This window comes from Notechis scutatus, chromosome 4 (assembly GCF_049901735.1).
Source record: "Notechis scutatus isolate UNSWTSFEM ecotype Mainland chromosome 4, rNotScu1.2, whole genome shotgun sequence".
Taxonomy (NCBI): domain Eukaryota; kingdom Metazoa; phylum Chordata; class Lepidosauria; order Squamata; family Elapidae; genus Notechis; species Notechis scutatus.
In genome coordinates this window covers 110,318,071-110,424,777 of record NC_142012.1, presented here as the reverse complement: position 1 = coordinate 110,424,777, position 106,707 = coordinate 110,318,071, and the positions used below count along the sequence as shown (strand labels likewise).

Genomic DNA, 106,707 nt, shown 5'->3' with positions numbered 1-106,707 from the left:
CACCTTATCTTTTCCATGTCAACATAAGTATGTCTTCCATCTTTGCCTTACTTAGTACTTGGCTTCAAATAATTGTATTATTGCTACCTCTTCCTTATTATAGTTTTCTCTGCCTTATAGCCATTTAATGAATGGATGAATACTTGGAAAATATGCACAAACATCCATAAGCATGGCTGGGATTATAGGATCAGCAAATCTTTGAGAATAAACTTTAGTTCAATGAAGCTGGGATTGAATTACCCCCACATAATCAGACTTCAGACGCAGCAGAGACAACTCTGAAGCTGCATATCACACCATATAGCTGTGTTTAAATCACTGTTTGAATTGCTATAAGGACTCAAAAGCTTTAATTCTTCTTTGGACGTTTTTGTAGGTGATATAAACATTGCTACTTCATTTCCATGGATGGAAAATGTTCTTGGATATGAGCAGCTACTAGTTGGTTAATTAATTTATTTCTTCCAAATTATTTAAGACATTAAAATTGTTTTAAGATTATTTGTACTTTGTGTAACATTCATTCCTGAACTGGAACATTTCAGGGAAAATCAGAACATCTTATGTTTATTCTGGAATATGCTGATCTCATTATTCTGAAATTACTCTGGAAGATATTTAGAAGTTAAATTTCTAGAATAGGAGTGATTTGCAGTGTTCTGGATATGCTCGGTCCATGAAACAGGACATTTCAAAATGTTGCATGTAGAACACCACAATCTCCATCCTTATCTGGAAGAACTACTTCTGGAAAACACGTAACAATTCCTGGAATAGTTGGACCAATGATTTCTTTTTTTTTTTAAACAAATTTTATTAATTTTACAATTTAAAAAAAAACAAATCTACAACATATACACAAATAACAAAACCAGAAAAAAGCAAGAAAGAGAGAAAGAAAGAAATGTGAAAAGAAAGGAAAAAGAAAGAAAAAGAAAGAAGGGAGGGTGAACATTTAAAAACATTTTCCTTTTCGACAGTTTGTAAGATCTTTTCTTCTTAAATGATTTCTAAGGGAGAAGGAGGATATTGAACAATTTAGTGTTCTTAGAAAGTTCTGCTTTCAAAATGATGAGTTCTCTACATAGTTTGGGGTTGGATGGCCATATAAATTAAGAATCATTTTTTCAGCTCTTAATTTATTTAATGTGGCCTGCTATGTATATTTGCTAATGCAATATTACCATTCCTGTCAAAACAACTGAGAATTCATCTTAACTCTGACTGTTCGGAGTAGATTTAATTCTCATAAGAATAAGTGCTTTATTAACTCTTATGGACAATGACCCAAAGTGCTTTTAAGAATTGAGGAGGAATTCATCCGAATGCCACTGTCTCTATGTCAACTTCTTTCTTTCTCTGTGGCTTCCTAACTTTGTAGTGTTGTGTCTCAAGATAAGATGGATCTATGAACTTTCACAAAAGAGTTTCCAGGAAATCACAACTATTCCTGCAAGCAAAGAATGGATTTATACCAGAAAGGCCAAAACTTGCCAAATAGCTTTGCCTACCTTTTGTGAGCACTCAGAAAACATAAGTATACAGTGCAACAAAACTATATCAAAGACAAGACAGCTGCCACTTTTTAATGTTGTGCCAAGTGCAGCATGCTAGAAAAGAAAGTAAGAGGTGACGTAAGACTTTACTTATAATACATTTTCTAAAACTAGAAATAAAAACTTATCCACAGTAGTCCAGCACAATTTGCTAGGCTACTTGGATATTGCTTCACAGTCCTTTCTTCACCCCTGCTAGTTCAGCCTTAAATGAGATACAAGGGAAATGTAGAATTGAGTAGAGCAGAGCAGAGCAGAGCAGAGCAGAGCAGAACAGAACAGAACAGAACAGAACAGAACAGTATAGAATATTCTTTATTGGTCAAGTGTGATTGGACACACAAGAAATTTGTCTCTGGTGCATAAATTCTCAGTATACATACAAGCAACAAAGTGATAAATCATAAATCATAATTTATAATTATAAATCTATCTATCATCTATCTATCTATTTCTATCACCTATTACTTATCATCTATATCTATCACCTATCCCTATCACCTCTGTGCAAAGGTCTCAAAGACCGACCTCTGTCAACGCTGGTAAGCTGAGCTGCTTTTTAGCTCAGCTGAGGTGTGGCAATCCGCTCTGCTGCGCGAATCAGTTGAGCTAAAAAACAAGGGAATATAGGAGAGGTGAAGGCAGGGGTGAGGGGGGTCAACCAGAGGTAGTATTTGGTGGTTCTCCAAACTAGTCAAAATTTCTACTACCGGTATGCCAGAACCAGTCAGAATCGGCTGAATACCATCTCTGGAAATAGTCTAATATACTCTGATGCTTGGCAGGGTTACTGTTCTGTAAAGGGTGTACTTTCCTAGATATCTTCTTTAGTTTTTTTCTACCAAAAAACTAAAATGAAATATTTAAAAATAAAGTGGCTTCAAATGTTGTTATACTATAGCCTATGGCTGATTTCCTCCCTCCCCCTTAATTTAATTTCAAAGTGATTTCAGGACTGATAATCACAGTTAACCAGAATTAATGTGGAACAACATATTATGTTCTGAGAAAGTTCTGTGGTTTGCAACGATACAACCTTATTTGTTTTGAATTGTTAGGTAACAACTTACTTGGTTTCCAAACATTAGAGCCTGTTTGATCCAGTGGTTAAGACAGAACTGTGAGTTCTAGTTCTACCTTAGACATGAAAGTCAGATGGTGTGATGACCCAGGGCATGGCACAAAGACAACACAGTCAAATAAGCAAGAAGTGTCCCTTTAGTACCTCCAACTTTTCCTCCCAATGTCCAGGTTACCTTCATCTGGAGAAAAAACTCTCCCAAGAACATTCTTTAAGTGGAGGAAATTCAGTCTGAAAACAAAGTACATATAAACTGTAAATAAAAATCCACATAAACCATGCTGCAGTGATTAACTTGACAGGGCAGGAGAAGGAATTGCAGACTTAAAAGCCCAGCAAAACACACACAGTTGGGAAAGTGCCAGGAACCCAGATAAGTCTCAACGATACCAGATAATTCACGATTTGCTCCCAACAACTTGCTTCCCTTTTTAAACACTGTGTTCCCAGCTGCAGCTAAAGAAGGGAATCAGGGCCCTTTCCTCCCCCATAAGCCATGCAACTCATGTTGCTCCCTTCTCCATTACTCCTTGCGTGCCCTAGAATGAAGAGGGGGTGGGCCTGAGTCTTCCTCCAAATTCCCTCTCCCTTACTCTACCTCTCCCCTGCTCTGCCCAGCCAGCCTTTGCCTTCCTCAGTTTCTTCCACAGCCAACGGAGCCACACTCCCACTCCTTGTCAGCTGCTTGGCCTCTTCCTCCGAATCAGATTCTGACAGGGGCATGACAGATTTTGGTGATTTTGGGCCAATCAATTGTTCTCATCCCACAGGACTCTTGTGAGAAAAATAGGAGGGGGAAAGTATACTAGCTATGTTCATCATTTGAGTTTTTTATAAAATTTATAAATTTATTTTAAAAATGTATTGATAAAAGGAACAAAGACTGAAATAAATATTTGATTTATGTTATTGGTACTGATTACTAATTTTTCATAGTCTGCTCTCTTAGACAAGATCAAATATGGGGAAAGATCAAATGATACACTTTTAAAAAACAAGTAATAAAAGTTCCATCTATGGGATTGTATACATATCCTTGTCAGCCTGAATAGGATATTTAAAACTGGGCAACAGTCACCCAGCTTAGTATGGGTTCCACTCAATTCCATATTTGCTGTGGTGATTTCCCATCTCGGAGGCACTTAGAACTTCTGGTGACTCTCATAGATCCCCAGAAGAGTCTACATTGAAAGATGCCTGAAGTATCATGTATAAAGCCTGTTTTGGGAACTCTGCAAGTGAAGGTTCAGGGTTAGATTGCAATGAGGTACAAGGTCTCTGTGAAAAATTGTTAAACTCAGGCAGCATAGGCATTTGAGTGTTTAAACCAGAAACATAGTAATATAAGTATATGTTCATGAATAAACTTCCATATTTGTTGTCACTAGGGTTAGATCATATCCTAGGACCTCTGGTTTTATGAATGCTCAATTGCCAACAGCGAATGTTGGATCAGTCTATACAACAGTATTTGATCATGTTTGGTAAACTTTATTAGTTTACTGTATTTATTTATTCACTCACTTACTCACTTACTCACTCACTCACTGAAGCCTTGTCTCTAAACTCTCAGACTAACTGAATAAGAATACTTATAGCCAGGAAGGCACACACCCAAAAATCCCACTTAAACCCAAAGAAGAATTTGCTGTTTTTCACCATGCATTGCTTCTAGAACCACAGCAGAGCTACTTCCTTTGTGTTGGCAGCATTGAATGTCTCATCAAAGCTATGCCCAGTGAGACGCTGCTTTCATAATCAGATACTCTGTGGACTTTCTCAATACAATGTTTATGGGGTAGCAAATCTTGTTGCAGATACATTGAAAGAACAGTTTTAAGAAACTGATTGGGATGGTATTGGCTGATGGAGGGTCTTTCCTAGCTTGACATCTTTTTTGGTTTGTGACTCAGACTGACCACTTTATTTTGCTTAATAGCCAGGTGCTTTGATTCTCACAAAACATGTGTGCAAACTACCTTGGGTTCAATCTCTCTTCAAATTCCTGAGAGTGTTTAACTGGATTATAACCCTCATTTTGCTAGCAGCCAAAATACCTAATTTTATTGCTACTTCTGAGATAGGACAGGGATGGGGGCAGAATGTGCATTCCTCTGCCCCTTGGAGTGTATAATTCAATAAATCCTGTCAGGTTCTAATGCCTAAGCAGGGGTTACACGGAATGCAGCCTTGATGAGGTAAAAATGAAAATGATCTACTTAAGGTGAGTCTAGGAGAATCTTTGTAAATTCTCATGCATTTTCACAAAATAAATATGAAAGTCCTTAAAATATAAAAAAAATGGCTTGTAATACAGACTGGATTATTTTGGACTTTAAAGAGTGAAAACCATTTTCCCTGTTGAGCGCACTGAAGTAATGTCAGGAGTTTCTATTCTATGACGCAGCTGAAGGAAAAATGTCCTCTTAAGATGTGGTCACTTCCAAACATGCCACAATTTTATAATCCTCTTTGATATGGAGAATGTTCCCATCTATGCATAGTAGTTAGGAGGATTTATGGTGTACAGGTGCATTTCATTTGATACCACCTCAAATCCATAGATTTTTGCCTGCTTTCTTCCTGGAAAATATCTCTTACCAAAAAAAAAAGAGGAAATAGGATGACCAATCTGGGCTTCATTTTCAAGACTGTTTGCACAATAAACAGTATGGAGTATTAAGCAAGTATAGAAATTAATAGATAAGGAAAATGCCACTTGTATGCATCTATAATGTTGGCACAGTTTAACAAATATTGTTTGGCATCTTGAAGTATTTTCAAGATCACTTCCTTTTCATCTGAGCTGTTGAAAAAAAATGCAGATCAAGTTTCAGATTCTGCACTGTATATATTCACAGGTGATCCCTGCCACAGGATTACTGGCTTAAATTCTTCTGGAATCTTCCCACGAGATGGATCACACACTGATCTTTCTTTGGGTGCTGCTACTTCCAGCCACAGGTAATATGCTGGGTTTGATGTGGGCAAAGAGATACTTGGTACCAACAAAGGATAATATTTTTAGCTCAGGGTTGAAATGAAGGGTTGCTGGTGCTTACTGAGCTTGGTTGCTTTCTTGCAGATGCTTCATTACCCAAACCAGGCAACATCATCAGTGCTCAGAGAGTACCAAGCACCCCTGATTTTCTCCATATACAAGGCTGGAAATGAGCTAAATAATAATCAAGAACTGAAAAACAAACTATTTGAACTGCTCAATATTTTAATACAATGACTAGAATGTAGTTCTGCTGCAGTTTTCTTGGGAACATTGTGGGTATTTCCTTCAGAGATTTTTTTCCCCCTTCCTAATCTAGCTAAAAACCATAGGATTAACAGGTAATCCCTATATAAATTCTGGACTGGTTCTTATTAAGTAGTCTCCAAAATCAGCAAAGGTCTCCTAAGTGGTGCTACTTTCTGGGACAGTTATGATTTATTGAAATCTATTTCACCAGTCAGACTATAAAATTTGTCGACTACAGGTTATGGGTAGACTAGATATTTAGCTAAGGTTAGTAATAATTAAAGCAGAACTTTGCTTACTTAGAAGTAACTAGACAGCAGAAATTGAATCGAGACACTTGAATGGAATTAAGTTGTGAATTTCACTGAAAGCAGGACAAGACAGACCTGACTAACTTGTTTGTTTTGATTATTGTCTCAATTTTGTGATTCTATCAGCATGAGCCACAGACTGCTCAATCCATCATATTTTCCCTAAAAGAACATTTCTGTGCAATATATCTTCAGTATAAGATACAATCAGGGCAGCTTTTCCAGTTTTATGTAATGAAAAGGTCATTATAAGGCTAGGGGCTTTCCTAAGTTAGTAGCAGATTTAAGCACAGATTGTTGCAAGTATATTTATAGATTTCTGCACAGCTACATTCTGATTTCTTCTTACAACAGGTGATGGAATAAAAAATTTCTAACTAAAGATCAAGGAAACCAATGATTGATTCAGCCAATGTAGTACTAATTTCTCAGGCCAATGTTGATTAGACCTTCCTTCCTTCCTTCCTTCCTTCCTTCCTTCCTTCCTTCCTTCCTTCCTTCCTTCCTTCCTTCCTTCCTTCCTTCCTTCCTTCTTTCCTTCCTTCCTTCCTTCCTTCCATAAATGATAATTATAATGAAATATAATTTGATCTAAATTATTATCCTAAAAGGCCCACAAAGTCACAAACTTGAACATGATAGCAAAACTAGGAGCTAAGGTATAGCTGGAATGGGATACAATGTTAAAAAAAACATTGGTCAGCACTTGAAAGGTCTTCTTAACTTATGCCAGAAGATGCTGATAAGATGTCCCTCTGCCATACAAATAGCAAACATGTGAAATAAAAATGCACTTATGTTTAAATGCCACATTTTATCATGCCAGCCTGTCCTCATTGTAGCAATGTAAATACAATTTTTTCTATTTTTTTCTACAATTGCCCAATGTGAAGAATGCACCTCTATGCAGCTACTTGGGGCTGGATGAATGCCATGCTTTTGGTGCCCATTCAATAGACCAGGTGAAATATGGTTAAGAATTGCTGTGTAAAGAAAATGAAACCAAGAATAAAAATCTCTTAGAATGATTTGGCCCCATTTTAGAATTGGTAATTAAAGTTAATTATGAAACATTCCATATTCTTTTTATTTTACTCAAGATATATTGTAAGAATGGTTAAATATATAAAAGACAAATAAAATTAAACAAATTGAGTTAATAGAACACAAATGGTATACATTTTAGAAATATGTGTACTGCTTTTCCATGGTTATTTACCAATTCTGATTTTATTGTAAATTGAAATGCCATAAGCTTCTTTAACTCAGGATCCATCTAAATGTCTTTGAATAAACATTCCAATCATTTCTAGCCAATCAGAATTATACTAGATAGGAGAAGATTGTTTTACCTAAATTCTGTGTCATTCCTAACTGGAAGGACTCTTTCATTTATTACCATTCACAATAGGTTTACAGTCCTAATTGGAAAAACTCACTCATTTATTACTATTTGCAGGATAGGTTTATAATTCCTCCAACAATAGATGCTGATAAATTACAATAGTTATCACATGCAAAACATGATATCTATATTTATACACTAGGATATAAAGTCAAAAAAATGATAATTAGTTAATAGCCATTACCAAGATTCAAAGTGGATTGATACATGCCATATTTGGTATAAAATAAAGCTCACATTATAATCAACCAAATGTTTAATTTGGAAATGTTCAGCTATCATTCTCAATATGTGAGTTTGAGAATTGTATTTACACAGTGAAGAAAGCAATAGTGTAAGGTTTCGTATATATATTTCTTGAAAGAATATAATCATTTCTATATTTTCATAAAGGTTTATATTACAGGTACTGTGCCAGGGAGATCAGAAAGTGAACAGAAGTTGATTCCCATAGCTCAAATAGATAGTTCTACATGTAGAAGTAAAGTAGATTAGTCTAAATTCCACACATATACACAGTCAGTCAATTTCATAGCTCCTACTAAATGCCATTTTGTTTTCCAGTTTAAAAGCTGGATTGAATTTATTTCTTACTCAAGCTACTGTAGAATATTGATCTGGGAAGAATATCTATGCAATCAAGAGATTGACTTACAGTACACAAGTGATTAAGAATACCCAATATTTATGTCCCAATATTTATAAGCATCACTTAGATTTTCATTAATATTTTTTCAGATTATACGAGCCTCACTTTGGATTTTGGATGGATGCAAATCAGAAGAATAAATAGCTAAATAAAGGACAGGAATTGCATAAAGGGGAAATGTTATGGTTGGATGACAGAAATGATAGGTTTACAATACTGGGAGAAGAGCTCCAAAAATGTAGTAATGTTTTTACTTATATTAAATATTTTTCCCCAGCATCTACAGTATCTGGTAAGTGTTGTTCTTCTATTAATGGAATTGGTTCAATGCCACAATTTTTCTTTAAAAATATGAACCTTGTGAAGTAGGTACAGAAGAAAGGGACTGCGGCAGAATTTTGAAATTTGTAGCAATGTGTTTGCTATATTAAATAAGTTTTTTTTCTTTTCTTTCTGCAGCATCTACAGTATCTGGTAAGTGTTGTTCTTCTACTAATGGAATTGATTCAATGCCACATTTTTTCTTTAAAGATATGAATCTTGTGAAGTAGGTACAGAAGAAAGGACATTGCAAAATATACACACTTTTCATTATTTCCCCTTAGCATTGAGAAATATGACCAGATTAAATGGTTGGGAATGAATCATTCTCATTCATATGCTGCCAGAATAAATGGGAAGACAATTGTTTCATATTAAACAGATTACGAAAATCAAATATTCAGTTTTTTTCCTCCTGCCTTCTACTTTCTAAATGCATCAGATTCATGAGCTTGTAACCCAGGCTAAAAAGGTTGCAAAATCAAGTGCTGGTTATATCAGCTACAATGGGGATATTTCAGTTTAGGATGAAGAAAGGGGAAAAAGGGAAGATTTAATAATATCTCCTCTGCATTTTTTGTCAATTATGGAATCAGCAACATACGTCCTAATCCATTATCTCCTTTGGTGCACAGAACCTGTACTTGGTGCACAGAACCTGTACTCCCACTTCTCTCCTGCCTGGGTTGATCCAGAGGTGGTATTCACCAGGTTCTGACCAGTTCTGGAGAACCGGTAGAGGGAATTTTGAGTAGTTCGGAGAACCGGCAAATACCACCTTTGACTGGCCCCACCCCCATATATTCTCTGCCTCCCGAGTACCAGCTGATTGGCTAGGTCTTCTTTTGTTGCCATGCACAGGAGAACAGAGCTGAAAATCAAGTTAGTGGGGTGGGGAGGGAATGGGATTTTGAGTAACCTTCCCCTAGGAGTGGGGTGGGTATGGAGATTTTACAATATCCTTCCCCTGCCATGCCCACCAAGCCATGCCATGCCCACCAAGCCACACCCACAGAACAGGTAGTAAAATATTTTGAATCCCACCACTAGATTGATCATATGTACTTCTTCTTAAGTACTTATGCAAATCTCTCACCTGAAATTTCCAGGAGAATAGTAAAGTAAAGATTGTTTGATTGTGTTTGCCATCAGGAAGTGATGGCCCTGATCATCATCTAACAGAAGGGTTTTCTATAAGAGTCTTAGACTTCTTCTGTCCTTAACTTGATCAGCATTGTATTGTTCTATTTTTTTTATTAAAAAATGTATTTGACTATTAGTCAATAAAGTAAAGGTATTCACTGCACTGCAAGGAGTGAACATTTTAAAAGGTGTAGAAAATCTATTCTGTCTATTCTAATTCTCCTGGTGCAAGAGTTAGATTTTTCTCAAGTAACCAACAGCTGCAGATTAAAAAAATTTATCTTATTTTCTCCATAAACATAATTAATTACAAACCAAACATCTGAGTACAATGCATGGGGATGAATAATGTTGTATTTTTCCCCCCATGAGTTACAAAGATTCCACTTCAAATTTATTTTATTTATTTATTTTAGGTATATTACGGCAATCTTAAAATATCCGTAGTTCCCTGGGACCTAATAACAAAACCAGGTCTTGAAAGTCTTATGTAACATAAAAAAGGATGGAGCTAACCTCACTTTAGGAGGAGAATGTTTTATTAAGAATGCTCCATGGCTGAGAAGTCTCATGTCCCTAACAGACAGGATCCGAAGTATGCAATTTCTTCCAGATCTAATGGAACGGGCAGATGTAATTGGGAAGAGCTGGTCCCTCGGATAACCAGTACTATGACATGAAGAACTTTAATGCTTAAAACTGAACATGGTTGAACTAACAACCATGCAGCTCATGGAGCAGAGGTGTGATATGTGTGATTTTAGGAGCACACATAACTGCTCACCGCTGCTGCATTCTGCACCATCTGAAAATTCCAGGTGCTCTTCAGGGGCAACCGCATGTAGAACTTGTTACAATAGAGCCCAATTTGGAAGTTACTGGGGTGAACGTGTCTGTGACTAAAGTTACCTGGAAAATGTATTTTTGTAAGTCTTCAAAGCTTTCAGTTCTCTGCTGGTGATAGACCAGCAAGGAGAGTTTTAGTGAAGAGAAATTTATGCTGCCCCTTTAATGGTTGACTTCCTAAAGGTCACAAACACACAAACACCATAAATATGATCAAACTAATCCAAAACACAATTTCCACCAAATTTGAGGTAACACCAAAATAATTCATCTTTGTCTCCCCCCCCCCCTTTTTTTCACCTTCTTTTTAAAGGAGTAACCCCCATGCCAAGTGATCTTTTCTCAACAGGTAAGTAGATCATCTACGTACTATAATTCAGAAAAATTAGTTTTGACTAACCTTGGCCAACCTTGTAGAACAGTTTTTAGGACAATAATTTCCCATCAAGCAATTGACATGCAAATACCCACAAGGTATATATGAGCTTTATTTGCACATTTTTAATTCGTTAAAAGTGCCTATGGCAGAATGCCTTGAATTTCCTTGCTTCCAGACATTTTTATTTCCCCATTCTTTTACTGAGCTGCCAATAGCATGAATTCTGTATTTCAAAATGGGAGACTCAAATATAGCCAATATTATAAGACATGCAAGATCTTTGATTAATACAAAGATGCCTAATGCTTTGTCTTCATAGAAAATAAAACATGCCCAGGAAAAGGCAGACTTTTACTTCTTATAGCTGTGCTCTAATGATTTCATTTCATATAATAATTTTGGTCTATGTCAACTTTCTGCTTGTGCTGATTATCATGAGACCAAAGTGACCAAAATTGTAAGGCACAAGAAACAATAAGATTAAAAAAAATGAAAAATGTGATTAAAAAACAGCTGGTAGTTGTGTTTTTGCTAAGAGGTTTTAGATATGATATATTCCATTAAATATATACAGAAACCAAAGTATTAATCAATTAATATTAAATTCACAATTCTTAAAGTAAGCTAATGTATAAAGTTTCATGATAATATTTATAGAGTTGTACGATATTATATAATTTAATATATATGATGAAATATGACATTTTATTGTTTTTGTTTTTTGTTTGTTTTTTATAGCTGTAGCTGGATGTGGCAGCACGTTTTCAGATGCTACAGGCTCATTTTTTGGCCCATATTATACTGGAGGCAGTAGAACTGAAAAGTGTGTCTGGAGAATTAACTCCCCTGAGCATCATCCAATAAGAATAATCCTTAATTATATAAAGTAAGCATTTTCATTTCAAATATCATTCAGTCATTTCAATCCTTGCCATTTTGTTGGCCTTCTTGCATGAAAGGGGAAACCGGAGTGTTTTTTCCCCAATGATGCTCTGTTTTCCGATCCATGATTACTGTTGTGTACTTTTTCCTCTTCAGCTTAGACTGTGCTACTGAATATATTGCTGTCTATCAGGGAGAGCCAGAGAGGTCAACTCTACTTGGGAAAATATGTGAAGGAGAAAAGACACTTTTCTCTTATTCAGGCCAGCTGACCGTGGTACTATACAGACATTCCAATATAGAAGGTCAAGGCTTCATTGCATTTTATGATGTAGGAGGTAAGCGGTGGAATTCAAATTTTTTTACTACCGGTTCTGTGGGCATGGTGGGTGTGGCAGGGGAAGGATACTGTCAGAGGTGGTATTTGCCGGTTCTCTGAACTACTCAAAATTTCTGCTACCGGTTCTCCAGAACTGGTCAGAACCTGCTGAATACCACCTCTGGTAAGCATGCTACTGATCCTGTTTAATGAAAGAAGGACTAGGGATGACATGATAGCAGTGTTCCGATATCTAAGGGGTAACCACAAGAACAGGGAGTCAACCTTTTCTCCAAAGCACTTGAAGGCAGGACAAGAAGCAAGAAGAATGGAAACTAATCAAGGACAGAAGCAACCTAGAACTAAGGAGAAATTTCTTGACAGTGAGAACAATTATCTAGTGGAATGACTTGCATCCAGAAGTTGTGGATGCTCCAGCACTGGAGGCTTTTAAGAAGAGATTAGATAACAATTTGTCTGAAACAGTAAAGGGTTTCCTGCCTGAGCTGGAGGTTGCATTAGAAGACCTTCAAGGTCCTTTCCAACTCCACTATTCTGTTATTTTATTTTTATTTATTTTATTTTATTAAGAATAAACATAGTTAAGAATACATGAAATGGGTACATATAAGAAAAATAAAAGAAACAATAGGACAGGGAGGGTAAGCACATTGGTGCGCTTATGCACGCCCCCTACAGACCTCTTAGGAAAGGCGTGAGGTCAACAGTAGACAGTCTAAGGTTAAAGTTTTGGGGTTTGGGGAAGAAACCACATAGTCAGGTAGAGTGTTCCAGACATTGACCACACTTGCTGCTATGTTTTCCTACCAAGGGGCATTTTTTGCTCACATTTTACTTTATTATACATGTCTGTCTTTCTCTGCCTAATCTCAGAAATCAGAACTCTAGCAATTTGTGATTTCAGATTTAGATTTGTTTTTCCTTTGAGATAAGCTTCAATCCAGCATTAAATCCCATGGAAAGAAATTACCCAACAATCACCTTATCTCAGTTTGGGAAGGCTGACCATTTTTCAAAACTATAAATAGTCAAAGATGTTGCCAGAATTGATGCCATAATTAATTTTCAAATACAGAGTAATTTCTTTTCCACTTTTTCTTCCTTCCAGTTAGGACTAGAAGATGATTTGGGAAAGGGCTTTTTAGCAATACTCCTTCCTCCCTTGATAGCATGTCATCAGGACTGTGCTATCTCTGTGGTAAGGAAGAGAAGGAAGTGTGCAAGCAACAAGAGAATATTCTGGCTTCTTCTACAGTTCTTTTTTAACTCTCAAATTTTGGCAAGGAAGAATAGACTTGTAGAACTTTCTAGAGTAAGAACGTGCAACCCTGAACCTCCTTCAACCCCAGAGTTCTTAATCTATTCCATTGTGAACTTCTGGACATATGTTAACCTCCTTGGCCTTCAGTTGAAGATGGTGCACAGAAAATTTCTTTCACAAAGGAGGTTATGTCACACATTTACTAGATGTATTTTGCAAGATGGGTTTAACAGTAACAATTTTGTGTTATTATTACTCATAGTATTAAAACAAATGGACCATTTACAAAGTTCATACAGGCTGCTCTGAAAAATGTCCCCAGCTGTTTCAGCACAAATGTGTATGCCATATCACTTCATCTTATTGGTGAATCCAAAATAAATGTTGCATGTCTCTGTACAGCTTTCTGTTGGTTCAGTCTAATATATATTACCACTGGGACTTGTTCAAATACTTTGCATGGCCCAATACCACAAACAAAGCATTCAGAAATTGGATCCTTAAAACACACAAAACATAATTGCAGTTGAATGCTTTATTCGCCAACCCAGAAAATGCAACCTGAAACTGTAGGATAGTGGAACATAGCAATGACAAAGAGCATTCTCCCCTAATTTGTTTTCTGGTTTTATGAATGGCTGGATACACAACAGTAATTTTGTGAGATTGCTTATGAAACAATCTCTATCTGCAGATGCCTGCAGATATGCTGCAGAAACATAGAAAACTGATGGCAGAAAAAGACCTAGTGGTTTATGGAGTATGCCATTTGAGGAGGGGGGGTTGTTGTTTGTTTGTTTGTTTTCTTTTTATTTATGTATTTATTATTTTTTTAATTGTTATTTTTACCTTCATCAACATCAGCCTCACCTCTTCATTATGTAGAATCACGTGTCTCATCAAAGGAATCTTATAAATCCCTAAACTGAAAGTGGCTTCCTTTGTTTCTTTATAAGCTTATAAAGCTCTTATTCCAAATGGACAGGAATATTTTCACAATTTATCTATGCTAATTCTGGCCATTTTGAAATTATTTTATTCAGTATAGTATAATGGTTCTGTCCTTTCGAGCTGTGTTTTTCACCTTGGCAACTTTTAAGTCCCAGAATTCCCTAGCCAGCATGCTGAAGTCCATATATTTTAAAGTTGGTAAGGTTGAGAACTGAGAAAACAACGAATTGGAAGGATCTTCTATGGCTATTGATAGAAAAGCAATTGAAAAACAGAACAAACAACTGAGCTTTATTTACATATTTGTATCCCACCTTCATTATTTTTACAAATAACTCATAACTACTATCTAAGGATATTGAGCAAAGACTAATAGATTTTTTTTCTTATCAGAGGATTTCACAACTCCATTGCCAAGAGCTGACTTTACCAGTAAGTTTGTACTCCCAATCTATAATTTTTCCAAGAAGTTTAAAAATTATTGTTTGCAAATAATAAGTAAACTAAACTAAATAATCAATTAAATAATAAGTAATAGATTAACTATGGCAAAAGAAAGGAAGTGTAGTGCCATTTGAACACCATCAGTGATGACAAATTCACCATTAGTCAACTACAAAAGGTGGCTTTACTCAGAAGAGCTGATATCCTGCAACAGTATCAAACATCCACATCTGCCTATGCCAAGTCCTTGGAAAGGATTCAGAAGATGGACAAAAATGCCAAATTCAGGTTGACTGTGTGATGAATCATAAATTATCATTGTTTACTTTTTGTACAGGAATTAAGAACAATTTATACAATTCAAGAGGGCTACATTAAAATAGAACAGACGTTCAAGCATGACCCTTAGTCCAGAGACTTGAACAATATTACAGAACTTTGAGCTCTATAGATAGTTTATCTTGCTTCTGAGAACTTCAGCCCCATTCCATTTGGAGAAATCCATGTTAGGAAAGCCTGCCATTTTACTTAAAGTGTAAATGAGTTTTAACTGCCAATTATTCAGATGCACATTATTGTGCGGATATGTGTACTGAAATGGCTATTTCAGGACCACTCCTTCATTAGTCCCAAAACAAAATCACATATGGAAAATGTCAGGCATTGGATTTCTCTTATTTTGTGGGAATGTTCTAAATTGGGAAATGTAAGTTAACATATTTCTGCCTTTGTTATTTTATTCTTCTCTCTTTCCTTCCATTCTGACTTCACACTGACCCTCATGATGTTTTTGAGAAAATTCAGTTCGCTATCACATTTTAGTTGCAATCATACCAGATTTTAACGACTTGTTATAATAGTATTGACAATTAATACAAATGATCATTTACATATAATTTTATTTAATTTTATTTTCTAAATAGCTCATCCTGAAGAAACAAGTGGTAAGTTCCATAACCCCCTTTTCATGTCTTAAAATTAATTATGGTTAGCTACTCTGTGTAAATGATACTTTTTGTTATTTAAATAGCTGGTAAAAACACCCTCATAGAATAAATATTTTTTTGCCAGAAAAAGTCTTAGAGTATTCCTCTCCTCAAAATCAGAAACAGTTAGTTGGATATTAAACACAGAATGTTAATGCAATATTCAGTAATCAGAAAGTATTTTTTCCCTTTCGCAATAACAATAGCACTTAGACTTATATACTACCCCATAGTGCTTTACAGCACTCTCTGGGAGGTTTACAAGGTCATCATTATTTACATATTGGTCCCCAAAATCTGGATCTTCATTTTACTGAAGGGTGGAAGGCTGAGTCTTCATTTTACTTTTCTTTATTGTTTGTTGGATATGAATTACATTTCGTTTTCTTATTATGTGAAGGTTTGGCTGGATTTGAAGGGGCATCAAACCTTGCTTCTATGTGAAGATACCCCTTGTTGGTTTGGCATTTTCCTGGAAGCAACCAAGTGGCAAATGTGTGTCACACCCATTTCTCATTTTCTACTTCTCTTTATACCAAAGCAGCTCATCTTCTGATAGCTAAGAAAATATAAATACTCTACAGATATTTTAATTATCTGTTATATCTAGAATCTGAAGCAGTTTGTCTCGTGGTATGCATAAGGCACTGCTGTTTTAAATCCTGGTTCTAATCAAGCATCAATAATGGACCTATAATCCCTATGACCCTTCTGCATAGTTTTCAATCATCCTGAAGGAACAACATTATATGGTCTTAGATACTGTCCTTGCTCACTGCAATATTTGATCTGATTTGATTATTAAAAATGAAGTGGTGTATCTTTAATACTGATCTTGATCTTCCAAAAGACCTGACCCTCTTCCTCCAACTTTTTAATGATATTGATTCTTCAGAAAATTATTCACACCACCTTTCCATCAACTATTGCAATCTCTGAGTAGCAAATGGAGAACTTTGTTTTGCCATGCATGTTAAGGAAGACATAAACGATTGCAATATTGAATATGCCTTTTCCTTGTGGAAGAAATAGCTACACGTCTTATTGTGCTGCCCATTCTAAACGACTTGTTGATTGGCTATTTGATATTGGCCTAGTTAATGATTGTCAAATTCCATCAATAGGTCAGAATATGAGAAAGGTCTCCTGGGGGCACACTTGTCACCAGAAATTTCTAGAAATATACAGTAAAGTAGACATTGCTTTTTAGGAAGAAATAGTCAAGATTTCCCTTTAAAACAGACTTTAAAAGTGTGTGTGTGTGTGTGTGTGTGTGTGTGTGTGTGTATAGGAACAGTTAATTCAATCAGAAAAAAAATAGGATTTGTTTGTTACCTTTCTGGTGTTCTCTGTAGTTATATGTATTATCACCAAAGAGCTGTTTTCTGACTGTAAATAGATGATGAGGATGATTCTAAATCTGATAAGGATATAGTTATTCTAGTTTTTATAAATTACTCACTGAAATATATGAATGGATAAATGGGAGAATGATAAAATCAATAGGAGTGACATTTAAATTCCTTTCTTTATGAACAGGTGCCATGGAAGAAAATTGTGAGTAGCCAACTTCTTTTTTTCCATTCCAAGCCTAACTTTCTAATAAACTGTTAAGCATTGATGATAGGTATCATAACTTCCAATTTGATTTTTTTCTTTAAAAAATAAGAATTAGCTTGTACAGCATTGGTCTTTCTACATCTAGAAGTTCAGTGAAACTATTGGTTTCATGGCTGTGACTATCAACTCAAAAACTGATCTAACCATCATTGATTGAGGATATATCATTCAGGAAAAAAAGACTTCATTAAGTCATGACAGCGGCTGTTTTGTATTATAAATATTGTAAATGTCTAGTATGCAAACATCCTTGATTGGTAACTGATCATATATAAGCAGTTTATTACCAAAGAGATCCCAGCAGTGTTAAGCTGGGGAGTCAGACAGATTAATGCATTTAGTTCTTTGCCTGGCTTCAGTGCTATTATCTCACAAATATGCTTTTTTTGGTGCATTTTTAGCTCCATCTACTCCAGCTCCAACTACTATCAAAAGAACTATCAAAACAACCACCATACCAGAAGCCCAGGGTAAGAAAATTCACACTTTTATTTTCTATAATCATGTACTGATGAGTGATCAAAAATGTAGTCTAGTAATTGTTATATTCATATCACTTACTTATTGCACTTCATGTGACAAGGGTCAATGAAAGAAACATCTGGGGATTTAGTAGAAGTGTTGGAGCCACTCATAGAAGTAATTCTCAACTGAAAGAGAGTCTATTCACTAGAAAATCAACATCAGAAATCTGTGAAACAAATAACTTTAATTCCAATTGTATTAGTTTATCAGAATATAAAATACAAAGGAAAGTGAAAATAACAGAAAACTAAGGGAGGTTAACTAGGGAGTGTTCTCATAGAATAAAATCTTTTTCTTCTCTGGAATAACTATCAAGCAATTATAAACTTCTCTTTTTCTTAAGGGATTCTCAGCCTTGTTAGTATCCATGAAGAAAAAGTCCCAGACTTTTTTTCTTGAGAATTGTAGATTTACTTGGAACTCTTCTTTCAATTACACTGGAAGGCTTGTAATTATACCATCATCATAATAGTAGTGCAGTTAAATTGCAGTTAAATTCTTTGCATTGTTAGGTACTTGTGAAATTGCCTCAGTGATTTGGTAACTTTCTACACATAATAGCACCTCTGAATTAATCATCTTTTTTCCAATTTCTTAAATAGTTTGTTCCTCTGCTTTTATAACATTTTTATAACATAATTGAACTATAAAGTGAATTGTTTTATTTAAATACTTCTCAAGCATACTCTGGAAATTTGAAAGTCCATGTTTTCTCCCCCATGTTCTTAGCTCCGTCTTGTGGTCAAGGAGTAAATTTTTTAAACCTCGATTTATGCTTCCTGGCCAATCATACAAATTGAATACTTTTATATCCTTATGGTTTCCATCAAAGTTAAAAAAAAAACAACCCTCAATTCTTCCTTATTTTAGCTTGCTTCAAGCAATCCTCTTCCCTGTCATTTACCAATAAGGAAGTCTCAGAAATGATACATATCTTCAAAAAGCTGTAAAAGGCTCTGACTGCAAAGAACTTCTCTTAGCTTAATAAAGATAATAATCACACAAAATGATTAAGAAGTAATATGCACTACTTATTATCTGTTTAAAAAATAAAACCCAAAATGGCTGCTGTTTAAACAGCAAAGTGATTGCAGTGCTGTCCCCAGCTGCACCTGAGGCTTCTTGCAGAGCACTGTTGTATGGAAGATCTTGTGGGGTGATTCTAAGACTATCCCTAACCTAGGAGAGTCATATAAATGAAGGGAACATGGTTCCATTATTAGTAGTTGAAGAAGTCTTGGTCCAGAGGAAATCCCACCAGGCTGGTCTTTTGGCCATTTTCAGGAAGTCCAATTGTTTGAGGATATATCACTGTGGAAAAAAAGACTTCATTAAGTCATGTCAGCTGCTGTTTTGTATTATAAACACTGTAAATGTCTAGCATGCAAAATCCTTCTTTAGTAAGTGATCATATATAAGCCCTTTACTACTAAAGATATCACCTGCAGTCTCATGCTGGGGAGTATGGCAGTTTCACTTACTGTATACAATTTATTTTGTGCCTGGTTTCATTGTTATTATCTCACAAATATGTTCTGAATTTTTTTGTGCATTTTTAGCTCCATCTACTCCAGCTCCATCTACTCCAGCTCCACCTGCTATCGAAACAACTATCAAAACAACCATCACATCAGAAGGAGCCCCTGGTAGGAAAATTCACACTTTTATTTTCTATAATCATGCACTGATGAGTGATCAAAAACGTAGTCTAGTAATTGTTATATTCACATCACTTATTACATTTTTTTAAATCTTCCCATACTTTTTCAGCAATAATTTATTGTCAAATCATAAGATAATCATAAACCATCATATTCACTTCTTGTTCAAATAAGAATGTTATATACAAAAGGATATCTTAAAATAGATGCACCAAAACTATCCATTCTTCAAGATAGAAAACTATATACTTGCCATGAACCTTCTTTAATTAATTTTGAATACACACAGAGAGAGAGAGACACACACACAGAATATATGTGTATATAATTAGTAAAATCTTCCTTTCCCACAGTATAACACTGAAGGGTTTATATCTATATAAACTTAGTACACGATCATATTTCAGTCACAAATATGAAGATATATCAGTAAAGAAAATAGACTTTATCAGTAATTTAAAAAGGTTATGGGCTGACTTCCGGTTTGAGCTTCTTCGGCAACAGACCGAAACCTTGTCTCTCCGAGGCTTCGATCCGTGCTGGCTGCTGGAGCGCCCTGAGCCGGCTGGTTTCGGGGCTAAGCCACCCCGTAGAGGTGGTGAAGAGGGGGGAGACTGCCTGCAGGGTTGAGGAGAGCCACATCTCTCCTCCCCAGCTGGCCATTACTCCCTTTCCCGAAGGCGGTTGTAGCGGTGGTCAGAAATGGCCACCACAAAGAAGAACTCGACCGGAAAAGAATGTGCAGGAGGAAGATAAGAAGAGAAAGTTTTGGTTGACCGGGTCAAACAGCAAAAGCAACAAATAAGGTACCCTGGAATTTAAACTTAACAACATTGTTCCCAAAGAAGATTTTAAAGCTGTAAAGGAGAGAGAGAAGGGAAAGGATTAGGTTTTTTTCTTCCCTTCCTTATACTGACAGCTAAGAGACTTAAGCAAGAAACTGGAAAAAAAATCCACTTTGACATTAATAGGCATCTAAGCTGAAAATAAAAGTCAAAGGGATAAATAAAGATTTCTGGACATTTAAAAGTTTTTAAAAGCTGGAAAGGAGAAAAAAAAGAATAGAAGGGCAGGATCTGGAAAAATGGAGGAGACTGCCTGGAATTAAGGAATGGAACTGTAATTAAAAGGAACTTACAGTGAAATTTTAACAAGATTCCTCAAAGATACATTTTAATGGAAACTTGCTAACAAAATAATAGAACCCCAGGAAGAGAAAGTGGAAAAAAGAAGCAAGTAGAAACAGCCTTGGATTATTTGGATTACTTGGTGATTTTTGGTTTTTGCATCTAGATGACTAAAATTAACTGGGTGGTTGTTTAAAAGTTTTTAAAATGGTATCACTCTTAGAAGAACTGAAAATGGAACTTAAAAAAATGGAAAGAAGATGCACAAGAAGGGAGAAGTTCTTTTGGTTTCGTGTTTCAATTCTTAGAAATGGAGATCTGGAACTATGAGAAGCAACAAGAAACGCTTGCAGAACAAGAAGATTAGGACAAAGAAGAAGCCATCTTTAATGATCAAATAATTTTAAGTGGGGGTAAAAAAGAAAAGGGGGGAAAGAGAGTGAAAGGTTTAAGATTAGAAAAAACAACCAAAAAGAAGAACAATTTGAAAGATAAGTATAATATTAGAAAGCAACAGAAGAGGGGATTACAGATGAGAGAGTTAGAAGTAGAGAGACGAGGGCGTAAAAAGGGGAGGGGGAAGAAGAGGGGGAAGAAGGCAAGGAAAAGAAGTTGTAAAAGACAGAAACAAGAAATGGAGAAACAGGGAAAAGATTTAAGGATTGTAACCATAAGTTTGTTTAGAGATAATGGGTGAAAATTTAATTGTAAAAGGGATTCTGCAAAGGTACATAAGATAGCTTTGTTATATTACAAATAGAAATAACTTTAGAAAATATGATGATGGATAAAATATTTATTGTAATGCAGTGGGATGTTTGTTAATAAATAAATGAATTAAAATGATTGAGAGAATTAAAAGGGAACATTTTAAATTATTAGTAATGATTTATAAAAATATAAGTGAGAAATATGGAGGGAAAAAAGAATTAACTATGGAAAGTTTATAAGTGTTCCCAAGAAAGTATGATATTCAATTGAAAAGAAATATTAAAGATGTTAAGATTTTAATGCATATTAATGAAAGAATTGAATTGGAATGGAATGTGTTTTATTTACATATATATATATATATATTTCTTTTTAAGAATATAGTGTCTATTTTAAGAATGTACCAAGCAGAATTCGATTGGAAGTTATGTATTATATTGAATGCTATAATCTTAAAGCTATACATTGAAGCTTAAATAAGAGCTTGAATGGATAAAATTAAAGGATATAAAGGTGTCATACTCTAACTGGTAACTACAGGGAAAAAAATTTTTAATAAGAAAAGATAATGTGAAATTGTAACAGGACAGACAAAAGTATAAATATAATGATTTGAATTGAGATAATCAAAACAAAGTTGAGAAAATTAGAAGAGGGGAAAAACTATGTAGAAAATATAAAATGGTAATAAGATATGGAATAGAATATAAAAATGAGCATGAAATTGAGTTTTGTGTCTGTATGAAGAAGTGATAACCTGGGACCATGCTATTTTCAAAAAAAGATGTTTTATTTGTATTTTGTTTTTGTGAAAACCCAAATAAAATTTTCAAAAAAAAAAAAAAGATTATGGGCTCATATTAATTCTACAAATACTAGTACAGACATATTGTTAGAAATGTCCACATAAATATAATATGGAACAAGATATTTTCTCTGGATATTTTACCCCTTTAGCATTATACTATGGGGAAAGAAAATTTCACTAATTATACATAATTGTTAATGATCAGCTGTAGTACTGTTACCCCAATATTGGGAGTAATTATGCTATACTATAATTACTGTAATTATAGATTTTATGCCTTATTTGTTTTCTTTGATGTAACTGCCTCACATGATGCTATTTCACACTCAGAAAAGCTGTCTGGTAAGTCTGCATAAAAATTCCAAAGTTGAATACTATGAAGTAATATATTTTATGTTTTTCATAACAGAAGTTTATATAAAAGCATTGAACTAATGTTAATAAATTGTCAAAATATTGAAAATTGTTGCTTCTCTTTGGAGTATCAAATGACTCACTTTCCAGTTTCCCATTCAAAAACATGGATTCTGACTCATCTTTCTCAGGTGAATCTGTAAGACTGGTCAATGGAAATAATACCTGTGAGGGACGTGTTGAAATCTTACGCAGTGGATTGTGGGGGACCGTCTGTGATGATTACTGGGACCTAAAGGACGCAACTGTCGTGTGCAAGCAGCTCGGTTGTGGAAGTGCCATCAAAGCATATGGAAGCGCTTACTTTGGTCAAGGCTCAGGAAACATAACTCTGGATGATGTGAATTGTAGAGGGAATGAAAGCAGATTGGAGGAATGTTCTCATAAAGGATGGTATCGTCATAATTGCAACCATGGAGAAGATGCTGGTGTTTCTTGCTCAGGTACCTTCCATAGTCTGAAATAAAACGGCATAACAGGAAAGAAAGTGCAATATGTTTACATATTTTTCTCATAATGAGATAGGTGTAATGTTATACATATTTTCAAAAAAAGGAAAAGCAGCATCTAACTTTGACAAATAGACTGAGCAGGTTCCTCAAACTGAGTACAAAGTCACAAGTTGTAGCATTAGGATGTTATAATAACAAAAACCAGAATACTTTTTGTCAAAGACTGATTTTATCTTCTTTTTTTGAAAGACAAAAAGGACAAGTATAAAAAGTGGAAAGAGGGGCAAATAACTAAGGCAGAATATCAACAAATAGTCCAAGCCTGCAAAGATGAAGTGAGGAAAGATAAGGCTCAAAAAGAACTAAGACTTATGACAAAATCAAAAATAACAACAACAAAAGCTTCTTTCGACATGTAAAAAACAAGAAAAAGTCAAGGAAATGATTGGTCCACTATTGGGAGAAAGTGGCAAGAAGGTGACAAGCAACGGAGAGAAAGCAGAACTAGTTAACTTGTTTTTTGCATGCGTTTTTACACAAAGGGAAAAACAGTCCAACCTATCAAAAACAAGCTAAAATAGACAAGAAAATGGTAAGCGAGCACCTGTCCATTCTAGTCGAGTTTAAATCACTGGGGCCAGATGGATTACATCCCAAGGTTCTGAAGGAACTGGCAGATGTGATCTCAGAACTACTGAACTATATCTTCCAAAGATCCTAGAGCACCGGGGTACTACCAGAGGACTGGAAAAGAGATGATGTAATTCCCATCTCCAAAAAAGAAAAGAGATAAATCCAGGAAACTACAGACCTATCAGCCTGACCTCAATACCTGGGAAGATTCTGGAAAAGATTATCAAGCAATGAATTAGTGAACACCTAGAGGCAAACCAAGTCAAAACCAAAAGTTAAAATGGGTTTGTCAAAAATAGATCATGCCAGACAAATCTTATTGCATTCTTTGACAAGGTAACAAAATTAGTGCACCAGAGGAATACTGTGGATAAAGTTTACTTGGAATTCAGCAAGGCATTTGACAAAGTAGACCACAATCTACTACTTGATAAGATAAAAAAATGTGGGTTAGACAACATCACCACCAGATGGATTCATAACAGGCTGACCAACCGCACTCAACAAATAGTCCTCAATGGAACTTCATCTACCTGGAGGGAATTATGCAGTGGAGTACCCCAAGGCTCTGATTTAGGCCCAGTTTAATGAGGTTGCTATTATGATCATGCATCAATAAATAATTACAATGGCTAGATTCTGTAAATCACTGGTAGGAAATAGCATTAGTCAGCAATGTTGAAATAAATACTGTAAAGCAGTTCCCTATTCAAGACTTCCTACTCCAATGTTATGTTGGGTAACAAGGCAAATTGTACATGTATATAGAATTTTTTTATGTTGGTCTTCAATGTTATTATCTCACTATTTGCAGATTTCATGACTTGTTTTCTTTTTTTGTAGGTCATACTACAGCTACTACAGCTACTACAGGACCAGAAATACCACCTAGTAAGTTTGTATCTTTAATCTTGAAATTAAAGACTCTGAAAAAAGAACAGGACATATCGCCAATTGATCTCCAAACAATTGATCTCTAACTTTTGCTGCTTCCACACTAAAGGGGAAAGAATGGGTTCTTGTGACTCACTAATAGTTGTGCTCACATGGAAGACCATACAAATATAATAAACAAACAAATAAATAAAGATGTGCAAATGTGGCCCCACAGGCAGTTATAGGACCTTCTCAAAGAGTGGAGATTAAATGACTGCTCCAAGAGCTGCACTGGTTGCCAGAACTTTTTCCAGGTTCCAGTTCAAGGAGTTGTTCATAACCTATAAAGTCTTAATAGGCACGGGTCCAGGTTATTTAAGGGAACACCGCCCCCTTCATCTACCTGTCCCATGTGGTCTGGCAGAAAAGGCACGTTTGGAGGGGTCTCCTCTATAAAGGAGTTATCACTTGATGAGGTCTGGTCATGCAGTGCATTCTTTGGAATATTATCCCTTCCCCTCCCCCGAGGTTAAATTGGTCCCAACCTTACTGGCCTTACAGAAGTCTCTCAATTTGTCATGTTGCTTGGACATGGAGCCTGCTAAATGTCTGTGCTGAGAGTGAAGCATGAATTATATTCTCATGACGATTATTTTCATCATGTTTTTAATCCAATTGTTAGTGGTTTTATACCTGTAATTTTGTGGTTTTATGTTGGTGGTTATTATTTTATTTGGTCTTATTTTGGATTAATGTCTTTGAGCTGCCCAGAGTGACAAATGTGAGATTGGTAGATATGTATATTGAATTAATTAGCGAAAAAGAGATCTTTGCATTTCCATTCAACCATCAGAATATAATTTAAAAGTAGAGCTTTGACAACATAAAAGTATCTTAACTGATTCTTAACTAATCCCATCCTATGCAAAATTTCAAAATTTCTCTGTGTCTTTGAAGTCTCAGATGCCTCATTTTTTCCAGTTTCCCATTCACATACATAGATTCTGTCTAATTTTTCTCAGGGGAATCTGTAAGACTGGTCAATGGAAAAAATAACTGTGAGGGACGTGTTGAAATCTTACGTGGTGGATTGTGGGGGACCGTCTGTGATGATTCCTGGGACCTAAAGGACGCAACTGTTGTGTGCAAGCAGCTCGGTTGTGGAAGCGCTATCAAAGCATATGGAAGAGCTTACTTTGGTCAAGGCTCAGGAAACATAACTCTGGATGATGTGAATTGTAGAGGGAATGAAAACAGATTGGAAGAATGTTCTCATAAAGGATGGTATCGTCATAATTGCAACCATGGAGAAGATGCTGGTGTTTCTTGCTCAGGTACCTTCCATAGTCTGAAATAAAATGGCATAACAGGAAAGAAAGTGCAATGTGTTTACATATTTCCTTTTAATGGAACAAGTTTAATATTATATATTTTTTCAAAAATGTTATACATATCTTCAAAGAAAGGGAAAAAAGCAGCACCTAGGTTAAATACACCGTTTGACATCTATAATAGGCATGTTCCTCAAACAGAATATTAAGCCACAAGTTGTAATCCTTAGGCTTGTTATAATGAACAAGAACTAAATATATTTTTTATCAAAGATCATCATGCAAAACCATTTTTATCTTTTTTAAAAATAAACATTAGTTTTGGGATGAGACACAGTGTATGTGCCCAAATGGTGCTATTAAAAAGCTTGACAGTTGGCCAAATGAATCACTGTATCCAAAGAAGGCTCATGGGTACCTCAGACTTGGAAGAAAGATCTATCCAACTTCATTCGGAAGATCTTCAGCGCCACAGGGCTCTCTTTCCTTTATTAATCAACATTTAATGAAAGACCTGTTTGCAGGAGTTGTGGAAACTCTAATAAAATTTTGCAGACGAATAAGTCTAATTTCATTTAGCAAGTATAATGTTCTCTGTTTGTCCCCAATATTAGTCCCCTGTATTTATATGTTGCTTGATTAAATTTGTTTTCTTAACAGGTTCTTCTACACCTGCTCCTCCGGTGACAGAGACCATCCCTAGTAAGTGTGCGTCTGAAATCCTCATTTGTCAATTCAGAGAAATGGCTATTGACATTCTCTGTATTATTCATGTTGCACATATGTTTTATAATAACAGACAATCCATTTCACTCAATTTCTATTAATAATTGGAATGAACCACCTTTTGACGCAGGAGAAACAAGGCAGAGGCAATGAATGTTACCTAAAGAAAACTGCCCTTTAAGCCCTGGAAACAGCAAAAGCCTGAGGAAGAGGCTCAGACTGACTTCCTCTTAACTTTCTTCAGATAGCATCTGAAGGAAGGAAAGAGAGCAAAGCTCAGTCAGGCCTGATATCAGCCCTAAAGGATGAAGCAGATTAAGAAACCAACTGGGACTGTTGTGCTATACACTATATAAACAGATTCTTGAAAGCCTGATGAGTATGTCTCTCCTTCTCTCTCTTGTTATACTTATACTGAATTAGGGAGGAATTAGTGTTACCTTTCCCCCCTCATCCTTCCTTTTGAAGTTTCAAAAACTGAAAGGATGCTTTCGTCTATGTAACTGTCATTTTCATGCGTAGTGATTGACTTACAACCAAAATTGAGCTCCAAATTTCTGTTGTTAAGTGAGACATTTGTTAAATAGGTTTTGCCCAATTATGGATAGTTTTCCCCAAATCAGACTATATAGGACTTTTTTTTTCAGCTACTTTGCTTTATATATTTATATATATACTTAATATATGTGTATGAGATATATGTGTGTGTGTGTGTGTGTGTGTATGTGTGTGTTTAGCACTTAGACCGCTTTACATGCTTTACAGCCCTCTCTAAGCGGTTTATACAGCCTTACAGCCTCTAAGCGGTTTACAGAGTCAGCATTATTGCCCCCAACAATCTGGGTCCTCATTTTACCCACTTCGGAAGGATGGAAGCCTGAGTCAACCTGGAGCCTGGTGGAATTTGAACTGCCAAATTGTAGGCAGCTGGCTGCAGAAGTCGCTTGCAGTACTGCACTCTAATCACTGTGCCACAGAGGCTCCTTGTAGATTATCCTAATTAATTCGTTTTAAAAGTAAAATAATATATTGATGATATTGCCTATGTTGTATTCTTCCAAATTTTCAGAGATTTTAACCTTTTTCTGAAACACCAGCAAGAAAGTAATTCTTGATCTTATTTCCTATAACAAAAAAAAATTAACAGTAGGATGGGAAATAGTTTTTAAAATCTACAAAGGTTCATGCGTCTTACATGCACAATATTTGGCTTTGTGTTTTCTAGCAAATCAATGTGGAGGCCAACTGACAAATGATTATGGATCCTTCTCTGGACCTTATTATCCTGGAAACCACAGCAATATGACCTGTGTCTGGAAAATTCAAGTTAGGCACTTGAATCGCATAAATTTAAAGTTCTCTTCTATAAAGTAAGTTGAAAGATTCTTTTAACTTTTTCCTTCTATCTACTTAATAAATGTGTTTTTGGGTTTGTAGACTGCTAATATATTATTGGTGTACATCAGCAACAATTATTATTCCAGAGTGAACCAGACTGGGTTAGCATGCATGATATACATTTGGGATGACTAAAACTAAGCAATCAATTCAACGTTTAACTGAATTCAACATAGTTCAACTGAAATAATGTCTTTACAATTCAAAATATGCCCCTTAAAAGAAACTCTAAGTATTCCTTTTTGGCTTAATGTGATTATTTATTTCTTAAATAATTTTACACAATTTGGTGTTCAGGTAGTCCTTGTTTTACAATCACAGTTGGGACCAGAATTTCTGTTGTTAAGCAAGGCAGTTGTTAAGTGAGATATACCCAATTTTATAAACTTTTTTGCCAAAGTTGTTAAGTGAGTCATTGCAATAAGTGAATCACATGGTCATTAAGTGAATCCAGCTTCACCCATTGACTTTGCTTGTTGGAAGCTGGCTGGGACAGTCGCATATGGCAACCACGTGACTCTGTGACTGTCATAAATACATGCCGGTTGTCAAGTGCCCAAATTTTGATCATGCGATGCTGGATTCGGCAACGTTTTCAAATCCAAGGACCAGTCATGAGTCACTTTTTTCAGTGCCATTGTAACTTTGAATGGTGGCTAAATGAATGGTTGTAAGTGGAGGACTACTAGTAGTGGTTAAGGCATCAAGCTAAAAACTGGGAGACCGTGAGTTCTAGTCCTGCCTTTGGCACAAAGCCACCTTGAGTCAGTCATTTTCTCTCAGTCCTAGGAAATGAAAAAAAAAAATCAGTTTTGAAAAAGTTTGCCAAGAAAACCACAGGGTCCAGGCAGTCACAGAGAATCAGTGATTGAATGGAAGAAAAAAAAATGATGGCATGTTAAGAGATAAGGAGTGAAATCTTTATCTATTTCTGTACAGCTTGGACTGTGATAAAGAATATGTTGAGATTTATGATGGACTCCGATATAGTTCATATCCACTTGGAAGAACTTGTTCTAGTGCCTATCTCAACTATACCTATTCATCAACTTCCAACATAATGACAATAGTGCTGCATAGAGATTCAGGTGATTCAGGAAATGGGTTCTCTGCTTATTACTACTCTATTCCACAAGGTAAGGATATTTATGTAATTCATTTTACCTGTATCCTGTTAATGATGTAATTTAGGGATTTAATATTATTTTAAACTAACTTCTATTTAGTTTTATACTGTGTAGGGCCATTGGTTCACATGAATATTTTAGCAGCCTACCTTCATGAACAAAATAATCTTTATCATCTTTGAATTTTCTGAAATTGAATAATGTTTAAATAAATGAAACAAAATAAGAACACAATATAACAATATAATTAATTGGAAGAGGCATCAGATGCAACAAAGCAGAACACTCCTTATTGCTAATTTAATATTTAAACTAGGAAAATCAACAATGTTTTAAAATGGAGCCAAACTAATGGCAGTGTACCAGTTGTACCGAAAGATTCCACAATTGAGGTGGTACAATAGAACAGATTTTCTCTAGTTGTGTCGTATAATGTATTTAAAGTGCTTGGAGAAATGCCTTTTTTAAAATTCAAAAATAGATAAATGGGATGAGATCTTATGTTCAAGTCAGAATTTCAAAAGTAAACCTGAGAATCTTAAAAGAAGTATTCAGTACTGGTATAATCCAGTTTGGTTGTACTAGTTTGTTCGACAGCTATACTGATTATATTTCAGTAGAAGCCTCACCATATGTAATCCAATCACGCATGTTCATAGGCATCGGTCACTCAACCTCTGTCCTCCCCATGTTACCCATCACTGTTATGAGATTTCAGATTTGGTTCCAAAGTAGCCAATCACTGCTTGCCACCAGATGACTGATGCAGGGGCCAGAGGGAGATGGAAAAGAGGGTGGGGATACAACCCACTATTTTCCCCTGTGCTATGCAACCTATGGGTTTCTAGGAATAATAGTTGGAAGGTGCAGTGATGCTGAAGTGGCCACAACTTCCCCAAATTTCATTTCTACAAGAGTCATAACTCTTAGCATTCTGTAAGTTAGCCCATTTGAGTTTTCTTGGTTCAATAACTGTTGCCCTACACTTTCCAATTTCACCCAATTTAAGGTTACAAACAAACAGACCAAAGAGTTTTAGTAGTATGCAGATTGGATGGAAGCAATAATCATCATGTTTAATGAAATCATTTTATTGTGTTCACAGAACTGAGGCCTACTACACCAGCTTCTACTTCTAAAGATACAAGTAAGATATTATTCTTTTTTTTTCTCTGATATTGTTTAGTTGATGCGCTATAAAGTGTTAAACTGTCACTAGAGATCACAGGTAACGTTATCTAGGAATAAACCCCTAAATGTTCTACAAGTATCATGGCATGAAGGTAGGAGGATTTGAATCCACTACATGATATGAATCAGGCATGTTTATTTGCTTTGTAAAAAATATGAGAAGATGGATTTACCTACCCCTCTTAGTTTGGATCAAAGTAGCAGCAGGCATATTAGAATAAAGTTTTATCTTGTTTTCTTGTTCTCTTGTTCAAGACCCATTAATGAATTACTACTGTCATATTTAGTGTGTTCTCCAAGTGTCAGAGTCTAAAATTTCATAATAATTTGGCTAGGTTAACAGGGGTGTCAAACTGGTGGCCCGTGGGCAAGATGTGTTACATGCAGGCCATGCCCACCCCAGATCCGCAAATGTGAAAAAGTCACAAAATGTCACATGACAGCAACGTGACATTGCAAGTTTGACACCCGTAGACTAGGAAGTACTTTCCTACTCTGCAAGGGATTGTATACCTAAGATTTAAAAATATTATGTTTTCATCATTTATAAATCTAAATCAAGCAACAGATTAAAGTCTAGTAGTACTATTAGATAGTATATCAATCATGAATATCATTTTGAATCAATTTCACCATTAACCTAATCAAATGGTTCTATTCACAGACCAATGCTGCTATAATTGCTTAATAATTTAATGAATATTTAATTCCAAATCAGCTTTCCTTTTACTTGGTTTTAAGTAAATATTTCACCCCTTTTAAAACTGAATTTAGATAAGAGGCTTACTCCTTTTTTCTACTTTTTTTCTACTTTTGAGTCTACTTTTGACATTTAGAATAAGAAATTTAGAAGTGCAGAAGTTTGAATATCTGTCTTAGCAGCCCCTAAAATCTTCATTTTTCCTTCAGGAAATCTTGCATTTATTTCCTTTTCATGGTTCCTAGAGATCATAATACCATAATATATGTCTCATATAATGAATTTGACATGTCAGAAATACATTTCACATATAGTACTTTAATGTCCCATGTGTTTGAGTGGTAAGGATTCAATTTGTCCACGGTGTGTGCTCTGATTCTTCATCCAGATTTATAGAATTTCTTGGTTACGTGTAAATTTGTGAAGTCAAATTATCCAGGACCAAAATCCTAAACCAATAAGAAAGAAAAATATTCTCATTGTCATTGTGATGTTAGAAAAAAGTATGTTGGCTATTGTAAATTGAACTGTTAAACCAACTGTACAATGAAGATACTCACCTTTGCTATATTTTCAGTTTCCCAGTTTGCATTACAGATGCAAGAACTATAGCTTTTCTTTTTTAGAATTTCAGTTGTAAAATATATTTGTAAGAATTTGAAGCGTCCTGGAATCATTTGTACATAACTGATCATCTCATACTGTCTTCTCCAAGCTAGTATGTTGGGACAACAAATTGAGGAAGGCTTAAGCATGACAGTTATCCTTTGATACAATTATGAAAAGATAGTAGGGATGAAGTTGTGGCATGATAAAACAGTTTATTCCTTAGTTTTGACTGAAACTATATGGTTACAATACAATACTGAGCTTAGTATTGTATTATGTACAAACCAATACACAAAAAAGTGAATTCAGATAGGACTCATCTAACATTATTTTGATTATATAGAACATGAGCATTTATAAAATGAATTGTTTAGTTTCCAGAGAGAAGTGGAATTTGACATTCTAGGTAAAATAATACAAGTTTCACTAAAACCAATTAGTTGTGTTAAGGCTTGTGATTTTCCTTTTTTTTAGTTCAAAGGTCCATGGGTGTACTTCTCAGAACACAATGATCAACTTACTGACATTAAGCACTCTGAAAATTGGTTGATGATTGGGTGGTTTGCATTTCTGGCCTGTGGATCACTCTCTCTCTCTCTTTCTCTCTCTCTCCCTCCCTCCCCCACTCTCTCCTTCTCCCTCTCTTTCCACATATTCCTGAAAATATGAAGTAATTTCATAACTGTTTTTGATAAAATCACTTTTCTTTGTTTTGATTATTTTGATGCTTCTACTCTCAGGGAAAGTGAAAGTTTCCTTTTCTGGCTAAGTAGAAGAGATATTCCTTAATTAGTTTAGATTCAAGATTCAAGAATTAAAATAATAGTAATACTTAGATGTATTTGCATTTGCTTAACATTTCTCTGTGTTATTATTTAGGACTTTTATGTTCTGATGGATTCATGCGTGCACGGATTAGCATAAGCTATCTCAATTCAATCGGCTATAATGCATCACAAGTTTACCTGAACTCCCTGGATAGATCATGTAAATCTCAAATTGCAAGCGGCTATGTCTACTTTATTATACCATTCTATGGCTGTAACACAGATATAAGGGTGAGAATTAATTGTTGTTAAAACTAATAATTATCTGTTTTTTCTCTCTTCTTGTCTTAACTATTTTTATAAGAAAATTTACTCTGGCTTGGGTTTTAAATTGAACGAACATTATGTTTAACAACAATATGAAATGTAAGTTTAAAGTTAGTTTCAGATATTGAGTCTAAGAGGTTCTGCTTAACTTGAAATACCTTAATTGGACCTAATATTACAATTAAAATAAAAAAGGGAATTTTGGAAAGGATAAAAAAAATGATGTCTGAGACTGATTCCTCATTTTATCATCTAAGTTGAGGAAAAGCCAGGGTTGTAGCTGCTGAAATATTTTGTAATAGGTAACATGATTTTTGTTAACATAACTTTTGTTACTATAATTCTGAAATAATAGTAGTCTTTAAAATGGTGGTGTTTAATGAGTATTTTTATGTCAATACTGTTGATTAATTTTTCTTTTCTCTGTTGATTACTTTTTCTTTTTTTCTGTGCTTTTTTAGGTGAAGAATGACACAATAACTTATTACAATGTAATCAAGACACTCAACTCCGATTATATTATTACAAGAAAGAAAAACTTTCAATTTCATGTTTTGTGTGAAATGAGGCAGAACACTATTGTAGAAACAATGTTTATTGCCCAAAATGCTATTGACCTTACTGAAAGGCGTATTGGCCATTACAATGTGTCTCTGGCATTCTATTCATCATTATCCTTCACCCATAAAATTGTGGGATCACCTTACTATGTTTCACTCAACCAGAATTTATATCTCCAAGCTACTCTGCACACTGCTGATACAAATATTGTACTCTTCTTAGACACATGTATTGCATCTCCAGATAGTAATGATTTTAGAACCTTGACCTATGACTTAATCCGAAATGGGTAAGTGTGTATTAAATACGTAAGAACCATAATCCAAGTTGCCACAAAGAAATTGCTGTTGTGTCAGACACATAGATTCTGAATTATATTTTCTGCTTATGTCATATTTCTTAAGACAGAATGGAAAGAACTACAGGGTTTATCTGCAAACTATAATGACTCATTTTCCAACAAAACAGTACTATGTTGTGTTAATATTTCAGTTAAATTATCAAATATTAATATCACATTATTAAATTAAATGTTAATATCAACTAATTAAATCACACATACAAAACTAAGGTGAATAAAAGTATATTTTGGGCTGAATGGATAGGTCACAAAATGTATACTAATGACCAAACTTTGTTTTCATTATGGTCAATTTCACATACTTTGTACAAAAATAGCTATTACTACAGAGCCATTGCCTTGTTCTTACTATACAGTCCTCTGTACTAACAACATATTACTTTCCTCCCGAGTACATATCTTGAAGCACTTTTACGAGCCCCAAATTTGGGTTTTATTTATCATTTTGATATTCCAATATTATTTGCTTTACCAATTTTCTTTACTGTATCTCATAATCATCAGAGTCAATCTACTGCAGAAATTTAGGAATTACATACATCATTACACTGTAATGAAATATTTGAAGTAAACTTCTAGGCATACAACAATATTTCCTTTTATTTTTCAGATGCCCACGAGACTTTACTTATAGAAGCCTGTCCTCTCCAGCAAACAATATAGTTCGTTTCCAGTTCAACTCCTTTAAGTTCCTTAACAAGCACAATTCAGTTTACATACAATGTAAATTGGTAGTGTGTAGAGCAGGTGATCGTTCATCTCGATGCCACCAGGGATGTTCAATGAGAAGCAAGAGAAGCGTGGATGAATCTCAGGAGAAGGTTAATGTTGTTGTGGGACCACTCAAACTTCTGAAGGATGAAAATGAAGTTGAAAAATAGGGATTTCCCCGCTCCCCTGCAATTTAACTATGTTTTCTGGTTAAAATGATGAAAGCTAGATAGATACCTTAACAAAAAGTAATCATACCCATGTTACTCCATGGAGAAAATGTTTCAAATCCACAGCTGAATACTATTCTTTATACAAGCAACTAAAAGTGAATGAGATATTAAAACAACTTTTTAAGATCTTCAGAGCTCTTCATCAGGCAATATTAGGGGATGAGGGAAAGGAAAATTAGTGAACAGCATTTTACATAGACAAGGTATTTTCCTAAATGGCTATGCAATATGCTGACACAGTACATCATGATATAAACAAACTGTTTAATTTTGTTAAGCACTTTATACAAAAATGCCAAAGTCCACTTGAGGTTTGTGTTCTTCATGATGATTGTTAGCCTTATGAAAATATTTGAGAGTCCATCAATAATATACTCTTATTAAAACCATTAGTTGTATCTAAACAATGTTACTATCTGACACTAGAAAACAATTTTTAAAACGTTCTTTGTATGTTTTGTCATTCTTATTTTATTAAAGTCTGACATAGAAGATATACCAATTTTAACAGTCAATCTACACAGAAAAATATGTACCTGTATTTCATACAGGAAGGAACATACTAGCTGTATTTAATATCTAAATTGTATAAATAAATCACATTATTGTAGCATCCCTTCTTGCTTTGAAAAGCAAATTACTTCAACTATTTCTGAGAATGATTGGGGATTATTATTCTTTCTCCCACACCAATGGTACTTAGTGAGGTAGCATCTGCTGTCTGAGAAGCTACATGATATATTAAGACTTGGTCAGACTTTTAATAAATTGAATAATTTGTTGAAGACTAAAGGGGTCAATATAGACCAACATGGGGACTGCTAAACTAATGAGAAAAAGGATAATTTTTGAAGAACCCCTAAAGATGAATGAGCTACAAAAATGAAAAGTTTTAGGATTCCATGCTGTGTATATGAATACAAAAACGTTGTCACTAAATTAATTTCAAATTATTGGAAATTGTATTTTGCTTCCAATGCATTGCAATAAAACTGCTAACTTTGCAAACTAAGAGTGAGCTTATTATTTTAGCAATAACACTTAGACTTATATACTGCTTTACAGTGCTTTACAGCGCTCTCTAAGCGGTTACAGAGTCAGAATATTGCCCCGAACAATCTGGGTCCTCATTTTACCAACCTCAGAAGGATGGAAGGCTGAGTCAACCTTGAGCCTGGTGAGATTTGAACTGCCAAATTGCAGGCACCCAACAGTCAGCAGAAGTAGCCTGCAGTACTGCATTCTAACCACTGTGCCACCAAGGCTCATTTTGGTACAAGGACAACTACTTCTGTAGAAGAATCGAACCTATGAATTACTATATTTATTTTTATTTGAAAATTTCTTTCCCATTTTTATTTCATGAAACAGTCCCAGAGAAAGATACAACATATGTTAAATTTTACAAGAAATTAAAATAATTTAAAATAAAAATATTTTCACCAAGCTGTAAAAAACCAGAAGAACCCTTATTTTGGGAAACCTGAGAATATTCACATCTTTAAAATAATAAAATGCTATTATGTGCACAAAAAAGATATTGGGCAATGGGCTGGTCAGTTTAACAACAAGTCTTCATGCTGCTGTTGTAACCTAACTTAAGAAGTGCATACTCAGATCCCTCAATGAAGCAGAAGAGTCTCCAGATAAGACTAATAAACCACAACCATTCTTCTCAATTCCTCCAGTCTGGGCTGATACTGCATCAAATAGGCAGAGCTAAGTCTAGCCAATTATATACAAGCTCACCCACTCAAATCAAATTTCATTAAATATGCCAAGATGGCTCTCTCACCTAATTAAACTTAAATGATAAATTAAGCATATCCAACATTCAGTAACAGAATCATTAGACAACTGGTAGGTTGATTTGATGACAAAGACTGCAACCTGACGAATAGCTCTGTTTCTGCACTCCTGTCCAACTTTTAATGCTATCAGTCTCCTTGTTTAGTTTATTTAGAATTATTCAGTTAGAAGTATGTTATTTGCCGAAGCTGATGTACAACAACATACAACAATATTTATATATGTACACACATACATTCATTTACACACAGCTGGTCATATGAAATGGGTGGGGAAAATAAATATTCTGTCAGATTTTCAGTTATTAGTAATACTTCCCTTATAAAAAAAAAAAAAAGAACATTTCACCACAATTTCACAGTCTTTCAGAATTTCCAAACCTATTTGAAGTAGTCAAGCTGTTAGTTTAGTTCAATCAAGCTTTTATCTTGGTTCAAATCAACATTGCAAATCAGGCTACTCAACAGGTTGGGAGAAAACCTGAAAGGAGATGCCAGGGGAGGTTGAAAAAGGAAACTGATCCAAATTTCAAATAGGTATCATATCCTAATTATGGCTATCTTCATAAATGTATATACTACATCATAGGGTTTATGATCAAAATGTGTACATTTTTGCATTATTCATAATAACTATATTATAGAAAGTGGTAAAAAGGAAAAAAGATAGAAATTTCATATTGTACTGGTATTAACAAAGCATGTAGAGCAGTGGTTCCCAAAGTGGGTGGTACCGCCCCCTGGGGGGCAGTGGGATACCTTAGGGGGCGCTAAGAGGCAAGGGGGCCAGCAGGGGAGCGCTAAGAGGCAGCAGGGGGGCATTTGAGGTATTGACTGTTGTACTGCTCCAGAGCTGGTTCCTCAAATGCCCCCCTGCCACCTCTTAGCGCCCCTCTGCCAGCCCCCTTGGGGAACACTAAGAGGCGGCAGGGGAGTATTTGAGCATCCATCCATCCATGTTCAAAGCGCCGCCCCTGCAGGCACATCGGGAAATTAGAAGAACAGAATTTAAGTGCCCGGTTTTATTCAGTTTTTGTTGCTACAAGAGAATAACAAAAAATGTTACCAAGATGTATTTATCATGAGTTTTAAGTTCCAGTAGATGTCAATGTTGGAATTTAGAAGATTATTTTTTTGGAGTGGTGGGGCATAATTTGTATTTTAACAAGTTTTAAAATTAATGTCTGCAATGTCAGCTAATTCTAGGAAATTTACATCCCTAGTCTCAAACCAAATCATTCCATCAGATGTTATAATATAAGTAATCCCCCCCCCCCCCGAAATTACTTGAATTGGCTAGAGAAGTATGTTACACAAGGTAAGTGGCTCTAAATAGCTATTATTTATCAATTAAAAACACTTTTTTTTCAGCAAGAAAAACATACTGCATATTATCAAAGTAATGAACATGAGACCAAACTAAATCCAAAATTGCCTGGAAGCTTGGCATTCAGACAAATCAACTATCAATAGACACATAGAGACACATAGAGGTATACTGCAATATATTTGCAATATTTGCAATATTCAAAAGAGATATAAGAAATAGAAAGAAAGAAAGAAAGAAAGAAAGAAAGAAAGAAAGAAAGAAAGAAAGAAAGAAAGAAAGAAAGAAAGAAAGAAAGAAAGAAAGAAAGAAAGAAAGAAAGAAAGAAGCAAGCAAAGAGGCCAGAACACATTCTCTCCAGCAAATAAAACCCATGTAATCAGGAATTAACATCAGATAAATAATCAAGCACAAAACTAAATCCTAATCAAGGAACCACCAGAAGGAAAACTGCACCCTGGCCCTGGTTAGCAACAGTGGTGGGATTCAAATTTTTTTACCATGGTTCTGTGGGTGTGGCTTGGTGGGCGTGCTTTGCGTACGTGCAGAGGATTTTCTACTGACCTTCTCCTGCAATCCTGCACTCTCCCTGTGTGTTAAACAGCTGATGAATTTTAAAATAAAAGTTGACAGCAAGTTTATTTATTTGTTTATTAAATTTATAGGCCATTTATAGAACAAAAGATCTAAAAGATCTTTTTTAAAATAAGTTTGCTGTATTTGAAAAGTGTGAATCCTGGCATGATATATATTTAGGTTTTCCTATATACTAGGAATGTAAAATAGACACAGTGAAGCTAGTGTTCCAAGAAGGATTACCGACTACTGGAGAGACTATGCTTGCCTACAAGAAAGAGACATGGCAAGACAAATGTTTACAGCCAGTACATTAAAAAAAATCTACCAGGCAAAGTAGATATCAAAAAGATCAGGCAATAGCTAAGAACAGGAATGTTGAAGAAATCGACAGAGGGGCTAATTCTGGATGACAAGACCAAGGCTTAAGAGCAAATGCATACAACGCTGGATTTGAGAAAATGGCAACAGATAGGAAATTTCTGTATAAAAAACATTTTTATAATGAAGAACATTTCTGATTAGGCCAAACACCTGCTTTCTATAATACATCCTGTTTTCTATAATAGGCAATCAAATGTCTTTGGGATATCTACATCTAATATCTAATCTATAGCCCTTTGTCAGTAGACTATAAATTGAATAAGACTAGAAGTATATTTATCTGACCAGACACAGGAAATATAGAGCTAAGCTGGTCACTTCTCTGCTACTTAATGTGAGAAATTTTATATAAAAATATATTTTATTCTTTCTATCTCCCTTTAAACATTAATTGAATCCACAATGGTCTGAGAATCAGCATCTCCACTAGATAATTGACTGTCAAGCTGAAATTAAATTAATCAAGTAAAAAATAGCAAAAAGGGAAACATCCTTCACCCAAATTTGCTCAAACTTCCAAATTAGTTACCCAGACTTAATCCTCATAGCAAAGGAGAACTGCAAAAACAAACAGAGTTAATTAAATTAGGTCTCCCATCGGAACTGCATGTTTACAAAAATACATACATACGTACATACACACACACCCCGCAAGGGTCACTTTAGAATCAGCACATAGACACTTCCACACCCTGGACAAATTCCCCCTATATAAGTCTGCTGCTGTACCCCGTTTCTCTGCAGCTGCCTCTAAAAGCAAACTGTTTGCTTTTAGGAATAAATATTTCTCCTTTCCTCACAGTTGTCTGGATCTCATTTTTATTCTTGCATAACTCCAGATTGAGTTGGAACCCCAAATTATTTTTCTGACATAAACTAATTGGTTAGAACTAACAGAATATTACTGAGATTTAAAAAGTGTGTTCTTTGTTAGCTACAATGATTTAAATATTGCATAGTTTATGCTGCTAGTTAATTAGGGTTACACAGGGTGATCATTCAGCTTGTCATATATATTTAATTTGTTCAGCTTGTGATGATGATCCAAACAGAAAGAGAAAAGGAAATACCTCTTCAGAAGCATTAAGTGTATTTATAGTAATCGAAATGCGGAAAGAAAGAAGCATTTAAGAAAAGAACAATAAGTTCCCAAAAGTCTCATTCTACCTGTCAGAGATATACACATGGCCTTCAACTTTTACATAGGCTCTTTGTTTTACTTAGAAGTTAGATTGAGTTTTTAAAACTAGATATTGTTATAATAAACAACTTCATAAGCATGCCAAATCCACAAAGGTCACCCACAGAGTACATTTTTCTACTTTTGCCCTTTAAAATCATATATTTCAGATTAGTGACTAACCATTCATTTGTTTTTTTTACAAAATTTACTACCTGTGGAAGAAAACAAAATTTGCTATTCGTTATGGTTGCAATTTTCTCTAAAATAAGTTGACACCACAATTATTCAAAAATAGCACATCATTTTCTGTATATTTGTTTGCGAAAGAGTTACAGCAAAAAAGAAAGAAATGAAGAGGATTTAGATCTTAATTCTCAAACTCAAAACATCTGGGAATGTATATCAGCTCAGTGTTTTGTTTATTTTGATCTAAAGAAACCATGAGGACATGTTGCAAATGAAATTCAGAATAGTATGATGGGAGTATAGTTTTCAAAATAGGTGTATCTGTTCCTAGTGAACAGCACTTTTCTGTGTATATTATGACTGAATGAACCAGTTCTAGGGCCAAACATGGCCCTTTAGATGTCACTGAATGACAATTCCCAGAAGGTTCTGGGAAGCTCATTGAAAGGGCTGCTGGGAATTGTAGTTCATCAACCCATGGAAAACCGCCCTGACTATTGCTGACCTTCATTTTAAGTTGTGCAATAAAGAATCAAACCTCTTTCCAATCAAACGTAATATAGAAGAGAAAGGTGAATTTTATCAAGACCTCAGTTCACATGGAAGGTAGGTCTGACTTTGATCCCCCAATTGAAGAAATTCTTCCTTGCATAAAAATTAATCGAGAAAAAAGTTTTAAAATAAATGGCTGCTATAGAATTTCTAAGAACAGTAGGGCCGAAAACTGAAAGATCTTCACTTCCCACGTTCCAAAGGTAATTCAATTTTCTCTAAGTGTGCCACTAACTTTTCATAAAGGGAACTGCTTACTGGATGGATGACACCTTTTTAATTTGGCCATGTGATTTGAGGAATGCAAGATAAATTCTACTCGTGGAATTTCATATCTAGTTCTTCTCTGATCTTTTTATTAGAAAGTCATTCCATGCATAACAATAGTGCATATGGAAGCTTAGTAAATGGAACTCCACCATCCTAAGAAATTGTCGTATGTGTGTATTCTAAGCAGATGATCAGTCTTACAGTGAGGTTTATTTTGATTTGATTATATACCATGAAGTTAGTGTTAACTTTTAGCAAATGCCTAACTGCAGGTAGTCTTCGACTTAGCACCACAATTGAGCCCAAAATTTCTGTTGCTAAGTTAAAGTTTTGTTAAGTAAATTTGCCTCATTTTACAACCTTTCTTGCCTTGTTTTATGACCTTTCTTGTTGTTAAGTGAATCACTACAGTTGTTAAGTTAGTTACATGGTTGTTAATCTGAGTTCCCCATTGACTTTGCTTTCAGAAGGCAGCCAAAGGTAACATGACTCCAGGACACTGCAACTGTCATAAATATGAATCACTTGCCAAGTATCTCAATTTTGATCATGTGACCATGGGGATGCTGGTCTTCAGTATGAAAAATGGTCATACGTCACTTTTTTTCACTGCCATTCTAACTTTGAATGGTCACTAAAGGATCCGTTGTAAGTGAAGGACTACCTGTAGCATTCTTCAAGCTGCCTCTGGCTTGGACTTCCAGTGTCTTCCTGTTGTGTCAGAGCAAAATCTGCGATTGTGCGCAGTTTTTCTCAGCGCTCCCTCGTTGGAGGGACCGGAACCAACCTGGAAGGGGGGGTGAAGAAAGGGGAATCCATTGGAGGGTTGAGGGGAGCCGCATCTCCCCTCCTCAACAAGGAAAACCCCCTCCAAAGACGAGCTGCAGCAGTGGTCAAAAATGGCCACCATGAAGACAGGAGGCAGCCCAGGAAAATAAGACTGTGCTGGAGCGGAGAAGTCATGAATGAAGTGTGAACCAGGCGCAATTTATGGACATTAAGATACCCCGGAATTAAGAAATAAAGAAATTGTTAGGAAAGATTGTAAAAGCGGCGACCAGAGAGAGAGAGAAGAAAATTGGAAACAGGTGAAAGTGGCTTAGAACTTTGAAAAGAACTAAATTGAAAGAGGAAGTTAGTAGAAAAAAATTGACTATAAAAGAATTGGAAATTAAACTGGATAAATATATGATTTTGGTACTAAACAGGCATAACTAAATGCTGAAAAAGAAATAATAGTTAAAAATTGGGATTATTGAATTATTGGAATCTAAAAGCCTAAAAAGGGAAAGGAAGTGAAAAGAAAGGGTGGAACTTGGACATAACAGAGAGCACCACCTAATGGTAAAGGAAAAATTTCAGTGACTGTTTGAAAAGTGCTTGGTCCTTTTTAAACTGGAACTTGATATAAAACAAGAGGAACTTTGTTATAATAATACAGAAACCTTGAAAAGTGAAAAAAACCCAGAATATTATAAAGATAAAAAAGAAGTGTGAAGAAATTACACTGGGATTATTTGGTGACTTTGGAAAAAAATTGAAAGAGGAATCAACAGAAGAAACCTGGAAATAAAGATTTATAGACATTGATTGTTGGAAATAAATATCAAAGACGCTGGTTGAAATAAATTACTAGACAATTAGATTGGACTTAAACATTAAAGAAAGGGAAAATTAAAAATTAAAAGAAGCGCACAAAAATGGCAGGACTTGGTGTGGAAATAAAATTTGAATTAAGAAGCATAAAGGAAATGATACATGAAAGAATGGGAATGTGCAGTATTATATTACAAAAATTAGAAATTGTGACACTGAAAAACAAAGAGAACCAGAAGGGGAGATGTTGAACAAAGAAGCCAGCCTTAACGAACAAATGGAACAACGAACATTGAAACAAGGGGGGAAAAGAATGAAAATTAAAATTTGGAGGTTTGAGGGGATAACTAAAGAGGAAATTGCTTGGAAAATCAAACAAAGAAAAAGGAAACAGCAGAAAACGGAATTACAGAAGGAAGCTCAAGAGAGGGAGGGGATAAAAACTGAGGAAGAAATGCAGGGAAAAAATAAAGGAAAAAAAGGGGAATAAGAGAAAGGACCAGAAAATAAGGGGATGTAGAAAGCGAACAAAAATGAAAAGAAATTATACAGTTAGGAGAACTAGAGATAATGGGTAGATAAAGAGTAGGAAAGGGGATTCTGCAAGGTAATGCATTATGATATAAAAGAATATAGATTTTAAAATTGAAAAGAATGGAACTGATATTTCTTTTTTATTTGATATTTAAGGATTACTGTTAAATCATATATAGATACAACTGGAATAAATGTGAAAATGGGAACTTATGATAAGAATATTAATCATACTTAATAAAATGAAGAATACAATTAAAATGAATTATGAGGATTGTAATAGAAAGATTAATATCAGTTTCTATAATTAATTGAATTGATTAATATATTTGAAATGTGGTCCGCTGAGAAATGAACACTGCTGGTCCGCGAGAAAATTTAGGGGGTCCACAGAGAAATGTTACCTCCAAAGCACCCCACAAAGCAATTAATCCAGGCTGCGCGGGAACACAAGGCTGTGCCACCCACATGGCCCATGGGAACACAAGGCTTGTGTCACTTGCATTGTGAACAACACGAGGTAGTGAGGAGAGGGGGGAAAGGCCAGAGGGGGGGGAACTTGCCCCACTCACTCCATGCGCCTAGCCTGGCCACTGGGCTGCTTCTTTCCGCTTCTTTCTTCTGCTTTTGGCTGCATGCATGCAAGGAAAGCAGCAAAGGTCTTTCTTTCTCTCCCCCAAACTCCACCAGAAATGAGTCCTTGGTATGCTGCAAGGCATCCTGCTCCAAGAGGCTGCACCGGCAAAGACTTCTGCTGCTTCCCTTGCATGAAGCCAAAAATCTCTCTCTCCCCTTGAGAACGGAGCTGGAGACAGTATCCTGCGATCTCAAATAAAAAAATGATTGATCGGTAGGAAAACAGGGTGGGGAATTTTCCTACAGACTTTTTGGGGGATTTTCCCAGGGTCTCTGCTGCTTTCTGCAGAGACCCTGGGAAAACATCAGCAAGCCACCGTCAGTCAAAAATTCATATTAGTGGTCCGCGGGATTTAAAATTATGAGTTTGGTGGTCCCGGAGGTCCAAAAGGTTGGCGACTCCTGCTGTAGATTACATGTGAATACTGAAGCCTTTTGGAGTTCAGTGACCTGCAGCAAAATTTGTTTTTTTTTTCCTATTACTTCGAGGTTAGAAACATATGAAAATTATAATATATACAATCCTAAAGAATTTGACAGTTGCATCCTTAGAGAAAAAACACAAACCACAAAAAGCAAAACCACAAATTACACATTTTTTGGTTGCCTTTCTGAAGAAAATATTTAAACAATCATAGTTCATTGTAATTCCTCTTGGAGAGGAGACATACTGTAGATACTCAGGTCAACAGCAGAGAAAATAGTATGCTTTTTCAAATGCATTATAAGTAGTATTCATTTAATGATGGTAATTGGGACCAGAATTTCCATTGCTAAGTGACAGGATCATAAAGCACAATATCACAGGCCTGCACTGCTTAGCAATGGCACTTCTGTTTGTTGCCATTTAATGATGCATTGCAGGTTGTTCAGTAAGGACTTGACGTGGTTCCCATTTATGACCTCTGGCCAACTTCCCCAATAATTTCGCTTGTAGAAAGCCAGCAAATGGTGCAAATGATCACCAATGATTGCAGGGACATTGTGATGGACATAAATACAAGGATAGGTCATAAAAACCACTCGTTCAGTCAGTGCATGTCTGAACAGTCACTGATAAGTCACTGAATGAATAAACAAGAATCACTTGCAATTAAATGTGTTTCTGGACTACATCATCCCAAACTTCAGTTGGGGATTTGTATCTCATATGGATTGATCCCAGAACACAGAAAGCCCAAGAACTGGTGAACGGTTCTAGCCTATTTTTCAGACATTATATACACTGCTCAAAAAAATAAAGGGAACACTTAAACAACACAGTGTAACTCCAAGTCAATCACACTTCTGTGAAATCAAACTGTCCACTTAGGTAGCAACACTGATTGACAATCAATTTCACATGCTGTTGTGCAAATGGAATGGACAACAGGTGGAAAGCAGAGGCAGTTGCAAGACATCCCCAATAAAGTAGTGGTTCTGCAGGTGGTGACCACAGACCACTTCTCAGTTCCTATGCTTTCTGGCTGATGGTTTGGTCACTTGAATACTGGCAGTGCTTTCACTCTAGTGGTAGCATGAGACGGAGTCTACAACCCACACAAGTGGATGGCACATCAATGTGAGCTGTGGCAAGAAGGTTTGCTGTGTCTGTCAGCGTAGTGTCCAGAACATAGAGGCACTACCAGGAGACAGGCCAGTACATCAGGAGACATGGAGAAGGCCGTAGGAGGGCAACAATCTTGCATCAGGACTGCTACCTCCGCTTTTCTGCAAGGAGGGACAGGAGGAGCACTGCCAGAGCCCTGCAAAATGACCTCCAGCGGGCCATAAATGTGCATGTGGCTGCTCAAACGGTCAGAAACAGACTCCATGAGGGTGGTATGAGGGCCCGACATACACAGGTGGGGGTTGTGCTTACAGCCCAACACTGTGCAGGATGTTTGGCATTTGCCAGAGAACACCAAGATTGGCAAATTCACCACTGGCGCCCTGTGCTCTTCACAGATGAAAGCAGGTTCACACTGAGCACATGTGACAGACGTGACAGGGTCTGGAGACGGCGTGGAGAACGTTCTGCTGCCTGCAACATCCTCCAGCATGACCGGTTTGGCAGTGGGTCCGTAATAGTGTGGGGTGGCATTTCTTTAGGGGGCCGCACAGTCCTCCATGTGCTCACCAGAGGTAGCCTGACTGCCATTAGGTACCGAGATGAGATCCTGAGACTCCTTGTGAGACCATATGCTGGTGCGGTTGGCCTTGGGTTCCTCCTAATGCAATACAATGCTAGACCTTATGTGGCTGGAGTGTGTCAGCAGTTCCTGCAAGACGAAGGCATTGATGCTATGGACTGGCCCGCCCGTTGCATCCAATTGATCACATCTGGGACATCGTGTCTCGCTCCATCCACCAATGCCACGTTGCACCACAGACTGTCCAGGAGTTGGGGGATGTTTTAGTCCAGGTGTGGGAGGAGATCCCTCAGGAGACCATCCGCCACCTCATCAGGAGCATGCCCAGGCATTGTAGGGAGGTCATACAGGCACGTGGAGGCCACACACACTACTGAGCCTCATTTTGACTTGTTTTAAGGACATTACATCAAAGTTGGATCAGCCTGTAGTGGTTTTTTCCACTTAAATTTTGAGTGTAACTCCAAATCCAGACCTCCATGGGTTGCTAAATTTGATTTCCATTGATAATTTTTGTGTGATTTTGTTGTCAGCACATTCAACTATGTAATGAACAAAGTATTTAATAAGAATATTTCATTCATTCAGATCTAGGATGTCTTATTTTTGTGTTCCCTTTATTTTTTTGAGCAGTGTATAATTGGATAGCTTGGATATGCATAAACTTTGCCATTAACTTTAAAAACGAACATTTCCTGGAGCAATTGCATTAGTTGTTTTTGTATGTGATTACCAAGCTTTTCCATGAATATTGGAAACTTCGCTTCTTCCTCACTTCTTCTAAGTAATAGCTCTGTGTTTCCTGGACTAAATATTGTGAAATGAAAATATTATTAACTTCCTTGATACAGACTTAGGAGATGAAGATAGAAGATCTAATTGCATACTAATTTTTTTCCTGTTTGGATTAGAACATTTATAAATTCTCAAGTTTCCTCTTTCTTTAGAATAGCAAAACACAACTTGAAATATGGGCCCCCAGAAACTCTTCCGTTGGATGCTGCTAATACATGCTGCACTTCTACAAGAATCAGGTATTGTGGATATTATATTATATTATATTATATTATATTATATTTATTATATTATATTATATTATATTATATTATATTATATTATATTATATTATATTATATTATATTATATTATATTATATTATATTATATTATATTATATTATATTATATTATATTATATTATATTATATTATTATATTATATTATATTATATTATATTATATTATATTATATTATATTATATTATATTTATTATATTATATTATATTATTATTATATTATATTATATTATATTATATTATATTATATTATATTATATTATATTATTATATTATATTATATTTATTATATTATATTATATTATATTATATTATATTATATTATATTATATTATATTATATTATATTATATTATATTATATTATTATATTATATTATATTATATTATATTATAGTTCTATAGTCTATATTATATATTTTCTTGGATCTGAGAAGATAGGTAGTTGTTAAACCTCAGTAAACTGAGAAATTGTTGCTGCTCACAGTGTTCAGAAAACACTCAGCAATATTGTAAAGCATGAATCAGCTATCCCTGGATTAATGTTACCTCTTGATTCTATGAATTTGGATGCACAGAAGCAAAAGTATCAATGTAGACATCTTGTACAAAAAGGGCAAGCCAAGTGTGTACATATTTTAATACTTTTGTGCTAATCCAAAGATGGTTTTCATGAGAATTATGAAATAGCTGCGTAACTTGTCTTTTGGTGGTGCTAGCAATCATTCCTCAAGAATTGCTCTCAAAACTGTTCCCAGAGTACCCTTTTCGGTGCCTTCTATGAATAAAATGAATTCACTCAGGAATTATGGCATTATAAATACAATGAATCCATCATCTACCATGTTGACCTAAAGTTATTATTTTGCAGATTATATTGTAACGTTATGGTTTTTTTTTAAATTCAGAACAGTATTAAGCTGATCTAATGTTATTTTACACAACTGCTTACAATAATATCATTTTTGTTTTTGAAAGGGACACAAGAACTACGCTTAGTAAATGGATGGAACCGATGTGTCGGAAGATTAGAGGTTTATTATAGAGGAATTTGGGGGACGGTTTGTGATGACTACTTTAATCCGATAAATGCACATGTAGCGTGTAGTCAACTTGCATGTGGAAATGCAACTAAGGTGGTAGGATGGGCGTACTTTGGCCAAGGATCAGGGAACATCACTCTGGATGATGTAAACTGCACAGGCAATGAGCCCACCATCTGGGATTGTGTTCATGCTGGGTGGTTCAATCACGATTGTGGACACAATGAGGATGTCGGTGTCATTTGCTCAGGTAACATCTCTCTGAATATTTATATATGATGTAGATCTTTAGAAATGAAGCTAAGCCAGATATCTCAACTAAAAAGTTAATAGGAGAATGACTAATAGTATAACATTTAGTCAATGTACAGACTAATTTCATTTGGTCAAGTAATCTGAATCAGTTAGTACCCATTCAAAAGCTGAAGAAACAGGACTACAGTATACATAGGGTTTATCTGAAATGCAGAACTAATGAAATTAGTGAATCGTTATTCTTATTCTTATTAGCTAAGAAAACTGTGTTCTATAAGAAAAGGTAACAGCTCCCTTAGATTAAAATCAGCTTCTTGTATAACTAAATTAACATATTGGCCTGATGAAGGACTTTACTATTGTCTTCTGTGGGCCATATATTTTAAAATTTCCCAGTCTAACCTAAAACTCTATGGCCTTGCATACAAATATTAAATAAGTCAAGCCCTGTTTAGTTTTTCTGAGATCAACCATGTGAGTTAAGTGCTGGTCTCTATTTGATCAATGCCTGTTAAGTAATATATATGCAATTGTTTCCTAAACCGAAAGTTTATAAATGGCAAGGAAACAAATATCTAATCAAGATGAAACAATCCATGACATCTCAAAGTGGGCTATTATAGTCTTTCTAATTGACCATTAATTACAAGTTATTTGTTATTTACAAATTGGAATGTAGTGGCTTAAGCAAAAGAATAAAGAACATATTATGCCATCACCCTGTACTGATTAGTAATTTTATAGTCCTTTTATAGAGCATAAATTATGAAGCTACTTGCAGTTTTGGTTAATCCGATTGGATCATAACCATCCTAAGCATCAGTGAGAGATGAAAATGCAAATGATTTCTTTTAACTGAATGTCTAGATTTTCATAAAAATCAAATGTGACAATATTGTACTTTATGCAGCAATAAAATTGAATAACATTATCAACATTTTCTGCTTCTTTGTTAAAAGATGCTGAATTACTACCAACAGGTAAGTCTCTTTATTTACACTTGGTTAAAAATGAGAGCGGGTTGATCTTTCTTAAATCCATAACCATTCTGGGGAGTCATAGTCTTGATTTTGTTCATTGATTCTATAGTTTACAGATTGAAAATGTGGCTTCTCTGAAATGTTTTTTTTTTTTTCTGATGACAGGCACTACAAAAATACCAACCCCAACTCCATTTGCTACGTCTAAAGGTAAGCATCTCAAAACATTATTCATTTATTAGATTTTCATCCCACCTTTATTATTTTACAAATAATTCATGGTGGCAAACATACCCAATACTCTTTTCTTTTTCGATAAAAATCAAATGTGACAATATTGTACTTTATGCAGCAATAAAATTGAATAACATTATCAACATTTTCTGCTTCTTTGTTAAAAGATGCTGAATTACTACCAACAGGTAAGTCTCTTTATTTACACTTGGTTAAAAATGAGAGCGGGTTGATCTTTCTTAAATCCATAACCATTCTGGGGAGTCATAGTCTTGATTTTGTTCATTGATTCTATAGTTTACAGATTGAAAATGTGGCTTCTCTGAAATGTTTTTTTTTTTCTGATGACAGGCACTACAAAAATACCAACCCCAACTCCATTTGCTACGTCTAAAGGTAAGCATCTCAAAACATTATTCATTTATTAGATTTTTATCCCACCTTTATTATTTTACAAATAATTCATGGTGGCAAACATACCCAATACTCCTTTTTTTTTTCGATCTTTCCCACAACCCCCACCCCTCAGCTGAGCTGACCTGAGAAAAGGTGCCCAGGTCATCCAGTCAGCTTTCATGCCTAAAGCGAGACTCGAACTCGGTCTCCTGGCTTTTAGGCCAGCACCTTATCCACTATTGCATAAGGAGTATAAAGATACCAAACGTGGGTGAGGGTAGGTGAGGTGAGGAAAGGTAGGTTTGTCAGGAATCTTTACCAGGAGTTTGCTCCATTGCTTTAGGGGTGTTTTTGGCATAAACAGTGTTTGTTTTTAACTTTTAGGAAAAATAATAGTTTTGTTCCCAATATACCACTGCTAAATTTGTTAACTGCTATTCAGAAAGCAGAACTATATAACAGGATAGTGTGAGACCATTTGGAAACCGTGTTAGTCTGCACCCAACTTCTAAATTTGTCCAGATATATTCTGTTGCTTCAGATTATCATGTGGGTTTTGGATGAGGAAAACAAGGTCAAGGTCACATGCAGTTTCCCAAAAATTTGGCTGTGAGCTTGAGCTCTTTGCAATTCTTAATGTGACATAAGGAGAACACTATTCAATACTTGCAAAATACTTGCGCTAATTGAATTTAAATTAAGTCAATAAACAATATGAAATCATATTTATTATTCATCTTGGGCTTTCACCTGAAGCATTTCTGGGTTCCAATTTCTAAATAATATACACAGTCTGTTGGGCAAAATTCAACTGTCTTCTTTATTCAACCCAGCATAATAAAACTGATCTGTTCTTTCATTGCATAAGCACCCAGAGACAAGAGTTTGAAAAAACTCTTATGTAACTATTTGCTGAATAGCATTAATGTTGTGGTTTTTACATTAAATCGAGTTCCCTTGAATCTAAAGAAGATATTTTAAAAGGATTGAAAAAATAAAAACAGTTAAAAAGCTGAAGGTGTCAACAGATACAGTTCTATTAAAACTGGCCATTATCACTTGCACAAGCATGATCTTTAAAAATGGCTGATTATACTGAGCCCTTTTTTTCTGTTACTTTATTTCCTGTTGTACTTAAATTGCACACATGGCAAGTTGGTTACCCAAACTGAAATTTATTTAGTGAAATAAAACAAATCCTTATTGAGATCACAGGTGGATATCTAATAATGAGATTTTTTGCTTCTGAAAAGAAAACAGCATAAATAATGGTTTGAATTTTTAAAGAAGAAAGAAAAGAAAAAATATAATATTCTTTTGGATATTCAGATTGCCTCACACATATAATATCGCATTTTCAACGGTGCCGTGAATAAACGTATTATTTTCCAGGATTTCAAAAATGGTTCCAATGGCTTTTATTTTGTTTTTATTTCTAATTGTTATTTTTTATTTTTGTAGACCTCCTAGAGTCCCTTAGGTGAGATGGATGGCACTATAAACTAAATAAATAAATAAGTAAATTGTTCAAGTTCTCAGTGCTTTTGGTTTTACATCATATAAGAGTGGTATGGCAGGCTAGCATCAAAAAAACTCACTCATAAATAGGTATAGCCTGGAAATTGATTCTTCTGAAGCTTATTATTATGTAACACAAAATTATTTTGATTCCTATTTCTTGGTAGATTCCACATATTTCCCAACTGAAACACCTTTTGAAACTACCCAACCAGCAACTGAGAAAGAAATAACACCTACTATGAGAACCACAGAAATGTCATATAGAACTACAACTTCATCTAAGACTACCCATTCAATAACCCAGAAGGAAGAAACAGTCACGCCAGGCCTGGCAGCCTCTTCTCAGGGAACTGTAGAAGAGTTGAAAACATCTTCTCCTACTTCCGTGATTGGTACTACCATTAGTAATCCAGGTATTGCTCTGAATAGTGAGATAGCATATAAATTTGATAAAGGAAACATTTGTTGACTGTGGACTATACGTAAAATAGTGATAGTGACTTGAATGATTGGGAGCCAAATTAATTAAGCTAACAATTACAAAAGCAATATGATAAAGTGGTTTGGTCAAAGAAAATGAACAAGCTTTGAATTTGAAAACAAATATATGTTGGAAGAGCACATGGATTGAGAAGAAGAGTATGCTTTGGGTTTTTTTTCACAGCATGATTTTTATCTCTATACATCTATGATAGCAAACAAGATCTTGCAAAGTTTCTAAAACATATAACTATAAAAATTCTTTTTTTGTTAGACCTTTCTGCACCCTCTGCATATTTGACTATGCAAAAAATAAAAGGTACTGTGTTTTTTGAACTAGGAGATGTACTCCCCCTCCCCAAAGTGAGTGGAAATGTCTGTGCGTCTTATAGAGCGAATATTGAAAGGGGGGTTGGTGTGTTACCGATCAGCTGTTCTAGGCAGCGGAGAACAGTAGAGATGGCAAATGGGTGGCGAACAGGCCAGGGCGGCTATCCCTCCTACTTAGAACAACTGATCGGCGGTATTCCAGGAGGCAAATCCAATCACCAATCAGCTGCATGGCAGCAACGGCTGCAACGTCCCCTGGCAGCAGCAGCCAGCTCAGCTCAGTTGACCAGTGGTGGGCACAACGGAATGGAGCCGTAATGAGCCACATGCTGGGGCTGTGATATGTGCTGAAGCTGATCAGGCTGTTTGCTGTTTGCTGCAAGGACGGTAGCCAGATGAAAACTGGATGGATGCTGGGAGGCAAAGGCAAAACATATTTTTCTTGTTTTCCTCCTCTAAAGCTAATGTACGTCTTATAATCTGGAGCGTTTTATAGTCCAAAAAATACAGTATTTATTATACGTTGAAAAGGATTTACATTCTTATAATAATAATAAACATTGTAACAATAAACCTATAGCACCTTCAGAGGTGCTTTTCACCCAAGGAGTGCACAACAGAACACCAGAGGTGATTCCTCTCTATTTAGTAATAAAGAATTCTTGAAATTAGATAGTGGAGGCAAAAATCCAAAATGCACTTGTTTTCCTTTGAAGAAAAATCTCTGAGAATTTAAAACTCAGGTGTCAGTGTAATGTGACTTGCCAGGCAGAATTTTATGCTTAGAAACTGAAGTTTGTCTTCATTCAACTAGGTGGTCTAAAATTGTATCTCAATGGATCCTAATTGCTGTTATGTGTAAAGCTTTCAGACAATTTTCATTCAATACCAAAATGCATTTATTATCAAACATACAATATTTAAGGACTGGATCTTATTATTCAGGTTTCAATAAGTTATTATATTATCTTTAAGTAAATTTGTTTAAGGTTCTTAACACGTTTAACAGCCACAGGAGATGACAGATTCAACTGCAATCACTAAATGAGGACTATATTAGTCTCAATATTAAAAGGCAATAGGCATCATTACCAATACTTTTAGTCAGACTTGCTATACCCTTTTTTATTTTACTTTATTGTGTTGAACTGAACAGTAACAAATATAAAAGAAATAATTACAATGGAAAATATACTATATCCCCAAAATTCATCAACATCAGTATGTTGTCTTCTTCAACCAGACCAAAGTTATTTCTTCAATTTTCAGGTCCTGCTACCACCACATCACCACCTGGTAGGTATTTGTTTAAATTTCTATTGTTACTTAAAAGCAAATCTTGGGTCCTAATTTAGGAGGAAATGGTATGTAAATAACTAAATTGATTGTGGTTAACCAGTAGTGATTGGGTTCTGAATTATTGGAAGCCAAATTAATTAGGCTATAAAGTGGTTTGGTCAAAGAGAATGTGCAACAATTGAATTTGTAAACAAATATTTGTAGGAAGAGCACATGGATTGAGTTTAAAACCAAGAGAATAGTTGTTGTTGTTTTCCCACCATTATTTTTTTTATCTCTACACATCCATGATAAAAAAGAACTTCTATAAAAGTTTCAGAGTCATATAACTATAATTATTTTTGTTTTTGTCAGACCTTTCAACACCCTCTGCTAAGCTGACTACTCAGGGAATAAGAGGTATTTATTATACGCTGGATTGTCATTCTCATAACAGTAAAAACTATTATAACAATAAACCTACAGCACTTCCAGCTGATCATGGAGGGGCAAAACAGAGCAGCAGAAGTTATTCATCTCTATTTAGTAATAAAGAATTCTATTGATAAGTCCAGTGGTGGGATTCAGCCAGTTTGCACCACTTTGGGAGAACTGGTTGTTAACTTTCTGCAGTTTAGCGAACTGGTTGTTAGAAGAAATTATTAGGGCAGAGAACCGGTTATTAAATTATTCGAATCCCACCACTGGATGAATCCAATCTACATATGTTTTCATTTCAATAACAAATCTATGAGACTGGTGAACAGAGAAGACAAATGTGGTTGTATTGAGGTCTTTTACAATGGAAAGCTGCCAAGGGATAGAATTGAACTTACAGAGAGAACATATTGTTTCGTACGTTACTATAGAATTATTTTCTTCTGTTAGACCAAGACTAAATCAAACAATAATCTGACTTGAATAAAATTGACTAACATTAATGTATTCTTTGGACAAAATAGAACAACAAAGATGATTCATCTCTGTTTAGTGATGAAGAATTTAAAAATTAGACATCTGAGGCAAAAGTATAATTTTATATGTTTTCCTTTCAAGAAAAATCTCTGAGACTGGTGAATGGAGAAGACAAATGTCGTGGTCGCATTGAGGTCTTTTACAATGGAAGCTGGGGAACAATTTGCGATGATGGCTGGGACATGAATGACGCACAAGTTGTGTGTAAGCAACTTGCCTGTGGAGAGGCTGTCCAAGCCCTACCTAGTGCTGCATTTGGGGAAGGAACTGGCAGCATTTTCCTGGATCAGGTCAAGTGCCAAGGGAACGAATCCTCTCTTGAAGAATGCTCCCATAAACCTTGGGGCGTTCATGACTGTCGTCACAAGGAAGATGCTGGGGTCATTTGCTCAGGTAATTTTAAACTGCATCAAATGTTGTGATGTTTTACTTGGCTTATATTATGAAAACATAGTCAAAGAACAATTTAAAACTCAGGTGTCAGTGTAATGTGACTTGCCAGGTAGAATTTTATGCTTAGAAACTGAAGTTTGTCTTCATTCAACTAGGTGGTCTAAAATTGTATCTCAATGGATCCTAATTGCTATTATGTGTAAAGCTTTCAGACAATTTTCATTCAATACAAAAATGCATTTATTATCAAACATACAATATTTAAGGACTGGATCTTATTATTCAGGTTTCAATAAGTTATTATATTATCTTTAAGTAAATTTGTTTAAGGTTCTTAACACGTTTAACAGCCACAGGAGATGACAGATTCAACTGCAATCACTAAATGAGGACTATATTAGTCTCAATATTAAAAGGCAATAGGCATCATTACCAATACTTTTAGTCAGACTTGCTATACCCTTTTTTATTTTACTTTATTGTGTTGAACTGAACAGTAACAAATATAAAAGAAATAATAACAATGGAAAATATACTATATCCCCAAAATTCATCAACATCAGTATGTTGTCTTCTTCAACCAGACCAAAGTTATTTCTTCAATTTTCAGGTCCTGCTACCACCACATCACCACCTGGTAGGTATTTGTTTAAATTTCTATTGTTACTTAAAAGCAAATCTTGGGTCCTAATTTAGGAGGAAATGGTATGTAAATAACTAAATTGATTACTATTGCTTGTGGTTAACCAGTAGTGATTGGGTTCTGAATTATTGGAAGCCAAATTAATTAGGCAATAAAGTGGTTTGGTCAAAAAAAATGTGCAACAATTGAATTTGTAAACAAATATTTGTAGGAAGAGCACATGGATTGAGTTTAAAACCAAGAGAATAGTTGTTGTTGTTTTCCCACCATTATTTTTTTTATCTCTACACATCCATGATAAAAAAGAACTTCTATAAAAGTTTCAGAGTCATATAACTATATATTTTTTTGTTTTTGTCAGACCTTTCAACACCCTCTGCTAAGCTGACTACTCAGGGAATAAGAGGTATTTATTATACGCTGGATTGTCATTCTCATAACAGTAAAAACTATTATAACAATAAACCTACAGCACTTCCAGCTGATCATGGGAGGGGCAAAACAGAGCAGCAGAAGTTATTCATCTCTATTTAGTAATAAAGAATTCTATTGATAAGTCCAGTGGTGGGATTCAGCCAGTTTGCACCACTTTGGGAGAACCGGTTGTTAACTTTCTGCAGTTTAGCGAACTGGTTGTTAGAAGAAATTATTAGGGCAGAGAACCGGTTATTAAATTATTCGAATCCCACCACTGGATGAGTCCAATCTACATATGTTTTCATTTCAATAACAAATCTATGAGACTGGTGAACAGAGAAGACAAATGTGGTTGTATTGAGGTCTTTTACAATGGAAAGCTGCCAAGGGATAGAATTGAACTTACAGAGAGAACATATTGTTTTCGTACGTTACTATAGAATTATTTTCTTCTGTTAGACCAAGACTAAATCAAACAATAATCTGACTTGAATAAAATTGACTAACATTAATGTATTCTTTGGACAAAATAGAACAACAAAGATGATTCATCTCTGTTTAGTGATGAAGAATTTAAAAATTAGACATCTGAGGCAAAAGTATAATTTACATGTTTTCCTTTCAAGAAAAATCTCTGAGACTGGTGAATGGAGAAGACAAATGTCGTGGTCGCATTGAGGTCTTTTACAATGGAAGCTGGGGAACAATTTGCGATGATGGCTGGGACATGAATGACGCACAAGTTGTGTGTAAGCAACTTGCCTGTGGAGAGGCTGTCCAAGCCCTACCTAGTGCTGCATTTGGGGAAGGAACTGGCAGCATTTTCCTGGATCAGGTCAAGTGCCAAGGGAACGAATCCTCTCTTGAAGACTGCTCCCATAAACCTTGGGGCGTTCATGACTGTCGTCACAAGGAAGATGCTGGGGTCATTTGCTCAGGTAATTTTAAACTGCATCAAATGTTGTGATGTTTTACTTGGCTTATATTATGAAAACATAGTCAAAGAACAATTTAAAACTCAGGTGTCAGTGTAATGTGACTTGCCAGGTAGAATTTTATGCTTAGAAACTGAAGTTTGTCTTCATTCAACTAGGTTGTCTAAAATGGTATCTCAATGGATCCTAATTGCTATTATGTGTAAAGCTTTCAGACAATTTTCATTCAATACCAAAATGCATTTATTATCAAACATACAATATTTAAGGACTGGATCTTATTATTCAGGTTTCAATAAGTTATTATATTATCTTTAAGTAAATTTGTTTAAGGTTCTTAACACGTTTAACAGCCACAGGAGATGACAGATTCAACTGCAATCACTAAATGAGGACTATATTAGTCTCAATATTAAAAGGCAATAGGCATCATTACCAATACTTTTAGTCAGACTTGCTATACCCTTTTTTATTTTACTTTATTGTGTTGAACTGAACAGTAACAAATATAAAAGAAATAATAACAATGGAAAATATACTATATCCCCAAAATTCATCAACATCAGTATGTTGTCTTCTTCAACCAGACCAAAGTTATTTCTTCAATTTTCAGGTCCTGCTACCACCACATCACCACCTGGTAGGTATTTGTTTAAATTTCTATTGTTACTTAAAAGCAAATCTTGGGTCCTAATTTAGGAGGAAATGGTATGTAAATAACTAAATTGATTACTATTGCTTGTGGTTAACCAGTAGTGATTGGGTTCTGAATTATTGGAAGCCAAATTAATTAGGCTATAAAGTGGTTTGGTCAAAGAGAATGTGCAACAATTGAATTTGTAAACAAATATTTGTAGGAAGAGCACGTGGATTGAGTTTAAAACCAAGAGAATAGTTGTTGTTGTTTTCCCACCATTATTTTTTTTATCTCTACACATCCATGATAAAAAAGAACTTCTATAAAAGTTTCAGAGTCATATAACTATAATTTTTTTTGTTTTTGTCAGACCTTTCAACACCCTCTGCTAAGCTGACTACTCAGGGAATAAGAGGTATTTATTATACGCTGGATTGTCATTCTCATAACAGTAAAAACTATTATAACAATAAACCTACAGCACTTCCAGCTGATCATGGGAGGGGCAAAACAGAGCAGCAGAAGTTATTCATCTCTATTTAGTAATAAAGAATTCTATTGATAAGTCCAGTGGTGGGATTCAGCCAGTTTGCACCACTTTGGGAGAACCGGTTGTTAACTTTCTGCAGTTTAGCGAACTGGTTGTTAGAAGAAATTATTAGGGCAGAGAACCGGTTATTAAATTATTCGAATCCCACCACTGGATGAGTCCAATCTACATATGTTTTCATTTCAATAACAAATCTATGAGACTGGTGAACAGAGAAGACAAATGTGGTTGTATTGAGGTCTTTTACAATGGAAAGCTGCCAAGGGATAGAATTGAACTTACAGAGAGAACATATTGTTTCGTACGTTACTATAGAATTATTTTCTTCTGTTAGACCAAGACTAAATCAAACAATAATCTGACTTGAATAAAATTGACTAACATTAATGTATTCTTTGGACAAAATAGAACAACAAAGATGATTCATCTCTGTTTAGTGATGAAGAATTTAAAAATTAGACATCTGATAATTTACATGTTTTCCTTTCAAGAAAAATCTCTGAGACTGGTGAATGGAGAAGACAAATGTCGTGGTCGCATTGAGGTCTTTTACAATGGAAGCTGGGGAACAATTTGCGATGATGGCTGGGACATGAATGACGCACAAGTTGTGTGTAAGCAACTTGCCTGTGGAGAGGCTGTCCAAGCCCTACCTAGTGCTGCATTTGGGGAAGGAACTGGCAGCATTTTCCTGGATCAGGTCAAGTGCCAAGGGAACGAATCCTCTCTTGAAGAATGCTCCCATAAACCTTGGGGCGTTCATGACTGTCGTCACAAGGAAGATGCTGGGGTCATTTGCTCAGGTACTTTTAAACTGCATCAAGTGTTGTGATGTTTTACTTGGTTTACTTTATGCAAAAAACCCTAAAAGAATAATATAAAAATTAGGTATCAATGTAACATGTCTGTTCCTGGCAGAATATTATGATCAGAAAGCTAATATATATCACCATCTAACAGGAAGTTGCCCTTTAATGTTTTATTAGAAATTTATTTTTAAATATACATCAATATCAATACATGAACAATGGTATAATTCTTTTTGATACAAACATCAATAATGATAATTATAATAGTTGTTATATTAATCAAAGTTGTATTATCCAAGTCTTAATATACATGGGTTTTTTAAAGTAGTTATTCAATATTTCAATATTCCATTTTAATGCCAATGATGTTATAAGATACATGGTAATACCATATTTCTCCCTCTAATCTTTTCCACCAATTATTACTTATATTAAAAATATCTGCTAATATTCCCGCTATTTCTTATTTCTACCTCTATTCAAACTTCTAATCAGGTCATCATTGATAATGCTAATATTGATACACATGTTTATATAAGTCATGGCCCTTCATTATTTAGTTGTTCAAAGTCACAATACACTATCCAAATACCAGTCTTCCTATTATTTAAACATACCTTATAATATCCTTTTACAAGCTCCAATCTTTCCATCTAACTATTGCTTCATATAAAGGTGAGTATTCTTATTTCTATCTCTATTCAAATTTCTAATCAGGCCATAAATATAGTCTTTTCTTCCGGTTCTTTCAGCTATCTCCTCTCTTTCCTGGACTCTTTGATTTTCATTCATAATCAGTTGTAGCATATTTTCTATTTTCCCATACATGCCTTGCATTAGATACTTTATCTTTCTCTGATTCTTTTCCATGGTACCCTTAATGCGGTGATGGCTAATCTTTTCAACACCAAGTGCCCAAAGCGTGCACATGCATCCCCAAAATGCAACAGGCATTCATGCTGCGGCCCCACACATGCGCCCCGTGGATGCATGTGTGACCCCTAGGGCCCTGCACATGTGTGTATGACCCCCTCATGCTCCCCATGCATGCATGCAATACCCCCCCACATGTGCCCCACCCCTGTGAATGCATGCACTCCCCCTGCATGTTCACCCTACCCCCTGCACATGTGCACATGACCCCTGCGCGCAACCCGCCCCTCATGCATGGCAGAGACTTGAAGACCAGCTGGCTGGTGGGAGGAACACACGTGCATGCGCAGTAGAGCTGAGCTGGTGCGACAGCTTGTGTGCCCAGAGAGGGTGCTCTGCATGCCACCTCTGGCACAAGTGCTATAGGTTCGCCATCACATCCCTAATGGTTTGAAATATCAATGCCATTTCTCTTGAAATCTCACTCCTTTTTCCCTGATGGAGCATCATGTCTTAATTTAATGTCCCACTCTTACTCAAGTCCAATGTTACTCCTCAGAAAGTTCAATAATCATAGTCCTTTACATCTCAGGTTTATTAATCAATTCCATTTAAGTAGTCCAAGAACCTTCCGTAAGTCAAAAATCACTTTGCTTTATTTAAAAGTTTTCCTTATTCTCATAATAGAGTTTCCAGTAATCATAAAGTAACTAGCTATAGAACAGTAAGTGTCAACACAGTCTTCCAGATGAATGTTGTTTATTTCTCTCATCAAAAGGTTTTTCTAAACTTGCAGGGGTCTGGTATATTCCATTCACCAGTAGATGGTGCCCTCAGCTTAGGTTTCAGTGTTGTTTCAAATCTTATAGATTTAATTAATCCAAATTTAGTTCAATTTAGGGAAGCAACTATTCAAGTAGATTCAAATAGATAGTCCAGCATTTTATAATGCCTTTCCAAAATAACGCCTGCCCAATTTAAAAGTTTTCTATGTTTTAAAAGGTCTTTAGCTTTTCTCCCCTTAGTTCCTTTCTTTCGGGTCTAGGATTTTTCTCTCTATAGTAGTTCACTGCTTTAAAAAATAGTTCTAAGAGTCTCTTTTCCTGGATTTTCCTCTTTCTTTTTTTCTTTAAAATTAGGGTCTAAATAAAAAGGAACCTTCTCACCCAGCTCCAATCACTGTTCATCCGCATGGCTCCTGCACATTTTTTGTTGCCTTGGCTGTCCCAGCTTCATGGCAGCCATGATGGCTGCCTCTTCTCATTGAGGGAGAGGGAAAAAACCCTGAGTCCAGCAGGAGAGCTGCTGCTCTCCCCGAACTGCAGGGAGCCCCACTTTTCTTCACCACCCCAATAGGGTGGCTTTAGCTTCTTTTGGAGCTCTCCAACAGGGAAAACTTGCCATGGGAGCACGGAGATCTGCTCTTCACGTCCGATGGTGCCGCAACATCAGTCGGAAGTTTTCTAACCAGTAAGTCTTGAATGGGATCGCAAAGGCTCCTATTCGCTATTCGGTGTAAAGCTTTCAGACAATCTTCATTGATAATGTGTTTCAGTGGGGGAAAAAGTGCATTTATTATTGAACTTACAAGGATTGGATAATTTGTTCTTGTTATACAGGTTATGATAAGTTAATACATTATCTTTAAGTAAATTTGATTAAAGTACTTAATATAATTAATAACCACAGCACATAATAATGTTAATTGAGTTGGCAGACTCAATTAACAAACTCAATCAGTAAATAAAGACTACCTATAATCTCAATGTAAAGGACAAGAAGTATTATTTCCAATACTTTAAGTTTGGAGTGCTAGTTTTTATTTTATTATATCAAACTAAAGAAGAGTAAAACATATAAAAGAAATAATGATAATAATTATCATTAATGCAACCTCCTAATTCATCAACATAAGTATGCTGTCATCTTCATCCAGACCAAAGTTGTTTCTTCGATTTTCAGGTCCTGCTGTCACCACACCATCACCTGGTAGGTATTTTCTGAAATTTCTATGGTTATTTAAAACCAAATCTATTTCAGGGGAAATAGATCCAGTAAAATATTTTGCAGAAGAGAGAGAAATAAGATTCATATAACTTTCCTTTCTTTCTGTTCACTGAAAGCAGACTTCGTGAAATAAAATTAGTTTTTAAAATAGTCATGTACTATGAAGACTGGAGTTTTACTTTTCAGCAAGTCATTGAATAATGTATGGATTTTTTTAAAAAAAGTAGCTGCCATTTGTTATTTGATTTAAATAAGGTGTAAAATAAAATAAATTATGGAATATATTATTCTGGAAAGTGAGCTGATTGACTGACTGACTGACTGACTGATCTGAGAATTTAAAAATTGTTTTTGGTTAACCAGCAGGGATTGGGTCCTGATTGATTGGGAACCAAATTAATTAGGCTATAAAGTAATTCTATAAAGGATGGCTGGGTTTTTTCCCAATATTATTTTTATCTCTATATACCTATGTTAGCAAAGAAGTTCTGGCAAGTTTCTGAAACATATAATAACTATACAATTTCTGTATTTGTCAGAATTTTCTACAACCTCCGCAGATCTGACTACACAGAAAATAAGAGGTATTTATTATATGCCAGCGGATTTGCATAATAATAATAACAACAATAAATTTTGGAATAAATATTGTAAACCAACAGCACTTCAGATGATTGCTTACATGCTAGTTCAAAATGGTTCCTTTGTTGTACCACTTCTGAAATAGCAGTTCATGTGAAGATGTGGACTAGATCTGTGGAGATCCGGATTCAGGTCCACCTGAGAACTCATGGGGTAACTTTAAGCCGCAATCATTCCCTCAGCTTAACCTAATTAACAAGATTCACATGAAGATAAAATAAAGGGGGGGAACTCTTCATTCAAGTTCTTGTGAAGTCTTGCAGATGGTCTATAAATCTAACAAGATTTTTTTTACTCTATCTGACCAATTAATATGTAAGTAAATCCATTGTTTGAACTCTCAAGTTCATGATGTATTTGAAATGTTTGTTAAAATATGAATGTCATGTCAGGCATAAAAAAATACCAGTATATGTCCTATTTTCTAAACATGCAGCCATTTTAGAGTATGGGAAATGAAGGTTGTTGGAAGTCTGCAAAACAGGTAATCCTTAATGCTTCAGCACATACAGAACCATATTTCAATAAAATATGGAGAGGATTTTGTATTAAATAGCATATTCTTTGAAAGTACCCTATATTTCACTAAATCAAGCACGTGCAATTAATTGGTACTCTCCCAGCTAATTTTTATATTTCATGGTTTTCATTATTATTACTGAAGTGTCTGCAATTCTGACTGAAGTTATTTTATGCTGGTTTCTGCTTAGAATAAAGATTGACTTTGTTGAGATCTATGCAAAATTCTGTGAATGAATGCATAGTATTTTTCCTAAAATTAAAGCTCACTAAAATCAGTTGGGAAAGTAACGCATGATTTAACTAGGATCTTACAGAAATAAATGGGAAATAAATTTACTTAATCTAGGTCCAAGTATATGAATATGTACTATCTATATACTATACGTTCTAAAAAACATAATCATCCTATTGTCTTGAGTCATGTATTAAAACAATAACGTGTTTAGCTTCATATTAAATTAAATTAAAATTATTACCCTGATTTCACAGTATTCCAAGGATAAGTTATGAGTTGATATGAGTTCTAATACTTTACACAAAGGAGAATCCTGTGGTCATGCTGGTTGGAACTGCGAAGGATAGAATTGAACTTATAGAGAGAACATTTTTTTCATCCCTTACTACGGAATTATTTTCTTCTGTTAGACCAAGACTAAATCAAACAATAATCTGACTTGAATAAAATTGACTAACGTTAATGTATTCTTTGAACAAAATAGAACAACAAACATGATTCATCTCTGTTTAGTGATAAAGAATTCTAGAAATTAGATATCTAAGGTATACTTCCAGCTGATCACAAGTTTTCTTTTCACCCAAGTGGTGCAAAACAGAACAGCAGAGGTGATTCCTCTCTATTTACTAGTTAAAAATTCTAGAAATTAGAAAGCTGAGATGAAAGTCCCATCTGCATTTGTTTTCCTTTGCAGAAAAATCTCTGAGACTGGTGAATGGAGAAGACAAATGTCGTGGTCGCATTGAGGTCTTTTACAATGGAAGCTGGGGAACAATTTGCGATGATGGCTGGGACATGAATGACGCACAAGTTGTGTGTAAGCAGCTTGCCTGTGGAGAGGCCATCCAAGCTCTATCTAATGCTGCATTTGGGGAAGGAACTGGCAGCATCTTCCTGGATCAGATCCAGTGCCAAGGGAACGAATCGTCTCTTGAAGAATGCTCCCATAAACCTTGGGGTGTTCATGACTGTCGCCACAAGGAAGATGCAGGGGTCATTTGCTCAGGTAACCTGAACTGCTCAATTTTCAAGTGATGTGATGCTTTTATGTGGTTTACATTATGAAACATAGTCAAAGAATAATTTAAAACTCAGGTGTCAATGCAAAGTGACTATTGCCAGGTCGAATGCTATCAACAGAAAGCCAAAGCATGTCACCATCTTACTAGGAGGTCTTAAATGGGATTGAAAAATATCCTAATTGCTATTATGTGTAAAGCTTTCAGTCCTCATTGATAATATGTTGCAGTAGAGAAGGCGTATTTATTATTGAAAACACAAAGATTTAGTTACTGATTTGTTAAACTATGCAAGTTTCAATAGGTTATTACATTATCTTTAAGGAAATTTGTTCAAGGAGCTTAACATACTTACCACATGACTTAATGATGGAGTTGGAAGATTCAATTGCAATCAATAAGTGAGGACTACAGTACATGTAGTCTCAATAATAAAAGGCAACAGGCATTAATTCCAATATTTTAAGCTAGGTTTACAATACACTTTTTTATTTTATATCAAGCTAAAGAAAAGTAAAAATATAAAAGAAGTAATGATGATAATGATAATGGCAATACAGTATAACCTCCTAATTCTTCAACATCACCCTGTTGTCATCTTTACCAAGACGAAAGTTATTTCTTTGATTTTCAGGTCCTACTGTTACCACACCACCACCTGGTAAGTGTTCTCTTAAATTTCTTTGATTAGGTAAAATCAAATCTTGCATCATAATTTCAGGGAAATAGAGCCAGTAAAGTCTTCAGCAGCAAAGAGATAAATAAGATATTACCACTTTCTGTTCTTTCTTTTCACCGGAAGAACAATTTGTGAAATAAAATTAGTGCTTATGCTAGGCATGTGCTATGAAGACTGACATTTTTCTTTTCAGCAACTAATGAATGAATATAATGACTATTAAATGTTGTTTGATTCAAATAAGGTATAAAAGATAGTGAAATCATTGAATTATAGAATATATTTCTCTGGAAAGTGAGATGAATAAATAAATGATTTGATGACTATAGGGCACTTAAAATTGTTTTGGGTTAACCAGTAGGGATTGGGTCCTGACTGATTGGAAGCCGAATTAATTAGGCTATAAAGTGATTTTATAAAGGATGGCTGGGTTTTTCCCAATATTATTTTTATCTCTATACATCTATGTTAGCAAAGAAGTTTTGGCAAGTTTCTGAAACATATAACTATACAATTTCTGTATTTGTCAGAACTTTCTACAACCTCCGCAGATCTGACTACACAGAAAACAAGAGGTATTTATTATATGCTGAAGTGGACTTGCATTCTTATAATGATAATAAATATTGTAAGAATAAGCCAACAGTACTTCCAGATGATTATAATGATTTCTTACATGCTGGTTCCAAATGAGTCCACATCTGAAATAATAGTTCATGTAAAGATGTGGACTAGATTTGTGGAGATCCAAATTCAGGTCTACCATGAGAACTCATGGGATAACTTTAAGCCGCAATCATTCCCTCAGCTTAACCTAATTAACAAGATTCACATGAAGATAAAATAAAGGTGGGGGGGGGAGCTCTTCATTCAAATTCTTGTAAAGTCTTGCAGATGGTCTATAAATCTAACAAGATTTTTTTTACTCTATCTGCCATGGACCAATATGTAACTCAATCCATTGTTTGAACTCTCAAACTCATGATGTGCTTGATAATGTTTGTTAAAATATGATATGATAGCAAGATAACGGACTGACTGATTGACTGACTGACTGAATAAATTGGTGACCATGATACTTAAAAATTGTTTTTGGTTAACCAATAGGGGTTGGGTCCTGAACAATTGGGAGCCAAATTAATTAGGCTATAAAATGGTTTGGTCAAAGAGAATGAACAAGGATTGAATTTGTAAACAGATCTACGTAGGAAAAGAAAATTGACTGAGAGGACATTTAAAACCAAGAGCATGGCTGCTTTTTTCCCAGCATTATTTTTTATCTCTAAACACCTATGATAGCAAAGACCAAACTTATAACTATAAAATTTATTGTTTTTGTCAGAGTTTTCTACCACCTCCACAGATCTGACTACACATCAAGTAAGAGGTATGTATCATATGCTGAAATGGATTTGCATTCTTATAATAGTAATAAACTATGTATGAATAAGCCTACAGCACTTCCAGCTGATCACAAGGGGTACAAAACAGAACAGTTCAGATGATTCCTCTCTATTTAGTATAAAACTTCTAGAAATTAGATATCGAACACAAAAGTCCAATCTACATTTGTTTTCTTTTCAAGAAAACTCTCTGAGACTGGTGAATGGAGAAGACAAATGTCGTGGTCGCATTGAAGTCTTTTACAATGGAAGTTGGGGAACAATTTGCGATGATGGCTGGGACATGAATGACGCACAAGTTGTGTGTAAGCAACTTGCCTGTGGAGAGGCTGTCCAAGCCCTACCTAATGCTGCGTTTGGGGAAGGAACTGGCAGCATCTTCCTGGATCAAATCCAGTGCCAAGGGAATGAATCCTCTCTTGAAGACTGCTCCCATAAACCTTGGGGTGTTCATGACTGTCGCCACAAGGAAGATGCTGGGGTCATTTGTTCAGGTAATCTGAACTGCTCAGTTTTCAAGTGTTGTGATGTTTTACTTGGTTTATATCATTCAAACACAGTAAACGGATAATTTAAAACTCAGGTGTCAATGCAATGTGACTATTGCCAGGTACTATATTCTCCTCAGAAAGCCAAGGTTCAGTATGTCACCATCTAACTAGTCTTAACTTTTGTCATTTGCTCAAGTAATCTAAACTGCTCAATTTTCAATTGTTTTGCTTGGTTTATATTACCCAAACACAGTAAAAGAATAATATGCAATGTGACTCTTCCCAGGAAAAACGATATATTAGAAAGCCAAAGTATGTTATCATTCAACTAGGTGGTCTTAAATGGGATCACAAAGGATCCTACTTTCTATTATGTCTAAAACTTCCAGACAATCTTCATTCAGTATTTTTTTAAAATGCATTTATTATTGAACATACAAAGATTTAAGAATTGGTTTTGTTATGCAGGTTTCTGTAAGTTATTACATTATGTTTATGTAAATTTGTTTGAGGTGCTTAACATGTATAGGAATTAATTATTGAGTTGGGAGATTCAATTGCAGTCACTAAGTGAGGACAACGTGTAGTCTTAATAATAAAAGGCAACAAGCATCAGTTCCAATACTTTAAGCCATATCCTATATTATTTTTCTTTATTATATTAAACTAAAGAAGAATTAAAATGTGAAAGAAAGAACGATGATAATAATGGCATGTTGTGTAATGTCCTAATTCATCAACATCATCATGTTGTCATCTTCACCCAGACCAAAGTTATTTCTTCAATTTTCAGGTCCTGCTGTCACCACACTACCACCTGGTAGGTATTTTCTGAAATTTCTGTGGTTACTTAAAACCAAAATTTGCATCATGATTTCAGGGGAAATAGCCGGTAAACTCTTTAGCAGCAAAGAAAGAAATAAGATTCATTTAACTTACTTCTCTTTCTTTCACTGTTTGTGAAATAAAAGTAGTCTTTATGCTAGGCATGTACTGTAAAGCCTAGAGTTTTGTTTTTCAACAGATCATTGAAAAATGTATGGATCTATGAAAGAATGACTATCATTTGTTGTTCAATTTAAATAATTTGTAAAATAAAGTGAAATCATTGAATTATGGAATATTTTGCTCTCAATTGAAAGATGACAGAATGAACGAATGAAAGAATGAATGAATGATTTTGTGACTATTTAAAAAAAATGGCTAACCAGTAGAGATTGTGTCCTGAAAGATTGAGAGCCAAATCAATTAGGCTATAAAGTGGTTTAGTGAAAGAGAATGAACAAGAATTGAATTTGTAAACAAATATGTATGTGGGAAGAGCAAGTAGACTGAGAGGAAGTCTAAACCCAAGAGTGACTGGTTATTTTCAGCATTATTTTTATCTCTATACACCTATGATTAGCAAATAAATTCTGGCAAAGTTTTTGAAACATATAACATTTATTGTTTTTGTCAGACGTCTCTACAACATCCGCAGATCTGACTACACAGGAAATAAGAGGTATTTATTATATGCTAAAATGGATTTGCATTCTTATATTAGTAATAAATATTGTAACGATAAATCTACAATACTTCCAGCTGATCACAAGTTTTCTTTTCACCCAAGTGGTGCAAAACAGAACAGCAGAGGTGATTCCTCTCTATTTACTAGTTAAAAATTCTAGAAATTAGAAAGCTGAGATGAAAGTCCCATCTGCATTTGTTTTCCTTTGCAGAAAAATCTCTGAGACTGGTGAATGGAGAAGACAAATGTCGTGGTCGCATTGAGGTCTTTTACAATGGAAGCTGGGGAACAATTTGCGATGATGGCTGGGACATGAATGACGCACAAGTTGTGTGTAAGCAGCTTGCCTGTGGAGAGGCCGTCCAAGCTCTATCTAATGCTGCATTTGGGGAAGGAACTGGCAGCATCTTCCTGGATCAGATCCAGTGCCAAGGGAACGAATCCTCTCTTGAAGAATGCTCCCATAAACCTTGGGGTGTTCATGACTGTCGCCACAAGGAAGATGCAGGGGTCATTTGCTCAGGTAACCTGAACTGCTCAATTTTCAAGTGATGTGATATTTTACTTGGTTTACATTATGAAACATAGTCAAAGAATAATTTAAAACTCAGGTGTCAATGCAAAGTGACTATTGCCAGGTCGAAAGCTATCAACAGACAGCCAAAGCATGTCACCATCTTACTAGGAGGTCTTAAATGGGATTGAAAAATATCCTAATTGCTATTATGTGTAAAGCTTTCAGTCTTCATTGATAATATGTTGCAGTAGAGAAGGCGTATTTATTATTGAAAACACAAAGATTTAGTTATTGATTTGTTACACTATGCAAATTTCAATAGGTTATTACATTATCTTTAAGGACATTTGTTCAAGGGGCTTAACATGCTTACCACATGACTTAATGATGGAGTTGGAAGATTCAATTGCAATCAATAAGTGAGGACTACAGTACATGTAGTCTCAATAATAAAAGGCAACAGGCATTAATTCCAATATTTTAAGCTAGGTTTACAATACACTTTTTACTTTATATCAAGCTAAAGAAAAGTAAAAATATAAAAGAAGTAATGATGATAATGATAATGGCAATACAGTATAACCTCCTAATTCTTCAACATCACCCTGTTGTCATCTTTACCAAGACGAAAGTTATTTCTTTGATTTTCAGGTCCTATTGTTACCACACCACCACCTGGTAAGTGTTCTCTTAAATTTCTTTGATTAGGTAAAATCAAATCTTGCATCATAATTTCAGGGGAAATAGAGCCAGTAAAGTCTTCAGCAGCAAAGAGATAAATAAGATATTACCACTTTCTGTTCTTTCTTTTCACTGGAAGAACAATTTGTGAAATAAAATTAGTGTTTATGTTAGGCATGTGCTATGAAGACTGACATTTTTCTTTTCAGCAACTAATGTATGAATGTAACAGAGAATGACTATTAAATGTTGTTTGATTCAAATAAGGTGTAAAAGATAGTGAAATCATTGAATTATAGAATATATTTCTCTGGAAAGTGAGATGAATAAATAAATGATTTGATGATTATAGGGCACTTAAAAATTGTTTTGGGTTAACCAGTAGGGATTGGGTCCTGACTGATTGGAAGCCGAATTAATTAGGCTATAAAGTGATTCTATAAAGGATGGCTGGGTTTTTCCCAATTATTTTTATCTTTATACATCTATGTTAGCAAAGAGGTTTTGGCAAGTTTCTGAAACATATAACTATACAATTTCTGTATTTGTCAGAACTTTCTACAACCTCCGCAGATCTGACCACACAGAAAACAAGAGGTATTTATTATATGCTGAAGTGGACTTGCATTCTTATAATGATAATAAATATTGTAAGAATAAGCCAACAGTACTTCCAGATGATTATAATGATTTCTTACATGCTGGTTCCAAATGAGTCCACATCTGAAATAATAGTTCATGTAAAGATGTGGACTAGATTTGTGGAGATCCAAATTCAGGTCTACCATGAGAAGTCATGGGATAACTTTAAGCCGCAATCATTCCCTCAGCTTAACCTAATTAACAAGATTCACATGAAGATAAAATAAAGGTGGGGGGAGAGCTCTTCATTCAAATTCTTGTGAAGTCTTGCAGATGGTCTATAAATCTAACAAGATTTTTTTTACTCTATCTGCCATGGACCAATATGTAACTCAATCCATTGTTTGAACTCTCAAACTCATGATGTGCTTGATAATGTTTGTTAAAATATGATGTGATAGCAAGATAACGGACTGACTGATTGACTGACTGACTGAATAAATTGGTGACCATGATACTTAAAAATTGTTTTTGGTTAACCAATAGGGGTTGGGTCCTGAAAAATTGGGAGCCAAATTAATTAGGCTATAAAATGGTTTGGTCAAAGAGAATGAACAAGGATTGAATTTGTAAACAAATCTACGTAGGAAAAGAAAATTGACTGAGAGGACATTTAAAACCAAAAGCATGGCTGCTTTTTTCCCAGCATTATTTTTATCTCTAAACAGCTATGATAGCAAATAAATTCTGGCCAGGTTTCTGAAACTTATAACTATAAAATTTATTGTTTTTGTCAGAGTTTTCTACAACCTCCACAGATCTGACTACACATCAAGTAAGAGGTATGTATCATATGCTAAAATGGATTTGCATTCTTATAATAGTAATAAACTATGTATGAATAAGCCTACAGCACTTCCAGCTGATCACAAGGGGTACAAAACAGAACAGTACAGATGATTCCTCTCTATTTGTTCTGTATTAGCATACTTGTAATACCCTTGTCTGATTGGTTCAGAAATACTGCACAGTGATTGGTTCACTAAACGACTGTGATTGGCTCACTATGAATCAACCGCGATTGGCCGGGCCGATCGCGGGAGATTCAAAGAGCCGTCATTGGTTATGAGCTGCGGGCAATCCCTATATGAAGGGCTGCCGCGACTCTGGTCTTTTTCCCGCGATCTAACACTATTTAGTATAAAAATTCTATAAATTAGAAAGCTGAGATGAAAGTCCCATCTGCATTTGTTTTCCTTTGCAGAAAAATCTCTGAGACTGGTGAATGGAGAAGACAAATGTCGTGGTCGCATTGAGGTCTTTTACAAAGGAAGCTGGGGAACAATTTGCGATGATGGCTGGGACATGGATGACGCACAAGTTGTGTGTAAGCAACTTGCCTGTGGAGAGGCCGTCCAAGCCCTACCTAATGCTGCGTTTGGGGAAGGAACTGGCAGCATCTTCCTGGATCAGGTCAAGTGCCAAGGGAACGAATCCTCTCTTGAAGAATGCTCCCATAAACCTTGGGGCGTTCATGACTGTCGCCACAAGGAAGATGCAGGGGTCATTTGCTCAGGTAACCTGAACTGCTCAATTTTCAAGTGATGTGATGCTTTTATGTGGTTTACATTATGAAACATAGTCAAAGAATAATTTAAAACTCAGGTGTCAATGCAAAGTGACTATTGCCAGGTCGAATGCTATCAACAGACAGCCAAAGCATGTCACCATCTTACTAGGAGGTCTTAAATGGGATTGAAAAATATCCTAATTGCTATTATGTGTAAAGCTTTCAGTCCTCATTGATAATATGTTGCAGTAGAGAAGGCGTATTTATTATTGAAAACACAAAGATTTAGTTACTGATTTGTTAAACTATGCAAGATTCAATAGGTTATTACATTATCTTTAAGGAAATTTGTTCAAGGAGCTTAACATACTTACCACATGACTTAATGATGGAGTTGGAAGATTCAATTGCAATCAGTAAGTGAGGACTACAGTACATGTAGTCTCAATAATAAAAGGCAACAGGCATTAATTCCAATATTTTAAGCTAGGTTTACAATACACTTTTTACTTTATATCAAGCTAAAGAAAAGTAAAAATATAAAAGAAGTAATGATGATAATGATAATGGCAATACAGTATAACCTCCTAATTCTTCAACATCACCCTGTTGTCATCTTTACCAAGACCAAAGTTATTTCTTTGATTTTCAGGTCCTACTGTTACCACACCACCACCTGGTAAGTGTTCTCTTAAATTTTTTGATTAGGCAAAATCAAATCTTGCATCATAATTTCAGAGGAAATAGAGCCAGTAGAGTCTTCAGCAGCAAACAGATAAATAAGATATTACCACTTTCTGTTCTTTCTTTTCACTGGAAGAACAATTTGTGAAATAAAATTAGTGTTTATGCTAGGCATGTGCTATGAAGACTGAAGTTTTTCTTTTCAGCAACTAATGTATGAATGTAACGGAGAATGACTATTAAATGTTGTTTGATTCAAATAAGGTGTAAAAGATAGTGAAATCATTGAATTATAGAATATATTTCTCTGGAAAGTGAGATGAATAAATAAATGATTTGATGATTATAGGGCACTTTAAAAAAAATTGGGTTAACCAGTAGGGATTGGGTCCTGACTGATTGGAAGCCGAATTAATTAGGCTATAAAGTGATTCTATAAAGGATGGCTGGGTTTTTCCCAATATTATTTTTATCTTTATACATCTATGTTAGCAAAGAAGTTTTGGCAAGTTTCTGAAACATATAACTATACAATTTCTGTATTTGTCAGAACTTTCTACAACCTCCGCAGATCTGACCACACAGAAAACAAGAGGTATTTATTATATGCTGAAGTGGACTTGCATTCTTATAATGATAATAAATATTGTAAGAATAAGCCAACAGTACTTCCAGATGATTATAATGATTTCTTACATGCTGGTTCCAAATGAGTCCACATCTGAAATAATAGTTCATGTAAAGATGTGGACTAGATTTGTGGAGATCCAAATTCAGGTCTACCATGAGAAGTCATGGGATAACTTTAAGCCGCAATCATTCCCTCAGCTTAACCTAATTAACAAGATTCACATGAAGATAAAATAAAGGTGGGGGGGGAGCTCTTCATTCAAATTCTTGTAAAGTCTTGCAGATGGTCTATAAATCTAACAAGATTTTTTTTTACTCTATCTGCCATGGACCAATATGTAACTCAATCCATTGTTTGAACTCTCAAACTCATGATGTGCTTGATAATGTTTGTTAAAATATGATATGATAACAAGATAACAGACTGACTGATTGACTGACTGACTGAATAAATTGGTGACTATGATACTTAAAAATTGTTTTTGGTTAACCAATAGGGGTTGGGTCCTGAACAATTGGGAGCCAAATTAATTAGGCTATAAAATGGTTTGGTCAAAGAGAATGAACAAGGATTGAATTTGTAAACAAATCTACGTAGGAAAAGAAAATTGACTGAGAGGACATTTAAAACCAAGAGCATGGCTGCTTTTTTCCCAGCATTATTTTTATCTCTAAACACCTATGATAGCAAATAAATTCTGGCCAGGTTTCTGAAACTTATAACTATAAAATTTATTGTTTTTGTCAGAGTTTTCTACAACCTCCACAGATCTGACTACACATCAAGTAAGAGGTATGTATCATATGCTAAAATGGATTTGCATTCTTATAATAGTAATAAACTATGTATGAATAAGCCTACAGCACTTCCAGCTGATCACAAGGGGTACAAAACAGAACAGTACAGATGATTCCTCTCTATTTGTTCTGTATTAGCATACTTGTAATACCCTTGTCTGATTGGTTCAGAAATACTGCACAGTGATTGGTTCACTAAACGACTGTGATTGGCTCACTATGAATCAACCGCGATTGGCCGGGCCGATCGCGGGAGATTCAAAGAGCCGTCATTGGTTACGAGCTGCGGGCAATCCCTATATGAAGGGCTGCCGCGACTCTGGTCTTTTTCCCGCGATCTAACACTATTTAGTATAAAAATTCTATAAATTAGAAAGCTGAGATGAAAGTCCCATCTGCATTTGTTTTCCTTTGCAGAAAAATCTCTGAGACTGGTGAATGGAGAAGACAAATGTCGTGGTCGCATTGAGGTCTTTTACAAAGGAAGCTGGGGAACAATTTGCGATGATGGCTGGGACATGGATGACGCACAAGTTGTGTGTAAGCAGCTTGCCTGTGGAGAGGCTGTCCAAGCCCTACCTAATGCTGCGTTTGGGGAAGGAACTGGCAGCATCTTCCTGGATCAGGTCAAGTGCCAAGGGAACGAATCCTCTCTTGAAGAATGCTCCCATAAACCTTGGGGCGTTCATGACTGTCGCCACAAGGAAGATGCAGGGGTCATTTGCTCAGGTAACCTGAACTGCTCAATTTTCAAGTGATGTGATGCTTTTATGTGGTTTACATTATGAAACATAGTCAAAGAATAATTTAAAACTCAGGTGTCAATGCAAAGTGACTATTGCCAGGTCGAATGCTATCAACAGACAGCCAAAGCATGTCACCATCTTATTAGGAGGTCTTAAATGGGATTGAAAAATATCCTAATTGCTATTATGTGTAAAGCTTTCAGTCCTCATTGATAATATGTTGCAGTAGAGAAGGCGTATTTATTATTGAAAACACAAAGATTTAGTTACTGATTTGTTAAACTATGCAAGATTCAATAGGTTATTACATTATCTTTAAGGAAATTTGTTCAAGGAGCTTAACATACTTACCGCATGACTTAATGATGGAGTTGGAAGATTCAATTGCAATCAGTAAGTGAGGACTACAGTACATGTAGTCTCAATAATAAAAGGCAACAGGCATTAATTCCAATATTTTAAGCTAGGTTTACAATACACTTTTTACTTTATATCAAGCTAAAGAAAAGTAAAAATATAAAAGAAGTAATGATGATAATGATAATGGCAATACAGTATAACCTCCTAATTCTTCAACATCACCCTGTTGTCATCTTTACCAAGACCAAAGTTATTTCTTTGATTTTCAGGTCCTACTGTTACCACACCACCACCTGGTAAGTGTTCTCTTAAATTTCTTTGATTAGGTAAAATCAAATCTTGCATCATAATTTCAGGGGAAATAGAGCCAGTAAAGTCTTCAGCAGCAAAGAGATATATAAGATATTACCACTTTCTGTTCTTTCTTTTCACCGGAAGAACAATTTGTGAAATAAAATTAGTGCTTATGCTAGGCATGTGCTATGAAGACTGACATTTTTCTTTTCAGCAACTAATGTATGAATATAACGGAGAATGACTATTAAATGTTGTTTGATTCAAATAAGGTGTAAAAGATAGTGAAATCATTGAATTATAGAATATATTTCTCTGGAAAGTGAGATGAATAAATAAATGATTTGATGATTATAGGGCACTTTAAAAAAAATTTGGGTTAACCAGTAGGGATTGGGTCCTGACTGATTGGAAGCCGAATTAATTAGGCTATAAAGTGATTCTATAAAGGATGGCTGGGTTTTTCCCAATTATTTTTATCTTTATACATCTATGTTAGCAAAGAAGTTTTGGCAAGTTTCTGAAACATATAACTATACAATTTCTGTATTTGTCAGAACTTTCTACAACCTCCGCAGATCTGACCACACAGAAAACAAGAGGTATTTATTATATGCTGAAGTGGACTTGCATTCTTATAATGATAATAAATATTGTAAGAATAAGCCAACAGTACTTCCAGATGATTATAATGATTTCTTACATGCTGGTTCCAAATGAGTCCACATCTGAAATAATAGTTCATGTAAAGATGTGGACTAGATTTGTGGAGATCCAAATTCAGGTCTACCATGAGAACTCATGTGATAACTTTAAGCCGCAATCATTCCCTCAGCTTAACCTAATTAACAAGATTCACATGAAGATAAAATAAAGGTGGGGGGGGGGAGCTCTTCATTCAAATTCTTGTGAAGTCTTGCAGATGGTCTATAAATCTAACAAGATTTTTTTTACTCTATCTGCCATGGACCAATATGTAACTCAATCCATTGTTTGAACTCTCAAACTCATGATGTGCTTGATAATGTTTGTTAAAATATGATGTGATAACAAGATAACGGACTGACTGATTGACTGACTGACTGAATAAATTGGTGACTATGATACTTAAAAATTGTTTTTGGTTAACCAATAGGGGTTGGGTCCTGAACAATTGGGAGCCAAATTAATTAGGCTATAAAATGGTTTGGTCAAAGAGAATGAACAAGGATTGAATTTGTAAACAAATCTACGTAGGAAAAGGAAATTGACTGAGAGGACATTTAAAACCAAGAGCATGGCTGCTTTTTTCCCAGCATTATTTTTATCTCTAAACAGCTATGATAGCAAATAAATTCTGGCCAGGTTTCTGAAACTTATAACTATAAAATTTATTGTTTTTGTCAGAGTTTTATACAACCTCCACAGATCTGACTACACATCAAGTAAGAGGTATGTATCATATGCTAAAATGGATTTGCATTCTTATAATAGTAATAAACTATGTATGAATAAGCCTACAGCACTTCCAGCTGATCACAAGGGGTACAAAACAGAACAGTACAGATTATTCTTCTCTATTTAGTATAAAAATTCTAGAAATTAGAAAGCTGAGAGGAAAGTCCCATCTGCATTTGTTTTCCTTTGCAGAAAAATCTCTGAGACTGGTGAATGGAGAAGACAAATGTCGTGGTCGCATTGAGGTCTTTTACAAAGGAAGCTGGGGAACAATTTGCGATGATGGCTGGGACATGAATGACGCACAAGTTGTGTGTAAGCAACTTGCCTGTGGAGAGGCTGTCCAAGCCCTACCTAATGCTGCGTTTGGGGAAGGAACTGGCAGCATCTTTCTGGATCAAATCCAGTGCCAAGGGAATGAATCGTCTCTTGAACACTGCTCCCATAAACCTTGGGGTGTTCATGACTGTCGCCACAAGGAAGATGCTGGAGTTATTTGCTCAGGTAACCTGAACTGCTCAGTTTTCAAGTGTTGTGATGTTTGACTTGGTTTATATTATAAAAGTGTACTCAAAGAATAATTTAACAATCAGGTGTCAATGTAACGTGACTGTTGCCAGGTAGAATATTATCATTAGAAAGCCAAAGTATGATACCGCCTAAGTAGGAGATCTTGAATGGAATCGCAAAGAATCCTAATTGCTGTTATGCATAAAATTTTCAGAGAATCTTCATTGATAATGTACATGTAGTCCTTGACCTACCATAATGGAGCCTGCCCAGTTTGGTCATAAGGCCAGATGATATTAATTGAAAGTCATTATGTGAAAGAGCCCTCATTGTTGATCACCCCATTGCATACATTAAATGAATGCAGGACTGATTGCAGGGGTCTTTAAATGTGCACGAGGAGCTTCAGGGATGCCTGCATTGGGCCTCCCAGGGCTTCTACCACCCTCTGAAATATCCCCATGATCTGCTTCTGACTCTTCGGTTCCCCAAAGCCATCTCTATCCCTCACAATCCCTTGCTTACTTCAGTAGAGCTGCAGAACTCAGGAGGTGTGGGAAGGGAAGTACTGCAGGCCATTCTTATGGGGGCCACATGGAGTGACCCGATCTGGACTCAGCAAAACAGCATTTTCCCTTGCCTTCGCATTGCCTCTTTAACTCTTAACCCTTCATTGTTTGTTCACCATGTCAGCAGAGTCCTGTTTCTCCAGCTTCGGTTTAAAATGTGCTTTTTCACCCAGGCAATATTTGGAATTGCAAAGCAAAAACTTTGCCTCATTATGCTGTGGTGAGTTAAAGAGGTGATGCAGAGGCAGGGGAAAATGCTACTTTGCCAAGTCCAGGTCAGGTTTCAAATGGCCATTCCATATGGCCCAGTAAGAATGGCCTATAGTACTTTTGTTCATCAACATCAGTATGCTGTGATCTTCACTCAGACCAAAGTTATTTCTTCTATTTTCAGGTCCTGCTGTCACCACACCCCCACCTGGTAGGTATTTGCTTAAATTTCTATGGTTACTTAAACTAAATCTTGCATCATAATTTAAGGAGAAATAGAACAAGTAAAGTGTTTACCAGCAAACAAAAATAAAATTCATCCAACTTTATTTTCTTTCTGTTCACTGAAAGGGCAGTTCATGAAATAAATTAGTCTTTAAGCTAGGCGTGTACTGTGAAAACTGGAGTTTTTGCTTTTCAACAAGTCATTGAATAATGTAAGGATTTAAGAAAAAATGACTAGCCTTTGTTGTTTGATTTAAATAAGGTGTAAAATAAAATTGAATTATGGAATATTTTGCTCTGGATAGTGAGATGACAGAGAGGGAGGGAGAGAGAGAGGAGGGGAGGGAGGAAGGGAAGGAAAGGAAGGAAGTTGTTTGTGCTTAACCAGTAGAGCTTAACCAGTAGTGGGGGATACAGTGGTTAAGCTTGTTGATCAGAAAGGTCGGCAGTTCAGCAATTTGAATCCCTAGCACCGTGTAATGGAATGAGCTCCCATTACTTGTCCCAGCTTCTCCCAACCTAGCAGTTCGAAAGCGTGTAAAAATGCAAGTAGAAAAATAGGGACCACTTTGGTGGGAAGGTAACAACGTTCCATGCGCCTTCGGCATTTAGTCATGCTGGCCACATGACCATAGAGACGTCTTCTGATAGTGCTGGCTCTTTGGCTTTGTAACAGAGATAAGCACCGACCCCTAGAGCCGGAAATGACTAGCACATATGTGTGAGGGCAACCTTTACTTTTAACTTTTAACCAGTAGTGATAGGGTCCTGAATGACTGGGAGCCAAATTAATTTGGCTGTGAAGTGGTTTGGTGAAAGAGGATGACTGTTTTCCCTCAACATTATTTTTATCTCCATATACCTATGTTAGAAAGAAGTTCTGGCAAAGTTTCTGAAATAATTATGAATTTTCCTTTTTTGTCAGAGCTTTCTACAACCTCCACAGATTTGACTACACAGAAAATTAGAGGTATTTAATATATACTGAAATAGATTTGTATTTTTATAACAATAATAACAATTGGACATATGAGATCAGTTGGGAGCTGGTGTACCAGCCTCTTTGTTGCATATCAACCTCCCTGTCTGAATTGCTAGAGGCCATCTTGAGGCTTGCAGGGGAGTTCGCCATGTTTATGGTCCAAGAGGACTTCAATCTGCCATCCATGGGCTTGGCTTCAGAGGCATCCCAGGAGTTCATGGCCACCTTGGCAGCCCTGGACTTATCCTAGTTCATCCAAGGTCCAACTCAGGATAGCAGTCACATTGGATATGATTTTCCTGTTGGAGCAGTGGCAACATGATGGTGGGGAATCGGTCATTATTGCCATGACATGGTCAGACCACACCCTGGTGGCTGTGAGATTTTCCAGTGCTGTCTTGTCCACAGAGAGACAGGACCTATTCAAGTTGCCCTTGGCAACTAATGGTCCCACTTGGGTTTTAGAAGGACTTTAGAAGGATATTCTGGGAGTTCTGCTGCACAGTCCTATGGAAGCCTTGGCCACAACTTGGAATCCGAAAGTGGCCGAGGCTCTGGACAGGATCACATTCATGTGCCCCCTTGAGGCCCATCGGTCCCAAAACTCCCCGTGATTTATGGAGGAGATTGAGGGTAAAAAGGTTCAACAGACAGCTAGAACACTACTAGAGTAAAGAACGAAGTCCACCCAATACAGGTAAGAGCCACAATTAAGGCCTACTTTCTGGTGGTAAAAGTGGTGAAATGTCACTGTTTCTCTAGTCTTATTGCATTGGCAGAGTGTTGCCCAATGGCCCTGTTCAAGGTCACCTGGTCCCGTGGGAAGGGGGGCTCAGACGATCATTTGCACAGCCATGCAGAGGAATTTGAACACCTGATGGATAAAATTGCTCAGTTTCATTCTCAGTTTGAGTCCAAGTGTGGAGCAAGTCTGTTTGAGATACCTGAGGAATGGATTAGGTAGATTATCTGAGAATGGTTTGACCCTGTTGGAACTGAGGAAGTAGAGAAAATCCTTGGGGCTGTTAAAACAAGTACCTGCTTATTAGATCCCTGCTCCTCCTGGTTGGTGAAAGTCCTCAGGATTGTGACCTGCAGGTGGGTCCAATTGGTGATTCATGCGTTGATGCAGGAGAAAGTATTCCTGGCATTGTTCAAGGAGGCCATGATGTGCCTCCTCCTCAAGAAATCATCACTGGACCCATGTTCCCTTGACATCTTTCACCCAGTGTCCCACATCCATTTTCTAGGGAAGGTGATGGAAAAAGTGGTTGCCTTGCAGCTTCAGAGAGTCCTGGATAAAACATATTATCTGGATCCCTTTCAGTCAGTCTCAGACTAGGTTGTGGGATGGAAATGGCATTGATTATGCTTGTGGAAAATCTCTAGTGAAAGCAGGATGAGCGTAGTGCATCCATTCTTGATCTCTCGGGGGATTTCAATATAATCGCCCATGGTAGCATTTTGGAGTGGCTATGGGGATGGTGCTGAGTGCCACATTATTGTGCTGATTCAACTCCTTTTCCCAAGGCACATCCCAATGAATGAATGAACGAATGAACAAACAATCAAATAAATATTGTAACATCAAACTAGCTTATCCCGAGTGCTTACATGATGCTTACCAAATGGATGCTTTATTGTATCATATATGAAATAATAGGTATTCATATAAAAAGTCAAAGTCATGTGTTTTACTACCAGAATTATTATGCTGCTTTCATAGAGGTTCAGATAGTCATAGGATAGAACTGAACTATAGAGAAAAAGCATATGGTTTCAAACCATACTATGGAATCATTTCCATTCTGATAGTCTGATACTAATGTGTTATAATGGCAAAATAGAACAGCAAGATGATTCCTCCCTATTTAGAAATAAAGAATTCTAGAAATTAGATAGTTGAGGTAAATGTCTAATTTATATATGTTTTCCTTTGCAGAAAAATCTCTGAGACTGGTGAATGGAGAAGACAAATGTCGTGGTCGCATTGAGGTCTTTCACAATGGAAGCTGGGGAACAATTTGTGATGATGGCTGGGACATGAATGCGCACAAGTTGTGTGTAAGCAGCTTGCCTGTGGAGAAGCTGTCCAAGCTCTATCTAATGCTGCATTTGGGAAGGAACTGGCAGCATCTTCCTGGATCAGGTCCAGTGCCAAGGGAACGAATCCTCTCTTGAAGAATGCTCCCATAAACCTTGGGGTGTTCATGACTGTCGCCACAAGGAAGATGCTGGAGTCATTTGCTCAGGTAATCTGAACTGCTCAATTTTCAAGTGATGTGATGCTTTTATGTGGTTTACATTATCCAGTAAGTGCAATGGCTTAAAAATGCTGGACATGGTCTCTGCTCTCATGGTTCAAGTCCTACACCATGTGGCAGAGTGAGCTCCCATCACTTGCCTCAGCTTCTGCCCACCTAACAGTTAAAAGACATGCTACGTGTTACTAGATAAATAGGTACTACTTCAGTGGGAAACATGGCAGCTTTTTGTGTAGACAGTCAAACCCAGGCCAGAGATGGACCTGCCTGGATGCAATGCCAAATTGCAAGGCAAAATTGTTTGAGAGAAGACTTCAGATGATGTCATAACTTGCCATTTTTCTTTCTTCATGCAAACCTAGTTGTCCTCTGTGGCATATCATGGATTGCGCATGAGTGCGAACTAAACATACTTGCCCTCTTTAGCAGCCAAATAACTATTATGTACTAACATTGTGGTCTCCTGGTTAATTGTATCATAAGCTAAATAAATCAATACATTATGAAACACAGTGAAAGAATAATTAAACAATCAGATATCAATATAACATGGCTTCTCCCTGATAGAAGATTGTTATCAGAAAGCAAAGTATGTCATCATTTAACTAGATAGGACTGTCAAACTCCCGGCCCGTGGGCCAGATGCATGACGCACTGGTCATGCCCACATCTATTTTAGCAAAGGAAAAAAGTTCCGATACATCACGTGACACCACCATGACGATATGAGTTTGACAATCCTGAACTATATGGTCCATATGGGATCGCAGTGGATCCTAAACACTATTATGTGTAAAGTTTTCAATCAATCTTCATTGATAATGTGTATCTGTAGAAAAAAAAAATTATTATGGTACAAGGCTTTAAAGATTGGCTCTTGTTATGTATGTTTCAGTAAGTTATAAGTTATAATATTATCTTTAAATAAATTGAATTAACATGCTTAACAAACAACCACAGAACTTACCGATGGAGTTGGCAAATTTAATTGCAGCCAGTAAAAGAGGACTAGCCATAATCTCAATACTAAAAAACAACAGGCATCAGTTCTGATACTTTCAGCCAGGTTTGCTATGCTCTTTTTTATTTTACTTTATTGTATCAAACTAAAGAAGAGTAAAAAAATATATAAAAGAAATAATAACAACAATGGTGATATACTCTATCCCCCTAAATCATCAACATAAGTTATTTCTTCTATTTTCAGGTCCTGCTGTCACCAAACTGCCACCTGGTAGGTATTTGCTTAAATTCCTATTATTACTTAAAATCAAATTTTACCCCATAATTTAAGGGGAAATAGAACCATTAAAGTCTTTACCAGAAACACAGAGAAATAAAATTCATCTAACTTTCTTTTCTTTCTTTTCAATGAAAGCAAAATTTGTGAAATAAAATGAGTTTTTATGCTATGTATGTGATGCAAAGATGGGACTTTTGCCTTTCAACAAATCATTCAAAGAAAGTGAATGTAAGAAAAAAGATTACCGTATGTTCTTGATTTAAATAAAACGAAAGCATTGAATTATGAAATGTTTTGTGAGATAACATAATAAATAAGTAAATAAGTATTTATGGAGTACTTAAAATTGTGTTTAAACACTACTGCTAGTGTGTTTAATAATTGGAATCCAAATTAATTAGGTTAACTAGTAGAAAAGCAGTATCATGAAGTGGTTTGATCAAAGAGAATGAACAAGAATTGAATTAGAAAACAAATATATGTAGGAAGAACAGATAGAGAGAAAGTGGAAAACCAAGAGAATAGCTGGGTTTTTTCAGCATTATTTTTATCACTATACAGCTATGATAGATAAGAACTTCTTCAGTCTCTGAGTCATATAACTATACAATTTCTGTTTTTGTCAGACCTTTCTACAACTCCCACAGATATGACTACAAAGGAAACAAGAGGTATTTATTATATGCCTGAAGTGGATTTGCATTCTTATAATGAAGAATGCAATGAATATTGAAACAATAAACCTATATCATTTCCAGTTGTTCACAATGGTTGCTTAAATGCTGGTTGCAAATTGTTTATTGTACCACATTGGAAATAGTATACATGTGAAGATGTCAACTAGATCTGGGGAGATCCAGGTTCAGGCCCACCATGAGAACTCATGGGGTAACTTTGAGCCAATCATTTCCTCTTTACCTAATTCACATGATTTTAAGATAAAAGGAGGGGTGTGCTTCATCTGTAGGTCAATCCAGTGTTTGAACCATCAAACTCATGGTCATCAACATTACCAAGTCATATACTTGGTGATGTTGGTGAAAAAAGAAATGTCATATCAATGAGCCACTTTATACCTCCTTTCTAATCTCACACCCATTTTATGGTATGGTGAGATGAAGGCGGTTGGAATTCTGCAAAGCACATATAAATCCAGTTATATTAACTGAATTCAGTTACGGAACTGAAATATCCAAAGAGATCGTGTGATTTTCCACCATACCATGGAACCACTTCTATCCTCACAGAAAAATAATCAGACTTGAATAAAATTGACTAACATTAATGTATTATATTAATATGTTACATTGGTGAAACAGAATAGCAGAGGTGATTCCTCCCGATTTATCTAAAAGGTCAAATCATAGCAACTGGACCAAAGTTTATTGAAACTGAAAGGTTTCATTACTCATCCAAGTCATTTCTTTAGTCAAAATGAAATTATTTAACCTTGTTAGATACTTTTGGCCTGAATGATTGAATCTTCATTTAGACCTTCTCTTAGAAATAAAAAATTCTAGAAATTAGATATCTCCGGTGAAATGTTCGTATTTTGTTACATGTTCAAGCGAAATGAAATGAAATAAAGTTCAAAGTTACCTCTCAAATACACAAAAAAAATGTGAATGATCCAAGAGAATGACCAAAGATTTGTAGATTAGGCAGCAACTGTGGCCAGCCCTAAACACGTATCTTCTTAAATCCATTAAGCCCCATTCATCTAAAGGGGAACACAGGTCACAATATCTAGTTGTACACACAAATACACATGCATGCCCACAGATACACAAAGGCATTTATCTGACAAAAAAAAAAAGCCAGGTTGGGAATACTGAAATGCCTTTTTAAAATGAACCCTCAAAAGTCAATGCAATGTGCCATTGGGAAAAAATGATGTCTGTGTCCTTTTAACGATTGCAGAAATTGCATTGGTAATGACAAACTCATTGACTATAAGGTTGATGAATGGGAAAAACAGATGCCAGGGTCGCCTTAAATTTTTTTACAATGGGAACTGGGGAATTAAGCATACTAGTTTCACTGTGAAAGCACTGTCAATGCTGTAAATAAATATTATATAAACTATTCTTTCTGATTTTAATAGAAAGACTTACAAAACATTCCTGAGAATAATTAAAATTATTCTGTAGAGAAACATTAAACTATCAGATTCTTGTGTCTGTTTTCCTTTTTTTTTCTTCATGTATCAAATTAAACTTTTTTTTTCCTTTTGGTTTCTGTAGCTCCCACAAAAAATGCATCAGAAGTGCCAAGTATTTTACATTTGAATCAGTGATGGGATTCAAAAATTTTACTACCGGTTGTGTGGGCGTGGCTTGGTGGGCGTGCCTGGAGAAGGATACTGTAAAATCTCCAGAGCTGGTATTGGCCGGTTCTCCGAAGTACTCAAAATTTCCACTATCGGTTCTCTAGAACTGGTCAGAACCTGCTGAATACACCTCTGATTTGGATCATTTTTTAAATTAACTCAATCTCTGTATTTTAGTGCAAACATACATGCACATATTTAATATGTGCATTATATGTTGCATTATAGAACCTCTGATCTGATGTTTGAAAACTAATATATGTAGGAAGAGCGAACGGATAGAGAGGAAGTGGAAAACCAAGAAAATAGCTGGTTTTTTCCCAACATTATTTTTATCTTTATACATCTATGATAGCAACGATATTCAGCAAAATTCCTGAATCATGTAACTATAAATTTCTGTTTTTTTCAGATCTTTCTACAACCTCCATGGATCTGACTACGCAGGGAATAAGAGGTATTTATTATATGGTTAAGTGGATTTGTATTCTTGTAATAATAATAAATATTGTAACAATAAACCTACAACACTTCCAGCTGATCGCAAGGGATGCTGCCAACCAAGGGTTCCAAAACAGAACTGCAGAGTTGATTCCTCACTCTTTAGAAATGAAGAATTCTAGAAATTAGATATTTGATGCATAAGTACAATCTGTATTTGTTTTCCTTTGAAGAAAAATCTCTGAGACTGGTGAATGGAGAAGACAAATGTCGTGGTCGCATTGAGGTCTTTTACAATGGACGCTGGGGAACAATTTGCGATGATGGCTGGGACATGAATGGCGCACAAGTTGTGTGTAAGCAGCTTGCCTGTGGAGAGGCTGTCCAAGCTCTACCTAATGCTGCGTTTGGGGAAGGAACTGGCAGCATCTTCCTGGATGAGCTGAAGTGCCAAGGAAATGAATACTCTCTTGAAGAATGCTCCCATAACCCTTGGGGCATTCATAACTGTCGCCACAAGGAAGATGCTGGGGTCATTTGCTCAGGTAATTTGAGCTGCTTAATTTTTAATAAAGATATTACAGTATATTTCAGTACATTCATTTAAAGTTAGACCTGGTAGACAATGGAATAACAATCTCTGGCTAAGTAGAATCAGCTACTTAGTTGATTCAACAACAATATGGAAGCACCAAGAGCCGTTGTGGTGCACTGGTTAGAATGCAGTACTGCAGGCTACTTCTGCTGCCAGCTGGCTGCCAGCTGCCAGCAGTTCAGCAGATCAATTCTCACTTGCTCAAGGTTGACTCAGCCTTCCATCCTTCCAAAGTCGGTAAAATGAGACCCCTATTGTTGGGGGCAATATGCTGACTCTGTAAACTGCTTAGAGAAGGCTGTAAAGCACTGTGAAACATATATGTCTAAGTGCTACTGCTATTATTGTAAGCCAAATGCTTTTCGCCTGTTTACCCATATAGCTTTTACATTCAGAGCTCACATAGTCTTCTGAAATGTCTCTGAAAAATTCAATGATGCAAAGCTATAGAAATCAAATTTCATCAAAGGAACATAGTTACAATGTGGCTAGAGCTTTATGTTTATTTTAAGAACCAAATGTCTGCTAATTTATTTTTTGTTCAGAATGCTACATGGCATTGACCATCTTGAGTAGATTTGTTTATGGGTAGTGCTTGCTTACCAACCAAATTATAATAGCACTGAAAATGAGACTTTTGACAGGTCCTTAAAGGTATGGTTTTTGCAGAATCCCTGTGATCATGATTTGGGCCATTGGCAACTAGTAAGCATTTACCACAATCACAGCATCCTGCAGTCAGGTGATTGCCATTTGCAATCTTCATAGCCAGCTTCCAATAAAGTCAATGGGAAAGGCAGGAAGAAGTTTATTACAGATTTATTTATTTATCACATTTCACAAGAGGGACACTTTTACTTCTTTATATCAAATTAAAGAAGAATACAAAAATATAAAAGAAAAAAATGATAACATTGGCAATATAACCCATAATTAATCCATCATCATTATTATATTATCTCCATTCATAGAAATTATTTTTTCTATTTTTAGGTCCTGTTGTCACCACATCAGCACCTAGTATGTATTTTCTTAAATTACTATTTTTACTTACAACATTGTATAATAATTTAAAGGGAAATAGTACCAGCAAACTCTTCATCCAACTTTCTTTCCAAAATCTGTACAGAATTCAGCATGGACCCTTCTGAGGTGCTTTCTCTTTCCTCATTCCTTTTTTGGACTTCGATTCTCTTATCAGATGTTTTCTTGCTTTGGCTCTTCCTTCTGCCTCCCAAAGTTATTCTCATAAACTGGCACAGCTTCTAACCAAAGACCAGGCCATTGAATTTAATTTAACCAAGACAACTCAATTCAAAAAGAGCCCTCTAAATGTTCATCTTTGTTTACATGATGATGTAAAAGAGTAACAAGTTTTTCATCTCGGGTATTCCGGGAAAAGAAACCAGAAAGGTATTTCTCAAATATACAAAATAATTTGTAAATGATCCAAAGATATATAGATCAGGAAGCAACTCTGGCCAGACATAAACATATATCTTCTTAAATCAATTCAACCCCATTCATCTAAAGGGGAGCACTGGTCACAATATCTAGAGTTGTACTGTACACACGCATATGCATGCCCATTGATACACAAAGGCAGAATGTTATCTGACAAAAAAAATCAAGTTGGGAAACACTGATATGCCTTTTTAAAATGAACCTTCACAATGTTAATGAAACGTGTCATTGGGAGAAAATGCTGTTTATATTCTTTTGACAATTGCAGAAAGTGCATTGGTAACAACAACAACCTCATTGACTGTAAGGTTGATGAATGGAAAAAACAGATGCCAGGGTCGCCTTGAAATCTTTCACAATGGGAACTGGGGAACGGTCTGTGATGATGGTTGGGACTTACCAGATGCAAAGTGTTCCGGACTAGCAGGCTTGAAAGCCTGCAACTCGGATTGGTCCGTAAACAGCGGGTCGTGATTGGTCGCCTCAGACTGATCTGATTGGCTGGTAAACGGGCTGCCGTGATTGGGCGAACCAAGCGCAGCAAAGTCAAATTGCTGTCATTGGCTGCCTAGCCGCAGCAAGCCCTATATAAGGGGCTGCTGCGGCTAGGAGTTTTCGCTCAGACCAGAAGTCACTGTTAAAGAGCTGTTGTTACTATCTGAGTCTCGTCTCCGTTCTTGGACCCATCCTCCCATACTTAACACTGGTGACGAGGGTGGGATACGGAGAGAGCAGAGCTGACTGAACACTCGCAGAAGGTCAACAAGCACGTGGCTGATAGCACGCAGACGCCGGCGGAATGGCTAGCAACGCTATACCACCCGCCCCGTTCAATCCAGCCAGCGAGGATTGGGATTCATATATGGACAGGTTCCAAATGTTCCTAGAGTCCAACAACTTGAAGGATGCTACCCTTGGAAAAAAACGAGCAGTTTTCCTGACGCATTGCAGACCTGCTGTCTTTAAGATGGCAAAGGCACTAGCGAAGCCAGCTGAAGTCAAAACAATGGATTGGGATACCCTTGCCCCAATCCTTCGCAACCATTACGCTCCAGCAGTACCGACTCTCATTCGAAGGCACGATTTTTACCAAAGAGATCAACGTGAAGGTGAGAGCGTCGGGGACTTCGTGGCAGACCTAAGGAACTTGGCTGGATTGTGTGGTTTCACCAATCTAGAAGAAGCCATGCGGGATCGACTCGTACTGGGACTGAGAGATCAAACAGTCCAAAGCAAGATCATGGCCAAAGGAGACATCTCTCTCGCAGACTCCATAGCTGATGCCACGGCAGCTGAAGCTACCCGCAAATCAGCAGCGCGTATGCGCCGAACAAATGGAGCCAACCACCAACCCACCAACGACATGGCGACATCATCAGAAAAATACACGTCAGCCACCCACCACAAGGACATCGAATCCTCATCAGATACTGACGAAGAAGACGTCCACAGACTCCGGTCAGATCGAGAGCAACGAGACCGCCGTGGTCGTAAGTCGAATTTTCAATGCGCCGGTTGCGGCAGAAACCACCCTTGATCCAAATGCAGATTCCTAGATGCCATCTGTCGCTTCTGTGAAAAACGTGGGCATATTGCTAAGGTATGCCGGAACAAGAGAAGTTCCAGCCCCTGAAGGGGAGAGAACAATTCCAGGCAAACCGAAGGCACCCCCCACCACAAATCGGGACCGCCCCAGCAACCAGTAGAACCAGTACAACAGATCCTGGAAGTTCACCAGCACACCCAGACGGGAAGAAGCACATCAGACTATCACCATCGGCCACGCTTCATCCTTGGACACACAAAAAATCCGTGTAGAGGTCACCATTGACAATCAACCGTGCATCATGGAAGTGGACTCCAGGTCCTCCCTATCCATGGTCTCCTGGAGAACCCTAAAGCAGATGATTCCCAACATCCGCCGCCGAGACCTCAGCAACCAGAGACTCATATTAAAGGACTACCAGGGCAACCAGATTCCGGTTGTTGGCACCAGTCACTTCCAGGTCTCTTTCAAGGGCCACACTGCAATACTACCACTCACCATTGTGGATAGAGACCGACCCAGCCTATTGGGTCTACAGTGGTTCGCGCCATTAGGAATCGAAATGGCAGGCATCAACCAGACTGAAGGCGATGACTGGGAAGCAACCCTTGTCCAGGACTTCCAAGAAATATTCAGTGAACATCTAGGCAAGTACAAGGGGTCCCCCATCTCCTTTAATCTCCGCCCTGACATCACACCCATTCGCCTGAAACCACGCCGAGTCCCTTTTGCTCTCAAACCTAAAATTGACGAGCAACTGGACAAATTAATTGCCCAAGGCGTGCTAGAACCCATCGATCACGCCCAATGGAAGACCCCAATTGTTACTCCCATAAAACCTGACGGGTCTCTGAGAATCTGTGGGGATTACAAGGCCACCCTAAACCACGCGTTACAGCAGAGCGCCTATCCGGTACCAGTGGTCCAGCACCTTCTACACTCGCTGGGGGGTGGCAGAATATTTGCAAAACTCAACCTGGCCCAAGCGTATCAACAGTTGCCAGTTGATGCTGAAACCGCTGAAGCCCAAACTATAGTTACACACAGGGGCGCCTTCAAATGTAACAGACTCCAGTTTGGAGTCAGTGTAGCTCCAGGCATTTTTCAAAGTCTGATGGAGAGACTGTTACAGGGCATAAAAGGGGCCATGCCCTACTTTGACGACGTCTTAATAGCCGCCCCAACAAAGAGTCAATTAGAAAAATGACTACGAACGGTCCTACAAAGGTTCAAAGACGCTGGCCTTAAAGTGAAAAAGGAAAAGTGCCAGCTATGCACAGAAAGGGTTGAATTTCTTGGTTACCTTCTGGACAAACAAGGAATTCACCCTACAGAAAAGAAATTGGCAGCCATCAAAAATGCCCCAAGACCACAAAACAAAACTGACCTACAAGCCTTCCTGGGACTCATTAACTTTTATAACATTTTCCTATCCCAGAAGGCGACCGTCGCTGAACCCCTTCATAGACTTCTCGACAAACGGGCTTCCTGGTTCTGGGGACGACGGGAGGAACATGCCTTTCAACAAGTTAAGGACCTTTTAACTTCTGATGCCGTGCTTATCCAGTATAATGAAACACTTCCATTGACTGTAACTTGTGATGCCTCACCTTTTGGAGTCGGTGCCATCCTTAGCCACGTCCTTCCAAACAGTACAGAGGCACCAATTGCATATTTTTCAAGAACCTTGTCAAAAACAGAAAGGAACTATAGTCACCTAGACAAGGAAGCCCTTGCCATTGTATCTGCAATAAAAAGGTTCCACGAGTATGTGTATGGAAGATCCTTCTCCATCATCACAGATCATAAACCATTACTTGGCATTCTGGCGGGCGACAAACCTACTCCACACATTCTATCCCCTAGAATGACAAGTTGGTCGGAGTTCCTAGCCGCCTACGACTACCAACTGCGACACCGCACAGGGAAAACCATTCCTCACGCAGACGCTTTGAGCCGCTCTCCACTACCGGAACTGCTGGACGACCCGGCTCCTACACTACAAATACTACAAATTGAGACAATTCCCCCACCCCCACTAACAGCACAAGACATCGCATTAGAAACAAGAAAAGACTCATGCTTGGCCCGAGTTCTGGGCTGGGTGGAGAGGGGATGGCCAGAAATCGAACCCAACGAAACCTTTAAACCATTCAAGAACAGACAAACAGAACTTTTTTCCCAAAGAGGGTGCGTATTGTGGGGAGACTGAGTGGTCATACCAGCAAAACTACAAAAAAAACTCCTACAATTACTGCACGACGGGCACCCGGGCATCGTGCGCATGAAGGCATTGGCAAGAAGCTACACCTGGTGGTCAGGTATGGACAAACAAATTGAAACCTGGGTCGCCACCTGCAGCAAGTGCCAAGAGACGCACTCGGCCCCGCCAAAAGCTCCACTGACCGAATGGGAAACGCCCAGAGGCCCGTGGTCACGCATCCATATCGATTTCGCGGGACCCACAAAAGGGCATACTTTCCTAATAACAGTAGACGCATATTCTAATTGGCTCGAGATTAACAAGATGAAAACAACCACCACAGATGCAGTCATCAAGAAATTGAACAGACTTTTTGCAACACACGGCCTACCAGATGTCCTGGTATCCGACAATGGCCCTCAATTTACTGCTCTAGCCTCCGAACAGTACTTAGCGGACCGAGGCATCCGACACGCACTGACTTCGCTGGCTCATCCAGCGGCAAATGGTAGAGCTGAACGAATGGTCCAATTCACCAAAAGAACTCTACAAAAAATGGAACAAGGCAACATCCACAATAAAGTCACCAGAATGCTCCTTCTCCAGCACATCACACCAAACAGCACTACTAACAAGAGCCCAGCAGAACTTTTGATGGCCAGGAAACTCAGATCACCCCTGGACCGACTCCACCCTGCATACACTCCGGAAAAACCCCTGGGCTCTAGCAGCAAACACCGCGCTTTTCAGGTAGGAGACCCTGTATATGCAAAAAACTTTTCAGGAGACCCGTTGTGGATTCCTGCTAAAATAACTCAGATTACAGGCCCTTGCTCCTACCACTTAGAAACCTCAGATGGGAGAATGTGGAAATGCCACATTGACCAACTACGGTCCAGGCTAACCACGTGTCCCATCGGTGACCCTAACCACGACAGCAGAGGGGGAAGGGAAACCGGGGATGCGGAAATAGAACCAACATCTGGCCGGGAAAGACAAACCCCAAGATCACCACATCACAGCCAACAGAACTCACCAGCTGAAGTGGAGCATTGGCCAACGGGCGATTCACCTAGAAGCAGCAGCCGAGCAGTTTCAGCGGACCCTGAGAGCCCAAGCAGTAGCAACGAAGCTGGCGACTCAACCATTCCGAGGTCACCAGAAGGGAGTTCCAATTATGGAACCGGCTCGCCGTCCCGGCCGATTCCAATGAGCATCCCATCGGAAACCGAGACCGAACACAGACATTTTGAACTAAGAAAGTCAGATAGACAGGTGCGAAGACCCGCCTACCTGTGAGACTATATAACCCCACCCCTTAGACGGAACCTTGAGGGGAGGGGTGTTCCGGACTAGCAGGCTTGAAAGCCTGCAACTCGGATTGGTCCGTAAACAGCGGGTCGTGATTGGTCGCCTCAGACTGATCTGATTGGCTGGTAAATGGGCTGCCGCGATTGTGCGAACCAAGCGCGGCAAAGTCAAATTGCTGTCATTGGCTGCCTAGCCGCAGCAAGCCCTATATAAGGGGCTGCTGCGGCTAGGAGTTTTCGCTCAGATCAGAAGTCACTATTAAAGAGCTGTTGTTACTATCTGAGTCTCGTCTCCGTTCTTGGACCCATCCTCCCATACTTAACACAAAGGTTGTATGCAGGCAACTTGCCTGTGGAGAAGTTATGGAAGCCACCAATGAAGCCTATTTTGGTCAAGGCACTGGCAACATCCTCCTAGAAAATGTTCAGTGCAAAGGGAATGAATCATCAATAGAAGAATGCTCCAATTCAGGCTGGGGAATTCATCACTGTAACCACAAGGAAGATGCTGGTGTCATTTGTTCAGGTAACCATCGCCACTGTTGTTAGTATAAAATGATTTCATAGGATCCTTTGTAGCAAAATATTATGAATGCTTCCGTATCCCTCAGAGAAAGAGCTTACTTTCTGTATTTTTTTTCATAGAAACAGTTTCCCTTACAACAAAGAATCCCATTATACTTAGTAAGTATCATTGTCTTTGCAAACAGTAAATAGAGTATTTGAGAAGTGATCTCATTTTGCATAGAAGAACATATCATAAATACTGAAATTCCTGAATATTGTTATTTAGTGATATAAAAAATGCCAGTGATACCTTTTCTGTGAAACTGATGTGTTATGCTGATTTTCACTGAACACTGAATCATTACTTTTTAAATTCCTGCTGGTCTGTGAAAATTAGCATACTAGAGTTTCGCTGTGAAAGCTCTGTCTGCGTTGTAAATAAATAGTGATAAAATAAGAACGATTAGTCATATGCATTCAAAAATGATAATCAAAACCCAAACTGGATATTATAAACTATACTTTATGATTTTAATAGACTTGCAAAATATTCCTGAGAATAATTAAAATTACTCTGTAGAGAAACATTAAACTATCAGAGTCTTGTGTCTGTTTTCCTTTCCTTTCTTCTTTTATCAAACTCAACTATTTCTTTTCTTTTGGTTTCTACAGCTCCCACAAAAAATACATCAAAAGTGCAAGGTATTTACATTTGGATCATTTTTTAATAAATTTGATCTATGCATTTTTAGTGCAAACATTATACATGCACATATTCTTTTGTGTCTTTAATATGTTGCATTGTAGAACCTTCAATATGATGTTTTATTTGAGCAAATGCATTTTTCAAAGTTTTTCTGGTGTACTCCCTAAAATAATCTCCCTTCTTTTTTTGCATTTAAGATTATTTTCAGTCCTTCCTAATATTAAATTATATTTGCTCTATTTATTACCAGTTCAGGCACTAACTACTCAGAATTTAAGTATAGACCTGTTCCTGCAGTAACCACACCATATCCAATTATTCCAGGACAGTAGATTAACCAGTCTCCTGATTAATGGACTTGAAGTGGTGTAATTAAATGTTGAATAACATTCTGTGATGACTTCTTTGCCTTAAGCAAAACAAACAAAATATTGCCTGCAAAAATGCAAATATAGAAAATTATATGGGGTATTTATTTCTTTTCCACTTCATCATTTTTCGCAGCATATCCTCCATCTATCATTTTTATTTGGTCTATCTAGATACTATGCTAAATGTATTCAAGCCTTCAATAAATTTATATATTTATATATATATATGGTGTTCAGCTCTGTTTGGGTATTTTCCCACGTCATTATAGTTGTGCTTTTAAAGTTGTAGCAACGTTTGGGTAGTACTATTTTCAGTTTTAAATTTTATGTATCCCAAACATTGTTATAAATGGAAGTAATAAGAGTCACATAGGCAAGGATATTTCCAACCTCTGGGATATTTAAGCAATGTCTTCACTTTGTATATTCTTGTTGTTGTTGTTGTTTTGCATACCCATTCTCAGGTAGCTTAAAAACCACACAATTGATTGTCTTAACATTCTGCTTTTTTCTTCTTTCTTTCGAGTTTTTATTGACCCAGATGCAGGGAACATAGGCTGCTTCCTCTCAAGTTGTTATTTTCTTTTTCCCATAATGCTTTTATAAATGGCTTTATTTGACATGTGTAAGCAAGTGTTGTTTTCTGGATTTTTTTGTATATTTATTTCATTAAAATTATACACATGTATGTACCAACACAAGCATACTATACAAATAAAGTCCTTCATTGGCCTTTATTAATTTGTTTCTCTCTAGGCAAATGTCTCTATGGCTGCAAACTCACAGGTCCTTCAGGTTCATTTTCAAGCCCATTCTATCCTTCAAACTACCCAAAGAATTCTTACTGTGTTTGGGAGATAGAGGTAGAGGAAAGACGTCATGTAGAACTCAGATTTGAAGATTTCAGGTAATAAAGGATCTGCTAGTTCAACAATGAAAATACCGTTGAATCATTTTATTAATCTGCCACAAACTCTTGCTTTAGTTACAAACTTTTGTAACTAAACATATTTCATAGATTATATTTGGAAAGTTTTATGGGAACTATCCCACAGAATGCAGGGCATTTTCTCAATCCTTCTATCCTGTAATAGAGTGATCTATAAACTAGAATATGTGTTTATGATTTTAATAATACCATTATTATTGATTGTATGTATCCTAAAACTGCAAGAATACAAACACGTAAGAATAATTGTCATGCCCCTGGTGGAGACTGATTCTGAGGGAGAGGAGGAACAGCCAACAGGAAGTGGAAGGGTGGCTCCAGAGGTTGTGGAAGGGTGGCTCCAGAGGTTGTGGTGGAGGCTCGGGAAGGGCAAAGGCCGGCTGAGCAGGCAGAGGAGGACCCAGCGCCCATCCCCTATCCATCCTAAGGCACACAGGGAGGAGAGGATAAGGGAAAGACGTGGTCTACTCAGGAGGAGAGGGCCTTGATCCTCTTCATGGGATGCAGCTGTGAGAACTGCATAAGAGTTTGGACCTGCGTGCTAGCAAACACTGGAAACAAAGAGTGCTTTATTCCTGGATGAGGTTTATCTTGGTTGGCGTTCTTCCAACGGACTATACCTGGTTATCTTCTTGAAGTTTGTAATTAATTATCCTGGTCTGTTGGGGAATTTTCTCTGGTGTAGTTTGTTTTTGGTTTTTTATTGCTTCGTTATCTGCTCCTTGAGTTGGATTGTATTTCTTTTGTTTGGAATGTTATTTTGGAAAGAGTTTAATCTCCAACTATGAACAATTGAACTGTGAAGCCAAGTTGAAGGCATTAAAGAACATTTATTTATGTTTTTGTTACATCTGTGGGACATTCTAGGTCATCACAATAATATATTCATATACATATACATACATACATGCACACACACACACACACACACACACACACACACACACACATATATATATATATATATATATATATATATATATATATATATATATATATATATATATAATGTTATAGCATGATTTTATTTTACTACTTTAAAAAATATGGAAAGGACTTCATTACTTTTTTCCTTCTGTCCAATTTCTGCTTCACTATTTTTGTTCTCAATATATGAGGCATTAACCAATGGCACCTTGGAGAATAGCAAAGGAATACAGTATGCATTAGGCAAGAAAATTTCAGTTGTAGCTGGGAATTCTTAAAATAATAACTGATTTGAAGTAATTTTTTGTTTGTTTGTTTATGACCTGACAGATGTCTCTTTTTGAAAGCAGAATGCAATGGCAATTTAACTGTACTACTTTATACCAGGAATTCTAATCTTCAAAACACAGGATCTCAAATTGTCTATAACCTCACTAACTCTAATCAAATTTTAGCATTGGATGTGATGGAGTATTATGCATTTTTGCATAATAGTACATGCTTAAAATTTATAAGTGACTCTGCTTTGTATTTATAGTATTGTAGAAGGATGCATATATCATGATATAGCCTCCCACTAGAAATAAGATTGATCTCACATTTTTTGGTTTTTAAAAACTGAATTGTTAGAGACAACTTATGCAAGATAAAACAATACCATTTTATTTTACTACTTTAAAATGTATATAACCAAGTTTATAAAATATAAATAAGTTGTATTGTTTATTTGCATATGGTTATGGTTAATCACCTAGAAATAAAATAATAAAATAAAGTATATTTTCTTTAGATTTAATATTGTGGTGAGCAACTTTTCTATTCTGGGAGCTTAACTTTTTGAAGAAGGCAAGATAATTGATATAATGTGGGTGGACCATTTTTTTTTCTTCTTCCTCCGTCTGAGAAGTTTAGATTTATCACTCTTTTGAAATTCTGCTATATTGTCTTAGGGCTCACAGAAATACTTTTTGCACGTTTTGTGCCTCAGAACTGAAGCAAAGTTGTAGTTGGTTTGGAAGAAGGACAAGGAAGGAATTCAGATGTTTCTGGGTATTGTTGGATGCCTGGTTGCCCACCTCTGCTTTAATGAAACAACTTCTGTGGGAATATTTGGGAAGGACAGCTTTAACATATTTTTAAAAATACTCATCTTTTTCTCCACAGAGTGGAAATTACCAGGTTCTGCACACTTGACTATGTGGAGATCTTTGATGGCCCGTTTTCAACATCCACTTCGTTTGGAAAAATTTGTTGGAATCCACGAAAGAGATACTTATCCTCAACAAATAAAATGAGAATTGTATTTATAAGTGATTCTAGCATAAGTGAAAAAGGCTTTCTTGCACACTACCGAGAAGTGCCTCCAAGACAAACTGTGATTACAAGTAAGGCTGCTTCACAATTATCATTCTCTTGTCCAATTTCTGTATTATTACCAGTAACTTGGTATTGCTCCACTTCTTTTCCTTCCTTCCTAAAAGAACCCTTATATTTCGCAGACATCTCAATTGAATATTTTAGTCCCTTCAATATACAGAGGGCCCCTTTGGTGACCTGGTTTTCTGTATACCTACAAATATAAAACTAAGGTTGTTGAGAGTGTAGAAATAAAAAGAAAGCTGCAAAGTGGATGAGCATTTGTTGCTGCCCAATTTTTCCATCTTTGGTTTTTTTGGGGGGGAGTGGTGGGTCATTGCCATGTTGTTTTTATTATTTGGTAGTTCTGCTTTCTTCCGAGCTCCAATAGTTGGGAAGCAGGCAACATACAAACTGAATGCATTTCACAAGGAGTGGGACCTACAGCAGGCCCTTCAGACTTCTAAATTTGATTTTGGCAAAGGATTCCAGAATATCCTAAGACAGGGATGTCAAATTCAATTTCATTGAGGGCCACATCAGGGTTGTGTCTGACCTCAGAAAGCTGGGGGTGGGGGTGGCCATGGTGCTAAGGCAGGACTTCCCTGAGATCCTCCCTCATTCTCATTATAATCTGCTTGCTTGCTTCCTTTCCTTCTTTCATTTTCTTCTTTTTCCTTTCCTCTTCGTTCTCCTTTCCTTCTTCCTTTCCATCTTTCCTTATTTTTCCTTCCTTGCTCTCTTCCCATCTTCCCTTCTTTTTCTTTGTCTTTACTCTTTACTCTTTCCCTATCTTCTTTCCTATTCCCTTCTTGCATGCTGAAATGCAAAACATTTCTCCTTTTGTTTTGTTTTTAGTTTTGATAGCCCTCTGCCAGCAAAAATGGAGCTCGGGAAGGTCATGTGCAGCTCCCCCCCACGCCCCATTTTCAATTGCAATGACCTCATGCAGCCCTCTGCCAATGAAAATGGAGCTCGCAGGGGGCTGCAGGAGACCATCATGGATGAAAATGGGATGTGGGAGGGCATGCATGCCCCCCCATGGTCTATTTTCGCTGGCAGAGGCACCGTGGTCTGGTCCTTTGCTGTTTCCAGGTCATCCCCATGGGCCAGATCTGAGCACCCCACAGGCTGGATCCAGCCTTTGGGCCTTGAGTTTGATATCCCTGTCTTAAGAACTTGCTTTGGGCATGATCAAGGTATTTTCAATACTTTTTTGGCCCAAAATGGCCACTTCCTGTGAAGAGGCTCTAGTTGCCCACTGTCACAAACATTAAATATTTTTTCAATGACTAGCTAGCTGAATTGCTTAAATGAAACAAATGGAATTTGGGCTCTCGCAGCCATTGCCTCATCTGCTCCATAAGTTGTCATGTCACCACTCACTCCAGCAGCATCTCTTACCAAACTGAGAAGAAAACTCCCTCCTTGTCTCTACTGCTCTGGCTTCTTTTATACTTCTTTCTTCTGGACCCTGCTTGACAGCTTGCAAGTACTTCTAAGGACATTTAAACTCCTTTTTCTTCCTTTCTCTGCAGATACGTATGCACCTAGATTGACAACTGACAGATCATTGCAGAGAGAGAGAAAAAAAAATACTGCAGTCTTGATAATTTCACAGCAGTTCATCCTCCTACATGGAGTTTAGCATTGATATGTCTCAACTGTAGATTTGTCATGGAAGAAGACAATTGCTTTTGCCTCTAGTCATCAGTTTGCATTTGATTTTCCCTCCAGCTCAACTTTTATATTTTATAAAACTATAACGCATAAAACATTATATTTTAAAGCAACAAATTATATATGTTCAAACATAGCATCTCACCATTCTCTGGGATAGCTTAATGATTACATTGCGGATGAGAACAATGTAGCAAAACATGGTAATAAAACTATATAAGCTAAAATATGGAATAATAGTATTGCAAACATTTCTTTCAACAGCCTTGCCACCACCACCACCACCACCAACTACCACAATGGCCACTATAGCCAGTAAGTAATATTTTTATGATACGTAAAACATTCATATATGCATGTGATTATTGTTCAGCTTGTTCAGCATTTTGTACCTTGTTCCATAAATTAGTATACATCAAATAAATCTGTATCTGTTGATAGATCAGAGCTCAGGATCAAAATAGCTTTATTTTAAACATGTTTTAAAGTTGATGCACTTACGAAGTATCCCTTGAAATGTATTTTAACTATGTACTGTTTTCTTTTCCTGATTGCTCCTGGTTCCTTCCCCAATTTGGGAATGTCTCCAAACCAAAGAGGACAATTCACTCTCTGTCTCATAATGTACAAAATCCATTCCCATGTTAAATGAATAAATAAAATCATGGGAAAGGTATATTACAAAACAACCGTGAATATCCATGAAGAAACCTTATCATTGTTGATTTTGCAAGATATACCTTAAGAAACTAGTAACATTCATTGTTAAAGAAATTTGAATTCTCATAATCAGTATCCTTAGACTGGTTGTAGAAAGCTAATCTTTTTTGGCCATAATGTTGACAAAAAATGAAATCACATCCTATAAACTGTCATTTTCATGATAACATTTAAAGCAGGGGTCCCCAACCCCCAGGCCACAGCTGATTACCGGGCCATGGCCTATTCGGAACTGGGCTACACGTGCAGGGGACTGATGTGCACGTACACACACGCAGCCCAATTTGCACGAGTGGCGGGCCAGCAGTGCACACGAGTGTGTAACTCAACTTGTACAAGTCAAGCTCATGCAATTTGAGCTGTGTGCCTGCATGCCAGCCTACCGCTCGCACAGCCTGGTTCCCCTCTCTCCCTCTCCAGCTGGCAAAGTTTGGGGACCGCTGTTTTAAAGACAATTAAACTTTTTTCTTTTTGCAAAGATAAACTCTAAGACTTTAAATTTCAAGATTTTGTATGTCCCTCATTTGAACCTCCAGTTCTCTTCTATGTAGCATATACCATATACTTCTTAGACTTCTAACATATTCAGTTTTCTTTCCAGCGGCAATCTTGCTTCCTCTACACATGCCTGTTTTGTTTAATATTCATAATGAATCGGCTAATGCTACTTCATTCATATTATATAATGTTTGAACTAGCAATGCGGTAACTGAATATGGATACCTCAGATGATATTGCTCATACTCCTTTTCTCAGTCCAGCAGTAAGCAGGCTGTAAGGTTATAGGCCCATTTGTTACACCATTAGCTTTCATTGCAAAATCTGGTTGGAATAATAGCCAAACATACATTTCCTACCTGCCATGATTTCTTCAGCCAGTCATGGAGTCACTGCTTGATTGTTGCTTAGTTTCTAGTCCAACAGTCATAGGATCAAGTAAGCCTGGTATTTTCCAAGAGTTAGCTGGCTTATATTTGAAGAATAGTTCCTAAGTCACAGATCCAGTAATCACTCCATAAGTTACTTCTACAAGCTAATTTGTAAAAGATTTCTTAATCATATTTTTTTTTTCTTTCATAGCTCTTCCGGATGATACCACAGATTTTGGTAATATTTATTGTTGTTCAATCACTTCATTAAACATTTTCATGGGTCTATGGTATTCAGCATGAATTCAGATAATTATATTTCTTTGTTCAGTAGCAAAATGAGTGGCCTCTCAGAGTGGCCTCTCAGTAGGTTGAGAGTTCAATCCTAGATAGTAGGAGATGTTTTTTTCCTCGGTCGCAAATTTAAAAAAAAAAACCCTGTGAAGTTCACATAGGCATCAGGAAGGGCACCCGGTCAGTCAATGCTCAGGTCCACCCACTTGCCCCAACTTTACCAAGTAGAGACCACAGGGTTGTAAAAAGAAAGTTCAGTAGCAAATTGCCACCCATACAAAGAGTGAAAGTTTTTGGAAACCACCACAAATATCAGTGTCAACAAGGGTGGGTGGGTGTACTGGACAGAAGTGTCCCCTTCACCTCCCTGCTGCTTAAGGTCATGTTGAAGGGTGGACATGATTTCAAAGATTTAGTTACTGATTAAAGTGATCATGGCAAAAACATCACTGATGGGAATGGAGGAGGAAGCAAAGCCAGGGTTTTTGTTACTTAGGATGCCACAGCTGTGTGAATCACCTGTCTGATTCACTGAACTTTACAAAACGTTCAGATGCCCTTGCCTTCTATTTTTAACTCCTGACTTCTTCGTCCATCTTTTACTTTTTCATAGGAAGCTTGTTAAGAATAAAAGATGGAACAATTGCACAGTGGCTTTTGACTCACAGTACTAGGAATATTATAGCTAATAAGGCCCTGATATTAATGTGTGCAATTATACCAAACAATTTTGAAATGAACTAATAAATAGCTATAAATGTAAAACAACATGAACTGATTGCTGATCAGTTTGGAAACGGAGAGTGAAAACTCTTAAGTACCATTAAGTGTGGTTATTTTAACTAATGGTAAATCAATTATATCTGCATTTACATGGTAACCTAGCTACAATTTTATATATTTTCTTCTTACTGACATAACATTTCCTTTCTCACTGTGCAGTAACACTTACTTGCTATACGGAATACATGAAGGCAGTTATTGGGAAACAATATCTCATTTCAAAGGGCTGCCTTGACTGTAATTTGTACATAAGCGAAGCCACCTGTACACCTGATATTTCAAAAGATAAATTTACATTCTATATACCATATGATGGTTGTGGAACCAAAAGAGAGGTAAGTATCTGATAATGTGACCGGTCACTATAATGGAATGGTTGTTATTTTGAAAAGTTTAAGGCTGAAAATCTCAAAAATACAGTGTCATTTTTTTTTTCTTGCAAATAAATTGTGCTTAAGGAGGTGCTGTAACTAATTCTTATTTGAAGATGTTAACCAATATTTGATCATCTAAATTAGTGGATAGCCTAAATGATATGATAAAAGTCTTTAGATGAGTGAGACTTCCTACTTTTCAATTTAAATGAAAATTCAAGTGATGGCGCTCCCACAACTTCTGAGCGCAAGCTGTTCCATTGGTTGATTGTTCTCACTGTCAGAAAGTTTCTCTTCCTAGTTGATAGCAGAAAAGCAATACAGTATTCAGCACCCCTTTCCAAATATATGTATATATGGCTATTCACACGATCCAAAAAGATCTGATATCCAATCAGTTCAAGGCATTGGATTTAATCATGTGCCTTTGAATTGCTTTAGAGCAGTGTTTTTTTTTTCAAATTTGGCAAGTTTAAGATATGTAGCATTTAACCCTGCTTTAAACAAATTCAAAAGCAATTCCAAGACATGATGGACTTTCTGGCTACCTGATATTAGGCATTGTCATGGTTTCTTTCCATATATAGCTAATGTTGACTAGGGTGATGGAAGGATGTGATGTATTCTGTAATATTAATATAAGCCAATGAACTTTATCATTTCCTAAATCCTGGTTACATTTGAAAGCTTGTTATTTTTTTACCTAGAAAGAAAGCCATATCATTGCATGAAAATTCCAAAGAAAGTGGGTTGCTGTTATATTTCTTACAGGTGTACTATAAATGCAGAAATGATAATACACCATTTGTCAGTCTTTCAAAAAAAAATGTACAAGCAGTTATATGGCCTGTCTTTCTCAAAAGAACGAGTCAATGCACTTGCAAAAAAGCAAGCGATAGAGGGTAGGGGATACTTCAGTCTTTCCTAAGACCTTAGTTTTAAAAGTTTTTTTCATTTTTTAAAATGTGAGTAAAGACTTTTTAGTTTACTATAGCTCCTCTGCAGGTACTTTGCTGTACAATTTGAAGATTACTATGCTTTTTTACTCTCATTTCTGCTATTTTCACCTTAAGAGAACTATAGGGAGGAAAATGTTTCAAAACTGTATTGTAAAACCGTTGAAGTTCTTTACCATAATTCTTTAGCTCCTTCCAGGCAGCAATTCTTTCTATTAAATCATGGGTGAAGATCAAATGTTTTAAAAACGACCGGATTTATATATTTTGCTTGATGTTTTAACAGAATTATGGGAAGATAAGCACTTTCACCAATATTGTCAACAGCACTGGGGATGGCGTAAATCCTCAGTTTCGATTCATCTGTAAAATGGAGCCCAGGAAAAATATGGAAGTCACCCACAACATTGATGAATTTGAACACTCAAAGCAAGGGCCAAAATTTCATATGGAATTTTTATTTTATGAGTCACCTTTCTTTAAGCAGCCAATCAATAACATGGGTTACTTTATGAACGTGAACCAGAATGCATACATCCAAGCCACACTTTACAGCTTTAATATAAATCAGATATTATTCATAGACTCTTGTGTGGCATCCCCTAATCGTTACGACTTCAAAACTGAAACTTATGTCATGATAAATAGAGGGTAAGGCTAACAAATTAGTATTTCTTCACATAATCATTACTTTTTTTGTCTCTGTATCGTATCAAGATACATTTTGTCATCACTTTATCTGCATCTCCAGAATATTCTTCTGGAAGCTTCCCTGTAATGCTTCTAAATGTGTCAACCTGATGCTTTCCAAATGTGTGAAACTTCAGCTCCCATAACTATAGCCAGCCAGCCAATGATCATGATAACTAGAGGTTAGATAAGTTATAGTCCAGCACAACTGGATCAAAACATGATGTTGAAAAGTGCTGTTTCTTAACACCAAATGTAACTTCACCGAATATTGTAATTTCTACTTAGATTTGATTGGTTCATTTGACAATCTATTATTGGATACCACCCAACCTCCCATTATTTTTGTCAATATGCTTTTTATCTTTCTGCAGTTATCTTTAGTCTCTAATCCTGTTTCCAACTCTCTCCTGTGAAAACCTTTCCTGATTCATCAAATGCATCATAAATTTCCCAATTTTGACAAGTAGATAATTATAATTGCTAAATAATGCAGAATAAATTGAAAACGACTGATCAACACAAACATATATACAAGATAGATAATATTATAGTTCATTCATTTGCTAGGAACAACCTAAGAATCTCAGTAGAATAAACACAGAGGAGAGTGAATTATCCGTGCCCTCTATGCTTATGTGTTTTTCAAGTAAATATTTTAGAAAAGTGAATAGATAGTATAGTGTATGGTGCATTGTGGGAAATTAAAGCTTGTCAAAATAAATTAAACCGGCCATGTGCAAGGGTGTTTATAAATGAGAGTTGATATGTCAGGGGAAACATGAAAAGAAATTGAAGACAGTATTAATGGATTATTTTAAAAAGGGGTCCCCAACCTTGGCAACTTTCAGCATGGAGGACTTCAACTCCCAGAATTCCCCAGCCAGCAGAATTCTGGAGAATTCTGCTGGCTGGGGAATTCTGGGAGTTGAAGTCCTCCAGGCTGAAAGTTGCCAAGGTTGGAGACCCCTGATTTAAAAAGTATGAGGTAAAATAAAATGAGATAATGAATGGATGCTGAATGAAAGCAGATGAATACAAAAGTAAGTGTCCTGTATGAAAGAAATACAGGTGGTCCTTGACTTATGATGACAGTTGAGCTCAAAGTTTGTGTTGTTAAGTGAGTTTTGCCCCATTTTACGACCTTTCTGGCCACAGTTGTTAAGTGAATCACTGCAGTTGTTAAGTGAATTTGGATTCTCCACTGACTTCGCTCGTAAGAAAGTGTCAAAATGAGATCACATGACCCCAGGACACTACAACCGTCATCAATATGAGTCAGTTGCCAAGTGTCTGAATTTTGATCACATCGCCATGGGGATGCTGCAATGGTCATAAGTGTGAAAAAGAGTCTTAAGTCACTTTTTTTCCAGAGCCGTTGTAACTTTGAATGGGCTAAATGAACGGTTGCAAATCAAGGATTATCTCTATGTGAAGGTTGTTGTTCATATGGAGCAAATGACTGGGATTGAATCGCAAAACAGTTTGAGGGTAATGATTGAGAAAATAAGGAATGTATATAGTTGATCAAATTTTCAAAACTAGGATGAAGTTCAAAGAACAAATGTATGGAGTGTTGCATGTGCAGAGTGGAAAGAAGGATGGTTTGCAAGGACCAAACAGTACAGAAACATATTCTGAATAGTGCTGGTACAAATCAGAATTAGTCCTATTTCTGATTCATTCCACTATCTTGGGCCCCTAGTTTCTTTGGCTTCGTGTTTCTTACCCTTTTTCTGCGCTCAGCATATTGTCTTTTGTCCTATAAGATGCCTATGTATGTATGGTTTTTCAAAAAAAAAAATCATTTTAAAATCTTCCTCTTTTATTGTTCTTGTGTATTTTATTATTGGAATGGGTTGACTAGCAACCTATTTGCAATTATGCAACTATGCATGCAATCTATGAACAAATACTCTCTCTTAAGCATGATATTACCATTGCTAGTTTAATTCAGTGAAATTGTATTCATGCAAGTTCTAATAAAAAATGACATGTCTGTGTTCCATCTCTTTCAGATGCAAAATGGATAGAACTTACCAACTTTTTTCTTCAAGGAACAGGAGAAGCATTAGCTTCAGATTTAAATCTTTCATATTGAACAACAACTATTCCACAGTATATATTCGCTGCAAGATTTTTGTGTGCAAAGCACAGGATTATTCCTCTCGTTGCTACCAAGGCTGCTATAAAAATAATAGAATAGCATGAAACTAATTTTTCTAGGCTTATCATGCTTACCAAACGAATAGCAGCTTGAATGTAATCAAATGCACAATTTTGTCTTATCTTGCAAATCTTTCTCAATAATGACAATTTTTCACATGCAGAATTGAACTATTCAATGTTTAAATGTTCTCGCTGTTGTGCTTTTATCTATCGTCCTCATTCCTGCCATCTGGTACACTTTGATTTGATGTGGGGACATTTACAACTCTTGTGCCTGAATTCATCATACTTAATTAGTTTAACAACCTAGCAAAATAAATAAAGAGAAACATTCTGGTTTTTTGTATTTAATCACATTGGGAAAATTGTCAGAGTAATTGGTTTTTATCCATCATTATTTCAAAGTGAAATGTTATTCTTATCATTTGGTAATACACTGAGACTATATTTCTATTCTATGAAGCTATAGGCTACTATATCTAGGTTTTATTCAATTGACTCAAATGTCACTCAGCATTTAGAACAATAAAATGCATAATAATTTGGATATTATTTAATGCACAAGTTTTGCTAAATTTGCATCACAAGTGGAGAACTAATGGAACTTGGACTGTTGAATTTAGAAAGGGAAGCCATATCAAATAATTTTGTTAAAAGAGTCAAAGAATACATTTTAGATTTTTAAAAAGAGTGCAGCAATCTCAGATTCAATAGTATGAACTAAAAGAAAAGCCTTTACCCATTACAATAAATAAATATTGATCTTTTCTGCTCTATCATTATGATCCAGATATGTACATGGTACATTCTACTCCAGAGGTGGGCAACTATGGCCCCTTTATGACTTGTGGACTTCAACTCCCAAAATTCCTGAGCTAGCATGGCTTGCTCAGGAATTCTGGGAGTTGAAGTCCATAATTCATAAAAGGGCCATAGTTGCCGACCCCTGTTCTACTCTGATCCAAGATTGTAACCC

At 36.4% G+C, this 106,707-nt stretch overlaps 1 protein-coding gene across 1 annotated transcript; it reads left to right on the top strand.

Moving 5' to 3' along the window:
• Window positions 1-5,490: 5,490 nt before the first annotated feature.
• On the top strand, window positions 5,491-106,062 carry DMBT1 (deleted in malignant brain tumors 1). The gene is made up of 57 exons (XM_087965681.1): window positions 5,491-5,604; window positions 8,715-8,729; window positions 10,879-10,914; window positions 11,683-11,830; window positions 11,983-12,164; window positions 14,772-14,810; window positions 15,746-15,766; window positions 17,830-17,898; window positions 19,513-19,599; window positions 22,806-23,117; window positions 24,603-24,650; window positions 25,658-25,969; window positions 26,627-26,668; window positions 27,918-28,062; window positions 29,030-29,226; window positions 30,323-30,364; window positions 32,597-32,775; window positions 33,273-33,661; window positions 34,344-34,612; window positions 47,912-48,226; window positions 49,613-49,633; window positions 53,442-53,468; window positions 53,826-53,870; window positions 54,507-54,818; window positions 55,429-55,455; window positions 55,823-55,867; window positions 56,505-56,816; window positions 57,427-57,453; window positions 57,821-57,865; window positions 58,492-58,803; window positions 61,645-61,671; window positions 62,229-62,273; window positions 63,783-64,094; window positions 64,742-64,768; window positions 65,317-65,361; window positions 66,372-66,683; window positions 67,474-67,500; window positions 68,140-68,184; window positions 68,402-68,713; window positions 69,359-69,385; window positions 69,941-69,985; window positions 71,235-71,546; window positions 72,193-72,219; window positions 72,775-72,819; window positions 74,070-74,381; window positions 75,028-75,054; window positions 75,610-75,654; window positions 76,682-76,993; window positions 77,963-77,989; window positions 86,851-86,877; window positions 94,721-94,871; window positions 97,005-97,225; window positions 99,141-99,191; window positions 100,677-100,703; window positions 101,702-101,877; window positions 103,159-103,523; window positions 105,581-106,062. The coding sequence occupies exons 1-57, from the start codon at window positions 5,556-5,558 to the stop codon at window positions 105,771-105,773; spliced, it is 7,611 nt and encodes a 2,536-aa protein (XP_087821807.1). The 5' UTR covers window positions 5,491-5,555; the 3' UTR covers window positions 105,774-106,062.
• Window positions 106,063-106,707: the final 645 nt, after the last annotated feature.

Coding starts and splice junctions, on each gene's coding strand:
- DMBT1 (XM_087965681.1), top strand. CDS start 5,556: ATGGATCACACACTGATCTTTCTTTGGGTGCTGCTACTTCCAGCCACA. Junction 33,662..34,343: donor TATGACTTAATCCGAAATGG/GTAAGTGTGTAT, acceptor TTTATTTTTCAG/ATGCCCACGAGACTTTACTT. Junction 64,769..65,316: donor TGTTACCACACCACCACCTG/GTAAGTGTTCTC, acceptor TGTATTTGTCAG/AACTTTCTACAACCTCCGCA.